We start from the raw sequence: 139,932 nt of genomic DNA, 5'->3' as shown, positions 1-139,932 counted from the left end.
TGTGGCATGGGCCTCGTTCCCCAACCAGTCCCAGGGCCTCCATCTCCCCAGGACACACTGGGATTCAGGGTCCCCCAGGGGTGACCAGGCAGAAGCCTGTGGATAAGAGACCAGAAAGGGCGTTGGGAAAGGATTTTCCCCCCGGCTCCTAGTGGATTAGAGGGGGGCAGTTGTCTGGACTCCGAGTCCTGGTAGAGGACTAAAGCCCTGGACGAGGGGTCAGTGGTGTCGGCAGAGGACTCCCCAGGCAAAGGGCCACTGCCTGGAGGGAGGGCCGCGACACTGGACAGGTAAGAGAGTTCTTCAGGAAGCACTCCCCCTAGGTGATCCTCAGCCACAGCAGCCATCATCTGCCAAGGATCCTTGGGGGGCCAGGAATCCACGGCAGGCAGCCCCCGGGATGGAGGCCACCTCTGCACCCCAGAACCTCCTGCAGGGGGCAAACCATCAGGTGGAGGCGCGCTGAGCTTCAGAGGAACCCTTGCCAAATCATTAGACCTAGGGTCCAGGGAGGGCTGAGGATGTTCAGAGTTAAAGTGGCCAGTCAAGGAAGGTTGTCCAAGCCGAGGCAAGCTGGTCCCCAAGTTTTGGGAAACTTTCTCCTCCATGACACCGATGCTCCGGGCAAAGAGGCCTGAGGGAAAGAGAAGATAAAGCAACCAATGGTCTCCCTTCCTGGATTCCCTGATTCCCTTTGCTTCCCCTATGCCTATTCTTCCTTTTCCCTCAGGGACCCAAATGTGTACCCTCCTGCCTTTATTCCTTCCCTTAACTCCTGTTTCCTGGGGAACCTCCAGTGCCTCCTGCCCAAGGGTCAGGCACGGCCTCCGTACCTGGGAGATGAAGACAGACCAGGAGCAGGCCCAGAGGAGCGCAGCTCCCTGCCATGCGGCCCTGCATCCTGCTCAGCACCTGCATCTCCCTCAGCCCCAAGACAGCCAGCCTTTATCCTGGTAGCGGGGCGGGGGACAGCAGAAACAGGCTGGGCTAGTGGTTGTGGAGACAATAAACCTCCACATTCCACCCTCATTCCTAATGCGGTCTGTGGCAACAGGTGCCACTTGAATGAATGTCCCAGAGGAAACTGGGTGTCTCCCGCCCTGGCGCCCTTCCTTGAGCTCCCTGCCCCTTCTTGGCCCAGGTGTCCAGGCTCACAGCTCATCCCTGCTTGCCAGCCTCCCCGACCCTGCTTCCCTCCACACAGGGACCTCCAACCTGGGGTCCCACTCTCTTAATCGCCACTCTCAGCAACAGAAACACTTGGTTCTCTTTGGGGTCCAGATTGTCCACTCCCGGCACCCCTTTATCGTGCATCCTCACATCTCCTTCACCTTGGCCCTCACCTGCAGGAGGCTCTGGGGTGCAGAAGTGGCCCCATCGGAGGAGGTGCTCCTAGATGAGACCCTGGATCTAGCTGGGGAAATGGGGCTGGATCCATCCTTGTGAGATGCTGGTTGACTCCTGCTGCTACAGTGACAAATCACCATGAATGGAACGGCTCACAATAACATGGCTTTAGTAAACTTCACAGTTTTGGAGATCAGAAGTCCAAATAGGTTGCAGTGGATTAGAATCAAGGTGTCAGCAGGGCTGTGCTTCTTTCTGGGGGCCTCAGGGGAGAATCCCTTTCCCTGCTTTTTCACCTTCTAGAGGCTACCTGCGTTCTTTGGCTCACGGTCCCCTTCCTCCATCTCCAAAGTCAAAATCAGCCAGTTCTTACACTGTGTCACTCAGACTTCCTCTTCTGCCTCCCACGTCCACATTAAGGGACCCATGACTACACTGGACCCACCTGGATAATCCATGATAATCTCTTTAAGGTCAGATGACTGGCAACCTTAATCCATCGGCAACCTTAACTTCCCTTTGTCATGTAACCTAATTCCCAGGTTCCAGGGATTAGGATGCAGACATTTTTGATGGTTTTAGGGTTGGGGACATTGTTCTGCCAGTCACAGGTGGTCAGATGTGCCACAGAACATAAAACACACTGAGAGAAAGTGGTTATTTCCAAGTAACAGTAGAGGAGGAACTTTATTTATTTATTTATTTATTTATTTATTTACTGAGACAGACTCTCACTCTGTCACCCAGGCTAGAGTGCAATGGCGTAATCTTGGCTCACTACAACCTCCGCCTCCTGGGTTCAAGCCATTCTCCTGCCTCAGCCTCCTAAGTACCTGGGATTACAGGCAAGTGCCACCACATCCGGCTAATTTTTGTATTTTCAGTAGAGACAGGGTTTCACCATGTTGTTCAGGCTGGTCTTGAACTACTGACCTCATGATCTGGAGAAAGGCTTTGAAATGCTGCTGTCACATGGCCAGGACTTGATCCTGGTTGAAGCTGGGTGATGGGAATGTGGAGATTCATTAACTGTTTGCTGACTTTTCTTTTTTCTTTTTTTTCCTTTCCAGTAATGGGTATAAGCAATGTTAACTTTTAAATACGTTTGAAATGTGTATTATAAAAATGCAAAGCCTTTCTTCTCTCCATTGATTCTGGGAGGCCCCAAGAGTAAACTTCCCTGGCTGCCAGAGGTCTAAACATGAGCTGCTGGCTGATTCTACTGTCCTGTCCTCCTCCCCAGCCCCCTGCTGGCTTAACCACTGCAGGAGTGAAGAGTTCCTCTCCAGAACTGGCAGTGGGTAGAGCCCAAGGCCTTTTTGGGTGACCTGGATGAATTGTACACAAGCTTTTAGTTTGGAGCACAGCAGGAGACTCAAGGAATCACCACATCAGAGAGCCTACCCTCCCTGTGATTCCCATCCATGAAGTATCTGAGGACCTCGATTCCTGCCATTGGCTGCAGATCAGGGGCCGGATGCTGGACCAAGGGTGATTCAATCCCTTTCTTGTCGATGTGATACATTTCTGCTGATTCCAGACTTGGAGTTTCAACAGTTCTAAGTTCAGGACCAGACAGCACCATCCTGATAGGAGAGCATGGGTTAAGTGCTAGGGTAGGGGTGAATTCCTTTGGAGCCAAGCAGAGGCTCTGAGAGTGGCCTGTGCTGGGGTTGGGGGGTGCGGCTCCTACAGGGACAAGCACAGGCCTCCTTGGGATGCGGGAACTTTGTCAGCCTCAGCCTCTCCCTGCCTGTCTCAGGACTTAAGTCGCATGAACCTCATCACGGTCTCCACATTCTCTCTCTTCTCCAGTGGAGGCCACTCTGCCCTCTCAGCCCTCACCTGAGAGCCATGTTGCTCCCACTCTCACTCTGGACCCCAGCAGAGCAGGGATTGTGAAGATGGAGAAGTCACTGCCGGCTCTGCTGTGCTGCGGGCGGGCCTCTTTATCTAAGGCCAGTGAGTCACCCTGCTGGCTACACTCCCTGCCCCGATTCCACCCTCTCAGTCCTTTACTCTCTCCAGCCCCAGCTCCAGGAGCAACGCCCACCTGGGCTCCTACTCAGTTGACAGGAATCTGGTTGGAGTTGTCATGTCTCAGCCTTCCCAAGCTTCCAGGTGTCCCAGAAACCCAGGAAATTGACTCGCGACTCCCAGAGAGGATGGCGTCTACAAGGTGAGGCACGCTAATGGTGGAAGTAAAGGAGTTTGGGTGGGGAGGGGAGCGAGAGGAAGCACTAAGGGCCCTAAATAAGGGAAGGGAGGACCCCATGGTGAATGAGGAATGGGAAGAGAATGGATTTCCTGGAGCAATGAGAGAGGAGGGAAATGGAGGAAGGATCTGGGAGACCAGGCAATCTCTGCTTTCAGTTCAACAAATATTTATTGTCTTCCTCCTCTGTGGGAGGAGTTGGAAGGTAGAAGAGAAATACGGCCCTCTTTTGAAGGAAAACTAGGGATACAGAGACCTCTAGAGGTGCAGGAGGAGCATGACACAGGCTCTCAGAGGAGACCCAGGACTCCAAGAAGGCAAAAAGTCTGCACCTAGTCCCCACAGTTTACTGAGCCAGGATCATCTGTACAGGATCCAGAGAGAGCAGGGAGTCTGCTCCAACCTCTGCGGGTGCCCCAGTGTCTCCCTCACCCAGGGAAGCACCTGAGCACTGAGGGAAGGGGCTGAGATAAGGGACTTGAGAGGCGATGGGCGTGTTGAGGATGGTGATGTAGGAGGGCGTGGTGAGCTCTGTAATGGAGGGTGGGGTGAAACTGGGAGCGAGAGCCCAGTAGTATATTGGGTGAGTTGACCAGATGTTGAAGAGAGGTCAGTGAAAAGTGGCCACTGTTTCCAAATGATGGTTTGACTTTGCTTTATTTGGTAAAGTGGAAGAGGAACGTATAGTTTTCCAGGAGTCAGAGGTGCTTTGGGAGCATTTCAGGGGTTTCCCAGTTGAGAAGCTGATGGGGGCGGGGGTTACTCAATGGATCATTTCAAAGACATAGCAGAGGGAATTGTAAGGGGTGGTTATCTGGCTGAGGGGGCACTGCAGTGGAGTGGGAATGTAAACAGTAGGAGAGAATCGGAGAGGAGCTTTGAATCTACAATATTAGGAAAAGGAAGGAAGAAGGGGTGGTAAGAGAGAGTCTGCCACCTTAGAGTAGTGGAGGAAGCAGAGCCACTCTTTTGGGAAGGAGGAGGGAAACTGAGCTAACCCTATGCCTGGGCACTGGACTTTTCCCAAATGAGATACAATGTATGTGCTTGTGTGTGCCCCAGGCATGCACACATGCAAACGCTGACTTATGGGCTGTCGAGTAACTCTCCCTGGGGTAGGAAAACTTCGGGGTCAGCTAGCTGGGGCCCCAGAGGCTTCACTTGCGCTAGGATATCCCGGATGGAGCGGCAGGGGATCTTTCCAGCACTGCTGGAGCCACAGGGCTTGGCACCAGCGGAGGGATCAGGATGGGGAGAGCCATCGGGACCCCCAGTCAGTGTCACGGAGGAGACAGACATGCAAGGGTGGCCAGAAGAGCTGGACTTGCTGCCACAAGGTTGAAGGATGATTTTGGCACTTGATAGGGAACTGGAGCTGCTGCCGAAGGAGCCGGTGCCTGGTGGGGAGCAGGGGCTCTGGGAAGCACTGCCGCAGGGATGGTAGGGTGAACCGGAGCTGCTGGAAACGCTAGAACTGATGTGGACTTGAGAACTGGAGGAAGAGCAGGGCGCCTTGGAGCCCGTGGAGCCGCCTCCACAGAGCTGCACCCCACCAGTGCCCACTGGCTGGAACACAATGGCTGAGGAAGCTCCTGACTGGCTGGGGATGATGGGGTTGCTGGAGAAGTATTTGCCCTCAGAGACGGGGGGCCCAGCTGCAAAGGAAGGGACCGCTGGAGAGCCTCTCACAGGGTTATCTTTGGTGAAGTAGCCCACAGGGTAGATTTTTCCCTTATTGTAGGTCATGCCTGGAACCAGATAACTGTCAGAAGAGCCACCCACCACCTCGTAGCCACCATAGGATTTGTCTACAGAGGTGATTGGGGGGCAGGGCTTGCCTGGAAGGCCACCATTGCTACAGGGGGCACCTGGAACCCCTCCGGGGCCACCAGAACCATGCTGCTCCACTACCACCACCACGGGCCTCTGACCCCCTGACACAGAGTGGGAGCTGGAGATGTAGGGGCTGGAGTCCTTCGTGACCACGGGCCCTCCACTGCAAGGAGATTCGGGGATGTCCGAACTACAGGGACGCAGGTTGGAGCTGACCCTTTGGCCACTGATGGACGCCCCAGAGGTCTGGGAAGATATCATCATGCGGGAAGAATCGCTGTTGGTTGGCAGAGCAGAGCCATTCCCTACTTGGTAGGTGCTGCTGACTGAATGCGAGCTGCCGCTGCTCAAATGAGAGCTGCTACTCCACGAATGAGAGCTGCTGCTTCCCGAGTGAGAGCCGCTGCTTCCGGAGTGAGCGCCGCTGCTTCCCGAGTGAGAGCCGCTGCTGCCCGACTGGGAGGATCCGGATGCACCTTGTAGACTAGAGGAAGATCCAGAGAAGTGGCTGGTCTGGGAATACCCCGTTCCTGGCTTAAAAGATCCGGGAGAACCACTCTGGGCGACGCTGGATCCGCTGGAGCCACCACTAGAGCCACTGGCGCTGGAAATGGAGCTGTCAGAACTGCTGGAGCCACTGTAGCTGCTGAAGCCACTGGAGTCACCCTTTCCAGTGAGGCAGGGGTCGTTAGGGGAGGTGATACGCGTGGGGTCCTTACAGGGGTCTGAGAAGGTGGCAATGCTCTTAGCCAAGGTCCCTGGGGAGGAAAGGAGTAGTCAGTAAGGGCCAGGGAGACTTGGCTTCCTCCCTCACCCTTCAGCCCCAGCTCAGTCATCTGCCTCTCGGATTTCTTCCAAGAGGAGCCCAGGGAGAGTTTGGGGAGGGAGAAAGAAGGGAGAACTGGCTATTGTCTCTAAAGGATGTTGAGGTGACAGAATAAAGCCAGTTCCATTGTTTGGGGAGGGTGGGCAAACACCAACCAGAAAAATAGAAAATTAGGTGCCAAAGTGGGGGACCTCAAAGGAATACACTGAAGATAAGAGGGAGCTGGGCACAGTGGCTCATCCCTGTAATCCTAGCACTTTGGGAGGACAGGGTGGGAGGCTTACATGAGCCCCAGAGTTTGAGACCAGCCTGGGCAACATAGTAAAATCCCTTCTCTATTTTGTTTTTTAATTAAAAATTTTAAAAAAAGAAGAAGGAATGGAGAAGTGGCAGGAACAAGTAGGTCTAAAAGAAAGGGCCCTGAAGAGACAGAATTGGGGAAACTACAGCTCTGAGAAGTGCAGGTCTATGTTCTTAGGGAAAAATCCTGGCCAGATGGGGGGACCAAAGGGCAGGAGAAGACAAAAGGCAAAACAATGGAGGGCTGAGAATCGGAGAAAAAATGTAGCAGGAGACACTGGAAAAAGAAGCCGAGGGGCAGCGGCGCTGAATTAAATAAAGGAAAGAGCACTTGAGGACTAAGATTTGGTCACCAGCTGCTTCTTGAGAGCCCAGGCTGCAATCAGGAATGGAAACCCTATTTCCCATCCCAGCACTGGCAATGCAAGTAAAGCTGGGTGGGGGCCAGGATGTGGGGTCACCACCTGTTGCTTCAGAACCTGCTGGTACCAGTGTGGCAGGACACCGCACCCTGAGCCAGCCCTGCTCTCCCTGGCCCAGCCCAGGGAACCAGGACGAAACCCCGAGAGCCTCCGAGACCCCTGGCCACCATCAGCTTCCCTCTCTGAGCCCGCCTGCCTCCATCCAGCCCCCATCTGACTTCTGCTGCTTTGACTCCCCTCGGGGATGTGGGACCGTATCTCTCCTTATGTTTCCTTGCCTTTGCTCAACCCCCCAGGCCCAACCTACCCCATCCTTCCTCTACGACTCTTTCACTCGCGTTCCTTCTGCCTACTCCAGCCCCTCCAGGTCCCACGAGTCACAGACAGAGCCACATACCAGCAAGTTACTTAACCTCTCTGAGCTTTAGTTATACGTTCAGAGGAGCCAAATTTGCCCTGCCTTCCCATAGCATTACTATAAATACTAAATGAGAGCATCCACATGGAAGATTTTTTTTTCTTTTTTCTTTTCTTTTTTTTTTTTTTTTTGAGATGGAGTTTTGCTCTTGTTGCCTTGGCAGGGTCTCAACTCACTGTAACCTCCGCCTCCTGGGTGCAAGGGATTCTCTTGCCTCAGCCTTCCAAGTAGCTCTGACCACAGGTGACCACCACCACACCCGGCTAATTTTTTGTATTTTTAGTAGAGATGGGGTTTCACCGTGTTGGCCAGGCTGATCTCGAACTCCTGACCTCAGGTGATCCACCCGCCTTGGCCTCCCAAAGTGTTGGGATTATAGGCACGAGCCACCACGCCCCGCCGGATGATGTTTTAGAAAGCATAAAGCATTATACATCATGCTTTGTTACTGCCACTCATCCTGATCCCTCCACCAACAACTGGACTTCTGTCATCTGTGATGTCCCTGTTCTCTCCTCAAAAAGAAATTATTTGTATGTACCACCATGCCAACCCCCAGCTGTGGCAATTCCCTTCAGTCCTCTGCACAAATCCACCAAACATTGCCTCTCTCTCTATTACCTCAGACACCAACCACCCACCAGGTCATGGGAAGGTCACAGAAATTTCTCAAGTACCCAGTGGTCAACAACACAGGTCCAGTGTTCGCCTGGCCTGGGTTGGAATCTTGGCTTTACTGCTTCCTAATGCATGATCTAGAGCTGGCTTCCTAACCTCGCCAAGCCTCAGTGTCCTCATCTGTAGAGTGGAAATAGCAAATTTTCTTTCATACCATTCTTGTAATGATCAGAAGTGCTAATATAGGCTGGGCATGGTGGCTCCTACCTGTAATCCCAGCACTTTGGGAGGCCGAGGCGAGAGGATCACTTGAGGTCAGGAGTTCGAGACCAGCCTGACCAACATGGTGAAACCCTGTCTCTACTAAAAATACAAAAAAAAAAAAAAAAAATTAGCCAGGTGTGGTGGTGGTGCCTGTAGTCTCAGCTACTCGGGAGGCTGAGGCACAAGAACTACTTTAACCTGGGAAGTGGAGGTTGCAGTGAGTTGAGATTATGCCACTGCTCTCCAGCCTGGGAGACAGAGTGAGACTCCATCTCAAAACAAACAAACAAACAAACAAACAAACAAACAAACAAACAAAAGGTGCCATTGTATAATCCAAATTGTGCTTAAAACAGAGTCTGGCACATAAAAAGTCTCCAAAAATGTGACAGTTATTATTACTACTAAATGTCCAATCATTATCTTGTACTGCTCTCTTAATAAAAATCACCACCACTAACATTTATCTAAACCTCTAGAATTTAAAGCACATGTCACATACATTATATAATTTGAGACACACAGACTAGGGCTAGGTGTTATTATTAACCCCACTTTAGAGTTTCAGAAACAGGCTCAGGAAGTTTAAGTAACTTACCTGAGGTGACAAGGCAGTGAGGAGCGACCCCCAGACTCAAAAGGCGGATTCCAGAGCCCCTGCCCGTCCCCTTCACTGAGTCCTCTCCCAGACTTTCCCTCCCATCTCCCTCCTGCTCCCAGGGCCCCCAGCCTCCTACCTGGCAGGAGGAGACCAACCAGCAGCAGTGCCATCATCCCGTGCCCGCCCACACGCCCCATCCAGGGTGCCCAAGATGAGCCCATCTCGGACTGCACAGCCTCCTAACTGACGGCAGCTTGAGGACACCCGGGTCCTTTATGCCAGAGCTGGACATTCCCTGGGCAGGAGTCACTGTGGGGAGGGCAGGAGGGGTGGAGGGGGAGGGAGCCCCGGGGAAATTGGTGTGGCCGGGAGGAGCATGGTAATCAGCCTCGTGCATCTGCCTACTCAGCAGCAGCAGTGGCTGCAGTGTGGGGTACCCGTGGCCACAGGGCCCTGACGATCCTGCCACCTGACAGGCCTGGTCCTGGCTCCTCATTGCCTAACCTGGAACCAGGCGCTCTGCCCCACGGCCACCCACTCTGGGGCGGCCACTCTTGCCACGGAACCCAGCTGCCTGGCTCCTTCCCTCTCCTCCCTACCCAGCTTGGCCTGTCTCCCCATCTGCCCTCCACTCACAGACATGGGCGTTTCAGCTTTTTCTTCCTCACTTGGTTGGGTGCCTGCTCCAGCCCCACTGCCCAACCCCAATGAGGTCCCATTCACAGCCCCCGATCTGCTTCTTCCTTGGGACCCCATCACTCCACCTCCACTTTCCTCCTTCAAATGAGTCCTGCCCCACCCCTGCCCAAGTACCAGGCCAGCCATACACCTGTTACGTGTTCTATCACCGGGGGAGTCTTCTCCCTCTCAGAAATGGGGCATTGTATTCCCAAAACCAACTCCCTGACCTGTCACTTCTGGGCTCTCTGAGGATAGCATGGTGCAGGGGGTGGTGGGGGGTGGGGAGCGGTGCCGGGAGCCAGGGGAGAGGCCTGGGCTGATGACCTCTGTCATAGCTGGGCCTTGGTTACTCACAGGCCATTCACAGCCTCTCCCCATGGCTGGTGACCGAGACCTCAAGGGTGAGCAAGAGGCTAAGAAGGCTAATTGGGAAGGTGGTGGCCCTGTAGCCCACCCGCTGGCCCTGGGCTGGATGAGCGAGCAGGAAGCAGCAGCCAGCTCTGGGCAGGTCAAGGAGGGTCAACAGTCTCCTAGGTCCTCAAAGGAAGAAAGGAGGCCAGGAGGACCGGAGCCCTGCCATCTGCTGAGAGGGTGGTGGCTCCTCCTCCATTGCGTTTGCCTTCCTCCTGCTCTGGCCCTGGCCCCGCCCCAGCCAATTAATTGCTCACTAGTATTGCCGGAGTATCAGTATCGGAGGGAGGTGCCTGGGAGTCCAGCAAGCTGTCCTCTCCTCCCCCAGGCCTCAGACACCCCTGCTCTTCTCACCCAAACTCACTTCCAAAACCTCCTCATCTCACAAAGGCAGCTCTGTCCCTGAGGCCCTTTGACTGGCCTCTCCCATTCTCTCTACCTCCTGACTGGCCTTTAAGTCCAGACCGGCAGGAGGATGGAAATGTTTCCTGTCTGTGCTGTCCGATATGGTAGCCACCGAAGAATTGGAGTTTTGATCAATTGTAATGATGTGGTTGGCCACATGCAGCTAGTGGCTACCATCTGGTCTTGCTCTTGACTTGCTGGTGACACTCAAAATGGGAGCGGGAGGAGAGAGGGGCCGAGGGAGCCGTGGAGAGAGGAAGTGATACGACAGGGTCCCCTGAAGGGGGCTAATGCCTTGGGAAAAACAAACAACCGAACAAAAAACATTAGCTTCAGAATCAAGATGTGACGTGGGTTCAAGTCCCAGCTAACCTCTTGGCTTTGGGCGGCTCATCAAACCTTTCTGAACTTCCATTTCTTCATCTGTAAAATGGGGATATTCTGGCCGGGCACGGTGGCTCATGCCTGTAATCCCAGCACTTTGGGAGGCTGAGGCGGGTGGATCACGAGATCAAGAGATCGAGACCATCCTGGTCAACATGGTGAAACCCTGTCTCTACTAAAAATACAAAAAATTAGCTGGGCATAGTGGCGCGTGCCTGTAATCCCAGCTACTTAGGAGGCTGAGGCAGGAGAATTGCCTGAACCCAGGAGGCGGAGGTTGCGGTGAGCCGAGATCGCGCCATTGCACTCCAGCCTGGGTAACAAGAGCGAAACTCCATCTCAAAAAAAAAAAAAAAAAAAAAAAAAAATGGGGATATTTTAAATAACACTTACCTCACAAGGTTTTTTCAAATGGGAAATTATGAGAAAGGTTAAATGGGACAAGGGGTGCAGCCCCCAGCAGGAAGCCCAAAAACGGAGCCCTGCAGGTGCTCCTGTCTTCCTCCTTCCACTGGGGGAAAACACATAGGGCAGGTTCACCCCCACAGCCCAGGCTCCCTTTCCTGAGTCTCCAGCCCAGCCAAGTCTAGCAGAGTCTCTTCCACTCCCTTCCTGCCTCGTACAGAGCTGCAGCCACGAATGTGAGACGGAAATACCATTGAAAGTGATGCTGCCCTTTCCGATCATCATTTCCTCCTCTGGGCCTCCCTAGACTCTCAGGCCTGGCTCCCTGGAGCACCTGGGCAAGGAGGGAGGGGGCTCTTGGGCATCAAGGGGAGTGGCAGAGGGCAAGGAGGAGTGGACTAGAAAGTGCTGGGCCGTCCCCCACGGTGGGAAGGGAGAAGGCGGTGGAACAGCGGGGCCTGTGGCTTATTTTCCAACACAAACTTCCCCTGGCCAGCCAGAGGTGGCAAAGTTTGTCCTGCTTTCTTTCTCACATTCCTCCCAGCTGCCGTCAGAACTTGGCCAAGACAGCCAGGCTGGAGGAGGCACAGTCTCTCCCGGTCTCCAGCCGCCCACGTGGGCTGGTGGTGCAGCCACGTCCCTCCTCCTAGCTCCTCTCCCCTGTCCACTCCTATCCACCCCATCCTGCCACCCTGGGCTGCCCAGTTCCTCTATTGTCCTGTCCACATCTGGGCCCCCTGAGCTCCAATTGCACTTTCGGGTTTTTACTGAAACTCTACCTGCTGTGCTGGATTTTACTCTGGTGCTCACCATTAATGTTTCTCTCAGCGCAGGCAGGGAAGACCTAAAGCCAATGCGGTTGAGGAGGGAAGAGAAGGGGCATCAGCTGAGAGCCTGCACAGGCCGGGGGCACCTTCAGTGAAGCTGCCAGTTTGGTGATGTCCACAGGAGTGCAGGTGGCTCTGCTGGGTTCCACAGCAGCAGATTCTGCCCCTGTCCCTGTCCGTGCATTGGACTGGGTGAGAAAGTGTGGGTGGCGTAGACACCCCCTACCCAAGAAAATCAAGCTCAAAGCATGTGCCTTCCATAGGCAAAAGGTGGGGCTCCCTGACATGTATTATGAAGCAGGCAGGTCACTGTCCCCTCCACCCCTCCGGCAGCCCTGTGCTGCTGTGTTTTCTGTGCCAGGCCTGGCACCCAGTGCATGCTCCTCTGCTGTGGTTTGGAAGTTGCACTGAGAAGGAAGAGGAGTTGTTCCTTGCCCTGAGGAGCTGCTATCCAGCTGGGGACACACAGCATAGAGAGCGGCCTAGAGTGGAGAGGGGGAAGGCACTTGGCTTCAGGGAGGTGGCAGGACTTTCCCTGAGCCTTGAGGAATGATGAGAGGAGCATGGAGCAGGCAGCCAGACTCAGGGCCTTGCGGCACTTCAGGTGTATTTAGAACCAGCAGATGGCGTGGGTTGGTGTGGGACACGCAGGTGGAGGAACAGTGGTGTGGGAGAATAGACTGGCTGCTTGGATTAGGATTATAGATGACCTACAACACCAGGTTAAAAGAATTTGGATTATGGGCTGGGCATAGTGGCTCACACCTGTAATCCCAGCACTTTGGGAGGCCAAGCTGGGCGAATCATGAGGTCAGGAGTTCGAGACCAGCCTAGTCAACATGGTGAAACCCTGTCTCTACTAAAAATACAAAAAATTAGCCAGGCGTAGTGGTGGATGCCTGTAATCCCAGCTACTTGGGAGGCTGAGGCAGGAGAATCGCTTGAACTCAAGAGGTGGAAGTAGCAGTGAGTCGAGATCACGCCACTGCACTCCAGCACTGGCAACAGAGTGAGATTCTGTCTCAAAAAAAAAAAAAAAAGAATTTGGATTCTATAGGAATTGCAGTAAATGTGAGAGGGTGCATGGAACCAAAGGGCTTTGAATGATCAAAAAGGGGGCTGAAGCATAGTGTGGTGTAGTTCCAGCTACCCAGGAGGTAGAGGTGGGAGGAATCCGAGGCCAGGTGGGGCAACATGAGGGACTCCATTAAGAGGAGGCATAGGGCAAGAGATCTACCATGTACTGACTCCCTACTGCAGGCAGTGTGCCTGGGTATTCAACATGTGTTGTCTTATTCAGTCTTCACAACAGCCCCACAGGGTAAGTGCTTTTTCTCCCTGTTTCACAGATGAGAAAACTAAGTTGAGGCTGGGTGCTGTGTGCTATGGTGCCTGGTATGGTGGCTCATGCCTGTAATCCCAGCACTTTGGGAGTCCGAGGCAGGTGGATCACCTTAGGTCAGCAGTTCAAGACCAGCTTGGTCAACATAGTGAAACTCTGTCTCTACTAAAAATACAAAAAAATTAGCTGGGCGTGGTGGTGTGTGCCTATAATCCCAGATACTCAGGAGGCTAAAACAGGAGAATTGCCTGAACCCGGGAGGCAGAGGTTGTGGTGAGCCGAGATCGCGCCACCGCACTCCGGCCTGGGTGACAGAGCAAAACTCCATCTTAAAAAAAAAAAAGAAAACTAAGTCGAATTTATTTGTCCAAACCAGCTGCTAACAAGCAACAAAACGTTTGGAAAAGACTGAAACCCAGGCCTGTTGGACTTCCAGGCGCACACAGATCCTGTTACTCGGCGGCTGACTTCATGCTGTAAATGAATGGCAGCGGTTCACGGACAGGCTGCAGAGGTTCCCAACCCTGTAAGGTGTGCAGAATTCCTTATGCGTATGTATCTTTCTAGAGAGAAGATTCCCACTTCTATCAATGCTGCTACAGTTAAGAATCCCTGACCCGGTATGGTGGCTCACGCCTGTAATCCCAGCACTTTGGGAGGCCAAGGCGGGTGGATCACTTGAGGTCAGGAGTTTGAGACCAGTCTGGCCAACATGGCAAAACCACCTCTACTGAAAATACAAAATGAGCTGGGCATAGTGGTGGGCACCTGTAATCCCAGCTACTCGGGAGGCTGAGGCACGAGAATTGCTTGAACCCAGGAGGTAGATAGAGGCTAAAGTGAGCCAAGATCGCACCACTACATCCAGCCTAGGTGACAGAGTGAGACTGTCTTAAAAAAAAAAAAGTTAAAAATTCTTAAGTGAGAGTCACCCACTCATGAGGTCCCTCCTCCGCAGCTTTCCTCCTCTGGGGCCTGAGAATCAGGACAGAAGTTCTATAACAAGCATTTCACATAGGCGTCCTTGGTAGACCAGGGATTAGGCTTGGGAGAAGGAAACTGGAGGGAGCACAGGGAAGAGAAGAAGCCTGGAAAAGCAGCTTAGTTTGTACTGGGAAGAGGAGAGGGGCCACCCAGAGCCGCCTGCAGCTGCAGCTCCTGTGGGCTCTTCCCCTCCTTTGTTCCTCTGCTTGGCTGCGGCAGGAGACCTTTCCTCTCCTCCTCTCTCTGTCTCCATGACGCCCACGCTTCCCTGTGGACTCAGCTCTGCAGCCACACCACCACCCTCCTCTCCCTGGCGTGGAACCTGATGCTCCTGGCCCACTCCCAGTAGGGGATGTCCTCTGAGTTGTTTTTCCTGTGTGGGGAGGGGTGGCCTGAGTCATCCACACTCTTCACCTGGTTCCTCTGGTGACCAAGAACATAGAAGGAGAGAGCACATCCCCACACGGCGTTCTGACGAGCTCTGCGGGGTGAACCCTTGTTAGCCCAGGTGCTCCCATGGGACTGGCTGCCAGTTTTCACCTCTACTTCTCTGCCTCCCTCTTAGGAATGCCCCACTCACTTCCATGGCTTTGAAATGCAACAGAAACCATCTCCCCTGGACCATGGGCTCCATGCCAGTGGGCAAAGCACAGGCATGTTCACTGAGTCCTCAGCATGGAGCTGTGGTGGGCACTTGGTGATATTTTGAGATAAAGGAATGGATGAATGTGTCCAGGCCATGCTTCCCCTTTCTGCCTTTCTCAGGGACATGGTGCCCTCCTTTCTGATGTCCTGCCCTGTGCTAGCACCTATGTGCCAAGCCTCTGTGGGTGCTGGGAGGATTCACTGATGGCCTTGGCAGAGGTGGCAGTGGGCATGTGCACTTGGCTCTGACACAGCCACTCATGTGACTCCCTGTGCAATCTCGGCCTGGGCCTGTGTGTCCTGCCCTCATTCCTCACGGGTGACTGTCTCCCCTGAGCCACTCTTTTCTTTACCGGATTAGCTCCTTTCTTCCCCTCCTAGGGATGCAACACATTTTTATGAACAAGCAGCAGATTTCACACGGCTGTGATGAGGACATACTGGGGTTTCCCCTGGACATGGCATTAATCTGATGCCAGGGGTGGGCAGGACCGTGCTGTATACCTAAAGAAAACCCTGGCTGGGCGCAGTGGTTCACGCCTGTAATCCCATCCCTTTTGGAAACCGAGACGGGTGGATCACCTGAGGTCAGGAGTTTGAGATCAGCCTGGCCAACAGTGAAACCTCGTCTCTACTAAAAATACAAAAACTAGCCAGGTGTGGTGGAGTGTGCCTGTAGTCCCAGCTACTTGGGAGACTGAGGCAAGAGAACCATTTGAGCCCAGGAGGCCAAGGTTGCAGTGAGCCGAGATCGTGCCACTACACTCCAGCCTGGGTGACAGAGTGAGATTCTGTCTCAAAAAAGCAAAAACAAAACAAAACAACCCCCTGGGGGCTCTGTTAGGTGCCCCCACCGCAGCATAGTGAGCTGCCCCTAGCCGAGAAGCCCTGTCCTGGGGTGGGTCCACACCTTCCTCTCCCTGAGAGTCTTCCTGGTGTGGGCAGTGCTCCGCTCTATCCTTCCTTCCTTCCCTGCTCAGCTCCCGGTCCAAGGCTCTCTCCTCTATGGAATGGCCTCCTGAAGCTTGGCTGGGTCAGCCCCCACTTTCCACTCTCCCCATGCCCTGCCCTCACCTCCCAGCAGCCCTGCCAGCCTCTGGGGCCCCAGGGCACCGCCGCTGGCAATGCCAGTGAGGACTGGGCCAGAGCCAGGCACACCTTCAGGCACTGAATCCTGAAAGAGGAAGAATTCAGCAAGTGGGGTTCTCCCACCAACCTATCTTCCCCCCAGGTCTTTTCCCTTCACCCCCACTTCCCCAAAGCAGCAGGGAGTTAGCTGCAGGGCAGTGCTCCCCAGCTCATGCCTTCATGGCTGTTTCAGTCACACCCGAGGTGGCCACCACCCCTCCTATCTTACGAGGCGCACGGAGGCTGTGATTAGCTCTCAGAGTAACAAGAATGTTTCCGTCTCTGCTCTGCAGAGTGAGCGCAAGGGAAAAGAGCGCTCCTTGTCTGCTTGTTATCTGCACCTATTAAATAGTCATTCCTTCCACTAGGGCTATTAGTGGTTTTTATTGTCACCGGTCACCCAGAATTAGAGTCCCAGCTCCCTCGAGAGGGTGAAAGAGAGGGCCAGGGTGCAGTCTGAACGTGCTTTTGGGAGAGGAGAGGCGGGAAAGACTTGTACCAGGAGGGATTTCTAGGCTGGGCTGGCCCTTGGAGCACCTGGGGTTGGGACTGTCGTGTCTTCCCTCCTGTGTTCTGGGCTGTCTGAGTGCCTCTGGGTGAGAGGTCCTCACAGGAGGGAGCTTCTCCTACTGCCACATGTCTCCCTGGCCCCTGAGGCATCACCCAGCACATGGAGGTGACCAGGAAACACAGACTCCTGTTGAAGAGGCATCTGGTGTCCTGCTTGGTTCTCTTGGGCTGCGGGACTAGAACAGCTTCACCAGAGGCTGGCGCCAACTCCTTGGCAGTGTGTAACGTGCAGCTCGGGGCCAACGTCTGTCCATGCAGGACTGATCTCCATTCTCTCAATGACCCTAGGAGACAGGAATTATTATTATTATTTTGAGACAGAGTTTCACTCATTGCCCAGGCTGGAATGCAATGGTCCGATCTCTGCTCACTGCAACCTCCACCTCCCAGGTTCAAGCAGTTCTCTTGCCTCAGTCTCCCAAGTAGCTAGGACTGCAGGTGTGTGCCCTTATGCCCAGCTAATTTTTGTATTTTTAGTAGAGATGGGGTTTTGCCATGTTGGCCAGACTGGTCTCGAACTCCTGACCTCGAGTGATCCACCCAACTCGGCCTCCCAAAGTGCTGGAATTACAAGTGTGAGCCACCGCGCCCAGCCAACACAGGAATTCTTACTTGTCCTTTGGAGCTGCAGGCACTAAGTCAGGGAACTAAGCACGATGGCTACTACCAGGAGTTGGGGACCTTACTCTGGAATCTCAAGGCTGTATCCTACACTACACCAAGCTGTATTTGCCTCTTCTCCCTCGACACTCCCGTGGCCTGGTTTGTGCCCTCATTTCATTCAGTTCTTCTCACATGTCATCTCCTCATGTAGGCCCTCTCTGACTTTCCTATTTAAAAGTGTGTCCAGACCGGGCACAGTAGCACACACCTGTGGTCCCAGCTACTTGGGAGGCTGAGGTCAGAGGACCACATGGGGCCAAGAGGTGGAGGATGCAGTGAGCAGTGATTGTGCCACTACACTCCAGCCTGGGTGACAGAGCAAGTCTCTGTCTCAAAAAATAAAATAAAATTTATATTTATACTTTAAAAATCCACGTACTTGGCTGGGCGCAGTGGCTCATGCCTGTAATCCCAGCATTTTGGGAGGCTGAGGCGGGTGAGTCACCTGAGGTCAGGAGTTTGAGATCATCCTGGCCAACATGGTGAAACCCCATTTCTACTACAAATACAAAAATTAGCCGGGTGTGGTGGTGAATGCCTATAATCCTAGCTACTCTGGAGGCTAAGGCAAGAGAATCGCTTGAACCTGGGAGGTGGAGGTTGCAGTGAGCTGAGATCACGCCATTGCATTTGGGCCTGAGCAATGAGAGCAAAATTTGGTCTCAAAAATAATTTTTTAAAAAAGCTGGGCATGGTGGCTCACGCCTGTAACCCCAGCACTTTGGGAGGCTGAGGTGGGTGGATTACAAGATCAGGAGTTCGAGACCATCCTGGCCAACATGGTGAAACCTCGTCTCTACTAAAAATACAAAAATTAGCTGGGTGTGGTTGCGGGTATCTGTAGTCCCAGCTACTGGGGAGACTGAGGCAGGAGAATCTCTTGAACCCAGGAGGTGGAGGTGGCAGTGAGCCAAGATTCTGCCACTACACTCCAGCCTGGGCAACAGAGTGAGACTCCGTTTCAAAAGAAAAAAAAATCCACATGCTTGGACCATCCCTATTTCCATCCTCTGCCTACACAGCATCACACCATTCGTCACCAGGTGAATCCCACTACAGATACCAGGTAAGCATCTGTGTGTTCCCCTCCTCCCCCACTGGAAGGCAGCCCCCTGAGGGCAGGGCCCGGATGCCTTTGACTGGCTGTGGTATCCTAGCCTCTAGACCACAGGCTTATGAAGTAATAAGGGAGAGAATGTGTGAGTGACGACTGTGAGGTCCACTTGGACAAGCAGCCTGTGCCTGAATTTTCCTGAGGGCTCCGAGCTTATCTCGCTTCACCTCACATGCCTGGCTCACCTGACAGCTAAGGGGACACCTGTGTGCCTTAATGGTGGCCCTAGGGAGTGGATGACATTAGTGAGGGAAAGAGCAAAGGCTCTGGAGGAAAACACCTGCGAGGAGTCTCTAGGCTGCCCTCTGGTGGCAGTTTCTGGAACAAAACCTGAGACCTGCTACCTTGGCTCTCAGCATTGCAAGGGAGTTTAGAGTTTATTAAAGGAATCCCCCTGAAGTCCCATCCCAAGGTTACACAGAGAATGAATGGCAAAGTAGGGACAAAAACCCAAGTTACAGTCTGATGATCTCACTACCATGTTATCCTGCCTGACTCCATTACAACAATTAAGATTATGCTGCAAAAGGAAAGGTGGGGGTGGGGTGGGGACTGGGGGTTGTTGGGGAGGGAATTGATTACTGCCTCTGAGGACATTAGACGGGAAAACCCTTAGGAGGTGCGTTTGGTTTAATTCACCAAGTTTTTGAATCAGTGTCAGGCACCTGGTGGGCACTTAATTAAAGATTAGCAGAAGAGGCCGGGCACGGTGGCTCACGCCTGTAATCCCAGCACTGGGAGGTCGAAGCAGGCAGATCACTAAGTCAGGAGTTCAAGACCAGCCTGGCCAATATGGTGAAACGCCTCTACTAAAAATACAAAAAAATTAGCCAGGCGTGGTGGCGGGTGCCTGTAGTCCCAGCTACTTGGGATTCTGAGGCAGAAGAATTGCTTGAACTTGGGAAGCGGAGGTTGCAGTGAGCTGAGATCACGTCTGGGTGACAGAGACTCCATCTCAAGATTAGCAGAAGAAAAAAGTGCACAGTAAGAGAGCTTAAGTTCATACCAAAGCAAGTCTTCAGTCAAATGATTTTGAAACATGAAATTGGCAGAGAAGTCAGGAGTCCCTCCTCGGCTGCTACTGCAGGGTGTACCTCTCTCTAATTTTTTATCAAATTTTGTTGCCATGATGTATATGTTTGTCCTCCCTATACACAGAGCCCCTTGAGGGCAGGGAGGACTGAAACTGCTTCCTGGGACTGTCGCTGTCACCTAGCACCCCACACAGCAGATGCTCAATGAATGTTGATTGTGTGGGCAAATGGAGGAACAAATGAGTGGTTTGGAATTTTCGTGGCCAGAGAGCTTCAAAGCAGGGCAGACAACCATCTCTTCTGTCTAGTCCAAAGACATCATTCGCTGCCCAAAGGCGGAGGGCTGTGCCTGGTGCTTTCTCAAAGTAACTCAGCTTCTATAATTAGATTTTACTGTGATACTTGTTCTAGGTTCTTTTTTTTTCATTGGCCAAGCATTTAATAACTATCGGTCATGTCCAAGGTTCCCGGCTATTGTTCTGTAGATCTGTGATCCTATTCTGTTATTGAATTCCATGACTCTGTGTTGACATAGATGTGACGGTATCCCTGCTGTATTCAGTCCTAGGTGAGGTTAGCCAAGGCAGGTGGAGAGGAACCGGCATTGTCTAATCTGAATGGATAAGCCTGCACAATGGGTTTCCCTGGGAAAATACCTCCACGCCAACCAGGCCCACTCTGTCTCCTCCCCAGCTAATAAAGACAGCCTGTTTGAGTGCCAAGATCCACTGCCTATTAATAGGTACTAAAATCTCCAATTACCTCATGCCTTCTTTTTCTCACTCACCCACCTGTCATGTCAGTCTGGGAGGAATTGGTTTGCAGCCAGGCAGTGCTGCATCCAGTCTTGACTTTGGCACTTGTGATATCACTTGCACAGGTGAGTTACCTGTCTCAGTGGAGATTCCTTGTCTGTGAAATGGGGCTAAGCATTTGTTTTATTGAGTGTTTTCTAGGTCAGGTACTAGGAGAGAAGTAAGGGATACAAAGAAAGACAAGGCACAGTCACTGCCTTCAAGAAGCTCATACTTTCCAAGGAAATAAAGACGTAGAAATCCACACAGTGCTGTGGAATTAAAGAAGACAGCAGCTAGGTGCAGTGGCTCACGCCTGTAATCCCAGCACTTTGGGAGGCCAAGGTGGGTGGATCATGAGGTCAGGAGTTCAAGACCAGCCTAGCCAATATGGTGAAACCCCGTCTCTACTAAAAATACAAAAATCAGGCAGGCGTGGTGGTGCATGCCTATAGTCCCAGCTACTCGGGAGGCTGAGGCAGGAGAATCACTTGAACCCAGGAAGTGGAGGTTGCAGTGAGCCAAGATTGCACCACTGCATTCCAGCCTGGGCAACAAAAGGTAGACTCTATCTCAAAACATAAATACATAAATAAATGGAAGTAATGAGGGAGGATGGGTGTGGTGGCTCATGCCTGTAATCCCAGCACTTTGGGACACCAAGGTGGGCAGATCACCTGAGGTCAGGAGTTCAAGACCAGCCTGACCAACATGAACAAATCCCATCTCTACTAAAAATTCAAAATTAGCCGGGCGTGGTGGCACATGCCTGTAATCCCGGCTACTCAGGAAGCTGAGGCAGGAGAATCGCTTGAATTTGGGAGGCAGAGGTTGTGGTGAGCCGAGATCGCCCCATTACACTCCAGCCTGGGCAACAACTGTGAAACTCTGTCTCAAAAAAAAGAAGAAGTTGTGAGGGGACCAGGAATGATGGCTCACACCTATAATTCCAGCACTTTGGGAGGCCGAGGGAGGAGGATTGCTTGAGTCCAGGAGTTCCAGACCAGCCTGGGCAAGATAGCAAGACATCATTTCTACAAGAAATTGAAAAGTTATCCCGGTGAGCGGAGTGCATCTGTAGTACCAGCTGCTCGGAAGGCGGAAGCAGGAGAACCGCTTGAGCCCAGGAGGTCGAGACTGCAGTGAGTTATGATTGTGCCACTGCACTCCAGCCTGGGTGATAGAGTGAGACCCTGTCTTTAAACAACAAAAAAGGCTAGGCTCGGTGGCTCACGCCTGTAATCCCAGCACTTTGGGAGACCGAGGCGGGCAGATCACCTGAGGTCGGGAGTTCAAGACCAACCTGACCAAAATGGAGAAATCCCGTCTCTACTAAAAATACAAAATTAGCCAAGCGTGATGTTGCATGCCTGTAATACCAGCTACTTGGGAGGCTGAGGCAGGATAATCACTTGAACCCAGGAGGCGGAGGTTGCGGTGGGCCGAGATCATGCTGCTGCACTCCAGGCTGGGCAATAAGAACAAAACTCCCTCTCCAAAAAAAAAAAAAAAACAAAAAACAACCAACAACAACAACAGAAGTCCGGATGCGATGGTCACACCTGTAATCACAGCACTTTCAGAGGCTGAGGTGGGCAGATCATGAGGTCAGGGGATCAGCCTGCCCAACATGGTGAAACCCCGTCTCTACTAAAAATACAAAAATCAGCTGAGTGTGGTGGCATGTGGCTGTAGTCCCAGCTACTTGGGAGGCTGAGGCAGGAGAATCGCTTGAACCCAGGAGGCAGAGGTTGTAGTGAAATGAGATCATGCACTGCACTCCAGCCTGGGCGACAAGAGGGAAACTGTCTTAAAAAAAAAAAATGGTAATGAGGATGGGGAAGAGTGTGGGATAGTGGGACCCAAGGTCGTGAGTGGAGCCAAGGTAAGTCTCATGGAGGGCCACTTCAGCTCACAGGGCTGAGCTATTGACGCCTTCATATTTGCCCATCATTGGTTAAGGCCTGGGGTGGGCTGGGGGAGTGGGAGGGTTGGTGGTATGTGAAGATGTGGGAGAGAAAAATTTCCAAGTGCTTCCAACTCTGTGCTCCTGGAAAAGGTCCCGGCGGAAGCATAGGCAGGGCTGCTGTGGGTTATTTCGCTCTGGGAGTCCACAGGCACAAAAATGGTAAAGTGGTTCAAGAAGAAGCAGGCAGAACACAGTCTCTGCCCCATGAGGTTCATGGCCTGGGAAGGGAAGATAGACATGAAGAAATCATTGCCATTGGGTGACCAGCGCGAAGGGTGTTGGGGGTCGGGTGGGGCTGCGGGAGGGAGTGCTGTAGGCAGGGGCATCCCTGAGGAGATATACAGCTGGTTTGAGAGAGGAAGGCCATTCCAGACATAGCGAACAGCACACACGAAAGCTGACGCACAGAGGCCCAAGGGCTGGTCCCCAGAGCTGGTGGGTCTGGCCAGGAGAGTGCATCACCCGGAGGCAACTTATGCATCTGGGCCCCGCATGAGGCTCCGGGTTCGCCCTTCCTGGACCGTCCTCCAGACACACCACTGACTCTTCCCTTGGTCCTGCTCTGGGCCCTCCTACCGGAAGCCTCCTCTGACTAGTCCAGCTCACCATGACTCTTCTGAACTCATGGCGTTTACTGCCAAGGCTATTACATTGGTGCTTACTCATGTCATTATTAGGGCATAAGCATTTTTACTGTCTTTGATGTTATTTAACCTTGCCTGTAAATCCTATCTCTCACAATTTTAAGTTCCTCTGAGTGGAAACTACATATTTTTAATCTTTATATTTTTATATTCTCCCATGCACCCGGCATTGGTGGACACATTAAGTAAGCGAATGAATGAATGAACACATGCGTGCATCCAGTCCAGCCTGGGCCTACCAAATTCTACTAGGCTCACCCTACAGTTCTTATGTGTTCTCACGTTATTCTGAAACCCTAAGCTTAGTTTTGTTTCACTGGGGCCACATGTAGGTTTTGTTTGTTTGTTTTAGATGGAGTCTCACTCTGTCACCCAGGCTGCAGTGCAGTGGCGCGATCTCGGCTCACTGCATCCTTTGCCTCTGAGTTCAAGGGATTCTCCTGCCTCAGCCTCCCGAGTAGCTGGGCTTACAAGTGCCCGCCATCATGCCCAACTAATTCTTTTGTACGGGGTTTCACAATGTTGGTCAGGCTGGTCTTGTCCTCCTGATCTCAGGTAATCCACCTGATCTTGGCCTCCCAAAGTGCTCGGATTATAGGCATGAGCCACCACACCCGACCTCACTTGTAGTTTTTAATGGGAGTTACCACATAAGCAAACTGGGTTCTAGGGGGTGAAATTTAAGGTTATGCAACCTCAATTTCTTTAAAGCCCTCTTCATCCCCAACCCCAGTCGGTTACTTGATTGACAGTAGAGCATTGGGATCTCTGGGCTCCTGCCCTTCTAACCTGACTGCTTCCTTAAAGAATTTTGAAAAACTATGTCCCTTGCACATTTTTATTGTTTTAAGACAGGGTCTCACTCTGTTGCCCAGACTGGAGTGCAGTGGTGCCATCTCGGCTCACTGTAGCCTTAACCTCCCAGGGTCAAGCAATCCTCCCACTTCAGCCTCCTGAGTAGCTGGACTACAGGCGCAGGCCACCACACCTGGCTAATTTGTTAAACTTTCTGTAGAGTCAGAGTTTCGCCATGCTGCCCAGGCTGGTCTCGAACTCCTGGCCACAAGCAATCCACCTCATTCGACCTCCCAAAGTGCTGGTATTGCAGGCATGAGTCACCTCGCCTGGCCCCTTGCACATTTTTAAGTCAACATTTAACATTTGTAATCATTTAATAGCATTGCAAAGGGTATGCTTTTCAGGGAATTGCAAATACATATTAAAAATTACATGACTTTTTATTTATTTATTATTATTATTATTTTGAGACGGAGTCTCACTCTGTCACCCAGGCTGGAGTGCAGTGGTGCAATCTCGGCTTACTGCAACCTCTGCCTCCCAGGTTCAAGTGATTCTTGTGCCTCAGCCTCCCGAGTAGCTGGTACAGATGCCCAGCTAAGGTTTTTTTGTTTTTGTTTTTGTTTTTTTAAATTTTCTCTAAGTCATCTTCGCCTGTAAAGGTTTTCATATTTTCAGTAGAGACAGGGTTTCACCATGTTGGCCAGGCTTGTCTCGAACTCCTGACCTCAAGTGATCCACCCATCTCAGCCTTCCAAATGCTGGGATTACAGGCATGAGCCACTGTGCCTGGCCATATCACTTTTTAAAATTAAAAACAATTTGTTATGCTGACTCTGTCAGAGACTGCACATCACTGTAAGTATAGCAAATGGGCCGGGCATGGTGGCTCACGCCTGTAATCCCAACACTTTGGGAGGCTGAGGCTGGCAGATCACAAGGTCAAGAGATCAAGACTATCCTGGCTAACATGGTGAAATCCTGTCTTTACTAAAAATATAGAAATTAGCCGGGCGTGGTGGCATGCACCTGTAGTCCCAGTTACTCAGGAGTCTGAGGTAGGAGAATCACTTGAACCTGGGAGGTGGAGGTTGCAATGAGTGGAGATTGCCCCATTGCACTCCAGCCTGGGAGACAGAATGAGATTCTGTCTCAAAAAAAAAAAAAAATAGTGTAGCAAATGGAATGTAATGCCATAGAACTTTCATAGCTGTTAGCATCCTTTAAAAAATACGTGAACAAGCCCTTGAACAAGTGTTAGAAACACTGTTCAAGTGTTTGTATTTCAAACCCAGTGTAGTGTGGGTTATTCTACACTAGGTTTGTATTGCAATTAATCAAAACTAGGAATATTGACAACAATTAAACATAAAAAGTTGGCCAGGCATGGTGGCTCATGCCTGCAATCTCAGCACTTTGGGAGGCCAAGGTGGGCTGATCACTTGAGCTCGGGAGTTCAAGACAAGCCTAGACAATGTGGTGAAACCCCATCTCTAACAACAACAACAACAAAAGTCATGCATGGTGCACCTGTAGTCTCAGCTACTCCAGAGGCTGAGACAAGAGGATTGCTTGAGGACAGGAGGTTGAAGCTATAGTGAGACATGATCGTGCCACTGCACTGCAGCCTGGACAACAGATGGAGACCCTGTCTCAAACAAACACACACAAAGATATGAAAAGTAACTTGTTGAAAATGCATCTCTTGGCTGGGCGAGGTGGCTCACACCTGTAATCTCAGCACTTTGGGAGGCCGAGGTGGAAGGATCACCTGAGGTCGGGAGTTCGAGACCAGCCTTACCAACATGGAGCAAACCCCATCTCTACTAAAAATACAAAATTAGCCAGGTGTGTGGCTCATGCCTGTAATCCCAGCTACTCAGGAGGCTGAGGCAGGAGAATCCCTTGAACCCAGGAGGTAGAGGTTGCGGTGAACCGAAATTGCACCATTGCACTCCAGCCTGGGCAGCAAGAGTGAAACTCTGTCTTAAAAAAAAAAAAGAAAATGCATTTCTTGGCCAGGTGTGGTGGTTCATGTCTGTAATCCCAGTATTTTGAGAGGCCAGGGCAGGCAGATTACATGAGATTAGGAGTTCAAGACCAGCCTGGCCAACATGGCAAAATCCCATCTCTACTAAAAATACAAAAATTAGCAGGGTACGGTGGCATGCACCTGCAATTCCAGCTACTTGTGAGGTTGAGGCAGGAGAATCGCTTGAATCCAGGAGGTGGAGGTTGCAGTGAGCCGATATTGTGCCATTGCACTCCAGCCTGGGTGAGAGAGTGAGACAACGTCTCAAAAAGAAAAGAAAAAAGGGAGCCAGGTGCGGTAGCTCATCCCAGCACTCTAGGAGGCTGAGGCAGATGGATCAGGAGTTCGAGACCAGCCTGACCAATATGGTAAAACCCTGTCTCTACTAAAAATATGAAAATTAGCAGGGCGTGGTGGCACATGCCTGTAATCTCAGCTACTCAGGAGACTGACGCATGAGAATAGCTTGAACCTCGGAGGTGGAGGTTGCAGTGAGCTGAGATGGTGCCACTGCACTCCAGCCTGGGACAGAGCAAGACTCTGTCTCAAAAATAAAAAAGAAAACGAAAGAAAATCCATCTCTTAATGGGATGGAAAGGGTCAATTTGTTTCCCATTAACCTTTGGCAGCTCTAGGAAGGGCACTCTGGTCAGGTCCAGGACAGGCAGGAGATTCATTCTAGGGAGGGGCACATGTTCATCTGGAAACAGATTCTCTTAAAACGGGTCCTGCTGACACCTCCTGGGAAGGTTTGCATCTGCCACCTGGGGTATCCAAGCCATAGGCCATTAAACAGATGAAACTTGCCTTCCCATTCTTCAAAACAGGGTTCCCAGAAAGGGAGAAATGTGGGCCTGAATGTTCTTGTGACTGGGGTAGTGACATTTCCAACCCTCCTCCTGCTGAGTGTCATAGCCCCACGCACTGGATATGAGCAAGATAAGAACTCGAGTTACTTCCAGGTCTCTGTAAGTTTAGGACTGTGAGGTGGGCACCCGAATAGTCAAAAACCTATGTGTTAGTTAAAGAAGCAGTCTAGATTCGGAATTAAGAAAACATGATTTTTATTTTTCCGTTTCATGGACACAACTGCTGTCTAGTGATAGTTCCTGCCGCCGGCCGCCAGGTGGCAGAAGGGAACACAGTACCGCAGCCCTGCCCCAGCGACCGCGCGGGCGGGAAGAGGAGTGGGAGGTAGGTGAGGCCGAGGCCTGGAGGTGAGGTAGGCTTAGGCTGGCAGAGGGAAAAACCGGCGAGGTGAGGACTAAGTACGGATCTCAGGAGGGGACAGGAAGTCCTGAGAACACCACCTTCTGGGTTCAGAATAAAACTGAGGGAATGAGCACGAGGTTTAAGGAGATAGGCTAAACTGGGGAGAATTCACGGGGAATTAGAGGGTGGAAAGGGCGTGGGTGCCTGGAGATGCCTGGGAGCAGAAGGGCTGGGGGGACCCCACTATCTGTACTCTTCCCGGGGTGGGTCCAGGTCTGGCTCTTCCTGAGGTCGGTGGTCCACCTCAGGGGCGGGCGGCCAGGGATTTTCTGGGGGCTGGGGTCCTGCCGGCCAGGGGTCATCAGGCCGGGGAGGTTGAGGAGGATCCGTTCGAGGCGGTTCAGGGGGCCAGACTCCAGTTTCAGGCAGGTCTCTCCAGGTACGACTGGGGCTGGGAGGCGGAGGTTCTTCAAAGAGAGGGGGTGCCCCTGGCCAGGGGTCACCGGGGACTGGGGGGCCCTGAGGTAATGCTGGGGAGCCTGCCTCCTCTTGGTCCTCTGTGGATTGGGGAGAGGGGTGGTCCTTGCTGCCTGAGATGCCTGTAGAGGAGGAAGGAGAAAGGTAAGAGGTGGTGAGGGCTTCCCTCCCGCACCCCAGCCCAGCCCCAGCCCAGGAGGAAGAGCCTCTCTGGATGGACAGAGCCTGAACTGACCCACAAACAGACCAAAAAAGTCAATCTCAAAGAGCTCTCCACACTTATAATACTTATAAATACTTAACAGATCTTAAAATGGCATACACACCCACCCCCAATGGATCTGAGCCATTCACTTGACCCACTTTACACTGACCAGACTTCTCTAGATAAGCTCCATCACCCCTGGTTGGGGTACCCCACTGGTTTTGCCCTTAAGGCAACCTGTACCCCAAAGTGGGCTACACCTTGGTGCCCCCAGCACACAGACCCCAGCTTTACAGTGACCCCAGCTCCTCAACACAGATCCCAGCTCTGAGGAAACTGATCCCCCACACATTAATCCTGACCCATTTCACCACATGGAGCCAGCAAATCACTTCTCATTTCTTTTTCTTTTTTTTTTCCGAGACGGAGTTTCACTCTGTCGCCCAGGCTGGAGTGCAGTGGCATGATATCGGCTCACTGCGACCTCTGCCTCCCCGGTTTAAGAGATTCTCCTGCCTCAGCCTCCTTGGGTAGCTAGGACTACAGGTGTGCACAACCACACCCAGCTAATTTTTGTATTTTTTAGTAGAAATTAGGTTTCACCATACTGAACAGGCTGGCCTTGAACTCCTGACCTCGTGATATGCCCACCTCAGCCTCCCAAAGTGCTGGGATTACAATCGTGAACCACCGCGCCCAGCCAGCAAACCATTTCTGGTGAAAGCCAAACGCACCTTCTGCACCCCACCCCAAGCATCCAGTTCACCTACCCCATCCTGACCATCCCTCATCACCCCAAACTGCACTCCCCGCCTCTGTTCCTGCCTCACCTCCGGCATGCAGGCAAAGGACCAGGATCCCCAGGAACTTCCAGTTGAGCATCATGGCTGTGTCCTGGCCCCCAAAGGTGGGGTGGGCTGAATCTGGGTGCCTGGGAACCCCAAGAGGCTTTATAGGGGAGGAGGGGAGGAGAGGCCAGCCCAGTGACACAGGAATACCATCAGAACAGAACTGGTCAGACCCGTTGGGAAGGCCCAGACTAATGTGTCACCTCTGAAGGTGGCGTCCCTCATTTTAGTCCTCCAGCCCAGGACCCAGCTGCTCGCTCTTCCTATCATGACCCAGACACTGTGTCACCACACCCTGGTTTTCACGCCCTCCATCCACACCCTGCAGCAGTCAATACCCACTTGGCATCTCTGTAATCACAGAGATGTTCACCTTCACCCCTTGCAACTATTGGAAGCCAAAGAATGGGAGCAAACCAGGCGTTGGGAAGCACCATAATTAAAGGTTGGGAGGCAGGATGCCCGCGCTGGGGAAGGGGGTGCCTTTCAAACCTGGGACAGTGTCAGCCACTACCCCAGCCTCCCAGCTCGCCCACAGCTGATCGCTCCCCTGGGGCTTCCTTCTTTCCTGGGCACCTCCCTCCCCTGGGATCCAGGCATCCTGCTCTCCAGCATGTCCTTCTTCAGGCATGCAGGGGACCTCCAAGCAGTGACATACTAGGAATTCCATCCGGGAGCCACCCCATGACTGCAGAAGAGGAGGGAAACAGGAGGATATCCTGGTCCCCTCTCCCCACCCAGAGCTGTTTGCTTCGGTCCGCCAGGCTCCAGCAACCTCAGCCTCTTCCTCCCCGTTCAGGAATCCTCCTGTCCGCCTCTAGGGTCTCCGCTCCGACTCTGCTGTGCTCGCCTCCTCCCTCCCATTTTCCTTCCAGTCTCAGCTCTTTGGTCTAAGCCTCCCAGAAACCCCTAGACTGTTTCCCTCGAGGACCTCTCTGCCTGGTAGCTGTTAGCCTCTCAGAAGTAACATGTCTGAAATAATATTTGATTCCTACCAGGTTGTTCCCTGCCTGGTCTGCTACCCCACAGTAAGGGACACCACTGTCCCCTCCAGGACTCACACAGAAACCTTCATTTCTCTCATCCACCATCCACAGTCCCTCCACGCCCTGTCCAAACCCAACCCATCAACCTGAGCCACCATCTCCTCCCAGTCTCCCCAACACCCTTCTATTGCCCCCCCTGCTCCCACTCTTTATCCCTCTCCCCAACACAAAACCTGCCCTCCACAACCAGCAAAGGAGCTCTTAAAATATACATCAGGCCAGGTGCAGTGGCTCATGCCAGCACTTTGGGAGGCCGACACGGGAGGACCACTTGAGCTCAAGGAGCCAGAGACCAGCCTGGGCAACACTGTGAGACCCCGCCTCTACAATTAAAAAAAAAAAAGAAAAAAAAGGCTGGGTGAGGTGATTCATGCCTGTAATCCCAGCACTTTGGGAGGCCGAGGTGGGTGGATCACCTGAGGTCGAAAGTTCGAGACCAGCCTGACCAACATGGAGAAACCCCATCTCTACTGAAAATACAAAATTAGCAGGGCATTGTGTTGCATACCTGTAATCCCAGCTACTCCAGAGGCTGAGACAGGAGAATCACTTGAACCCGGGAAGCAGAGGTTGCAGTGAGCTGAGATCATGCCATTGCACTCCAGCCTGGGCAACAAGAGTGGAACTCTGTCTCAAAAAGAAAAGAAGGCCAGGCACGGTGGCTCACGCCTGTAATTCCAGCACTTTGAAAGGTGAGGTGGGCGGATCACCTGAGGTAAGGAATTCAAGATCAGCCTGGCCAACCTGGGGAAACCCCGTCTCTACTAAAAATACAAAAATTAGCTGGGCATGGTGGTGCATGTTGGTAATCCCAGCTACATGGGAGGCTGAGGCAGGAGAATCGCTTGATCCCAAGAGGTGAAGGTTGCAGTGAGCTGAGATGGTGCCAGTGCACTCCAGCCTGGGCAACAAGAGCAAAATTCCTTCTCAAAAAAAAAAAAAAAAAATAGCAGCCATGTGCAGTGGCTCATGCCTATAATCCCAGCACTTTGGGAGGCCGAGGCAGGCAGATTGTCTGAGGTCAGAAGTTTGAGACAAGGCTGGCCAACATGATGAAACCCCATCTCTACTAAAAATACAAAAAAATTAGCCGGGTGTGGTGGCACACGCCAATTCCAGCTACTTGGGAGGCTGAGGCAGGAGAATCACTTGAACCTGGGAGGTGGAGGTTGCAGTGATCCGAGATTGCACCACTGCATTACAGCCTGGGCAACAGAGTGAGACTCCATCTCAAAAAAAAAAAAATTTAGCTGGGTGTGGTGGTGTGCAACTGTAGTCTCAGCTACTGGGGAGGTTGAAGTGGGAGCATTGCTTGGGCTCAAGAGGTTGATACTGTAAGTGAGCCATGATCATGCCACTACACTCCAACCTGGGTGACAGAGCGAGACACTCCATCTCAAAAAAAAAAGTACACTAAGGGGATGAGCTGCTGCGAAGCCACTGCCATGATCACCCGTGCGCTGCTTCCCTGCAGCAAGGTGGTGGGCAACACGTGGGAGGCCTACCTGGGACTGCTGCAGGCCAAGTGCACCGAGGGGGATGCCCTGGCCCTGAAGCGCTATAGCCACTGCTGCATACTGCCGGCCTGGGTGGACCTGATCCAGAAGCTGCTCAATTACACACTCCTCGGGGAGTGACCCTGATGGACCCACTCACCTGCCGTGCTGACCATGAGCAGTCACTGTCTTGCTCTGAGTTCACTAAACTGAGGCATCAGGAGTGCTGGGAGCAATGGCTGACAACAGTGCATGGATGTGTGTACCTCACTCTGGAAGGGACCATCCAATCAGAGTCTTTCAGGAAAGGCTCCGGGTGTGGTGGCTCATGCCTGTAATCCCAACACTTTGGAAGGCTGAGGCGATGGATCACCTGAGGTCAGGAGTTTGAGACCAGCCTGACCAACATGGTAAAACCCCCTTTCTACTAAAAATACAAAAAATTAGCAGGGCGTGGTGGTGAGCACCTGTAATCCCAGCTACTCGGGAGGCTGAGGCAGGAGAATTGCTTGAATCCAAGAGGTGGAGGTTGCAGTGAGCCGAGATCGTGCCATTGCACTCCAGCTTGGGCGACAAGAGCAAAAGGTCCATCTCAAAAAAAAAAAAAGTCTTTCAGAAAAAAAAACAAATGTACACCAAAGCGTGTTGCTTCTTCCCTTTGTTTGGGGAGCGAGGACACGTTCTCACTGTCTCTCAGGCTGGGGTGCAGTAGTGCAATCACCACTCATTGCAGCCTCAACCTCTTGGGCTCAAACAATTCTCCCATCTCAGCCTCTGGAGTAACTGGGATCATGGGTGCATGCCATCACGCCTTCCAATATTTTTTATTCTTTGTATAGATGGAGTCTCCTTATGTTGGCTGGTCTTAAACTCCTGGGCTCAAGCGATCTGCCCACCTTGGCCTCCCAAAATAGGAGTGCTGGGATTCAGCTATTTGGGAGGCTGAGGAAGGAGAATCGCTTGAACCCAGGAGGTGGAGACTGCAGTGAGCTAAGATCTAGCACTCAAAAAAGAAAAAAAAAAAAGTGCTGGGATTACAGGCGGGAGCCACAGCACCTGGCCCTCTTCCCTGTTTTTAAAGAAGCACTCCAACGGCTTTCTACTGACTTAAGAGTAAAATCCAAACTCGGCCTTGCTGCAGCATCCTGTGACGGTTCTCTACAGAGCCCTCCTGGCCTCCACAGGAGCCCGCTTCAGGCAGGCCTCAGCACAAGGACCCCTGCTCCGAGACCTCTCCCCACAGAGTCAGTTTCTATCACATCATTGTATGTACTTTCTCTTCAAGCACTTCAGATTGCTTGAAATGATCTTGTTCGTCTGCGTAGGTCCTGTCTGCCCTCTCTCTCCCACTAGGATGTAGACTCTTAGGGCCCACTGGGCCCACCATGGTGGCCCCTTGGGCTAATACAGTGCCTGGTTCTGACGTTGCTGTTGAATGAGTGAATGTTTCATCTTCCCCATGCCTGGCATTTATCATCTTCCAGAAGGAGAGTTTTAAAACAAAAGTTGAGAATAAAGAAATACAGGAGGCCGGGCGCAGTGGCTCACGCCTGTAATCCCAGCACTTTGGGAGGCCGAGGCGGGTGGATCACGAGGTCATGAGATCGAGACCATCCCGGTCAACATGGTGAAACCCTGTCTCTACTAAAAATACAAAAAATTAGCTGGGCACGGTGGCGCGTGCCTGTAATCCCAGCTACTCAGGAGGCTGAGGCAGGAGAATTGCCTGAACCCAGGAGGTAGAGGTTGCAGTGAGCCGAGATCGCGCCATTGCACTCCAGCCTGGGTAACGAGCGAAACTCTGTCTCAAAAAAAAAAAAAAAAAAAAGAAAAGAAAAGAAATACAGGAGCTTCCCAAAAAATTTTCAGAGCTGCCTAGAAAAAGGATTTGAAAAGGTGCCACCGAGAGAAAGAGCTACGGTGGGACCACTTCTCACTCCGAGATGGCTGCCGAGAGAATTCCCACAGATTCCCAGAGATAATATTTCCAAACAATGGCTCCTACTGTAGTTATCTTTATTTAGAGCAGAATTCAGACTCAGCTGTATCCCCCAGGGCAGGCCCGCTGGCTGGGGAAGGGATAGTCTGTCCCCACCCACTTCTCCAGGATCCTCCCAGCCACCAGGCTGGCTTTCCCTCCAGTTCTCAGCTGCTTAGCTGCTCTTCTGTGGGTTGGAGCTGGAGCATTTGTCGAGGTTGTGTCCTTGACAAATAGCTTCCTCTTTGGAAATGGCCTCACTCAGGCCCTGCAGGTCATCGAGTAGGACAGAGAGGGACCCTGAGAAGGAAGACAGGGGATGAGCACCAGATGAGGAAACACGGCTGGCACAGGACATAAGGGCTAGGAGGGAGGAGGCCCTTTGGTCCAAGCAGGGCATGGCTAAGAGGCTAAGAGCCTGGAAGGATCACAGAGAACAACACTCATCATGCAAGAGTCTGGAGTGGAGATTCCTGAAGTGTCCCCATTTATCCCTTGTCCCTTTGTGCTTGGGCCAAGACCTTTTATGGACTCCCTGGTGGGCACTGCTGCTGCTACAGGTACAGATGCTGAACACTCTAGAGGCCTGCTGCTAGACACCACAGATTTCTTATCCAGTAGGGAAGGAAGAACTGCCAGTAGTCGCTGCTGCTTGTAATGGGAGAGGAGACCCTCCTGCTGCAAGGTGGCCTGGGAAGGAGAGGGTTAAACACCACCTAGCCCGGGTACAGCCTCCCCCACCATCCTCTTTCCACACCTCTAGCCCAGGAACCAGCCCAGGATGGGCCCTAGTCTCTGCAATCCTGTCTCCTACCAGCATGAGGTTCTTATCCCTCTCTAGCTCCTGCAGGCGCCGGGCCAGTCGCTGCCCCTCCTCCTTCCGGGCCTCCTCCTGCAGACGCCTGAGCTCCTGGCTTCGCTCCTTTTCCTGGGCAGCTTTGCGCTGGATCTGGCGCAAGGAGACCACTGCAGAGAGGCCAGGGCACAGAGGGGGCAGGTGTGGGTCAGCCCACAGGCAGCCAGGCACCAGGAAAATGGGAATGAATGCTGGGTCACCAGCTCTGTGTCTTGGGAAGGCTGTTTTGCTCTGTGGATCTGTCTCTTCTGTACAGTTGGAGGGGTGGGCTGATGCTCCAGGAGCCTGGGAATCCGTGAACCTAAGTACCTTCCTCATCCCTGATCCTTCCTGGAGTTCCTTAGGGGAAATCTGAATATGGACTGGGTAAGATTTTGTGCAATTAGTGTTCATTTCTTAACGTGGGATGATAGCTATATAGGATAATTTACTGGTTTTGGGAGATCCAGCTGAACGACTTATATTTACAGCTTACTTAAAACGTTAAATGATTACACCGGGCACGGTGGCTCACGCCTGTAATCCCAGCCCTTTGGGAGGCTGAGGCAGGCAGATCACAAGGTCAGGAGTCCATGACCAGCATGACCAACATAGTGAAACCCCATCTCTACTAAAAACACAAAAAGTTAGCCAGGCGTGGTGGTGGGTGCCTGTAATCACAACTACTCTGGAGGATGAGGGAGGAGAATCGACTGAACCCAGGAGTTTGCAGTGAGCCAAGATTACGACATTGTACTCCATCCTGGGCGACAGTGCAAGACTCTGTCTCAAAACAAAACAAAGAAAAACATTAAATGATTACAACTTACTTTTTTTTTTTTTTGAGACAGTTTCGCTCTTGTTACCCAGGCTGGAGTGCAATGGCGCGATCTCGGCTCATCGCAACCTCCGCCTCCTGGGTTCAGGCAATTCTCCTGCCTCAGCCTCCTGAGTAGCTGGGATTACAGGCACACACCACCATGCCCAGCTAATTTTTTGTATTTTTAGTAGAGACGAGGTTTCACCATGTTGACCAGGATGGTCTCGATCTCTTGACCTCGTGATCCACCCGCCTTGGCCTCCCAAAGTGCTGGGATTACAGGTGTGAGCCACCACGATTACAACTTACTTTAAGTGATTCAAAAAAATGTATAAATATGTGTGTATATAGGTAAGAGAACAAATGTGGCAAATGTTAACTGCAACAGTTAGAGAAGATATATGAAAATTCATTACACAGTTCTTTTTTTGACACAGGGTTTTCCTCTATTGCCCAGGCTGGAGTGCAGCAGCACAATCTCGGCTCACTGCAGCCTCGACTTCCCAGGTTCACATGATCCTCCCGCATCAGCCTCCCAAGTAAGCTGGGACTACAGATGCCTACCACCATACCTGGCTAATTTTTGTATTTCTTTTTAGAGATGGGGTCTCAGTATGTTGCCCAGGCTGATCTGGAACTCCTGAACTCAAGCAATCCTCCCAACTCGGTCTCCCACAGTGCTGGTCCCAATTCTTTTAACTTGTTCAGGTGTGTGAAATTTTTGCTAGGGTAATTGCTGGTGTTAGACATCTGGAAGGTGGTGTCCTCTGTGAAGGGGTATGACTGGAAGGGGTACAGTGGGGGTCCTGAGCTGGTCATATGCTGTTTCTTAATCTGGTGCTGGCTACATGGGTGTATTTATGATGTGAGAATTCATCTGTGTCATTCCTGGATACCTTCATTACCTCCTATAATGAAGCTTTGAAAAAACGTTGAGGGGGAAATAATAACCTTATGTCTGAACACTTCCTTCTTCCTGGAAAGCCCTATCCACCCTGGCAAGGCTCACCGGCCTTGGTATGCTCCCTCCGAGCCTCGTTCAGCCTCCTCTCTGTGTCTGAGAGTTGCTCCCGAAGCCGAGTTTCCACTTCAGCCACCTTCTCTTGCAGGACTGGGGTGAAGGTGCAGATGGGGTGTATCAGCAAGAGCTTTGATTTGCAGTTCCCATCCCACCCTCCAAGGGAAGCACCCCTTTCCCCTCTGGACACCTTGCCCGTAGAGTTCCTGCTGCTGGGTCAGCTCCTGCCGCAGACTGGCAGCCTCCTTTGTGCTCTCCTGCTGGCCCTGGCGTGCCACATCCAGCTGCAGCCCCAAGCTAGCCAGGGACTCCTGGGTCTGCTGCAGCTCCTGCTCCAGCTGCTGAGCCACCTTGCTCAGCTGCTGGCGCTCTGCCTCCCCTAAAAGGAGTGGGTGCTGGCTCAGGCCTCTCCTGGCACCCTAGATGCCGGATCTTCCTTCATCCTCTCCACCCCCTGGCAACGAGGTGTACCTTGCTCCCGGGCCCGGCCCACCTCCTGCTGGATGAGGCGGGCACTCAGCTGCAGTTCTGCATCCAGTCGGTTCCGTTCTTCACGAAGCTGCTGCAACTCAAGGCTCACGTCTGTGATGGGTGGGGGTAGGGGACAGCTGGGATGGGGAAGAGAAAGAGTCAGGAGAAGTCACCCAGCTGCCTGACCCCTAAGCCCCCATCCCGCCTCAGTCCTCATTGTTTTGGGGGGGTCCCAGCAGCCAATGCCCTAAAGCCCCATCCACCTCAAAGTGCCCAAACTTCACCTCTCCTGGCGCAACTGAGCAACAGCAAGCTTTCGAGCCATCAGGCCTGGGAGGAAAAAGGCAGAGAGAAACAGAGATGAAGTTTGCATGGGAAAAAGTGGGGGACCCGGGAGTAAGGGAAAAAGAGATGAAAGGACTGGTGAAAAGAGGAAGGTGGATGATGTGGGATCAAAGAGCTGGGCCAGGAGGAAGAAAGTCCGAGCTGGTGGGGCAGGAGCAGGATGTGGCTCGCAGTTGCCCTACGCACCCTGAATGGTGTGGACCTTGCGGACAGCATAGCTGAGTCGGTTGCTGAGGCTGGGAAGCCGGGCGGCAGCCTGTTCCACCTTAGCCATGGTGCTCTCGAGCCAGATCTGAGAGCTGGAGAGGGCACAGGTCACTGACCCTCCATGCCTCCCTCATTCCCAAAGGACTTGCTGTGTCTTGTATAGACAATTCCCTCTATCCTGTCCTGTTATACAAGTAAAGAATGCACAGCTTCTGTCAATTTTCTAAAGGGTCTTTGCCCCAAGAATGCATTAAATGACTGTATCTTTTCAAGCAAACTGTTAAGCTTATTTCTCACAACCTGTGTTTTGCACACTATTATGCATCAAAGATCAAAGTCATCCTCTGTGGCAGGGGCTGGGGCTCCCGCTTGTAATCCCAGCACTTTGGGAGGCCAAGGCAGGAGGATCACCTTAAGTCAGGAACTGGAGACCAGCCTGGCCAACATGGTAAAACTCTGTCTCTACTAAAAATACAGAAGTTAGCTAGGTATGGTGGTGTGCACCTGTAATCTCAGCTACTCGGGAGGCTGAAGCACTTGAACCTGGAGGTAGAGGTTGCAGTGAGTCAAGATTGCACCCCTGCACTCAAGCCTATGGAGCAAGACACTGTCTCAAAAAAACAAAACAAAACAAAACAAAACAAAACAAAGTTATCCTCTCCAACAAGCCCAGGGGTGTCGATCCTCTAGCACCAATGATGGGCAGGTCCACGTGCTTTACCAGCTTTTACCAGCTGGCTGTGCCAAAAGCAGGACCAACCTGGCTCACGAAAACTGAGCAGCTTAAACAGACCCTGGGAGGAGGCCAAGGGAGTGTCTAGCGCCCGGCTGGGGTTTCCTCATAGAGTTCAGGTCTGCACCCACAGAAAAACACATGATGATGAAGGCTGGCAGTTGTATTCCCAGCAGCACAGCAAAGATCACTTTGATCTGGAAATTGTTTAAGTAGATGCTTCCAACACCTACCATAGCTCTTATTAAAGCCATTTTCTAATGAAGTCTCCAATTACCTAGAGACAATCTAATAAACCCAGCAACAATCTGAGTTTGGACTGCTTTAAGCCTGGAGGACTTTTGGCAGTGCATCATTACACAGAACCATTTCTGTGATCACCTGGTACCAAAGTCAAACCCTGTCCACAGAACATCTTTCTGTTCTGGAGATAGGAGGCACATGCAACGGATTGAACCTGGCTGGCAGATCATCATAACTAGTCTAATTCCGTGCATGTTTGAAATTTTTCATAATTTTTTAAGCTGAATCAGTTCCCAAGGTACAAATCCAAGAGAAGGAAGTGGTGGGCAAGAATTCATCCTGCATCTTAATTTCGCTAAACCAAAAATTATCTTTATCTAAATTATCTAATCCATCAAGAAGAGCCTCAAAGATAACAATAAACATTTACAAGCCAGACACTGTGCTAAGAATGGCCAGCCTTGGGTATCTCAATGTCTGAGGCTGAGGGGAAGTCATCATCAGCACAAAGAAGCTTTGCTGTTTCCTTAAGAGGTTTTTCTGAAGGTCACAGAACAATTGTTGGTAATGAAACAGCTAGGAAGTTGGTATGAGAGACAAAGGCTGGCAATTGATTTAGAAGGAAACTAACTGGCTTACATTTTAGAGGGAATATCTAGTAACCAAGTAAGTACATAGCTTTAAATAGACTAGGCAGGGCACAGTGGCTCACATCTGTAATTCCAGCACTTTGGGAGCCAGAGGTGGGTGGATCATCTGAGTTCAGGAGTTCAAGACCAGCCTGGTCAACATGGTGGAACCCTGTCTCTACCAAAAATACAAAAAGTAGGCCAGGCGCGGTGGCTCATGCCTGTAATCCTAGCACTTTGGGAGGCCAAGGTGGGCGGACTGCCTGAGCTCAGGAGTTTGAGACCAGCCTGGGCAAGACGGTGAAACCCCATTAAAAAAAAAAAAATTGGCCCGGCACGGTGGCTCACGCCTGTAATCCCAGCACTTTGGAAGGCTGAGGCGGCTGGATCACGAGGTCAAGAGATCGAGACCATCCTGGTCAACATGGTGAAACCCCGTCTCTACTAAAAATACAAAAAATTAGCTAGGCATGGTGGCGCATGCCTGTAATCCCAGCTACTCAGGAGGCTGAGGCAGGAGAATTGCCTTAACCCAGGAGGCGGAGGTTGCGGTGAGCCGAGATCGCGCCATTGCACTCCAGCCTGGGTAACAAGAGCGAAACTCCGTCTCAAAAAAAAAAAAAAAAAAAAAAAAAAATTAGCTGGCCATGGTGGAATATGCCTATAGTCCCAGCTACTCAGGCGGCTGAGGCAGGGAAATTGCTTGAACCCGGGAAGTAGAGGTTGCAGTGAACTGAGATCATGCCACTGCACTCCAGCCTGGGTGACAGAGCAACTCTCCATCTCCAAAAAAAAAAACAAAAGAAAAAAATTAGCTGGGCATGGTGCTGGGCACCTGTAGTCTCAGCTACTTGGAAGGCTGAGGCAGGAGAATCACTTGAACTTGGGAGGTGGAGGTTGCAGTGAGCCGAGATTGCGCCACTGCACTCCAGCCTGCGTGACAGAGCGAGATTCTGTCTCAAAGTAAATAAGTAAATAAATAAATAGACTAAATTCTTCTGCAGTGAAACAGGGAATGCCTGTAAAATTTTAGATAAGGAAAGGAATATGATGAAGTGTCCACACTCTCCATCCTTGAACAATGCTGCAAGTGAAGAGTCTCCCAAGTGCTCTATTTAGCTCAAGCCATTACTAGACTGAACTGCAGGAGGAAGCAAGGCCTCACCTCCAGCCCAACATGCAGCAGGGAATTCATAACAAGCAATCAGGTATGAATGCAGAGGGGGCTGCCCCAGGAAAAGAAACAAACACAGGAACTTTGATAGAGCTAAATGTGCCCAGCCCTATAGCCTCCCTGTAGCCTCCAGTGGCCAGCTTTCCAGCCTCTCTTGTCTGAGGCTCCAGGAAGCTGAAGTGGCAGAAACAGTACTCCATCCACCCCTCCATCCCTGATACCTGCTGACAGCATTGACCACAAGCCTCAGCTGCTCCTCGGCTGAGGCTGTCTGCTGCTGCCACCAGCGCCTGGCCTCCTGAGCACGGCTCAGCTCCAACTGCAAAGCCTGGGAAGGATGCAGCAAAGGACAGGGTCTCTCCCTGAGTCCTGGGTGCAGCCCCAGACAAGGGGATCCCTTGCCCTCCCGGAGTCTCTACTGGGCTCAGACACCAACCTTGGCACCCATCCGCTCCACCTCCGCCTCTGCGGCTTTGTCTTGCAGGGATTGCTGCAGGATGGCTTGCTCCTGGCTCTGGGCTGTCACTTGTTCCTGGAGTGAGGCCACCTGGGAGAGGAGAGGGAGCTGGGTAACGCCTTCTAGAGCTAAAAGCTGAAGGGGCACTGGAAGCAAAGTGGCAGGTGCAGAGATCTCTGCAAGAATGCCATGCAGGGACCAGGCGAGGTGGCTCACGCCTATAATCCCAGCACTTTGGGAGGCCGAGGCAGATGGATCACTTGAGGTTAGGAGTTCAAGAGCAGCCTGGTCAACATGGTGAAACCCCATCTCTACAAAAAATACAAAAATTAGCTGGGTGTGGTGGTACCTGCCTATAGACCCAGCTACTTAGGAGGCTGAGGCAGAAGAATCGCTTGAACCCAGGAGGTGGAGGTTGCAGTTAGCTGAGATTACGCCACTGCACTCTAGCCTGGGTGACAGAGCAAGACTCCTTCTCAAAAGAAAAAAAAAGAAAAAAAGAAAAAGAAAGAATGCCATACAGGAGACCGAAGCTTAGGTTCCTGAGAATGGAATCTGAGCCCAGTGTTCTTTCTATGTTCCACGTTCCATGTGCCCCCTTGAACATGGGACTAGCCCTTGACCCACCCCACAGGACCCACCAACTGACCATGCCACCCTCCTCAGATGCTGTCACCTCCTCAGAGAGGCTGTCCCCAACCATTCTACCTGAGGCTGACCCACCCCACAGTCTCTCCATCATATTATCTTTTGAATCTTTCTTACTACGTTCTTTTTTTTGAGACAGGATCTCACTTTGTCACCCAGGCTAGAGTGCAGTGATGGGATCACAGCTCACTGTGGCCTTGACCTCCCATGCTCAGGTGATCCTCCACCTCAGTCTCCACAGTAGCTGGGACTACAGGCATAAGCCACCATGCCTGGCTAACTTTTTATATTTTTAGTAGAGACAGGATTTCACTTTTCCCAGGCTTGTCTCCAACTCCTGACCTCAAGTGGTCCACCTGCTTCAGTCTCCCAAACTGTTGCCATTACTCAGCTGGGCATGGTGGCTCCACCTGCAATCCCATCACTTTGGGAGGCTGAGGCGGGTGAGTCATCTGAGATCAGAAGTTTGAGACCAGAAGTTTGAGATCAGAAGTGTTGGCATTACAGGCGTGACCACTGCACCGGCTTGAATCTTTGTATATAGCACACATAATTACTCAACGTTACCTGCTTACTTGCATGTTCTGTGTCTCTGCTCTAGAATGCAAGCTCCACATTTCGGTTTTGTTCAGGGCTGTGTGCCCAGCATGTGGTAACCACTCAATAAACACTGGTTGAATGGATGCCACCCTTATGGAAGGAGCAAGGTTCTGGGAGAGAATACAGGGAGAAAAGACAGTGCAGTGACCTGTCCCTTCAGCTGCTTAACAGAGTCGCTGTGTTCCAGCTCCTGGGCCTTTAGCTGCACCATGAGGGCAAACACCTTCTCCCGCCAGCGGTTCAGCAGGGACTGGCACTTCCTGGTAAACTCAGGCTCCAGAGAATCTGAAGGTTGAACCTGAGTGAGAAGGAGCAAGAGGAAAGTGTGGGCTCCTGGGGGAGGAGAGGAGGGAGGTGGTGTCTTTGTTTCTCCTGTCCTGCCTGGGCAACATGAGCTACAGCAAGGAGTTCACAGGAAGAAAGAGATCCAAGCAGGTTCTGGGGCACACCGACCCCTCCCGCCCACAGGGAGGGAGCAGGGGGACAGTAGGTGCAGGATGCGGCAGACGGTGAGGGGCTGGGGGTCAGGCTGTACCTTCCTGGTCAGCTCCTCCTCCTGCAGGGCGAGGATGTGCGTGAGGCTCTGCACCCGCACCTGCAGCAGCTCTGCAGTGGCGTGCAGGCCGTCCCGGTCCTCCTGCAAGTGCTGTGGGCGGAGGGAAGCAGCGCCTCTGTAGGGCGTCCATGCCACCTCAGGTACCACCTTCTCTCCTGGGGGCTATACTCTACACAATACTCCGAGGGCCACGCTTGCCCCCTGACCTGATCCCCAAGTCCCCACACAGATGCACTCCTGCACTCTCACCTGCACAGTTTCCAGAAGCTTCTGTCGCTCTGGTTCCCATGTCTGGCTGTGAACCTCAGGAGGGACTTGTTCCCCAACATATTTTCTTAGATTCTCAACCAGGGTCACCTGAGCCTCCAAGTCGTCCTGGGTCTTGCTAGCGTTGGGGTGGGAATGGAACAGCCACCAGTGGGGCGCCCTGCAGACCCACCACATCACCAACTGCTGGTCCCCTGGTGTCTGCCCACCTACCTCAGTTGCTTCCGAAGCAGCTCAGCCTCCCTCTGAGCCTCGGCCAGCTCCTTGGCTTCCCCTGACCTCTTGGTTTCCAGACTACTCAGAGACTTCTCTAAGCCTTCGGCCTTGCTGGTCAAACTGGAAAGAGCCTCTTGGTGAGCCTGTGTCAAAGAGGACAGCTGTGGAAAGAAGAGGGGGCTCAGCAGGGGCTCGACCCTACTTGGGGGCCTTCCTTGTTCCCTTCACTCCCACTTTCTGTGACCATAGAGAAGGACCCAACCAATCACCCAATTGTGCATAGCAAGTGGAGAGCTGTTGGCTGGGTGCAGTGGCTAATGCCTGTAATCCCAACACTCTGGCAGGCTGAGGTGGGTGGATCACCTGAGGTCAGGAGTTCAAGACCAGCCTGGCCAACATGGTAAAACCCTGTCTCTACCAAAAATACAAAAATTAGCCAGGTGTGGTCGTACACACCTGTAATCCCAGCTACTCGTGAGGCTGAGGCAGGAGAATTGCTCCAACCCAGGAGGCAGAGGTTGCAGAAAGCCAAGATGGCAACACACCATTGCAATTCTAGCCTAGACAACAGTGAGACTCTGTATCAAAAAAAACAAAAAAACAACAAATGGAGAGTTGGTAACTCACTCTCCACAGTTGCCCCACAACCCATCAGCAGTTCTTGTCAGATCTCCCCCAAAACATATCTTCACCTCTCTCTGTCTCCACTGCCACCAAACTAAGGTAAGCTACCTTCATCTCTTGCCTGGGCCACAGCAACCATCTCCTAATGAGTCTTTACAAATCCTTGGTGGCTTATCACAGCATTCAGAACAAAACCCAGGCGCCTCTCCACGTCTGCGGGCTTCGTGACCCGGCCTCTACCTGCCTCCTGAGCTCACCCCTGAAGGCTCTCCCACTGCTCCCCGCTCCAGCCGCAGGGAGTCTGCTGAGAACCACAGTGGCCCCTCCTCGCTCTACAGACCCCAGGCGGTAGCCCCTCCTCAGGATGGCCTCGCTGTGCTCTCTAATTCCCCCCACCACCCTACTCTGCCCCATCAGCTGTTCATGTACTCCCGAGCACTTAGCACTGACCGTGTCTTGCTTATGTGTATGTGTTACCATCTGTTGGGCCATACTGGAAGGAAAAGGAGGAATTTTGTCTTTTGCTCATGGCACCTCAAAGGGTTGTAGGGGTGTCAGAGCCACCAAGAGTCATGGGATGGACTGGGAAGGAGTGCAGAGTAGCCACTCTGCTTCCTAGTCTCCCTCCTCTAGCCCTGTCTCCATATAATAAAGTTAATTTGGGTGACATAAATCACAAAACTTTTAAGAACATTAAATATAAATCTAATCATGTCATTTTCCTGCTTAAAACCTTTCAACAGTTACTTATTACTTAAAAAAAATTTTTTTTTTAATTTTTTTTTTTGTTTGTTTCTGGAGATGGAGTTTCACTTTGTTGCCCAGGCTGGAGTGCAATGGCACAATCTCAGCTCACTGCAAACGCTGCCTCCCAGGTTCAAGCGATTCTCCTGCCTCAGCCTCCCAAGTAGCTGGGATTACAGGCATGAGCCACCACATCTGGCTAATTTTTGTATTTTTAGTAGAGATGAGGTTTCACCATGTTGGCCAGGCTGGTCTCGAACTCTTGACCTCAAGTGATACACCCACTTTCATGCCCAACCCTTATTTCTTTTATAAAATAGACATTGGGTGGGGGGTCTCACTTTGTTGCCCAGGCTAGTCTCAAACTCCTGGGCTCAAGTGATCCTTCTGCCTTGGCCTCCCTAAGTGCTGGGGATTATAGATATGAGCCACTGTGCCCAGCCTGCTTATTACTCTTAAGGGAAAGTATCAAGTTCTGAACTGACCAAGGCCTTGCGCCCTGGGTCCTGTGCTCTACAGTACACTCAGGGCCGTTCATCTCTGTGCTCCAGCCTTCTGGCCTCCTCCTGTTCCCGCCTCTACCTGCTGTCCTGTTGAGTGTTCACCAGCTACCATTGCACCCCACATGCCTCTTCACTGGCCAACTCCTATTCAGCACAAATGGTAGCTTGTTTTTTTAAGTCTTGCTCTGCTGCCCAGGCTAGAGAGTAGTGATCTCACCTCACCTTAACCTCTGCCTCCCGGGTTTAAGCAATTCTCCTGCCTCAGCCTCCCAAGAAGCTGGGGGATTACAGGCACCTGCCACCATACCTGGCTAATTTTTGTATTTTTTGTAGAGACTGGGTATTGTCATGTTGGTTAGACTGGTCTCAAACTCCTGGCCTCAAGTGATCCACCTGCCTCAGCCTCCCAAAGTGCTGGGATTAGAGGCATGAGCCACTGTGCCTGGCCTAACTTCTTCTTATTTCTAAGTTTCTTTCATGAATCTCCTTTGTCCATTTTCTGATTTGACTGCTGGTCTTTCCATTACCAATTTCTATGCACACATTATATATTAGGGATAGTACCCTTTTCTTGTAATCTGAGCTATAAATATAGCTGGGTTTTTTTTTTTTTTTTTTTTTTTTTTTTTTGCCATTCCTAATGTTCATGTTATAAAGTCAATGGGTCAATCTTTTCCTTTATGGCTTCTAGATTTTGGATTTTGACTCACAGGTAGAAAGGCCTTGTATACTACAAAGTTATAAGGAATTCAATTCTCCCTTGTTTTCTCCCAGTTCCTTTATGGTTTATTTATTTTACTTTTTTATTTTATTTATTTTTTTTGAGATGGAGTCTAGCTCTGTCGCCCAGGCTGGAGTGCAGTGGCACGATCTTGGCTGACTACAACCTCCACCTCCCGGGTTTAAGCAATTCTCCTGCCTCAGCCTCCTGAGCAGCTGGGATTACAGGCATGCACCACTACACCCAGCTAATTTTTGTATTTTTAGTAGAGACGGGGTTTCGCCATGTTGGCCAGGCTGGTTTCGAACTCCAGACCTTGTGATCCACCTGCCTCAGCCTCCCAAAATGCTGGAATTACAGGCATGAGCGACCCACGTCCAGCCCTACGGTTTCTTTTCTTGACATGTCGACTGGTTACAGTGGCCTTCCCTGAACCCCAGACTAAGTTAGTGCTCTCTAGTCCTTCTTCTTCAAGACATTCCTCTCAATTGCGATTACTTATGTTTAAATTAAATGTGGACGAGTGTATCCCCCATAAGGCTGTCAGCTCCATCCACGAAGGCAGAACTCAGGCTAATTTGATCACTGAGTCTCAGAGATGGCAGATAAGCACTGCAGACTGAATAATCTCTATCCTAGCCCACCATAGCCTCCTTACCCACCTTCCAGGGCCCTCCAGAATACCCTCAATGAATTGGTACCTGGAGTAAAACTACTTCAGGGAGGCAAACCACTTCCTACTAGAAAGGGAAGGAGGGCTTCAATTGGTGGGAGGCCACCTGAGTCTCGGGGGAAAAGTGGAATCTGAATTAAGATCAAAGCACCCAAGTTCTCCATCTTTCTAGGCCATGTGTGTTTCCTTTCACCAAAGGTCTCATCATTCCACTACTTACTACTCATGGGGGGGTCTTTTCTGCAATACCTGCTTGGAAGCTACTGCCCAGCTCTCCATTATGAATTTGAATCCTTTCCACCTCTGGATTCACCTGCTCTTGGTGCAGCCTCTGAACCTCTTCCAGCTCCCGCTGGCTCCCCTCTTCCAAGTTCTTCCGGACTACCTCAGCCCCAGCCAAAGCTGCACGTAGGCCCTCAGCCTCGGCTCGGCCAGCCTTCTCCGCCCGTGCCAGAGCCTCCAGCTCCATGGCCTGGGCCTCTAGCCTCATCTTCTGCTGCAGCGAGGTCTCTCGCAGGAGCCGGACCTCCTCCTCTAGCCGCCGCAGCTCTTGCAGCTGCCGAGAGATCAGCTCAGCCTGCTGGCTCAGGGCCTGTGACCCCTCCAACTCCCGGCACCTTCAAAGACAGGTTAGTGCAAATGAAACTTGTCTCCAGAGATGGAAGGATAGTTGAAGCATAAACATAGCCAGGAGAAGCAAAAGAGGACCCCTCTGCACTCATGTTGGGAGGTGAAGGGGGTGCTGAAGCTGGGGCATGGGAATGTCTGCACTTACATCATCATCATTCATCAAAGCCCTATTGAGCATGTTAAGTCCAGTGCCTGGACTCACAGGACCTAAAGTCTGGCTGAGATCATGAAACATGATCTCTCTAGAGAGCACTACATACAGGCAGATTCAACATCAAATGTGTATACCATTAGGCTACCACATTCTTTTTGTTTTTTGGTGTTTGTCTTATTTATTTTTTTATTTTTAGGCCACACATTTTAAGTGGAAAAGTTGGACGAACACACAGAGATTTCTGAATTCTGATTTAAGGGCAAGAAGTTTGAGGGAGGAATGGGCATAAAAAGGTCATCAGTTTCCAGTGTCAATATGGTGAGGCCAGGTGCTAGTCAAAGGCATTTATCGAGTGTTAGGTATACTTTATGAGGCATCTGAGAGAACAGTTCATAAATAACATAGTGCCAACCTTTGGAGAATATCATCTACCAATGTCACGTAAAGTTTAATCCAGTTTGGAACATGGCTCCTGAGGCAGCTCTCTCTCTGAGACCCTGGACCACAGGAGATTGTTGTTGTTTTAGAGACAGGGCATCACTCTGTCACCTAGGCTTCAGTGCAGTGGCTGGATTGTAAGTCACTGCCTCTTTGAACTCCTGAGCTCAAGCAGTCCTACCACCTTAGCCTCCGGAGTAGCTGGGACTACAAATGCATGCAACCACAGCCAGCTAATTATTTTCTGTGGAGATGGAGTCTCGCTTTGTTGCCCAGGCTGGTCTTGAACTCCTGGGCTCAAGGGATCCTCCTGCCTTAGCGCCCAAAGTGCTAGGATTATAGGTGTGAGCTGCCATACCTGGCTTTTTCTTTCTTTCTTCTTTTTTTTTTTAAAAAAGTAGCAGGGATCTGTAGTCTAGGGAAATTAAGTGACTTGCCAGATGTCCTCTAGCTGGTAGCCAAACTAGAAACAGAGTCTCTGTCTCCCGACACCCAGTCTAGTATTCCTCCTTCTTTATCATGCTGCTGCTTCTAATGTAATCCTACTCTGGAGCAAAATGGCAGAATGATATCCTAGTACATCTGGGAAAAGGCACATGAAGCAAGAATGAGAATCTTTACAGACAATACGACAGACAGCATGGCCAGCTCCCACAGCATGTCCTCTGTAAAGGCTTTCTTCCATCAGAATCAACCCACACTGCCACAGTGCTGGGTCTCTAGTTCCAGTTTGCACTTCTTCATCTTGCCTCATGCAATGCTTTACAATCAGCTGGTGGTCAACCTATCTCCCCTCTTAGGGTTTTAGGTTCCTTATTAATTATAAATTTAAGTCACGTTTGCCTTATTCACTATCGTTATCCCCATCCCTAGCACCTAGCACATTGCTTTATTATTTATGCACTGTAGGAACTAGTAATTGCTTACATAAAAATGAGTAAGTTATGGAAACATGGGCTAAAACAGGGTAAGATATTCCAGTGAGGAAGGCTCACAGCAAGCAAGCCAGAGAAAATGGCAAGGATGGATCCCTACCTGTCTCTCCGCCCTGGCTCCTGTCTGTCACTGGAAACATCCCATTCCCACATCGTCACTTGAGGTCTTTGGGTGTCTGTCCGCCTCTCTGAGACATCTTGATGGCCTGGGAGTTGGACCAGGGGAATGTCTGCGAGCCAGGTGGGAGACGTTTTTGGTAGAGTTGAAAGGGGCCGAGCTTGAAAGTGGGAGGGGGGAATCAGCCCAGTGGAACCTGAGGAATTACAGAAGCAAAGATGGTCAGTTTCCCAGGCAGAGGCAACCACACTCCCCTTGCCTGGTCCTACTGACCTGAAGGTGGAAACATCTTCACATTATTTGAAGGCTCTAGATTCTGTCTCCAGCCATCTATATTGCCCTGGACAATAGGAGAAACAAGGACACTCCAATTCCATTTTCAGGCCACCTTCCGAAGAGAAATCCCCTACAATAACAAAGTCTTAATCCTTGAATTAAGCCAGGTCCACCCGATGCTCCGCTTTTTTCCTGCTTCCCCAAAGAAGTAGGAGATACCCCAAATTCACTTGCTTGTCTCAACCTGGTTCCTGGAAGAACCCAGGCAACTAACTACAAAGTAGAGAGAATTTACTGAAAGAGAGACCGAGAGGGGGCTCTGAGGCTTTACTCATACTTTCAGGATTCTGGGCAATGCCTTTACCCTCCTCCTTAAGTTTCTATGGTCCCTGCTGCCACTGGCCAAAGGTGAGAAAGGAGGTACACAGTGCAGGGGGTCTTGAGAGCCATCTCCAGAATTCTCTCCATGGCTCAGCAAGGCCTGGGGGAAGTCCATCCAGACACCACCAGGCCATGACTCTTGGGTCCTTCCCTATTAAAGCCCTGGCCCAAGGCCTGGCCCCAGTTGAATGTGGCCACATGCAGGGTTAGACGCCTCCCCAGGACCTTGGGAATCCACGCAGCCTAGATCCCTAGGCAGAAAAGCCAGCTTCCTGACATCTCATCCAAATCCTTCCTGGAGCTGTCCTCTCAGCTTCTCTCTGCTATCCTTTCAGCTTCCATGCCTGCCGCCCACGCCTCTTTCTAGCGTCCTAACACACGGCGGGCACTTTAAGATCTTCCTCCCACCCTCCCACCCTCCCACCTTCATTCATCTATTTGTTATCCGAATGTGGGATTCCTACTCCCGTCCCTTTTTACATCCTAATCTACTTTTTTCTGAAGGAATTATTCTGGTCCTCACTCTCACCCCCATCTCTCAATAGCCTGCTGTCGTCCCCTCCACGCTAGCCGGCTCTGTTCTCCCCTCAACGCTCCCTCAGATACCCGAGGCTTCACCCTGTTGGCCCCTGAGCTCTAAGGCTGTTCTGATCTCCTCATCTGTCCCTTCACCGGGCCCCTGTGCCCCTTTCCCCTTTGGACCCCTTACACCCTCCAGCACCCTCTCTCAGCCCCTTCCCGCCCCCAACAAACTCTTACCGAACGTCCCTTACCCACCGCGAGAGCACCCTACTGCGCTTTGGCCACACCCCCTCCGCCTCGCTCCTGGCCCCGCCTCTGTCCCTACCGCGCCTGCGCAAGTCGGGCGCTCTGAAGCCCCCATTTCACTCAGAGGACAGGAAAGGTGCACGCAGGCGCAATGGCGTCTAAAGCGGGGCTCAAAGCGTCGGAGAATCTCCGCGCCCAGGCGGCTCCTCCCCACTGCGGGAACCCGGGAAAACTTGTGAACTAATCAGAAAAAGCGGAAGGCGGGCGAGCTTGGGGCACCGTCCAATGGCACGGAAGAGAACAAATGATCTGGCCAATCAGGAAGGGCACAGGGGCTGGCTCGCTCGGCGCGAAGTTCGGGCCCGGGAATTCCGAAGGAGGGGTAGGCTGCCTGCGCCCCGAGGCCGCGCCCCTCCAGGCCCCGGCTTCTTGGCTGTCAAACAGCTGCGGAAGTGTTGGCTCCCGCGGAGGAGCCCAAGGGGTCCCGGGACCGCCGCACAGGCTGGCACTGCTTGGAAGAGGAGGCCACTCGGAGACTGCACCGTACGGGTAGATCCGAAACGCGGCTGAGGCCGAGGGAAAAGGCCGGGTATGCCTTGCATGATCGCGGGAGCGCCTTCCTTTTTTAATCCCACCTAGAGAAGCCGGGAAGCAGGGGTTCAGGTCCAATTTGTTGGAGAACTTAAGGACTTGTTTGCAGTTCCTTTGAGGGGATGACAGTGGATTCATTGCCCTCGGGGGTTCAAACTAGTTATGAGTGAGGGATTGGCCAGAAGATCGGGGCGCAGGCCAGCAGGAGTGCTCTGTTAGGATAAGCAAGTTTGATAGGAAGAAGCTGCTCTTCTCCAAATTACACAGAGGTGATGTGTTCGTATTGCACGTAGACTGTTTGTATAACAGGACCTCCCCGCCCCGCCACCCTGACACACAAAGGAGCTGCCTAAAATATCCTAGCCTTGCAGATTGGAGGTTCTCCAAATATTTTGCGACCTGAGGATCCAGCTCAAGTGAGGTGCCATAGGACGTGTTCCTGAGTTTGCATTGTATGGAGACCTTCCTGGAATCTTTCAGTTGCAAGTCAGCTTCACAACAAATTTTGCATTGAGTCCTAGGCTGCTTGCAGTCTGAATTTAGACTACTTAGGTAGTGTGCTCAAAGTTGAAACTGCACACAGCACAACTCAAGTTTGCATCAGACTGGGAAGCGAACTTAAGCCAGTGGTGCGTGGCCCAGAAGTGAGAAAGGCAATGGATGCCTGAAGTGGAAGAGGTGGTGCAGAGGGGGCACCGCCCATGTTGCCCTGCTTCCAACTGCTGCGCATAGGGGGCGGCAGAGGCGGAGATCTCTACACCTTTCACCCCCCGGCCGGGGCTGGCTGCACCTACCGCTTGGGCCACAGGGCCGACCTGTGTGATGTGGCTCTGCGGCCCCAGCAGGAGCCTGGCCTCATCTCTGGGATCCACGCCGAACTGCATGCCGAGCCCCGGGGTGATGACTGGAGGGTCAGCCTGGAAGACCACAGCAGCCAAGGTGAGCAGTAAGCAGGGCAGCTTTGCCCCTGGGTTGTTGAAGTTCCAGGCTGGAATGAGGAAGGGTCTCCACAAGACCCTGCTGCCTGCCTCCCATACTCCCATCAGATTGGATGGATTGTCATGGTCCAGACCTTCATCTTCCCACCATAAGTGTGCACAGTCTGCTGTTAAAATAAAGTCACTGGGGGTGGGGGGTGGGGGAAGAAGTGTGCACAGTCAGAAGCTCTCTGAAAGACTGACCCTTGTTGGTTCCGTTTAGCTCATACAAGACCTGGGGTATCATCAGAAAGGTGTCACAGCGGGGATGTTCTGGGGCCACTAGAGGCCAAGTTTAGACTTGATTCAGTTTCCAGCTTTGCTGAGGCACTCTGTTCCTGGATTAGGGCAGTTCTATGTTGAATAATGTTTTTAATAATCTGGGCTTGTGTCTTTCTCCCTGACTTGAGGCAGTTAACCTCAGAAAGCCTAGATTCACATTTGAGTTCTGCCACTGGCCCCTGCCAAAACCTCTTCCTCTTGGAGGTCTGCTTTAGGAGTGTTGTGGGTATTAGTAGCCAACATTCATCTAGTGCTTACTGTTATGAGCCAGGCAGTATTTTAAGTGTTTTCAATGTAAGGGGCACTAATATTATCCTCATTTACAGTAAAGGAAAATGAGGCACAAAGAGGTTAAGAAACTTGTCCAGGGCTGGGCATGGGGGCTCATACCTGTAATCCAGCACTTTGAGAGGCCAAGGTGGGTGAATCACTTGAGCTCAGGAGTTCGATACCATCCTGGGAAACATGGTGAAACTCTGTCTACCAAAAAATTCATTAACTAATTAATTAAAAAAACTAAAGGCTTGCTCAGGGTCACATAGCTTATAAGTGGTAGAGCTAAGATCTGAACAAGTTGGAGCTGGGGGAGAGTCAGCATGTTTGAAAATTGGACCTTAGGGACCAGGCGCAGTGGCTCACACCTGTAATCCCAGCACTTTGGGAGGCCGAGGCAGGCGGATCACCTAAGGTCAGGAGTTTGAGACCAACATGGAGAAACCCCACCTCTACTAAAAATATAAAAGTAGCCGGGCATGGTGGCGCATGCCTGTGATCCCAGCTACTCAGGAGGCTGAGGCTGGAGAATTGCTTGAATTTGGGAGGTAGAGGTTGCGGTGAGCTGAGGTTGCCTGGGCAACAGAGCAAGACTTCGTCTCAAAAAAAAAAAAGGAAGAAAATTGGACCTTAGGAGAGTGAGGACAGGGATCCTTTGTAGGAAAGCACAAGAAATACAGGCTTTTTCCCAGCTGACGAGGAGCATACTGCCTGGTACCTGCCACCTGCTAAGGGGCTTAGGATGTGAGGGAGAACCTGATGACAGTTTCAGGTTCTTCCCCAGAAATCAGACAAGAGCCAGATTTCTCCACGCCTGACTCTGGTTATTTCTGTTTTTGTCCTCCGTATTTGTCTGGTGCCCCACCATCAACAGGGACTTTGGTAAATAATGTCCGAATTCCAAGAGGTCACAGACTGGAATTGAGTGATGGAGACCTCCTGACCTTTGGCCCTGAAGGGCCCCCAGGGACCAGCCCCTCGGAATTCTACTTCATGTTCCAACAAGTACGAGTCAAACCTCAGGACTTTGCTGCCATTACCATCCCACGGTCTAGGGCAGAAGCCCAGGCTGGGGCTGGGGCTGGCTTCCGCCCTATGCTGCCCTCCCTCGGGGCTCCACAGCGGCCTCTTAGCACCTTCTCCTCTACCCCCAAGGCCACACTCATCCTGAACTCCATTGGCAGCCTTAGCAAGCTCCGGCCCCAGCCCCTCACCTTCTCCCCTAGTGGGGGCAGACCAAAGAGCTTACCTGTTCCCACCCCACCTGGGGAAGTGGGTATCACCCCTTCTGCTCCACCCCCACGCAATCGGAGGAAATCTGCTCACCAAGTGTTAGCAGAACTGGATGAGAGTGAGCCTTCTGAGAGCCCACCACCAGTCCTTATGGAGCCCAGGAAGAAACTCCGTGTAGACAAAGCCCCTCTGACTCCCACTGGGTAAGTGGAGACCTCACTTGGCCCTCTCAGTATTTTACTGCCTTTTGATTCCTTGTATCCCTAGGCCGGGAGGTGGAATAGATGGAGTGGCAAGACCTGGGTTAGCTCTGATAAGAAAAATATGGCCAGGCGCGGTGGCTCACGCCTATAATCCTAGCACTTTGGGAGGCCGAGACGGGTGGATCACGAGGTCAAGAGAGCGAGACCATCCTGGTCAACATGGTGAAACCCCGTCTCTACTAAAAATACAAAAATTAGCTGGGCATGGTGGCACACGCCTGTAGTCCCAGCTACTCGGGAGGCTGAGGCAGGAGAATTGCTTGAACCCAGGAGACGGAGGTTGTGGTGAGCCGAGATTGCGCCATTGCACTCCAGCCTGGGTAACAAGAGTGAAACTCCATCTCAAAAAAGAAAAGAAAAATATGTGCAGGAGAAAATGAGAGGTGGGGTAGGGACAGTGGTTATAACAGCTGGAGTGGGCACATCCTACTTTTTATTCATCTAGTTTTAACCCCATTCTTCTAGTGCCTAAGGATGGGGAACTTCCTATGTGTTTTTAAAGACAGGCTCTGGGCTAACCTTAGTCCTCAGACCACTGTGCCTCTGTGGACTCACCCTATGACCAGCCATAGGGTGGCAAAGTCTAGGTCGTCTCCTACAGTTTTCCAGTGACTCTTGTATTTGTGTTACTTCCCTCAGAAATCGACGTGGGCATCCTCGTCCTCGGAAGTACCCAGCGAGCACCCCCATGGCTCCCCCTGCAGTTGGGGGTGGGGAGCCCTGTGCAGCTCCTTGTTGCTGCCTGCCCCAGGAAGAGACAGTGGCCTGGGTTCAGTGTGATGGCTGTGACCTCTGGTTCCATGTGGCCTGTGTTGGCTGCAGCATCCAGGCTGCCAGGGAGGCTGACTTCCGGTGCCCAGGGTGCCGTGCTGGCATCCAGACCTAAGGTCAACCATGAAGGCACCCTTGGACACAGCTGCCCATCAGTAGACACAACAGTGAGCAAATGGGTCTGATAAGTGCTCCCTTCCCTTCCCAGGAGGGAATGACTACAGGGAAGAAGGGTGGATTGATGTGGACTCATTCAGGGCCTGGAACGGAGCCTGGTGGCCAAGGTGACAGAAGAAATGGTTTCCTGCCAAAGATATTGCCACCCCCAGGAAATTGTCAGTGAGCTGGAAGTTCCCACTGTTACAAACTACAAGACCATGTTGCCATGGACACCAAAATATCTGTAGTCAGAGCACTGATCAGTTGCAAAAGCCATGCCTGTAACTGATGGAAAACTAAGGGAGTTTAAAAAAAAATTCTCTTTCCTGCTGTAAGAGGGAGTTCTTAAGGTTCTTGGTGGCATCACCTAAGGCATTCTGGGAAAACCTAGGGCCTTGCCCCAAAAAACTTCCCTACTCTGTGGCTAGTCCTGCCACTGACTAAATCGTAAGGACTGGGCTTTTCAGAGCTTTGCTTTTATTTCCAAGTCAAGGACAAGCAGCTTCATTCACTCCTGGGTATTTACTCTTCTTGTGGGTCTGTGGTATTCCTTGCTTTCCAGTGAGAATGCACTTGGCAAGGTCTAGAGAACTAATTCAGAATCTTAGGGGAAGGGGAGTAGAGATGAACAAATACAAACCTGCTTACTGGCAAGGTACAAATATATGGGTTGAGCTGGAGGTAGGAATACAGGTAATTTTCTAGTTTAAGGGAAAACAGATCTACTGCCATTTAAATAAGGTAGCCGGGATTTGGTCAAGTTCACAAAGATAGCAGTTTTACAGGCTTCACCCATACCATCAGGGCAAGAGAAAGCCTGGTAAACCAGCTATAGCAGTTTACCAGCATGATGGTTGTGACACAGCTCCACTCCATGGGTGGACATAGCAGAGGGCAAGTGGGCTGGCCTGGTCCAGTGTGAATCCAACTGCTTACCCTACATGTGGTACATATGATTTTCCTTTGTGAGCCTTACACCAAACCAAGCTATTGTCAAAGCATCATTTGTACAGAAATAAAGCCTTATGTTTTTGGTGAGTCACTTATGGGCAGGGCATGCAAAAACCTTAAGTGGAAACCAGATAGACCCTGGTATCAAGAGAGCACAAAATATTAATAGAAGTTTCCAGTTGGGGTGATTTAGGTACAACAGAAATAAGACTTGATTATAAGTATAAAGCCATTTAAGAATTCCAGAGTAGAGTGGGAAAAGCAAAAAGCCAGCTCTGAGCCAGTAACAGCTACATGGTGACTGAGTATGGGCAAAAGTGTGGTGCCCAGATCCCATGTCACAGGCTTCCGGGAACTAGCTATAAAGGGGTCCTGTACAGATAAACTTGGCTGCAATCCCGGCTCTTCCTCTGACATTGTGTGACCTCAAGGAGTTTAAATGGCACCTTGGTTTCAGAGTCACTTGGGTATGAGCATTGGATATTCCCATCCCCACCTCAGTGACTAAAGGAGGCCAAACCAAGATAAATGTGTCTATCTACTGTGTTCCAGGCTTCTTTATTTAAGAAAAAAGTGATACATGTGGGGATTAAAATCAAGAGCATCATTGAACTTCACCTTCCCTCTAACCAGTTGCCCCAAACTCCCCTGCCCTCACCCTTTGTGTTCCCAATCCCTTCCTTAGTGAATAAAGAACTTAATCCTAAAAGCCCTGGCACAAACTCCACGTTCTCTTTCCCTAGCTTCTCCTCTCTCCCTGTCCCCCATTCCTAGAAGGACAGGCACCTCAGTTGGAATGCATGGGAGAGCCCAGAGTGGGGACAGAGACAGGAGGGAAGGCTTCCGCCTCAGGGAAAGGGACCGAGGAGTACAGTGCAGTGAAATGAGGGCTCCCATAGCCTGGGGTACCAAAATGGGGCCCTGGGGCCAGAGGAAAAGACACTGGTCCCCCTGAGAAAGGAGACCCAGCAGCCTCAAAATCCTCACGTTGTACATAGTCACTGCTTGATCGCTTGCCCTTCTGGCGCCGGTTACAGAACCACACACGGACCACCTGCGAGTGGACGACACAGAGGAGAGTGACATTAGACAATGAGCAGAGAGACAGGCCTGACCCTACTGGGTCATTCTGCCCAAAGCCAACAGCCCTAGAGTGGTTGGAAGAGGAGCCAGAGCTAGGAAAAGCAGAGGTGGTGACAGAGGAAAGAGATGGAGCCCGTGGAGAGGCTTGTCACTCACATCCTTCTCAAGCCCAAGCTGCTGGGCGATGTGGCTGATCTGCTGAAGTGTGGGTTTCGGGCACTGCAGGAACAAATTCTCCAGGTTGCCTCTCACTCGGTTCTCGATACTGGTTCGCTTTCTCTTTCGGGCCTGCACGAGGGTTTCTGCTTTGCATATCTGTACAGGTGGGAAGGGGGCACAAGGGCAAGCTTTGGACTTGCTGAGTAACAGCATCACCGGGGTCTGTGACTAGATGTGTCGGCAGAGCTAGGTGGTGTGTAAAGGCAGGATCCTGGAAAGTTTGACTCTGGACCTTCTCTGAGCAGAAGGGAGGCATTTTACTCCATCCCACTGAGAACTACTGCACCAAAGAGGGAGAGCCACGAGCCAGGAATGGAAGCAATGGAAACTGGGCCGAGAAAGGGAAGGTCCTCATGTATCCCCCTCCCACCCTTACCTCCTGAAGATTTTCATTGTTGTCAGCTTCCTCCACCCACTTCTGCAGTAAAGGCCGCAGCTTACACATGTTCTTGAAGCTAAGCTGCAGAGCCTCAAAGCGGCAGATGGTCGTTTGACTGAACACCTTTCCTGGGGAAGGCAAGTCAAAAGAGAAGGAAAGTGAGGGAACACGCAGGGCCCTTGTTGACTCCAAGATCCAGCCTTCCCACCTCTTCCTGGAGGAAGCTCAAAGCCCAAGCATCTCCCTCTCCCCTTCTCTTCATGGGTGATGGTAGAGTCTGCCCCTTCTCCTCCCCGACTCCCTTGATGGGGAGGAAAGGCCTAGGGTCAGGAATGTTCCTTAGAGGGGAGATGTGGTCAGAACATGCTGAGTGGAACCCACCAAACAGAACCCCCAGGGTGAGCCCCACATCGGCCTGTGTATATCCCAGGGTGATCCTCTTCTGCTTCAGGAGCTTGGCAAATTGCTCGAGTTCTTTCTGCAGAGCTTTGATGTCTTGGGACTGGATTTTAAAAGACAGAAGACATGTCAGAACATAAAGGCACCAGTTATCAATCCCCCTTTCATTTGGGATTCAAGAACGTGCCTGTGGTCCCAAGGAATGCTCTGCAGGAGTGCCTCTGCCTCCCAAGCTGCCCACCTGACTTCTAGAAATAACCCATCCACAAATGTCATTCACCCATCACTCCCTGTTCATTGACTCATGCCTGTAACAAGGGACTGTTCGTCCCCCAGAAACTGGCACACCTAGGGGATGCAGAGCACTGTGAAAGGATGGAAACACCAGTCAGGTTATGAAGGTTAGAGGCTCCCACCTGACTGGCCGGGCACGGTGGCTCAAGCCTATAATCCCAGCACTTTGGGAGGCCGAGGTGGGTAGATCACGAGGTCAAGAGATCAATACCATCCTGGTCAACAAAGTGAAAGCCCGTCTCTACTAAAAATACAAAAATTAGCTGGGCATGGTGGCACACGCCTGTAGTCCCAGCTACTCGGGAGGCTGAGGCAGGAGAATTGCTTGAACCCAGGAGGTGGAGGTTGCGGTGAGCCGAGATCGCGCCATTGCACTCCAGCCTGGGTAACAAGAGCAAAACTCTGTCTCAAAAAAAAAAAAAAGAGCATCATGTCTCTGAAGCTAAATTCAATTTACTCTCCGCAGCTTGCTTTGGGGGTCCCACACACTGTGACATGGCATGCATATGCCCAAACAGCAAAAAAGGAACAGGTGTCAGCAGAATGAATAAAATGCTTTGTGTGTACTTAATGCTTATTTAAAAAATTGATTATCCCTCATTTTTACTGTATCTTTTTCACTATAGAGGCATCCTCATTGATTTTTGAATTCAACAGATTTATCGAGCACCTTCTATAAGCCAGCGGCTATACACAGTGGACAAAGAGCCCTGACATCCAGCATGACAGAGTGCTATTTGGCACTTGTTCTTCAAGTCACCCACTTGGATCTCTTCCAAGTGCATTTTCCTTTTCTTTCCTGCTCTAAAGCTTTTTAATAATAAACTTCCACTCTTTCCCTAAGCAGCCTGAAGTAATCTGTGAAAATGGTTCGCTCTTCACTTGACACAGAGAACCCCACGAAATCATGCAAATCAAGAGGTTCCAATCATCGTGTTAACTGCCCAGGCCATCAAGGGTGTGCATATATGAAGCCATGGAGTATCTGAAAGATGTCACTTTACACAAACAGTACGTAGCACTCCAACGTTACAGTGGTGGCAGGTGTGCCCAGGCCAAGCCGTAGGGCTGGACACAAGGTCGGTGGTCCAGAAAGGAGTGCTGAAATTTTGCTGCACGTGCTTAAAAATGCAGAGAGTAAGGCCGGGCGCGGTGGCTCAAGCCTGTAATCCCAGCACTTTGGGAGGCCGAGGCGGGTGGATCACAAGGTCAAGAGATCGAGACCATCCTGGTCAACATGGTGAAACCCCGTCTCTACTAATACAAAAAAAATTAGATGGGCATGGTGGCGCGTGCCTGTAATCCCAGCTACTCAGGAGGCTGAGGCAGGAGAATTGCCTGAACCCAGGAGGCGGAGGTTGCGGTGAGCCGAGATCGCGCCATTGCACTCCAGCCTGGGTAACGAGTGAAACTCCGTCTCAAAAAAAAAAAAAAAAAAAAAAAAAAATGCAGAGAGTAATGCCGAACTTAAGGGTTTAGATGTAGATTCTCTGGTCATTGAGCATATCCAAGGGAACGATGGGCCGCTGGACCTACAGACCTACAGAGCTCATGGTCGGATTAACCCATACATGAGCTCTCCCTGCCACATTGAGATGACCCTTCCTGAAGAGGAACAGATTGTTCCTAAACCAGAAGAGGAGGTTGCCCTGAAGAAACAAAAACTCATGGCACGGAGTAAATTCAGCATTAAAATAAATGCAATTAAAAGGAAAATATAATAATAATAAACTTCCACTCCTGCTCTGAAAAATAAAAAAGTGGCCAGACACAATGGCTCATATCTGTAATCCTAGCGCTTTGGAAGGCCCAAGCAGGCAGATTGCTTGAGCCCAGGAATTTGAGACCAGCCTGGGTAACATAGTGAGACCCGTGCTGCCTCCTCCCTCTGCGCTATGGAAAAAGGTAAAGCAGGCAGGGTGTGGTGGCTCATGCCTGTAATCCCTGCACTTTTGGAGGCTGAGGTGGGTAAATCACTTGAGGTCAGGAGTTCAAGACCAGCCAGGCCAACATGGCAAAGCCCTGTCTCTACTAAAAACAAAAAAATTAGCCAGGCATCATGGCACAGGCCTGTAATCCCAGCTCCTTGGGTGTCTGAGGCAGGAGAATTGCTTGAACCCAGGAGGTGGAGGTTGCAGTGAGCCGAGATCATGCCACTGCACTCCAGCCTGAGGGACAGAGTGACACTTCATCTCAAAAAAAAAGTAAAGCAGTCTCCAGGAATGGAGTAAAGGAGGTAAGGAGATTATGTAGGAGGGAGGGTGACAATTTTAAAGACAGAAAAGGTGATTACTTAAGCAAAAGACAACAGTCTAGTGGCAAGGCCCTGAAGTGGGCCTGCAAGAGCCCAAAGCTGGTCTTGTGGCTGGGCAGATCCTGTTGCGGACCTAGTGACTTTGGTTTAGTCCGAGTGAAATGATCTCTCACCCTTTTTTTTTTTTTTTTGAGACAATCTCTTTCTGTCACCCAGGCTGGAGTCCAGTGGCTCGATCTCAGCTCACTGCAATCTCCAACTCCTGGGTTTAAGCTATTCTGCCTCAGCTGCCCAAGCTGGGACTACAAGCACCTGCCGTCATGCCCGGCTAATTTTTGTATTTTTAGTAGAAATGGGGTTTCACCATGTTGGCCAGGCTGGTCTTGAACTCCTGACCTCAAGTGATCTGTCCACCTCAAGTACTGATCCCAGTACTTTGGGAGGCCAAGGCAGGTGGATCACAAGGTCAGGAGTTTGAGACCAGCTTTAGCCTAGTCAATATGGTGAAACCCTGTCTCTACTAAAAATACAAAAAATTAGCTGGGCATGGTTATGGATGCCTGTAGTCCCAGCTACTCGAGAAGCTGAGGCAGGAAAATCACTTGAACCCAGGAGGCGGAGGTTGCAGTGAGCCGAAATCACATCACTGCACTCCAGCCTGGCAACAAAGCGAGACTCAGTCCCATAAATAAATAAATAAATAAATAAATAAATAAATAAATAAATAAATAAATAACACTGACTCTGACACATTGACCACAGACAGTAGGAAGCAGTATAATTCAAGAAGCTACTGCAGTAATCCCAGCAGAGATGATGGGGGCATGGGGTTAGGTTGTGATTGATTCAGGATGTTTCTTAAGGATAGGGCGTAGGACATGAAAGAAACTGAGGATGACTGGGCTTGGCCTTGAGCAACTGGGAGATTGGGGTGGAGCGGTTGAGGGAGCCATCACCGGAGACAGAAAATGAGGTAGTCATCTGGTGTCTAAATGGCATTTAAGCCTTGAGGGTGGGTGACAGGAAGTAGAAAGGTAGATAGAGCAGAGGTTGAAGGACTGAGCCCTGGGGCACGCCAATGAGGCTGCTGGGGGACAGATGAGCACAGCTAGTAAGAAAAAAAACAATGTCTTTGTGTAGTCCTGAGGCCTCAAGGAAGGGTTTCAATGGTGCTCAATCATATCAATTTCAAATAGGCTGATTTTCATTCCCAATTTCTGCTCAGCCAGTAACTCAAACCTGCCCTCTGCTACCTTGGATTTTCCAAATTATGTTCTGGGGATTTGGAATAACGTAAACACCGGTCCAAATCCTTGTTTCACCATTTAGCAGTTAAGACCCGTTAAATAGGATAATAATACCTCCCCCTAGGAGATTTTGTGCTGGTTAATGAGATAATGATGTATAAACGGAGCACACAGCCAGGCACTTAGTTAGTGGACTACAATTGGCAGCCATTATCATTCAAGGCCCAGCAGTGACCTCCTGCGAAGAGGTTGGGGCTTCTCGGTCACTCCTGAAAACAGTCACACCTTTCTGTGAGGTCTCAAGGCTTAGTACCTGATTTCTAACTGCTCACACTTGTCGCCTTGGACGACTGGAAGATACATCTTTAATACTCCTCAGCAGGGCTGGATGCCTTCAATCCCTCAGCAGCTCTACATTTGGGGAATGGCCTGGAGAAATCTCTCACCATTTCTTTTTCTTGTTTACAACTTATGAAATCAATCAAAATCCAGCTCTCTACAAGGGATGCCAGGGTGTGCACCTTAAACAGTGGTGAGTCACAGGCCTGAGGCAAGCAGAGGTCAAGGGAAGACAAGCCCTACACTGGACTCAGCGCCACACGTGCACACACACACAGCCTAAACAGGAGCTCCTATCAGAAACCAGTCACACCGTAGACGTTCAGGAACAAAACCCCTGGGACAATCACTGTTTTTACCCTCAGGCCATACTTAACCCTAAGGCCAAGATTTTGGGTCTGATAAGGGTCAAATTTTCAAGCAGGACTAAGGGTGGGAGAAGAGGCTCAAACCAATCCCAAGCTGAGTGCTGGGCCAGTAATGAGTGACTGGGCAGGCCTAGGAAATGAGAGCAACCCTGACAAGGGTTGGGCCAGAGCAAAGGCCAGCCTGGGCCAGCTTCCGACTACCCCAGGCCTCCCGGCCCTCACCTGTGGTTGTCTCTTCAAATTCCAGCTTCCAGTTCCCACCTGGCCCCTGCCTCCCAGGGCTGCCTGCAGTCCATACACACCCCTCCCCGCCCGGAGCAGACGCCCCTGCCTGCTCCTCTCCTGGGTTCCAGGTCTGGGCAGCTGCAGGTGACCACTTCCCACTCAGGCTGCCCTGCCATGACCACCTCCCCACATCGCACCCCCGTCAAAGCTCACTTGCCTCCTCCGGGTTTTGTTCCAGCTTCTCCTTCTCTAGCTTCACGGCACCAGGGGGGATGGTGCAGGGCTCCGGGGAGGCCCCCTCGGAGTTGCTCTCCACCCCGGTTCCTGCTTCGCCCTCAGGCTGAGAGGTCTCCAAGCCGCCTTGGGGCACTAGCCCCACTCCAACCTGAGGCCCACAGTATGCCATCCCCCCACAGAACTCATACGGTGGGGGACACGGGGGAATCCCCCACACCTCAGAGCCTGGCCCAACCCCTGGCCCGATTCCTGGCCCTCCAGGAGGGCCCTGGAAGCTTAGCCAGGTCCGAGGATCAACCCAGCCCGTCTCCGGTCCCCCTGGCCCATCACCTCCACCACCTGGAGGGGGCGAGAAGGCGAAATCCGAAGCCAGGTGTCCCGCCATGGGGAAGGAAGGCGCCCCAAGCCGGGGGCCTGGTGAAATGAGGGCTTGCCAAGGGACTGCTCAACCCCTCTCCCCCTCCCCAATCCCACCCACTAGCCTTGACCTCTGGCCCCGCCCCCTGGATGGGTGGAGGAGAGGGAGGTGGGGGGGAGAAACTGAGGCGAAGGGTGTTTGCCTAATGGTGGTGGCAGTGGTGTCTGTGGAAGAGGAAAACCGGGAGACACAACTGGGTGCCCCTCCAGGACCTCGGTGCAGGTCCCCCACAGAAACTTTTTTTTTCTTTTTAAAAGACAGGGTCTCACTTTGTTGCCCAGGCTGGAGTGCAGTGGCATGATCATGGCTCATTGCAACCTCTATCTACTGGGCTGAAGCAATTCTTCTGCCTCCACCTTCTGAGTGGCTGGGAAAATTTTCAAGTAGCACTTGAAAATAAAAATAATTTTTTTATTTTTAGTAGAGAAGGGAGTCTTGCTATGTTACCCAGGCTTGTCTTGAACTCCTATTCTTAAGCGATGCTCCTGCCTCTGCCTCCCAAAGTGTCAGGATTGTGGGCCACCACACCCAACTTTAAACTCCCAACAGGCTCTCAGGCACTCTCTCAGGCTCTGCTCACCCCCCCGTCTGGAATCCCTCCTACACCTCCACGTTCTTCAGGAACCCAGGTGCTTGATCCCCTCTCCAAAGACCTCTGGCACTGTCCTTTCACTGAGGCCCAGTCATCCTCTCAGCTCCTCAAATTTACTGAACCTGTGTGTGAGGCTATCCTTCAATCCATCAGTAGCCATAAGCATCCTGGCCAGCTGCTCCCTTATGCCCTCCCCCTGACCCATCCATCCAGAACCCTAGGCATTCCCTTCCAGATACTGGCCAAACCCAGCCACGCTGAAGCCTGGGTGCCCAGCACCATCTGCTCAGCCTGCCAAATTCCACCCCATCTTCAAGAGTAGACTGCCAGACAAGTCCTCCATGCCGTATCCCTGTCTTCCAGAATCAGACTCTGGAGTCTCCTCATCTAACTGAGGAGTTGGCCCCTACTTCCCCTTCAAGGGACCAGGCTTTGGACTGACTGGCCTGAGTTTCCCAACCTTCGTTCAAACAGAGGGATCAGACACCCGCTTCGGGCCCCCTCCACCGCAGAACCTGCACATCAGGCTTCTTGCTCCCCTCTTGACCAAAACTCAGACATCTAATACCACAGCGGCTAGCCGGGCGCGGTGACTCACGCCTGTAATCCCAGCACTTTGGGAGGCCGAGGCGGGTGGATCACGAGGTCAAAAGATCGAGATCATCCTGGTCAACATGGTGAAACCCCGTCTCTACTAAAAATACAAAAAATTAGCTGGGCATGGTGGCGCGTGCCTGTAATCCCAGCTACTCAGGAGGCTGAGGCAGGAGAATTGCCTGTACCCAGGAGGCAGAGGTTGTGGTGAGCTGAGATTGCGCCATTGCACTCCAGCCTGGGTAACAAGAGCGAAACTCTGTCTCAAAAAAAAAAAAAAAACCCACAGTGGCTCCTAAAACACCTTCTCCCTCCCCCACCTCCCTGGCCCAGGCCTCTAGCCCTAGGCCCTGGGTGGGGAAAACCAAGGGGTGGGGGTATAGAGAAAAAAATATCTGACTTCAGGTTCAAAGAAGCCTGGGAGGGACTGGGGGAAGGGGGCAGGACAATGGCCTTGGCTGGACAATCCCGGTCCCCAGAGGGGGCAGCTCTAACCCTAAACAAGTGCTCAACCCTTGAATGGGCCTGGATGGCTCCCCTGGGGACTGCTTCCTGCTCCCCAACCCCCCAGTCCCCATCCCCTCACACAGAATCCTCTTCAGAGACACTAAAAGGAGCTCCAGCAACCCCCTTCTGCAATCCCCTCAAAGACTGAGCCTCAGACGGGCACCAAGGGCCCCCCACAGGGACCTAGGTATCTAGTTCCTCCTTCCTCTGGGGGACTCAGGCGTCCAGCCTCATTGTGCATTCCTCCCCCAGACCCCCAGATTGAGTGATGTGCTTTGTTTAGTGGGGCTGGCTGGCAGAAGGATGCAGAGGAGGTAGAGAGCAATTTGTGGAGGGGTGCAGGAAGGCTGCCTGAAGCTCCCTGTCAGGGTCTGTTTTTCTGGGTCTGGCCGGAGTATCCTGAGGCTCATGCTGCTGGCCTAGTGCTTGATTCTGTTTGCAAGAGAATAGCACCAAGGAATGCCTGTCTGTGAGGGTTGATGTTTGTCTGTCTGCTCCCAAAACGCTCCCAGTGGAGGGCCTGGGGTAAGTCTGGGGGCTCCTACAGCTTCGAAGGCCAGGTCTGCACTGGGCACACTGATCTCTGTCCACTTAAGTAAGGCTTCCCATCATTGCAGGCTCCAGGCTCAGCCCTGCCTGGGCTTGTCTGCTGGGGTCAGCAGCTCTGTCTGCCTTCTGAGGGGCTGCCTTCTGAGGTGTCCCGTGGCCAGCTGTCTTCATCTTGGTGGCATCTGTGAGTCTTTTGACCCCTGACTGTCATGCGCCCATCTCCTGTCTGTACACTTTTTGAGCCTAATTGAATGCGTGCATTTCAATACCTGCCATAGGTCTGCCTGTAGGTTTACAAGGCAGTGGGGCTGGAGCTGTGTTCATCTCTCAGCCTCTACTGCTCAAAAGGCAGGTAGCTTATGGGGGCCTAGTGGGGGTGGGAGGAACAGGCTTCAGAACAGGAGGGGGGCCCTGCCCAGCCATCTCAACCCCCAGGACAGAGCTATTCACGGCACCTTTGTCATGCATCTCTCTGCTGTCTGCCAAGAAGACAGCCTCCCAGAGGAGGGGGAGGAGCAGGCCTAGGATTTGGCTGGAATCTCCACACCAGTGTTTCTCAGCTTGCCGTCGTCTGGGTTCCCCAAAACCGCTCTCCCAAGCCAGCCAAGAGTGTCCCTGCTGCCCATTTTCCTAGTGGCTTCTAAAACACCTTCCCCAATTTCCCCACTCAACACCACCCTCGTTTTTAAATTACAATTTGTACTGTAGGTGATGTGTTTCTGGCCTGGACCATGGACCTATTCCCGAGAGGGACGCAGACAAGGGGTGGGTGCCTGGGTCCCTGCCTGCCTTGTAGCTGGATATGAGCTGGGTCAGCCTCCTGAATGCCTGGAGTCCTAGCCAGCCCCCTGCTGGGGAGCTCAGGGCTGATCGGAGGTTGGGGCATGTGTTCCTTCCTTCTCACTGTCCTCTTATGTCTGAAGGGTAGGCGTTTCACTTCTGCTAAGGCCAGCTCTCCGAGGCCCTGACCAGTGCTGGGGGGTTTCACCATGTTGGTCAGGCTGGTCTTGAACTCCCGACCTCAGGTGATCCGCCCACCTTGGCCTCCAAAGTGCTTGGATTACAGGCATAAGCCATCGTGCCCGGCCATTTTTTGACAAATTTTTGAGATAGAGTGTCACTCTGTCACCCAGGCTGGAGTGCAGTGTGGTAATCTTGGCTCACTGCAACCTCTCCCTCCTGGGTTCAAGCAATTCTGTCTCAGCCTCCTGAGCAGCTGGGATTACAACCACGTGCCACCAGGCCCAGCTAATTTTTTGTATTTTTAGTGGAGATGGGATTTCACCATGTTGGCCAGGCTGGTCTTGAACTCATGACCTCAGGTGATCTGCCCGCCTTGGCCTCCCAAAGTACTGGAATTAGAGGTGTGAGCCACCACACCCAGTCAGGCACATCTTTATTATTGCAGTGCAATGTCAAGACTCTTCACAGAGCACTGCCAGGAGACCCAGATGAGGTACACCTCTCCCCACCAGGTGTGGCGGCCAGCATGGCTGGGTGGGGAGAATTGAAAGGAGCAGACTTGTTGCTGTCAGCCCAGCCTTCCTTCCCCTCACTTGGAGATGGGGTGCTGTTTGGTTGAGAAATCAGCTGAAAAAACTCAGTTGGGCCCAATGGAGACTTCTCGACCAGGTTTAGAAAACCACTTATTTTGACATCTGGGCTTGTCTATCTGAAGGCAAAAGAAAGGGAAGAAATGGAGGGCTGAGTGAGGCTTCTGGCTTGGCCCACCTTGGGAGATGATCCCCCTTAACAGCAATTTGGACAGATTCCTTTGTTCACTGTGGACCAAACCCCCTCTTCTCAACAATGGACCCTCTGATCTCCCCCAGGAGATGTGCAAAGTGAGGTCGTCTTTTTTTTTTTTTTAAATTAAGACAGGGTTTCACCATGTTGGCCAGGCTGGTCTTGAACTCCTGACCTCAGGTGATCCACCCACCTTGGCCTCCCAAAGTGCTGAGATTACAGGCCTGAGCCACTGCACCTGGCCCTGAGGTCATCTTATTCCAAAGACACTCTTACCTCAAACAGAGGAATCAGCTCTCTGGTTGTAGCCCGCAGCGGGTCAGAGGTGAGAGCAAGAGAGGTGGGTGAGCTGGGAAAAGTCGGGAACAAACTAGGAGGCTAAGGACCATGTTCTAAGTCCTGGCTCTGATTCCCCAGCTAATGGTACCTCCCCCTTCTGTGCCTCAGTTTCCTCACCTAGGAAAGAGGATTTGAACTAAATGAACTCTAAATTTCCTTCCAACTCAGATATAAAATTGTTGCCCCACTCTCATATGCCCTCCCATCTACCCAGCCCACTTACTTGACATGGGAATGTAGACGTCTCTCTGCACACCTGTGAAGAGAAATGGGGGTGGGAGAGGTGGGAGTGCTGTTCAATGAGATTTTGGCACAGACCTCCCTGTACCCACCACCTACCTCCAAGCAGCCTTCCTGGGAAAGCCTTTAGAGGTTTTCCCCTTAAGTTTGATCAAGAGATATAGGAGGAGGCCAGGCTGGGAGTGGTGGCTCATGCCTATAATCCCAGCAGTTTGGAGGCTGAGGTAGGCAGATCACTTGAGGTCAGGAGTTTGAGACCAGCCTGGCCAACATGGTGAAACCCCAACTCTACTAAAAATACAAAAAATATTGTTAGGCCGGGTGTGGTGGCTCACGCCTGTAATCCCAGCACTTTGGGAGGCCGAGGTGGGTGGATCACGAGGTCAAGAGATCGAGACTATACTGGTCAACATGGTGAAACCCTGTCTCTACTAAAAATACAAAAAGATTAGCTGGGCGTGGTGGCGTGCGCCTATAGTCCCAGCTACCTGGGAGGCTGAGGCAGGAGAATTGCTTGAACCTGGGAGGTGGAGGTTGCAGTGAGCCGAGATCGTGCCACTACACTCCAGCCTGGCACCTGGCGAGAGAGAGAGACTCTGTCTCAAAAAAAAAAAAAAAAAAAAGGCCAGAGTGGCTCATGCCTGTAATCCCAGCCCTTTGGGAGGTGGGCAGAACACAAGGTCAGGAGATGGACACCATCCTGGCCAACATGGTGAAACCCCATCTCTAAAAAAATATGTGGTCTTGCTATGTTTTCCAGGCTGGAATGCAGAGGCATGATCATAGCTCACTGCAGCCTGGGACTCCTGAGATCAAGTAATCTTCCCACCTTAGCCTCCTTAGTAGCTGGAACTACAGGGACCTTCTACCATACCCAGCTCAAGAATATGTATTTTTTAGCTGGACGCGGTGGCTCACGTCTGTAATCCTAGACTTTGGGAAGCTGAAGCAGGGGGATCAAGAGGTCAGGAGATCCAGACCATCCTGGCTAACAGGGTGAAACCCCATCTCTACTAAAAATATAAGAAATTGGCCAGGTGTGGTGGCTCACGTCTGTAATCCAAGCACTTTGGAGGCTAAGGCGGGTGGATCACCTGAGGTCGGGAGTTCAAGACCAGCCTGACCAACATGGTGAAACCCCATCTTTAAAATAAATAAAATAAAATAAAATAAAATAAAAATATAAGAAATTAGCCGGGCATGGTGGCACCTGCCTGTAATCCCAGCTACTTGGGAGGCTGAGGCAGGAGAATTGCTTGAACCTGGGAGGCAGAGGTTGCAGTGAGCTGAGATCATGCCACTGCACTCCAGCCTGGGCAATAGAGACTCCATCTTAAAATAATAATAATAATAGTAACATTCTTTTTTTTTTTTTTTTTTTTTTTTTGGAGACGGAGTTTCGCTCTCGTTACCCAGGCTGGAGTGCAATGGGGCGATCTCGGCTCACCGCAACCTCCGCCTCCTGGGTTCAGGCAATTCTCCTGCCTCAGCTTCCTGAGTAGCTGGGATTACAGGCACGCGCCACCATGCCCAGCTAATTTTTTTGTATTAGTAGAGACGGGGTTTCACAATGTTGACCAGGATGGTCTTGATCTCTTGACCTCGTGATCCACCCGCCTCGGCCTCCCAAAGTGCTGGGATTACAGGCTTGAGCCACCGCGCCCGGCCGTAATAATAGTAACATTCTTGAGACACATGTGATGTAAGATAAGTAGTTGTTGCTAGGATCTCTCAGTTAAGCTGTGCAGTAGGTCTGTGCTGTCCTATATGGTAGCCATTAGCCACATGTAGCAACTGAGCATGTGAAATGTGGCTAGTCCAAATTCAAATGTGCTCCTAAGTGCAAGACACACATGAGATTTCAAAGAAATCCCAGCTACCCAGCTACTCCCAGTGAGCCAGGATCACACCACTGCACTACAACCTGGGCGACAGAGCAAGACTCTGTCTCAAAAATAAATAAATAAATAAATAAATACATATATATATATACACACACACACACACACACACACATCACATATACACACATAAATTAGCTGGGTGTGGTAGAGGGCGCCTATAGTCCCAGCTACTCGGTCGGGAGGCTGAGGCAGGAGAATAGCTTGAACCCAGGAGGTGGAGGTTGCAGTGAGCTGAGATCGTGACAGTGGCGCGATCCAAAAAAAAAAAAAAAAAAAAAGGCTAGTCACCACGCCCAGCTAATTTTTTTGCACTTTTAGTAGACACAGGGTTTCACCATATTGGCCAGGATCCTGACCTTGTGATCAGCCCACCTTGGCCTCCCACAGTGTTGGGAATACAGGATTACAGGCATGAGCCACCATGCCCAGCCTATTTTTGTTGCTGTTTTGCGGGGTCTTGCTATGTTGCTCAGGCTGGAGTGCAGTGGCTATTCACAGGCGCGATCCCACTACTGATCAGCACGGGAGTTTTGACCTGCTCCGTTTCCCACCTGGGCCGGTTCACCCCTCCTTAGGCAACCTGGTGGTCGCGTGCTCCCGGGAGGTCACCATATTGATGATGCTGAACTTAGTGAGGATGCCCGATCAGCATAGCACTACAGCCCAGAACTCCTGGGCTCAAGCGATCCTCCAGCCTCAGCCTTCCAAGTAGCTGGGACTACAGGCACACACGCCACTGCGCCCGGCATTTTTTTTTTTTTTTTTCCTTTTTTGAGGCAGAGTCTTGCTCTGTTGCCCAGGCTGGAGTGCAGTGGTGCCATAACTCCGCCGCCGCCCGCCCCCCGCTAATTTTGTTTTTGGTATTTTTTTTTTTTTTGAGACGAAGTTTCGCTCTTGTTACCCAGGCTGGAGTGCAATGGCGCGATCTCGGCTCACCGCAACCTCCGCCTCATACGTTCAAGCAATTCTTCTGCCTCAGCCTCCCGAGTAGCTGGGACTACAGGCGTGCGCCACCATGCCCAGCTAATTTTTGTATTTTTAGTAGAGATGGGGTTTCACCTTGTTGACCAGTATGGTCTCGATCTCTTGACCTTGTGATCCACCCGCCTCGGCCTCTCAAAGTGCTGGGATTATAGGCGTGAGCCACCGCGCCCGGCCTTTTTTTGGTATTTTTAGTAGAGGTGAGGTTTCACCATGTTGGCCACCACTGGTTTCGAAATCCTGACCTCACGTGATCTGCCGGGCTTGGCCTCCCAAAGTGCTAGGATTACAGGCGTGAGCCACCACGCCCAGCCGAGAATCTTTTTTTTTTTTTAGATGGTGTTTCACTCTTGTTGCCCAGGCTGGAGTTCAATGGTACAATATCATCTCATCACAACCTCAGCCTCCTGGGTTCAAGTGATTCTCCTGCCTCTGGGATTACAGGCGTGCAGCACCATGCCCAGCTAATTTTGTATTTTTAGTAGAGACAGGGTTTCTCCATGTTGGTCAGGCTGGTCTTGAACTCCCAATCTCAGGTGATCCGGCCGCCTCGGCCTCCCAAAGTGCTGGGATTACAGGCGTGAGCCACCAGGCCCGGCTTCTCTCTCTTTTTTTTTTTTTTTTTTGAGATAGGGTCTCACTCTGTCACCCACATTGCAGTGCAGTGGCACAATCATGATGCCACTGCAACCTCTGCCTCACGGGCTCAACTGATCCTCCCACCTCAGTCTCCAGAGTAACTGGGGCTACAGGCATGCACCACCAAGCCTGGCTAATTTTTTTTGTATTTTCTGTATTGACGGGTTTTCACCATGTTGTCCAGGCTGGTCTCAAACTCCGGAGCTCAAGCAATCTGCCCACCTTGGCCTCCCAAAGTCCTGGGATTACTGGCCAAGTTTAAGCTTAAGTGGGAGACACGGGAGAATTGCTTACCAGAGGCAACCAGTTTCAGAGGAAGCCCTACCCCCTACTCCTGACCTTATCTCACAACCTCCATTGCCCCAGACCTCCCTGGACTCCAGAAAGCGCTCCCAAGGGGCCTCATAAAGGCCACAGTTTAGGGAAAGTTATGGCTCAGAGGAAGGGGAGAGGTGCTACATAATTAAGTCCCCATAAGACTCAGCAGCCGCGTGAGGCATCGTCAGGCCTACAGTGGTGGTGGTGGCACCTGGCCTCAGTTTCCCTCGAGGGCAGTACTCTCGCTGAAAGGCGGGGCGGGGAGAGGGGGACGGGGCTCAGGCGTTGTGGGGGAGGGGCACACTTAGCAGCTATGGAGGACGGAGCAGAGCCCTGCACTCACTGGCCTGACTTCCGGAACGAGCCGTTTCCAGCAAGCACAGCAGTAGGACGAGGGTGTGCAAGAGAGCAGGCCACCGGGGGTAGTGCTTCTCGCTCAGCTGCAGCTCCCCAGCAACCAGTCCCGCAGAAATCACAGGCCGAGCTCCCACCCGGCATAGTCCTGCCCTGCTCCAAGCAGCCCGTATGGGGAGGCTCCCATTGGGCCGAAGCTGCTTCGGAGGCGGGACTTTCCCTTTTCCTTGAACTCCATAGGGTTAAGTCTAGTCCGAGACAGGGGGTGATTTGGCCCACCCATACTTAGAATTTGGACTTTGGGGCCTGGCGCGGTTACGCCTGTAATGCCAGCACTTTCGGAGGCCGAGGGTGGGCTAAAAATACAAAACTTAGCCGGGTGCGGTGGCAGGAGACTGTAATCCCAGCTACTTGGGAGGCTGAGGCAGGAGAATCGCTTGAACCTAGGAGGTGGAGGTTGCGGTCTGCCGAGACCTTGCCACTGCACTCCAGCCTGAGCGACAGAGTGAGACTCCGTCTGGGGGAAAAAAAAAAAAAGAATTTGGGGTTTGGCCGGGCTCGGTAATCCCAGTGCTTCGAGAGGCCGAGGTGGGCGGATCACCTGAGGTCAGGAGTTGGAGTCCAGCCTGTCCAACTTGGTGAAACCCCGTCTCTACTAAAAATACAAAAATTAGCTGGGCTTGGTGGCACGTGCCTGTAATCCCAGCTACTCGGGAGGCTGAGGCAAGAGAATCACTTGAATCCGGGAGGTGGAGATTGCAGTGAGCTGAGATCGCGCCGTTGTACTCCAGCCTTGGTGACAGGGAAGACTGTGTCCCCCGCCCCCCCAAAAAAAAAGAAAAAAAAAAAAGAGGCCTGGTATAGTGGCTCAAGTCTGTAATCCCGTGTAATCCCAGCATTTTGGGAGACTGAGGCAGGCAGATCACGAGCTCAGGAGATCCAGACCATCCTGGCCAACATGGTAAAACCCCGTCTCTACTAAAAAGACAAAAATTAGCTGGGTGTAGTGGTGTGCGCCTGTAGTCCCAGCTACTAAGGAGGCTGGGGCAGGAGAATCGCTTGAACCCAGCAGGCAGAGGTTGCAGTGAGCCGAGATCGCGCCACTGCACTCCAGCCTGGGCGACAGAGCAAGCCTCCGTCTAAAAAAAAAAAAAAGAAAGAAAAATGATTCGTATGGTTTTCAGAATAACAGGGCAGAATATTTGACTTTTAGGCTATCAAAGTATGGGGTAGTACCTACCTCCACAGAGTCTGTAGCCAACTGGATATGGATAACTGTTTATTAAGATACACAACAATACAAGGATACATTCTAAGAAAAGTGAGGTTGGGTATGGTGGCTCAGGTCTGGGTCTGTAATCCCAGCACTTTGACAGGCTGAGGCTGGAGGATCTCTTGAGCCCAGGAGTTAGAGGCTGCAGTGATCTATGATTGTGCCACTGCACTTCAGTCTGGACAAGAGCGAGGCCCTGTCTCTATTGAAAAAAAAAAAAAGGAAAGAAAGTAGGTCAGGTGCAGTGACTCATGCCTGTAATCACAGTACTTTGGGAGGCTGAGGGAGGTGAATCACCTGAGGTTGGAAGTTCGAGACCAGCCTGACCAACATGGAGAAACCCTGTCTCTACTAAAAATACAAAATTAGCCAGGCATGATGGCACATGCCTGTAATCTCAGCTACTTGGGAGGTTGAGGCAGGAGAATTGCTTGAACCCGGGAGCTAGAGGTTGCGGTGAGCTGAGATTTTGCCATTGCACTCCAGCCTGGGCAACAAGAGCAAAAACTGTCTCAAAAAAAAAGAAAGAAAGAAAAGAAAAAGGTACATAAATTGAGAAATCCATTGTATTCTAATTTTACTTAGCCAGCCCCTTATTAATGAATTTTTGCTTGTTTCATTTTTGCCTTTACAATGTTGTGACAGATGTCTTCATATATTACTTTGCCCCTAATTCTCTCTCTCTCTCTTTTTCTCCTAAGACAGAGTGTCTGTCGCCAGGCTTGACTGCAGTGGTGCGATCTGGACTCACCGCATCCTTTACCTCCTAAACTCAAGTGATTCTCCTGCCTCAGCCTCCTTCATATCTGGGACTATAGGTGTGTGCCACCACGCCTGGCTAATTTTTTGTATTTTTAGTAGAGACAGGGTTTCCGTGTTAGCCAGGAATAGTCTTGATCTCCTTGTGATCCGCCCCCTTCGGCCTCCCAAAGTGCTGGGATTACAGGCATGAGCCACCGTGCCTGGCCATTATTTTTGTATTTTTAGTAGAGATGAGGTTGCACCATGTTGTCCAGGCTGGTTTGGAACTCCTGACCTCAGGTGATCCTCCCACCTCGGCCTCCTAAAGTGCTGAGATTACAGATGTGAGCCACTGTGCCTGATCCAATTATTTTATTTTTTATTATTAACATGAAAATATTTTATTTATTTTTTCTTTATTTTAACTTTAAGTTCTGGGATACATATGCAGAATGTGTAGATTTGTTACATAGGTATACATATACCATGGTGGTTTGCTGCACCTATCAACCTGTCATCTAGGTTTTAAGCCCCGAATGCATTAGGTATTTGACCTAATCCTCTCCTTCCCCTTGTCCCCCACCCTATTTTATTTTTTTGAGATGGAGTCTCTCTCTGTTGCCCAGGCTGGAGTTCAGTGATGCGTTCTTGGCTTACTACAACCTCCACCTCACAGAGTCAAGCCATTCTCTTGTCTCAGCCTCCCAAGTAGCAGAGACTAACAGGCACTCACCACCACACCTGGGTGATTTTTTTTTTTTTTTTTAAAAGACAGGGTTTCACCATGTTGGTCAGGCTGGTCTTGAACTCCTGACCTCAGGTGATCCGCTCCCGCCTTGGCCTCCAAAGTGCTTGGATTACAGGCGTGAGCCACCACACCCGGCCAACCTGGGTGATTTTTGTATTTTTTTGTAGAGATAGGGTTTCCCCATGTTTGCCAGGCTGGTCTAAAACTTCTAACCACAAGGGATCTGCCCACCTCGGCCTTCCAAAGTGCTGGAATTACTGGTGTGAGCCACTGCCCCTGTGAAAATATTTTTATTTTTATTTTATTTTATTTTTAAATGGAGTTTCGCTCTTGTTACCCAGGCTGGAGTGCAATGGCGCGATCTTGGCTCACCTCAACCTCCACCTCCTGGGTTCAGGCAATTCTCCTGCCTCAGCCTCCTGAGTAGCTGGGACTACAGGCACGTACCACCATGCCCAGCTAATTTTTTGTATTTTTAGTAGATATGGGGTTTCACCATGTTGACCAGGATGGTCTCGATCTATTGACCTTGTGATCCACCCGCCTCGGCCTCCCAAAGTGCTGGGATTACAGGTGCGAGCCACCGCGCCCGGCCTGAAAATATTTTTATTTTAAACATTTATTAAATTTATTAAAATTTTATTTTAAAATTGCACTATTTACATATAGTAAAATAATCACATCTTTAGCAAATCTATCAATGAATTTTGACAAATACAGCCATGTCACTTACACCCCTCTCAAGATATAGAAAGTTCCTTTTGCCCTCTTCGATTCTGCCCTACCCCTGAGTAGCCATGGATCTGATGACTATCACTATGGAGAAGTTTTGCTGGTTTTAAAACTTCCTATAATTGCATGCATAGGGTATGACCTACTTTGTGTTTGGCTTTTTGTATTTGGCATAATATCTTTTTATTTTATTTATTTACTTATTTATTTAAAGACAGGTTTCACCATGTTGGTCAGGTTGGTCTTGAACTCCCGACCTCAAGTGATCCGCCCGCCTTGGCCTCCAAAATGCTTGGATTACAGGCGTGAGCCACTGCTCCCAGCCTGTATTTGTCATAATATCTATGTGATCCATACATGCTATTGCACCATTTTTTGTTTTTTGAGACAGAGTTTTGATTTTGTTGCCCAGGCTGGAGTGCAATGGCTCAATCTCTGTTCTCACCACAACCTCCTCCCAGGTTCAAGTGATTCTCCTGCCTCAGCCTCCCAAGTAGCTGGGATTATAGGCATGTGCCACCACACCCGGCTAATTTTTTGTATTTTTAGTAGAGATGGGGTTTCTCCATGTTGGTCAGGCTGGTCTTGAACTCCCAACCTCAGGTGCTGGGATTACAGGTGTGAGCCAGTGCGCCCAGCTTTTTTTTTTTTTTTGAGTTGGAGTCTCACTCTGTCACCCAGGCTGGAGTGCATTGGTGAGATCTCAGGTCACTGCAACCTCCTTTTACTGGGTACAAGTGATTCTCTTGCCTCAGCCTCCTGAGTAGCGGGGACTACAGGTGTACATCACCATGCCCAACTAATTTTTGTATTTTTAGCAGAGATGGGAGCCGGGGGGCTGAGGCAGGAGAATCGCTTGAATCCTGGAGGCAGAGGTTGCAGTGAGCCAAGATCACACCATTGCACTCCAGCCTGGGTGACAAGAGTGAAACTCTGTCTCAATTAAAAAAAAAAATAAGCCACACGTTGTAGCTCACACTTGTGGTCCCAGCTAGTGGGGATGCCAAGGTAGGAGGATTCCTTAAGCCCAAGAGTTCAAGCCTGCAGTGAGCTGTGATCATACCAGGGTACTCCACCCTGGGCGACAGAGTGAAACTTTGTCTCAAAAAGAAAAAAGAAAGCAAGATGCAGGAAAGGATATGTAGTTTGCTAAAATGTATGTGAAATGAGGGAAATTACATATATATATATATATGTATATACATACACATACATACACACATTTATATTTGCTTGCATATGCATAAAAGATCTACTTTTTTTTTTATTGGATGGATTCTCAGTCTGTCACCCAGGCTGGAGTGCAATGGATGGTGCAGTCTTGGCTCACTACAGCCTCCGTTTCCTGGGTTCAAATGATTCTCCTGTCTCAGCCTCTCAAGTAGCTGGGATTACAGGCTCCTGCCACCACGTCTGGCTAATTTTTTTGTATTTTTAGTAGAGATGGGGTTTCACCATGTTGCCCAGCCTAGTCTTGAACTCCTGACCTCAGGTGATCTGCCTGCTTGGCCTTCCAAAGTACTGGAATTAGAGGCGTGAGCCACCACGCATGGCCAAATGTCTGTTTTTATTTATTTATTTATTGAGACTAAATCTTGCTCTTGTTGCCCAGACTGGAGTGCAATGGCATGATCTCGGCTCACTGCAACCTCCACCTCCTGAGTTCAAGAAATTCTCCTGCCTTAGCCTCCCGAGTAGCTGGGATTACAGGCGAGTGCCATCATGCCCAGCTAATTTTTGTAGTTTTAGTAGTGATGGGATTTCACTGTATTGGTCAGGCTGGTCTCAATATCTTGACCTGGTGATAAGCCCACCTTGGCCTTCCAAAGTGCTGGGATTACAGGCATGAGCCACTGCCCTGGCCAAGACTGAGACTTTTTGCCTTTTGAATTTTTAACAAAATGAAAACATAAAATGAAAGATAATTCCAAGGAGAAAAAAAAAACCCAAAAAACTCATAGTGAAAACTCAAGGAAAAATAACTCACCCTGATAGATTTCTCTTACCTTCATTAAGAGAAAAAAAAATTGTCTAAAAGTTTTGTCACTCCTTTTTTTTTTTTTGGAGATGGAGTCTTGTTCTGTTGCCCAGGCTGGAGTGCAGTGGTATGATCTCGACTAATTGAAACCTCTGCCTTACGAACTCAAGTGATTCTCCTGACTCAGCCTCCTGAGTAGCTGGGACTACAGGTGTGCACCACCATGCCCAACTACAGGTGCATGCCGCCACACCTGGCTAATTTTTGTATTTTTAGTAGAGATGGGATTGCACCATGTTGACCAAGCTAGTGTTGAACTCCTGACTTCAAGTGAGCCACTGTGGCCCACCCTCAGCCTCCCAAAGTGCTGGCATTACAGGTGTGAGCCACTGCACCCAGGCAAAGCCCAATATTTACAAGGGATTCTTTTTATATTTTTGAGATGAAGTTTAGCACTTGTTGCCCAGGCTGGCGTGCAATGGTGTGATCTCAGCTCACTGAAGCCTCTGCCTCCTGGTTTCAAGTGATTCTCCTACCTCAGCCTCCCTAGTAGAGATTACAGGTTTTTAGTAAAGATGGGATTTCACCATGTTAGCCAGGTTGTTCTCGAACTCCTGACCTCAGATGATCTTCCCACCTCGGCCTCCCAAATGCTGGTATTACAGGCTTGAGCCACTGTGCCCAGCCTTTACAAGGGATTCTAATGGCCTAATGCAACAATTGTGGCTTCAGTGAGTTCACGTCGCCCTCTGGTGTCCATATGGGGTCAAGGATGTGATATTTAGAAAAAACACTGGTAATTCTGGAGGATGCGTAATTGAAGCCATTTCCAACTTTTCAAGATTCTCATTTTTTTTTTGAGATGAAGTCTTGCTCTGTCACCCAGGCTGGAATGCATTGGCACGATCTTGGTTCACTGCAACCTCCGTCTCCCTGGTTCAAGCGATTCTCTGCTTCAGCTTCTGGAGCAGCTGGGACTACAGGTGCATATTTTTGTATTTTTTGTAGAGATGGGGTTTTGCCATGTTGGCCAAGGTGGTCTGGAACTCCTGGTCTCAAGTGATCCACCTGCCTCGGTCTCCCAAAGTGCTGGGATTACAGGCGTGAATCACTACATCTGAGCTCTTTTTTTTTTTGAGACAGAGTCTCACTCTTTCGTCCAGGCTGGAGTGTTGGTGGCCTGATCTTGGCTCACTGTAACCTCCACCTCCCTGGCTCAAGTGATCCTTCCACCTCAGCCTTCCAAGTAGCTGGGATTATAGGCGTGCACCACCAAAGGTTCTCATTCTTGGCCCATTCTATTATCCCTATGAGTGCACTTGCAGTTGTCATACTAGGTCACCCTGTATTTGGATCAGAAGGTACACGAGCTCCTAGGGTCATATCCCAGCGCCAAACATCTGAGAGCAATAGAGCAAGGCCTGTGGGTCAAAGTTTTGAGGAGGGGTGGGAAGGACTGAGGGTGTTGGGGCCAGACTGTGGAGTGGCAGGAAACCCAGGTGCTGTGTGAAGCAGAGACCATGCATTACCCTCTGAACCACAGGCAGTTTCCTCCTGGGTGTCTGCCATTCCCCAGACTCCCATGGAATTCAAAAACTGTAGCCTTGGGCTCGTGAGTTCTCCGGGATGGGCCAGGCATGGTCTTGTTTATCCTACACCTCTGCTTCATAGAACTCTCCCAGTCCTCTTCTGTTATTAGAGATCAAACCAGATTGCTTTAGGGCAGTGGTTCTCAAATTGTAGTCCTGTTTGTAGACAAACAGCATTGGCGGCCGGGCGTAGTGGCTCACGCCTGTAATCCAAGCACTTTGGAGGCCAAGGTGGGCGGATCACCTGAGGTCGGGAATTCAAGACCAGCCTGACCAACATGGTGAAACCCCGTCTTAAAAAAAAAAAAAAAAAAAAAAAAAAAAAAAAAGACAAACAGCATTGGCATCACCTGGAAATTTGTTAGAAATGCAATTTTCTGGCACTGCCCACATATATTGTATCAGAAACTGCATTTTAACCTCTTCCCCACCCCTGGAGAATTCTGCTTTTCCTCAGTCCTCTCTCTCTTTTTCTCTCTCTGTGTCTTGAGTCTCAATATTGAGTAGCTGTGATTTTGGAATAGTCAGATGTGGGACACCCTTTCTTGCCAGGAAGCACCTGGCTCCTCAATCAGCTTAGTCCGATTCTTGGTCTGGCCCCTCAGGGAAAGAAATTCACGTCCTGGATTCTGAGCAATGCTCTCTTGTCCCAGGTGCCTGCTGGGCTCTTACTTATACTTCAAAACATAGCTTGAACATTGTCTCTTTTGTGAATGTGACTCCTACTTGATAGAAGATGGTCTACTTGTGAGTTTGCAAAGCATGTGTACATGTCCTGCCAACCATTAGTGTTATCATTTCCTTACTGATCTCTGCCTGAGCAAGACTGGGACAACCTTGAGAGCAAGGAAGGTTTGTTTCCTCTTACCTCAGCCCCAGCTCCTTAAACACAATGCCTGGCACATGGTAGATAGTTGAGAAATATTACTCAATGAAGGGACTGCTTTCAATGGCATGATAGACAGGAAAGCAGAATGAATCAGGCCAAAAGTGGCTGGAGGAAGATTTTCTAAATCCTGGTGCTGGGCACAGGGCCCCCTGAAGTTTGCTTTTGAATCCTTCTTATCTGTCTTGTTCTCCTCTCACCAGGCACATCCCCGCCCTCCAGAGCCCACCTAGTCACACACTAACTTTCAGGACCACCTTCCACATCAGCCAGGTGCAGAGCCCACAGTGACTTCCTGTCTTGGCTCCCAATGCTCAGCTGCAACTCTGAGGCCAATTTCAGTGGGAGTTAGGAGCTTGTCCAATGGAGGTGTCACTAGGAGTGACAATGGCTGACTTTAAGATTAGAAAAGTACTGTTTACTTTCAAAAGAGAAGACAGCTCCACAAGGAATGTACAGATATCTGCAGGGCTCAGGTCTTCAGGGGATGAACAAGGATGATAACCCCAGGAGCACTGGGACCTGTGCTCATTGGCTGACTGTCCCGCCGACCTGTCACCCACAGCCTAGGCAGGGGCTGGGCTCTCACCTCAGCCCATTCTCACACCCCGGATGTGGATGGTCCCGGACTGTGAACTCGCCTGGGCTCTGACCCTGGGTGCTCTTTCTGCTGCTGTGGAGCCTCTGTGGGTGTGACGCATGCACAGGGGGCTTCACAGGAGACCGAGTGCCCTTTAAGTCTCACGACCTACATTTTTGGGGAATCCATGTCAGGTGTTCATATTTCAGGGACTCAGATGTCCAAACTGTGAAAATGAGACAATCTATCCCATTTCTCAGGTGTAGTGAGATTAATTTTATATGACAATCAGTAATTTCTATGTTGATGGTATTCTCAGTGTTGCCTTTATCTCTCAGCCGATGCCTATGAGCCAAGGATAAGTCAGGCATTGTAGAGGCAGAGTTCCTTTCCTCCTTCTACAGGCGCCATTAACAGGAATTTCCTTCAGGCTACGTTTGAAAAGGACATTTGGGCTTTTTAATTAAAAAAATTTTTTAAATTTTCTTTTTTTATTTAAAGACGGGGTTTCACCATGCTGGTCAGGCTGGTCTTGAACTCCCAACCTCAGGTGATCTGCCCGCCTTGGCCTCCAAAGTGCTTGGATTACAGGCGTGAGCCACCAGGCCCAGCCTTAATTAAAATTTTATTTTAAATGTTTTTAAAATTCACGATAGAAATTTTATCCTAAAATAAAGTAAAACTTGCTTAATTACAGAAAATATGAAAAGTATATAAAAGTAGGTTCTCGTTCTGTCGCCCAGGCTGGAGTGCAGTGGTACGATCCTGGCTCACTGCAACCTGGAATCAGAGGATCCTTCTGCCTCGCCTCCAGAAAACGCTAGTTTTTAAATTTTTTTTTTAAATTAATTTTTTCTAATTTCTTGTTTTTCTTTTTGCGTTATGAGAGAATAGAAAACGCTAGTTTTATAGGGTATGAACCATAGCGCTGGCTATTCCTTTCTTCAACACGTCCTCCCAGCCTTCTCTCCTTTCTCCACTCTCATTTTTTTAAAAAAAAATTAAAATTCTCGGGCCAGGTGCGGTGGCTCACGCCTATAATCCCAGCACTTTGGGAGGCCGAGGTGGGTGGATCACGAGGTCAAGAGATCCAGACCATCCTGGTCAACATGGTGAAACCCCGTCTCTACTAAAAACACAAAAATTAGCTGGGCATGGTGGCGCACGCCTGTAGTCCCAGCTACTCAGGAGGCTGAGGCAGGAGAATTGCTTGAACCCAGGAGGCGGAGGTTGCGGTGAGCCGAGATCGCACCATTTCACTCCAGTCTGGGTAACAAGAGCGAAACTCCGTTTCCAAAAAAAAAAAAAATTAAATTTCTCTCGTGGTAGTCTCATGAGATCCTTTCTCCACTCTCTACATTTGATCCCCAATGTATTCCAGCCTCGAGGCCAACACACGTGACCGCGTCCGCCTGGGGCAGGTCAGGGAAGGGACCCGAGGCAGCGCTGTCACCTCATTCTGTGAGCCGAGCGCCCTGGGCCCCGCTGGTCTTGTATCATTTCAGTGAAGGTCACTCCAGACTTTTTTTTTTTTTTTTTGAGACAGAGTCTCGCTCAGTCGCCACGCTGGAGTGCAGTGGCACGATCTCGGCTCACTGCAATCTCCGCCTCCTCGGGTTCAAGCGATTCTCCTGTCTCAGCTTCCCAAGTAGCTGGGACTATAGGCGCCTGCCAACACGCCTGGCTAATTTTTTTTTTTTTTTTCTAAGAGACGGGGTCTCGCTATGTTGCCCAGGCTGGAGTGCAGTAGCTATTCACAGGCGCGATCCCACTACTGATCAGCACGGGAGTTTGGACCTGCTCCGTTTCCGACCTGGGCCGGTTCACCCTTCCTTAGGCAACCTGGTGGTCCCCCGCTCCCGGGAGGTCACCATATTGATGCCGAACTTAGTGCGGACACCCAATCGGCATAGCGCACTACAGCCCAGAACTCCTAGGCTCAAGCGATCCTCCCACCTCAGCCTCCCCAGTAGCTGGGACTATAGGCACGTGCCACAGCGCCCGGCTAATTTTTGGATTTTTAGTGGTGACGGGGTTTCACCATGTTGGCCAGGATGGTCTCGATCTCTTGACGTTGTGATCCGCCCGCCTTGGCCTCCCAAAGTGCTGGGATTACAGTCGTAAGACACTGTGCTCGCCTGTCACTCCCGACTTTGATGGGGGCCACACTCGGGGTATAAATTAGGATCCTCAGTGAAGGGGCGGGACCATGGGAGGATTTTTCTTGGCCCCTTAGTAGTGGATTTTCTTCCGCGTGGCGGAGCCGGTTTCCACCAGAACCACGCAGAGGCGGGCGCTGCCTTACCGGGGTGTCAAAGCAGCAGGAAGCTTTTCGGATCCTAGAATCCGTGGGCGGCCGGTGGGAGGGGCTGAGGCGCATTTCCCTACTTGCCGGGTTCCGAATCCACCTTGGTGCTGTTTCAAGCGAGTCGGATTCCAGATCGGGCTCCAGCCTGGACTCAGAATTCCTGCCCGCGGGTCTGCATTTTACAGCGTTAGGTGTGAGTGCCCCGCAGTTGGAGACCAGAAGCCGAAAGGCAGCTCCGCCCTCCCCAGCCCGCAGCGCCGTTATTCCGTTTCCGTGTCAGTAAAACTTGTCATTTTCCGTAGACCAGGGCGGGGTGACGGGTGATCCCAGTCCTCGCAGTGAACTCCAGGCTGCAGAATTCAAAATGCTTGTGGGCGCCGAGCGCAGCTCCTCCCCGGGTTATGTAAGCGACCACGCTGGGCTGTTTGTCTTTCTTTTCCGGACCCAGCAGTGGAGCCTCAAGTCTGTGAGGAGGAAGTCGCTGCTGTGCTCTTGAGTCCGGGTGTCTAAGGCAAGTGCTGAGGGAGCAAACGTAGTTGATGGGTCAGAACAGAAGGGGCTGGAGGTGGGCTGGAAAAGGACAGCTGTGGATAGAAGACCTGGGAGGCTTGGAGAGGAAGGGGCAGCCAGACTTGGACCCTGGGGAGTGACTCACTGGGAGCCGAAGGCCATCTCGGCTTTCCCTAGCCCAAAAGGGTGGGATTGGCTTTGTTTCTCCCTGCCATCACCTCAAAATGCCTTGGTAGAAACGTTACATATTATTTGTAAGGTTTGTTCTTGCCGAGTTTAAAAGGAAGAAACTGAGGCCAACACAAGAAGATCCAATATGAAGGGTTTATTCAGGCTCCCAGGCGAGGTTCTGCGGTCCCACAGGAGGGGCTGGAGAAGTCCCACGGACTCCTCTCAGACTTGGGGTTTTATAGGGAGTGAAGGAGCTCGATTGGTTGTGGGAGAGCAGGACTACTATTGGGTAAGGTTACAAGCCTTTGTTTGCATACAGGACTTGGTTGCTATTGGTTAGAATTATTCGGCTGCTATTGGCTAGAAAGACTTGGCTGCTATTGGCTAGAATCACAAGACCCCGCTTGCATACTGGGTTCTTTAAGGGAAAGTCAGGCTGTGTGAGAAGGGGAGAAGGGAACTTGCTGGAGCAGGTTCGAGCTTTCGGAAAAAAGAGGGGGGAGTGGGGGATGTGTGTCCGAGCTCCTGGCGAGGCAACCGGCCTTACATTATTGTTATTTATTTATGTATTTATTTTATTATTTTATTTTTTTGAGATGGAGAAAGAAGGAAAAAGAAAGAAAGAAAAGGAAAGAAGGAGAAAAGGAGACAGCTGAGGTTCAGAATATGTAGCAATGTTTATTGCTATAGTCCATTCAATGAACTATGGACTATTATGCAGTGTTTTAAAAATAGGAGTTTTGCCAGGTAGCTCACACCTGTAATGTCAGCACTTTGGGAGGCTGAGGTGGGCGGATCTCTTGAGGTCAGGAGTTTGAAACCAGCCTGGTTTGAAACCAGAGCTCGCCACCACGCCCAGCTAATTTTTTGTATGTTTAGTAGAAACGGGGTTTCACTATATTGGCCAGGCTGGTCTCGAACTCCTGACCTCATGATCCACCTGGGTCAGCCTCCCAAAGTGCTGGGATTACAGGTGTGAACCACCGCGCCCGGCCCGACACCTATTTTTCCATTCTGCTCTAGCATCTTTGCTTCCACCTCGATGGTAAACTCCTTGAGACTGGTGGCATCTTGGGAGGTGATTAGATTCAGATGAGGTTGAGAGGTCGGGGCCCCCATGATGGGATTAGTGTCCTTTTAAGAAGAGAGAGATCCTCTGAAATACAGGCAGAAAAAAAAAAAAAAAAAAAAAAAAAAAGAAGAGGAAGAGACCGGAGCTCCCACTCTTTTCACCACGTGAGGATATGGCAAGAAGGCAGCTGTCTGCCAGGCAGGAAGAGGGCCCTTGCCCTGAACTGAATCTGCTGGTTCCCTAACTTCAGACTTCCAGGGCCTAGAATTGTGAGAAACAAATGTCTGTTGTTTAACCAATCCATCTGTGGTGCTGTGTTATGGCAGCCCAAGCTGACTAAACAAGCACCAAAACCAAACCAGCAACTCCCCCCTTTCCATGCTCAGACCCAGTATTAAGGAATTCTGGTCACAGCATTTATTCATCTATTTAATAAATATTTAGTAAATGCTTCTCTGCCAGGCATTTTTCTAGGCCTGGTGATCATTTAATCAAAAGACACTAACACCTGTTCCCTGGTGCTTACAGTCTGAAAAACAGACAACAAAGAAAAATACAATAACAGTAGTGGATTCTATGGATGTGTTCCAGCAATTTATTGCTGGGTAACAAATAATCTTAACATATAAAAACCAACCTTTGGATGGGCACGATGGCTCACGCCTGTAATCCCAGCACTTTGGGAGGCCAAGGTGGACGGATCACCTGAGGTCGGGAGCTCCAGACCATCCTGGCTAACATGGTGAAACCCCATCTCTACTAAAAATACAAAAAATTAGCCTGGCGTGGTGGCACATGCCTGTAATCCCAGCTATTTGGGAGGCTGACGCAGGAGAATCGCTTGAACCTGGGAGGCAGGGGTTGTGGTGAGCTGAGATTGCACCATTGCACTCTATCCTGGGTGACAAGAGCGAAATTCTTTCTCAAAGAAAAACCTTTATATTATCTCTCATTCTGTGGGCTGATTGGGCTCAGCTGGGCAGCTCTTCTGTTCCATGTGACATGGCCTGGGGCTGCCATCATCTGGAGCCCAGCTGGTACAACGCATCCAGGAGGCTCCTGCACAGGGCTGCAGTTGGCGCTGGCTGTTGGCTGGGAACTCACTGAGGCTATGAACCAGGTGACATGGGTTCTCATCCACCTGCTGCTCCATGTGACCCGGCTGCTTCCGGCTCCACACCTGGGGTCCAGGTGTTTTAAGTAGCTAAGCCAGAACCTCAGAGCATCTTATGCTGAAACCTCAGAAGTCAGGCAGCATCATGTTCCTCATATTCTAGTCACCAAAGCAAGTCCCAGATCCAAAAAGAGGGGGATTAGGATCAGTTTTTGATAGGGGATGACAGGGTCACATTGCTGAAGAGAATGTGGGATGGGAGATATTGTTGAGGCCATCTTTGGAAAAGGACTTTTACACTTGGAAAGTGATAGGTGATAAAAAGAAAAAATAATGCGAAGTAATACAGACAGCATTTTAAGTAGAGTGGTCAGGATGGGCCTCATGAAGGGGCCATTCGAGCAGACTTCAAGAGGAGAGAAACTGAGCCATGCCGGTGTGTGTGAGGGAAGAACCTCCCAGAATCACCCTCATGTACACCCATGCTCTGTACATACCCAGGGCTCTGCACTGAGGCAGACCCTAAAGCTAGAGTGGAAAGAGGGTGGACACACTTATGGAAAGACTTCTTCAGAGAGTGGTGGGGACCCAGGTCTCCCCTTCCTGTTGTGGCTCTTACAAGTCCTGGAGTTGGGGAGGGGAAGGCACTGGCGTGTGGAGGAAGACTAGGAGAGGAGGGGAGGCAGAATGAAGTGCGTCCCACCCTCACTCCAGCTCTCTGCTCTCTCTTCTCCTATATCGAGTGCCTCCCTCCCCAGGGCTTGTGGTGCCTGACGAGGAGGACCCTGAGGGCAGCCACACCAGAAGCATCTGGCTTCTCATCTGCCAACCTCACACTGACCTGGCTGCAGGAAGGGAAGAAGCTGACCCTGGACTCAAGACCCAAAGGGACTCAAGACTCAGGGAGATGAGACTTACCAAGTCTGAGCAGCTGTGGGAGTCCTTCCAGCTGAGATACACCTGCTTGGAGGGGCTCCTGGGCCTGGAGGGGCTCCTCAGTGTGACTGGATGAGGTGTTTTCAGAGGACCAGGGTTGCGGATGGGGGTATCTCATCCAGACCCTGCCCCCCTATCTGGCCCAGCACCCAAGGCCGCCTCCCTCCTCCCTCCTCAGTGGAGATGCTGGGGATGTCCTCAGTCACCCTCTGAGCACTCACACATCACTCCTCATTTGGAAGTTTTTCTCACTCTAACCTCCTTCCTTCCTTCTGCACCTTCTGCCCCAGCCCCCGGCTCTGGCCTCTCTCTCTCCTTTTCTACCCTCTAGTGGGTAATGACTCACTTCCCACTGAGGAGCGAGCTCTAGATGAGAGTCTGGACTCTTAGCGAGGTTAGGAGAAGGAAAAGGCTTATGGGCCAGGGCATGGGAGGGAGAATGGGCACAGCTAGAGCAGAAATGGAAGGGTTGGGGGAGGCAATAAAGACAGATGTTTCCATATCATTTTTCTTTCATGGTCCAAGGGAGCTGTCCTTCCCCCAGGCCCAGGGAAGTGAAAAGAGAAGCAGGAACAGAGATATACTCCATAGGAAAGAAAAATATAAGTGATCCCTCCTGCTGTCTCTTTTTTTGTGTGTGTGTGCCTGTTTTGGCAAATTTTGTAAGTGAAATTTGTTACCAAGACATGAAAATCTTTTTATAAAAAAGTCCCTAAATATTTGAGAATAAAATTATCAATGTCTCAGCTCTGCAGACTGAAAAAGCAGAAGCTTTACAGAATAAAATCATGCTTGCACAACTCCTCTAAGGGATGTCAAAGGCCGCACTGAATAAGCTCTAAAGTAGTGCTGAAATGACATTTATTTGCTTGTGTGAGTTTAAGCAGGTGTTGGAATTGAGGCAGGTTGGGTAATGAGGGAAGTAACCATGTCCTCGGGACATAGCGATGGTAATGACCATACAATCAACACAATAAGCTCCACATTCGCTTTGTAGTCCGGCTCATTCAAGCAAAACTATCTCCAGTAGGGAATTTACCATGCAAAGAACATGTGCATTTTGATTTCACCTGTCTTCGGACTGACTCTTTGCTCATCACAGTAGTAAAAAACACACCCTTGGGTGGAGATTGAAGATGCTAATGAGACATGAGATGTGTGAACAAGCATGTACAGCCACTGCACATGTGCATGCCAAGGACCACCCAGAACATGGTTGCTAGTAACTCCTCTTCCCACCCACCTCCTATGAATAATCATGTAAGACTCCCGTAAAGGGAGTTTCTCCAGCAGTAATCAATGTTGACTCAGCCTTAGGAGCAGGCTGCCTTCAATCCTCTCCCTCTCAGGGCCTACAGTCTATTTTGGACTTAACTTTCAAAATATTATTTTTCCTTTGTAATAAAGTGCTTTGTACTTGATCTCCTTTGCTGCATGTCTCTTGTTTAAATTCTTTTAAATGAAGAAGTCAAGAACCAAGGTATTACAACAACCGTCAACATTTCCGGTGCCATGACTCAGATAGAGGTTTGTCTGCTTCATGGTTTCAGTTTCCTTTCACTTGTGGTGAGTACTATGGCAGCCCCAGACTACCTGATTGACCATCATTGCTTTCCCCAGATCTATTCTATTAAGGTTTTGGGGGAGGACCTTTTAAATCACACACATTCTTTTTCTTTTCTTTTTTTTTTTTGAGACAAAATCTTGCTCTTGTCCCCCAGGCTGGAGTGTAATGGCGCAATCTCGGCTCACTGCAACCTCCGCCTCCTGGGTTCAAGCGATTCTCCTGCTTCAGCCTCCTGAGTAGCTGGGATTACAGGGGCGTGCCACCACGCCTGGCCAATTTTTGTATTTTTAGTAGAGATGAGGTTTCTTTCTTTTTTTTTTTTTTATTGATTAAATTTAAATTCATTCTCTTGAGTCTCAGAGATGGGGTTTCACCATGTCGGCCAGGCTGATCCTGAACTGACCTCAGGTGATCCGCCTGCCACAGCCTCCCAAAGTGCTGGAATTACAGGCATGAGCCACCACACCTGGCACATCACTCACATTCTTTGAGCAACTAATTGTGATTGCTTTCCATTTGGCTGCTGCTTTTGCAATGTTAACCATGACCTTATTTGGATGGAATGCCCTGATTATTCAGCCTCTGAACTCTTTCGCTGCTTCTGTTTCACCTTTTGTTTTGCTGTCCCTCCCAGGACTACATCTGATCCGTACTTACAGGCTATTGTAAGTTGTTTGTTAATCAAGTAATCTCTTCAAATATTTTTGTTCATCTTGAGGGGCACTTTAGATCTACTTTTGCCAACAGTGCCCCATCCCTCCAGGCTCTGTGTGTTCTGAGACTCCTTCAGGAGACGTTTCAAGAGGGCATCCATATTTGAGTGCAGGATGTGTGGCCACGTGGATGTGTAGTTGTGAGGACTACAACCAGGCATTCCAAGCACGATGATTGGGCATTAAAAATGGCAAGTCAGGGCTGGGTGAGGTGGCTTATGCCTGTAATCCCAGCACTTTGGGAGGCTGAGGTGGGCGGATCACAAGGTCAGGAGTTTGAGACCAGAGGCCAACTTGGTGAAACCCCATCTCTACTAAAAATACAAAAATCAGCCAGGCATGGTGGCAGGCACCTGTAGTCCCAGCTACTCGGGAGGCTGAGGCAGAATAGCTTGAACCTGGGAGGCGGAGGTTGCAGTGAGCTGAGATTGTTCCACGGCACTCCAGCTTGGGCGACAGAACGAGGCTCTACCTAAAAAAAAAAGCTAATCAGTGAAATAAGGAAGGGCTTGTTGTTGGTGAGACACTCAGGCCCCCCTGCTGGCAGCAGGTGCCATTTCAGCTCAACCTGGAGATATCCAGCACCAGTGAGACCTAGAATGGTGCATGGCAAATGTCCATGACCTCCTAGGACCTCAGTTTCATGGGGATTCAAGGGAACACCCTGGACTCCATCATTGTCCAGCTGAGCCCATGGGGATGCTCATGACCTTCTGGATTATGGTACAGGTTTCTGTCATTGCAGGATTCTCTCGGCACCTAAGGATCCCCCTCCTCTGCTCTCACTGAAACACCTCTAGCATATGTACTACAATTCAGAATATTTTAAAACTGTATAAATTAAAAGATAATAATGGCCAAGGAATAAAACTCTTGATACTATCCTCACCACTTTAAGGATTAAGGTTTTTTTTTTTCCCATCACCGAGTCCCTCCCTTTCCTCTTGTTCTTCCACTTAAAAATCTCCAGAACAATTCTCCTCATCCACTGTGACTTTGGTCCCTTCAGCTGATTTCTCAGTTCATCCTAATGTCCTGATGGGTGACAAGCAGAGGTGAGAGGACTTCAAAGTCCACACCACGTAGATCTGAGTCACTGTGGCCCTCCCTGACAGGAGGCTTGTGAGGGGGCAGGGCTTCAGTCCGGGCTGTGCACCTTCTGGAAATCCTCATTTGAAATGTCTGGAGATTTTAATTTTCCTTACTAGTGACAATCATCTTGTTATGTTTGCACTTCTTGGCTTTTCACCTTCTTTGAATTCTGACCTTCCATGAAAACTTATTTTGCTTTTTGATCTCTCGTACACTTTCGTTTACTGTCTTTCTTTTTTTTTTTTTGAGACAGAGTTTCACTCTCGTTACCCAGGCTGGAGTGCAATGGCGTGATCTCGGCTCACTGCAACCTCCGCCTCCTGGGTTCAGGCAATTCTCCTGCCTCAGCCTCCTGAGTAGCTGGGATTACAGGCACGTGCCACCATGCCCAGCTAATTTTTTGTATTTTTAGTAGAGACGGGGTTTCACCATGTTGACCAGGATGGTCTCGATCTCTTGACCTTGTGATCCACCCGCCTCAGCCTCCCAAAGTGCTAGGATTACAGGCGTGAGCCACCGTGCCCGGCTCATTTGCTTTCTTTTTATCTCTAACCCTTAAGTCTGATAAAAATGTTCTAAAGTTTCTTTCTTTTTTTTTTTCATCCCTCCTCCCTCCCAAGTTTCTTTCTGCTGTGTATGTCAGGGCTCCTCTGCCTTTGGTGAGAGCAAAGAGAATTTTGTCTTTACTCGAATACTTTTGTTTTTTTGAGATGGAGTCTCTCTATTGCCCAGGCTGGAGTGCAGTGGCGTGATCTTGGCTCACTGCAACCTCCACTTCCCTGGTTCAAGCAATTCCCCTGCCTCAGCCTCCCAAGTAGCTGGGATTGCAGGTGTATGCCACCACGCTCAGGTAATGTTTTTGTATTTTTAGTAGAGACAGGGTTTCACTATGTTGGTCAGACTGGTCTCAAACTCCTGACCTCAGGCAATCTGTCTGCCTCAGCCTCCCAAAGTGCTGGGATTACAGGAATGAGCCACAGTGCCTGGCTCTGGAAGAAAATTTTAATTGCCGGGTGAAACATATTTTCTACCAAATTCCCTTTATGAGACCTAGAAAACCTAATGAACATAGCTACTTACACCTCCTACGCTGTTATTTTAAGGCCAAAATTCAAACGTTAAAGGCACATAAAAGGTTGGCCATTATTAACCTGAAAAAAAAGATAAATAAATGTTCCATAATTAGGTCTTTTCAACACTGCATGGTCCCAAACAATACTGTTTTAGAATTAGAGGGGTTTTTTTTTTTTTTTTTTTTTTGAGACAGAGTCTTGCTCTGTGGCCAGGCTGGAGCATAGCGGTGCGCAGTCTTGGCTCACTGCAACCTCCACCTCCTGGGTTCAAGTGATTCTTCTGCCTCAGCCTCCTGAGTAGCTAGAACTACAGGCACATGCCAAACCCTCGGCTAATTTTTGTATTTTTAGTAGAGAGGGGGTTTCACCATGTTGACCAGGATGGTCTCGATCTCTTGACCTCGTGATCTACCCGCCTCGGCCTCCCAAAGTGCTGGGATTATAGGCGTGAGCCACGATACCTGGCCAGGTTTTTTTTTTTTTTTTTTTTTTTTTAATAAAAAGAAAGGAGGATGATCAGGGATTCCCCAGGGGCCCAGGGGAAACTGATGTTATTTTACCTACTAACCAGACAGCTCTATACTAAGACAAGTCTCTTAAAGACCAATACCAAATATATTATGCCCATGTTATTCAAAAGAACTTGGGGAAATCTAACATAACTCATGACTTTATAATAAGAACTATACCAGTGAGGTGTAGTGACTCACGCCTGTAATCCCAGCACTTTGGGGGGCTGAGGTAGATGGATCACTTGGGATCAGGAGTTTGAGACCAGCTGACCAACATGGTGCAACCCCGTCTCTACTAAAAATATAAAAATTAGTCGAGCGTGGGGGTGCATGCCTGTAATCCCAGCTACTTGGGAGGCTGAGGCAGGAGAATTGCTTGAGTCCAGGAGATGGAGGTTGCAGTGAGCCAAGATTGCACCATTGCACTGCAGCCTGGGCAAGAAGAGCAAACCTCCATCTCAAAAAAAAAAAAAAAAATTGATATTTCTGCCTGTCATGTTCAGGGTCACCCAAGGCTCCATTGCTGTGATTGGGACTGATTGCCCTGTAGGAGCTGTTGTTTGCCTTGGGTCCCTTTAGTCTTTAGCCAGGAACAATAAGGAATTAGGAGTCCCTCCTCCCTTTGAGTTGGGGACCATGTTGGTCAGGATGGTCTCGAACTCCCAACCTCAGATGATCTGCCCGCCTTGGCCTCCTAAAGTGCTGAGATTACAGGTGTGAGCCACCGTGCCCAGCCTCTTATGTTACCTTTTACCCAGAGTGATTCCCTTCTGCCTTTACAGCAATCATGCCAGTTTCACTCCTTTTATAGAAAAACTCCAAGAGAGTCGGTATATCTAAACCTTTCTCACAGAATCATTTATACACCTCATGATACAACCCTAAAAGGAGACCCTTATTTCAAAAAAGTTATTAACACCACTCAACTCCACCATCCTCTAACTAGTCTAGTGACCACCGAATTTCCATTACTTTTACCACCTTAATGCAAAATACTTGTGCAGCACAAATTTCACCATCACATAGAATTTGTTTGTGTTTGTGGATCTTCAGCACAACTCAACTCCCTCCACAATGGAAGGGACGATATCCCATCGCTTACCTTTCCCCTTATCTACCTTTTGCATTGGCAAATCTCTCCCTTCCCCATGTACCAACATCACAAGATCCACCTCCAAATCAGATTCCTTGTTCCCTTGGGATTAGTGCTATCCTTTCTATCGGGACTAGCAGAGCCAGCCACAGAAACAGAGCCTTGGGAATCGAGCATGAACTGACTCAGGAGCCCACAGTGGCCCTCTGACAAACAGCAGAGAGCCTTGCTAGACTTCAGCAACAGCTGGACTTCCTGGCAGTTGTAGTCCTACAAAACCCAAGAGCCTTAGATCTCACAGCTGGACAATGAGGAACATGTTTGTATCTGAAAGAAGAATGTGGTTTTTGCATCAATTCAAATTACAAATACAAATTAATAGTGTTTTCTTTTTTTTTTTTTAAAATGGAGTTTTGCTCTTGTTGCCCAGGCTAGGGTGCAATGGTGCAATCTTGGCTCACTGCAACCTCTGCCTTCCAGGTTCAAGCAATTCTCCTGCCTCAGCCTCCCTAGTAGCTGGGATTACAAGTGCCCACCACCACACCTGGCTAAGTTTTTTATATTTTTAGTAGAGATGGAGTTTCACCATGTTGGCCAGGCTGGTCTTGAACTCCTGACCTCAGGTGGTCCATCAGCCTTGGCCTCCCAAAATGCTGAGATCACAGGCATGAGCCACTGTGCCTGGCCAATAGTATTTTCTTGGAACAAGAAAATCATTACCCAGGCAGACAAAATTGAATATTTAGGAGCTTCCATGGGAACTTGGAAGCAATGGTTATTTTCTCTCTTGCTCCCTTTAACAATGCCAGTCATTACCATAGGTTTAGCTCTAACTTTTGGTCCAGCTTTGTTTAAAATGCTGATTTCCCAGCCTGGCCTACATGGCCAAACCCCATCTCTACTAAAAATACAAAAAATTAGCTGGGTGTGGTGGTGGGTGACTGTCATCCCAGCTACTTGGGAGGCTGAGGCAGGAGAATTGCTTGAACCCAGGAGGTGGAGGTTGCAGTGAGCTGAAATCACACCATTGCACTCCAGGCTTGGTGACAGAGTGAGACTCTGTCTCAAAAAAAAAAAAGTTGCTGATTTCTTGCTCTGTCACCTATAGCAAATCCCGATTCATGTGATGGTTTTGCAAAGCTTCCAACCTTTGGCTGCTAATGAGCTATCTCACATCTTGCCCACCAGTCCCCTGAATGACATGGCTTCCACACTGTTAGGCAGGAAAAGACTTCAGAGCCCAGGTTAGGCAAGGACAATGCAGCACTCAGCAGGAAGCAGCTCTGGGAGAAATGACTTAGCCTCTCATCCTCCCATATGATTATGGCTCCTAAGATCTTTTAGGGGGGATTGAGGCAGGTTAGGAAGTCAAGGAAGCAACTATGTCCTTAGGATACAGCAACAGTGACAACCATGCAGTCAATACAATAAGCTCCAGCATTCACAATGTAGACCAGCTCATACAAGCAAAGCTATCTCCAGTAGGGAATTTACCGTGTAGAGAGCATGCGCATTTTGATTTCACCTGTCCTCAGACTGACCTTTTGCTCATTACAATAGTAAGAGACACACCCCTGGATGGAAATTTAAGATGGTTATGAAGGCCGGGCACGGTGGCTCAAGCCTATAATCCCAGCACTTTGGGAGGCTGAGGCGGGTGGATCACGAGGTCAAGAGATCGAGACCATCCTGGTCAACAAGGTGAAACCCCATCTCTACTAAAAATACAAAAATTAGCTGGGCATGGTGGCACGCGCCTGTAGTCCCCGCTACTCGGGAGGCTGAGGCAGGAGAATTGCTTGAACCCAGGAGGCAGAGGCTGTCGTGAGCCGAGATCGCACCATTGCACTCCAGGGTGGGTAACAAGAGCGAAACTCCGTCTCAAAAAAAAAAAAAAAAAGATGGTTGTGAGACATAAGCTGCATGAACAAGCATGTACAGCTGCTGCACATGTGCACCCAGAGGACCACCCAGAGCATGCTTACTAGTAACACCTCTTCCCACCTTTTTTTTTGAGATGGTTTCTTACTCTGTTGCCAGGCTGGAGTGCAGTGGCATGATCTCGGCTCACTGCAACCTCTGCCTCCTGGGTTCAAGCAATTATCCTACCTCAGCCTCCCAAGCAGCTGCAACTACAGGTGTGTGCCACCACGCCTAGCTAATTTTTGTATTTTTAGTAGAGGTGGGGGTTTCAGCATATTAGTCAGGCTGGTTTCGAACTCCTGACCTTGTGATCCACCCGCCTTGGCCTCCCAAAGTGCTGGGATTTTAGGTGTGAGCCACTGTGCCCGGCCTGAATCAACAAATTAGTAACATTTCAAAACCGAAAGTATCAGCCTTTATGGTTTCACTAATGAATTCCACCAAACATTTAAGGAAAAAGATATCAATTTTCCAGAAGATAGACAAAGGGGAAATATTTTCTAACTCATTTCACGAGGCCAGCATCATCCTAATTCCCAAATACTTTATGAGAAAAGAAAACCACAGACATGTGTCTTTCAAGAACATGAAAAATCCTCAACAACATACGAGCAAACAAGATCTACAATATATAAAAACAACTATACACCCTAGGTATGCAAAGTTGGGTCAGCATCTGAAACTCAGTTAATGTCATCCATTACATCAACAGACTAGAAAAGAAAAATCAGATGATCACATCAATAGATGCAGAAACTAAGGTCAGGACAAGGCAGTGATGACCTTCTCACCACTGCTTTCCAACATCATACTGGAAGTCCTAGCTAATGCAATAAGATAAGAAAATAAAAGATATACACAATGGGAAAGAAGAAATAAAACTGTCTTTGTTCACAGATGACATAATTTTCTATGCAGAAAAAGGAAAATCCACAAAAAATTTCCTGGAACTAAAAAGCAATTATAGCAAGATTGCAGGGTAGAAAATTAATAGGTAAAAGCCAATCACTGTCCTATGCACTGGCAATGAACATGTAGAATTTGAAATTTAAAATACAATACAATGTACACTTGTACCCCTCACAAGTGAAATACAAATCTAACCAATTATGTCCAAGATCTATGTGAACAAAGCTGTAAAACTCTGATGAAAGAAATCACAGAAGAACTAAATAAATGGAGAGATAGGCCAGGCGTGGTGGCTCATGCTTGTAATCCCAACACTTTGGGAAGCCGAGGTGGGTGGATCACCTGAGATCAGGAGTTTGAGATCAGCCTGGCCAACATGGTGAAACCCTGTCTCTACTGAAAATACAAAAATTAGCTGGGCATGGTGGCGCATGCCTGTAATCCCAGCTACTCTGGAGGCTGAGGCAGAACAATCACGTGAACCCAGGAGATGGAGGTTGCAGTGAGCCAAGATTGTGCTACTGCACTCCAGCCTGGGTGACAGAGGGAGACTCTGTCTCAAAAAAAAAAAAAAAAAAAAAATAATTAAAAATAAATAAATAAATAAATGGAGAGATATGCTAGATTTAAGAACAGGAAGACTCAATATTGTTAATATCTCAGTTCCTCCCAACCAGCTCTATAGAATCAATGGAATCCCAGTTGACACCCCAGGATGCTATTTTGCATATATTCACAAGCTGATTTAAAACTTTATATGGAGAGGCTGAGTGCAGTGGCTTATGCCTGTAATCCCAGCACTTTGGGAGGCCAAGGCGGGTGGATCACCTTAGGTGAGGAGTTCAAGACCAGCCTGGCTAACATGGTGAAACCCCATTTCTACTAAAAATACAAAAATCAGCCAGATGTGGTGGCAGATGCCTGTAATCCCAGCTACTTAGGAGGCTGAGGAAGGAGAATCACTCGAACTTGGGAGGCGGAAGTTGCAGTGAGCCTAGATTGTACCATTGCACTCCAGCATGGACAACAGGAGTGAAACTCTGTCTCAAAAAAAAAAAAAAAAAAAAAAGGCTTCCACAGGAAGCCTACATGCTGCTGCTTGTGCTGCCACTGTGTCTCTAGTGATCCCTGAAAAGTTCCAGCACATTTTGTGAGTATTCAACACCTACATCAATGGGCAGTGGAAAATAGCCTTTGCCATCAGTGCCATTCAGGGTGTAGGCCAAAGATACACTCATGTGGTGTTGAGGAAAGCAAACGTTGACACATCAAGAGGGCAGGAGACCTCACTAAGAATGAGGTGGAACTTGTGATCACCATTATGCAGAACCCACGCCAGTACAAGATCCCAGCCTAGTTCTGGAATGAACAGACAGAAGGATGTAAAAAATGGAAAATATAGCCAGTTCCTAGCCAATGGTCTGGACAACAAGCTCCATGAAGACCTGGAGCGACTGAAGAAGATTTGGGCCCAGAGGGGACTCTGTGTCCAAGGTCAGCACACCAAGACCACTGGCTGCCATGGCCTCATCGTGGGTGTGCCCAAGAAGAAATAAGTCTATAGACTTTGTCTGTTAATAGATAGTTTATATACAAAAAAAAATAAGTTTACATGGAGAGGCAAAAGACCTAGCCAGAACAGTATAGAAGAAAAACAAAGTCAAAGTACTGCTACACTTGACTTCAAGACTTTCTATAAAGTTGCTGTAATCCAGACAGATAATTGGTATAGTCATTGTGGGAAGAAGTATGAAGGTTCCTTAAAAAATTAAAATATAGAACTACCATATGATCCAGCAATTCTACCACTGAATATATATCCAAAGGGTATAAAATCTGTGTGTTGAAGAGATATCTGCACTTCCATGTTCATTGCAGCATTATTCTTTCTTCTTTCTTTAGAGATGGGATGTCACTACATTGCCCAGGTTGGTCTCAAAATCCTGGCCTTAAGTGATCTTCTTGCCTCAGCCTCCTGAGTAGCTGGATTACATGTGTGAGCAACCATACCTGGCTGCAGTGTTATTCTCAATAGCTGAGATACAGAATCAACCTAAGTATCCATTGATGAATGAATGGATAAAGAAAATGTGGTATATATACACAATGGGATACTATTTAGTCAACAACGTGAATGAACCTTGAAGACATATCAAGTGAAATAAGCCAGGTGCAGAAAGACAAATATGGTCTTGCATATATGTAGAGTGTAAAAAAAGCCAAACTCCGCTGGGCGCGGTGGCTCATTCCTGTAATCCCAGCACTTTGGGAGTCAAAGGCAAGCAGATCATGAGGTCAGGAATTTGAGACCAGCCTGGCCAACATGGTGAAACCCTGTATCTACTAAAAATACAAAAATTAGCTGGGCACAGTGGCAGGTGCCTGTAATCACAGCTACTCGGGAGGCTGAGACAGGAGAATCACTTGAATCCAGGCAGCAGAGGTTGCAGTGAGCTGAGATCGTGCGACTGCACTCCAGCCTGGACGATAGCGTGAAACTCTGTCTCAAAAATAAATAAATAAATAAAAGCCAAACTCATATACATGGAAAGTAAACTGTTGGTTATTAGAGGCTGGGAGGTGGGAGGACTGAGAAGGTGTTAGTCAAATTACACAAACATTTTTTCTTTCCTTCCTTCCTTCCTTCTTTCTTTCTCTCTCTTTTTTCTTTCCCTCCCTCCCGCCTCCCACCCTTCCTTCTTTCCTTTCCTCCTTCCTTCCTTTTTTTTTTTTTTGACAGAGTCTTGGCTGGGCACAATGGCTCACATCCGTAATTCTACCTCTTTGGGAGGCCAAGGCAGGCGGATTGCCTGAGCTCAGGGGTTCAAGACCAGCCTGGGCAACATGGTAAAGCCCAACTCTACTAAAATACAAAAGAAATTAGCCAGGTATGGTGGCTTGCACCTGTAGTTCCAGCTATTCAGGAGGCTGAGGCAGAAGAATTGCTTGAACTCAGAAGGCGGAGGTTGCAGTGAGCTGAGATTGTATCACTGCACTCCAGGGTGGGTGACAGAGTGAGACTCCATCTCTCCTTTTTTTTAGAGATGGGGTTTCACCATTTTGGGCAGGCTGGTCTCAAACTCCTGACTTCAGGTGATCCACCCACCTTGTCCTCCCAAAGTGTTGGGATTACAGGCATAAGCCACCACACCCAGCTGAGACTCCATCTCTTAAAAAAAAAAAAAAAAAGAAAAAAAAGAGAGAGAGTCTCTTGCAAATGCTGTACACAAACAAACCAGCTATGGGTCTTCCTTCCCATAAGAGAATCTGCCACATAGCCATATGCTGTCTCTGTCTCTTTTTTTGTTAAAGAAAACACTTCTGGGTAAATTTACTTCTGCACAAGGGTGCTGCTCACTCTTCTGGTCGCTGCAAGAGCACACCGAACAAAGGAGGGAAGGGGTTTTTTATCCCTAACACAATCAGTCCCTGCTACTGTGTACAGTCCCCATTGGCTGCAGTCAGACTGCACAACCTAAGCTGATCCCAATTGGCTACTTCAAATGGAGCAGGGGTGGGGGCTACAGCCGCAGGAAGAGCAGTTTTGCAACTAAGGATGCCAAATAAGAAACAGATGTGGGTTGTTACAGATTGGGAATGGATGTGGGTTACAGATTGGGGATGGTTGTGGGTTACAGATTGGGGATGGTTGTGGGTTACAGATTGGGAATGGCTGGAAGATTCTTTACCATAACTAGGGGCAAGGAGGCAGAGAAGTTAGGCTTTGAAAACAGAAAACAAAGAATGAGGGAGTTGAAAAGTGGAACCTTTGAAGAGGAGCTCACTGTATCCAACATGACTACAAAAAGGATGTGAAGTAATGTATATGTTAATGGCTTGCTTTAGCCATTTCACAATGTATACATATATGAAAACATGATGCTGTACACCATAAATAATAACTTATTTGTCAACCAAAATAATTTAATTTTAAAAAGGCAGTGTGGTATTGGAAAAAGAGTAGACAAATAAATCAAGGAAACAGAATAGAGAGCCAAGAAATAGACCCATGTAAATACAGAAAAAGGAACAAAGACAATACAATGGAGAAAAGACAGTCTTTTCAATAACTGGCACTGGAAAAACTAGACATCCACATGCAATAAAAGTGAAATAAAAAGAGCTCTCTTGAAAGGTTGTTGTGAAGGTCATCTGTGACAGGAACAAAAACTGCCCAGCAGGGTCTCTGACAGTTAGTTAGCCCTCACATTAATCTAATGGCTGGACTTCAATATTCCTTAGCCCCATTTCCATAAAACTTTCTTATGAAGGCCAAAATGATTCCTGCCAGTCATGCAGTCCTACTAACCTGCTAGGTAGGATACAATGTTGAAGGGGCCATCAGTACACTGGCCTTAGGGGGCTCTGTGGCCCCTTGACCTTGTGGAGGATGCTGACCATACTCTTCTGCTTATCCCTGGCTGAAGACAGGCCCCTCCTGCAGTGGCCAGGCATGAATGCACATCTGAGTAAGACTCTATTATGACTCAGGAATAACAAACATAAATAAATAAATATAACAACATAAAACTATGTTTCATTTTCTGCTGCTATAACAGAATACCACAGACTGGGCAATTTGTTAAAAAATGTATTTCTTACAGTTCTCGAGGCTGGGAAGTCCAAGAGCATGGTATCAGCATCTTGTGGGGGCCTTCCTGCAGTGTCATCCCATGGTGAAAGGTGGTAGGGCAAAGGGGCCAAACATACTTTTTATCAGGAGCCCAGTCCCACGATAATGACATTAATCTATTCAACCTAATCAACTCTTAAAGGTCTCCCCTCTTAATACTATCAGAATAGCAATTAAGTGTCAACATGAGTTTTGGAGAGATCATTCAAACTGTGAGAGGCATATGAACCAAAGCAACTCCATCTTGAATAGGAACTGGGTAAAATAACGCTGAACCCTACTGGGCTGCATTCCCAGATGGTTAAGGCATTCTAAGTCACAGGATGAGACAGGAGGTCAGCACAAGATACAGGTCATAAAGACCTTGCTGATAAAACAGTTTGCAATAAAGAAACCAGCTAAAACCCACCAAAACCAAGATGGCCACGAGAATGACCTCTGGTCGTCCTCACTGCTATACTCCCATCAGCACCATGACAGTTTACAAATGCCATGACAATGACAGGAAGTTACCCTATATGGTCTAAAAAGGGGAGGCATAAATAATCCACCCCTCATTTAGCATATCATTAAGAAAAAACCGTAACAATGGGCAACCAGCAGCCCTTGGGGAGTAGCTATTCTTTTGTTCTTTTACTTTCCTAATGAACTTGCTTCACTTTACTCTATGGACTTGCCCTGAATTCTTTCTTGTGCAAGATCCAAGAGCCCTCTCTTGGGGTCTGGATTGAGATCCCTTTCCTGTAGCAAAACCTTAGCATTAGGTAATCTGTGGTTTATGCATATTTATCTTTATTCTTACATTTCCATGATTATGAGATTCACAGTTCATCCAACAGACTTGAATTGACCCAACGCTCAGCACTTTCTTAAATTCTTACAGATGAACAAAGCCAAAATCCACTCTATTGATCTATGGCTTAGGGCTAACTACTGTAATTATTGGGGGCCACTCCATTTTGGAGTTCAAGCAGAAATTCAGGTGGCTAATATGTTACTTTCATGAAGGACTGTTATTAGTGTATCATGTCAGTTGTCTTGCAGAAGCCTCATTTGTTCTTTTGTTTTTTCCTAAATAGCTGCTAATCTTTTTTTTTCTGAGATGGAGTTTTGCTTTGTTGCCCAGGCTGGAGTGCAGTGATATGATCTCGGCTCACTGCAACCTCCCACTCCTGGGTTCAAGTGATTCTACTGCCTCAGCCTCCCAAGTAGCTGGGATTACAGGCATGTGCCACCACGCCCTGCTAATTTTTTGTATTTTTAGTAGAGATAGAGTTTCTTCGTGTCAAGTTAGTCTCGAACTCCCGACCTCAGGTGGTCCACTTGTCTCGGCCTCCCAAAGTGCTGGAATTACAGGTGTGAGCCACCGAGCTTGGACTTGGTTTCCATTTTCATTGTTTCAAGAAATGTTTTCATTTCCAACTGAATTTCCCTGTTGACTCAATAGTTATTGAGGAGCATGTTGTTTAATTTCCATGTATTTGTCTAGTTGCCAATGTTTCTCTTGGTGTACATTTCTACTTTTACACCATTGTGGCCAGAGAAGATATTTAATATGATTTCAAGTTTGAAAATTTGCTGAGACTTGTTTTGTGGTTTAACATAGGCTCTGTCCTGGAAAAGGTTCCATGTGTTCCTGAACAGAATGCATATTCTCTAGTGTTAGATAGTGCTCTGTAAATATCTGTTCACTTTATTTGGTCTAAAGTTCAGTTTGAATCCAATGTTTCTTGATTTTCTATGTAGATGATCTGTCTAATGCTGAGGTTGGGATGCTGAAGTCCCCCTCTCTTACTGTATTGGAGTCTATCTCCCTTGTTAGATGTAGTAATATTTGTTTTATGAATCTAGGTGCTCCAGTGTTTTGTGCATATATATTTAGGATTGTCCTCTCCTCTTCCTGGACTGATCTTTTTATAATTATGTGATGGCCTTCCTTATCTTTTTAAAAAACTGTTCTTCACTTACAGTGTATGTTATCTAAGTATAGCTACTCCTGCTCACTTTTGGTTTCCATTTGTACAGATTATCTCTTGTCATCCTTTTACCTTCTGTCCCTATAGATTGTAGTGAAGTGGTATTATAGATAAGGGGAGTTTTTTGTAGGCAGAATATAGTTGGATCATGTTTTCTATCCATTCAGCCATTCTAAATCTTTTAAGTAGAGAATTAAACTGTTTACATTCCAGGTTATTATCTATATGTGAGGCTTTGTTCCTGTCATATTGTTGTTTTCTGGTTGTTTCATATGTTCTTTGTCACTCTCTTTTTCTTTTATTGCTTGTCATTGTGGTTTGCTGGATTTCTGTAGTAGGACCATTTGAGTCCTTTCTCTTACCCTTTTGTGTGATTGCTTTACCAGTGAGTTTTATACTTGTGTATGTTTTTATGATGATAATGTTGAAATGTTGAAAATGTTGTCCTTTCACTTCCAGGTTTAGAACTCCCTTCAGCATTTCTTGTAGGGCCTACCTAGTGGTAATGAAGTCTTCTGGCATTTGCCTGTCTTGGAAAGATGATTTATTTTTCAATTATAAACAATAATTTTGTTCGGTTTATTATTACTCTTGGCTCGGCAGTTCTTTTCTTTCAGGACTTTGAATATACTATCCCATTCTCTTTCGGCCTGTGAGATTTCTGCTAAGGAATCTGCTGTTAGTCTGATGGGATTTCCTTTATAGGTGACTAAACACTTTTCTCTCACTATTTTTAGGATTTGCTTTTTCCCTTAGACTATAGAAAAGTCTGACTAATAATGTGCCATGGAGAAGAAATTTTTTCATTGTGTTTTTCTCAGGATTGTTAAACATCTTGTATCTGAATGTCTAAATCACTTGGTAGACTTGGGAATTATTAATCTTTTTTTTATTAAATAGTCTTCCTGATCTGTTCTTTGTCTTTTTGCTCTTGAGGATACCAATAATTTGAATATGTGGTTGTTTATATTGTACCAAATGTCACAAAGGCTCTGCTCATCCTTTTTTTCTGTGTTTTTGTCTGACTGAATTATTTCAAAAGATTTGTCTTCAAGCTTTGGAATTCTTCCTTCTACATGACCTAGTATATTATTGCAGCTTTCAAATGTATTTGGTATTTCATTTTATGAATTCTTTAATTCCAGAATTTCTGTTTGGTTCTTTGTTTTAAAAAAAATCTGTATCTTTGGTAAATTTCTTATTCATATCTCAAATTATTTTTTGATCTTTTTGTATTTTTTTCAGAATTATTTTGTATCTCACTGAACTTTCATAAAATGAATGTTTTGAATCCTTAATCTGGAATCTTGAACATTTTTTTTGATTAAGATCTACTGTGTTCCTTTGGGACTGTCTTTATCTTTTGCTTTTTCATGTATCAGTATCCTAATGTTAATATTTTTGCATCTGATATAACAGTCAGTTCTTCTTATTTTTGAATTTCATTTCATAGTAGAAAACATTTTCCTGAAGATGAATCTATGGTGTTGGTTGTATGGGGTACTTTGGATTTGATTCCGGGTATAATACAGAGCAGAGTACTATGGTCTCTGTATAGTTTCTTTGGCTGTAGACAGTGTTAATGGTATCTGTGATTTCCCTCTGTGCATTAGGGTGTGGTTATTAGTGAGGCTGTGGTGAAGATGTGCTGGGGACTGGGATGCCACATGAGACAGTCTTCAGGCTCCAGTGGTGGCAGTGGTGTGCTGCGTGTTTCTATCTTTGTGCCTAAGGTGGTGTATGCTGGCACTTGTGTTGGTGGTTACTGAAGGGCTGATTTCTGGGCCTCCAGGTGGCTTGCTTGGATGCCAGTAGTGGCAGTGGTTGACTGGGTGGGTGGGTGGGATCCTGGACTCCTACGCAGCTAGCTTGGCAGTAGCAGTGGTGGGCTAATTCTCTGGGTCCCAAGCAGTGCACATTGTTAGCGGCAGCTGTGATAGACTGGGTGGGATGCCCATAGATGATGTTTGCAGGTAGGTGACAGCTAAGGTGATAGCACTCAACCTCAGGTACCCAGGAGGAGTGCTCAGGTGCCCAAGGTGGTGGATTGGGTTGAGCGATTCCCAGGACCCTGGGCTGTGTTCTCTGTCTCAGTGGGAGGGGCAAAGAAACTGTCTCTTCATCATTAAATGCGGTGCCAACTAGTCCCTTAATTTTCTTTTTGCCTGAAAGACTGAAACATTTATTATCGTTTAGGCCTGCTGGTTATAATTTTTTTCACTCCCTTTATGTCTAAAATCCATTTATTTTTTGGTAGATATATTCAGGGTATATTAATTAGCTTGATTGAATCATTACACATGGTATACATATATCAGTACATCACATAACATCTCATGAATATATTATGATTTGTCAATTAAAATTATACATATATATGTTTGAAAAAGGTATTATTTTCTGGGAATAGAATCTAGTTTCACAGCATTTTCCTTTTAAGACTTTAAAGATGTTGCTCATCTGTCTCCTTATTTGCATTGTTTCCAATGAAATAACTGCTGTCATCTTTATTATTCTTGTCATTTTTTCACTTTCTTTCTTTTTATTACTATTATTATTATTATTATTATTTTGAGACAGAGTCTGGTTCTGTTGCCCAGGCTGGAGTGCAATGGTGTGATCTCGGCTCACTGCAATCTCCGCCTCCTGGGTTCAAGCAATTCCCTGCCTCTGCCTCCTCAGTAGCTGGGATTATAGGCACCTACCACCATGCCTGGCTAGTATTTTTAATAGAGATCAGGGTTCACTATCTTGCCCAGGCTGATCTTGAACTCCTGACCTGATGATCCACCCACTTCTGCCTCCCAAAGTGCTGGGATTACAGGTGTGAGCCACCGTACCCGGCTTTCTTTTTCTTTAAATTTTCTCTCCTTCTGTGGTTTTTAACAAATGCATGTTTTTTTCACCCACAATTATAGAGTGAACTTGAGCAACAATCTATAGGGAGGGCTTTTTTTTTTTTTTTTTTGAGACAGAGTCTTGCTCTGTTGCCAGGCGCCAGGCTGGAGTGCAGTGGCGCAATCTCAGCTCACTGCAACCTCCACTTCCTGGGTTCAAGCAATTCTCCTGCCTCAGCCTCCTGAGTAGCTGGGACCACAGGCGTGCACCACCATACCCAGCTAATTTTTGTGTTTTTTAGTAGAGACGGGGTTTCACCATGGTCTTGATCTCTTGACCTTGTGATCTGCCCGCCTCAGCCTCCCAAAGTGCTGGGATTACAGGCTTGAGCCACCACGCCCGACCAGGGAGGGCTTTTTGACTACTGGTTGTACATTTTTAGAAACAGTTGTTGACTCCTTGTTTTATTAGGTCAAAGGCTAATTTCCTCAAAATATGCTTATCTTGAAGAATGTCATAAACAATTTATTTGTCATCTTGGCTGAACCACGGTGCCCAGATAGGAGATCAAGCATTATTCTGCATGATTTGTGAGGATGTTTCTTGGATAACATTAACGCATAAATAGCTAGGCTTTGAGTAAAGCAGATTGATCTCTATAATGTGGGTGGGCTTCATTCAATTCCTTGAAGGTATAAATTAAACAAAACACTGACCTTCCTAGAGGAAGTTGGAACTCTGCAGCCGACAACATTGGGATTTGAACTGCAGTATCGGTCATCTGACCCACAAAGTGTTTTCTTTACCCATGAGAAGTGTTTTCTTTAACAAAAAAAGAGACAGAGACAGCATATGGCTATGTGACACATTATCTTATGGGAAGGAAAACCCATAGCTGGTTGGTTTGTGTACAGCATTTGCAAAATGAATGGACAACCTCCTGTTTGGAAGTCCACTATTTTGATCAAAGAAGATAAAACAGAACAGCTCTTGTGGACTGAATTGCAGGGTGTTTTCTTAGCAGTGGTGGAAGAATTGAACAATGATAAAGCTCCTATGTTTTGGTTTTCACTGACTGACAGGCAGTGACTAATGGCCTGGCCATATAATTAATAAGGAGATCAATGAAAAACTTTCCTATGAAAAGAATACCTGTATGAGACACAGTCCTATGGCAATCGCTATGGTAATTTGAGAGGTTCATTAACGTAAGACACCCTGATGCCTGATATAGAGTGGATGTGGTTCTTGCCAGAATCTCATGTTGAGATGTGATCCCCAGCATTAGAGGTGGGGGCTGGGGGGAGGTGATTGGATCATGGGGTGGGGCAGTTTCTCATGAATGGTTTAGCACCATCCCCTCTGTGCTGGTCAATGACCCTCAGAATAACTCTCTTCCAGGTTTAAAGGTGATTGAAATCAACAGGCATTTATCTCTAAGGGTTTGCCAGGTGCCCCTGTAATTCCAGCTTGAGAGCAGCTAAGGCAGAAGGATGTCTCAAGTCCGGGAGTTAGAGTTTAGCCTGAGCAACATTTGATTTCACCAGAGAAACATAGCAAAGGCATATCTCAAAAAAAAAAAAAATCCACATATTTCTATTTCCTTGTGGTGATCACCTGGGTCCATGAAATAAGTAGACACTGGGGCTGCAGCAATGCAGAGATAGGTGGAATCAACACATATTCCTCTTGCATTCCCCACCTCACAGGCACAAAATACACATAAGAAATGTTTAACAAAAAAAGAGACAGAGACAGCATATGACTATGTGGCAGATTCTCTTATGGGAAGACTCAGAAAATACATAGCTGGCAAGTTAGACTGATACCAGTAGCCCCAGGAAGCAGCAAATGGGCCTTGGCAGGAACAGATCCTCACCCCGGAGTGGGCATTGCTCAGCCGGTGGTAGGTGTGTTACCAAACTGAACTGAGGTCCACTCACCTGGGACATTAAAAACAAACATCCATACTGCGATTTTGTCATGGGAGAAAGGAGGGCATTTATTTGTAAGGTGCTAAGCAATGAGAATCAGGCAGCTCACAGTTAAGACCCAACCTCCTTGATGGCTCACAATCAAGGGTTTTTAAAGGTAGGGGTACATTTCAGGAAAGCAGAGTTACAGGCAACATCATGAATTAATGCACAGAAGTTATATACTGGTTTGGCCTTAAAAGGTGGAATATCCTGATGAGGGAGCTTACAGGTCATAGGTAGATTTAAAGATTCTCTGATTTGTGACTGATAAGGAAGCAAAACTTCCTTACACAGCTTCCTTACACAGTTGGGGGCAGTAGAGAGGAATGTTCAGGCCTGGCCTGTGGGCTTGAGTCTTTCCAGGCCCCTCAGGAAGAAATTTAGAAGAAAAAATGACAGTCAGAGTTCAGTCCTCAGTTTCCCCTTTATGAAATCTTCCTGTCACTGGATCTATTAGGTGGGAATCCAAGTTTCTGAAAAACAACTCTGGGACATGTGTTAAGATGTTATCTTCAGTTTCTATAGAGAATCCTACATCTTGTGACTCTAACTTCTTTGGCTATTGTTTTAAGCTATCATTACCTTCTTGCTTATAAGTTCACTCACTTACTTTTTAAGGCTGGCAAGGTGCCTGGAACTTCTCTTGAAGGAAGTGAAAATTTTCCTTTTTTTCCATGTTGGGAGGCCCTGGCAGGCTTTTAAGAGGGCTCCCTGCTTTATCTCAGATGCAAATGCTTGGAGTGCTTTGAGTTATTGCAACCATGTGGACCACTGAGTCACATTTCTTTACACCAGAAAATGCAGTTGCTCAAAATGTCCTAAAATGGTCAGACACATACTCTCCTCAGAGGAAGAGTTCCACAGAGAATTAAAACAGTCCATTGAAACATTTGGGTGTATAAAGGAAGAGTGGGAAAACAAGCATGAAGGGCGGGCTTCCACACCTTCATGAGTGAGCTCACACCTGACATGAGAGTATCTCTCTTTTCCTGGTGGAGCGGGGAAGGTGCTGGTGTGATCTACATACAATCCTTCCCAAGGTGGGAGGACACTGGAATGATGCCTGTACTTTACCTCATCTTGCTTTTCTCATACCTGATGCAGTGGTCTCAGGACTAGGGATGCAAATAAAAGTCCAAAACCAGGAATTATTCCTAAGCAAGAAATTGTAAATATATTTTATGTCAATTATGCAAGAATTCATAAGGGCTTGGAGAAGTAGGTTGTATCTTCACTGCATCTGGCAAAGTTGGGGTTAACACTGAATGCAGCTGTATTGCCTGGGGTCAGAAAGCCAACAAATTCTCTACCTGCATAACCCTACCCTCTATTAACTGGAATTGAGGACAACGGGAGACACTTGCTAGAACAGTATTGCTCCCTGCAGTCTAGGCCAGCACAGCAGGAGAACCTAATGTTTCTTTAAAAACTGGAAATGAGGCCGGGCGCGGTGGCTCACGCCTGTAATCCCAGCACTTTGGGAGGCCGAGGCGGGTGGATCACGAGGTCAAGAGATCAAGACCATCCTGGTCAACATGGTGAAACCCCGTCTCTACTAAAAATACGAAAAATTAGCTGGGCACGGTGGCGCGTGCCTGTAATCCCAGCTACTCAGGAGGCTGAGGCAGGAGAATTGCCTGAACTCAGGAAGCGGAGGTTGCGGTGAGCCGAGATCGCGCCATTGCACTCCAGCCTGGGTAACAAGAGCGAAACTCCGTCTCAAAAAAAAAAAAAACTGGAAATGTTTGGTAAAAATGAAGAGAAGGAGAAATAGTCACTGAGGGTAAATGAATGAATACATGGGTTACGTAATCAGGAAAATCCAATGTTACATGAACTACTCCAAAGAGGTATAAACAAGAGAGGATATTGTCTTAGCTCAATTTTCCCAGATGCCTGAAAGGATGCAGTCATATGATGCTGAGACTACTCCTGTTTTTGGACTGTACTGGGATAATTGTTAATGACCAAGGAGGATTCTGGTAATGTGCCAGGATCTTTTCACTGTTATGATTCTTCTGGTATAGGAGATCTGTGATTGACCAGGCACAGTGGTTCATGCTTGTAACATCAGCACTTTGGGAGGCCATGGCAGGAGGATTGTTTAAGGCCAGGAGTTAAAGGCCAGCCTGGGCAAAATAGTGACACCCATTCCTAGAAAATATTTAAAAAGTGGTGGGGCGTGGTGGCTCATGCCTGTAATCCCAGCACTTTGGGAGGCTGAGGTGGGCGGATCAAGAAGTCAGGAGATTGAGACCATCCTGATTAACATGGTGAAACCACATCTCTAAAAAAAAAAAATCAAATTAGTTGGGCATGGTGGTATGCACCTGTAATGCTATCTACTCAGGAGGCTGAGGCAGAAGGATCACTTGAGCCCAGGAATTCAAGGTTACAGTGAGCTATGATTGTGCCACTGCATTCTACCCTGAGCAACAGAAAAAGACCTTGTCTCTGAAATAAATAAATAAAAATTATAAAAAGATAATGTGATCAAAGACCAGGGTGTGATCTGTGGTCCAATAACAATATTTGATCTTTGTCCCTGTTTCCTGATAAGCAGGTTCTAAAACATTTGCAATTTCCTCAGTGATAAGTGTGAATTGAATATGGCAATGAGATGACTATGGACTGAGGAGCTCCTACATAGCTTCAGGAACGGGGCTGGTTGTCAGAAACATGAAGCTGTGATTAGTGGGCTGGAACTTTCAGTCCCATCTCTAATGCCTGGGAAGGAAAGAGGGGCTGGAGGTTGAATTCAATCACCAGTGACTGACTGTTTAATCTTGTCTACACAATGAATGTTCCATAGGAACTTCTAGAAAGTGGGTTTTGGAGAGCTTCCCAACTGGTGAGCACATCCATGTGTCCATGTGCTGGGAGGATGGTGCACCTCATCTCCATGGGGATGGAGGCTCCTGTGCTCAGAGCCCTTCCAGGCCTCACCCTGTCTGGCTGCACCTCTTCGTCTGGCTGCTCATTTGTATCCTTTATTACTGCTATGGTTTGAATGTTTCCCCAGAAAGGCATCTGTTGGATAATTCATCCCCAGTGCAACATTTTTAAGGGTGGAACCTTTAAGAGATGATTGGACCATCAGAGCTCTGCCCCCATTAATGGATTAAGTCTGATCATAAAAGGACCTGAGGCTGTGAGTTTGACCTCTTTTTCCCTCAACCTCTCACCCTCTCCTGTCCTTTTGCTTTCTACCAGATACAATCCCTTGATCTTGGAATTCCCATCGTCAACAACCATGAATTGAATAAATTTCTGTTTGTTTGTCTGTTTCTTTTCTTTTTTTTCTTTGGCAGGTGAGTTGTTACACACTCCTTAGTGGATTCCGACTTCCCTGGGCAATTTCTGTTTGTTATAAGTTATCCAGTCTCAGGTGTTCTGCTATAGTGGCATAATTTAAACCAGGGGTCTCTAACCCCCGGGCTGTGGACTGGTGCAGGTGCCTGGCCTGGTAGGAACCAGATCACACATTAAAAGGTGATTGGTGGGCAAGAGAGCATGAGCATGACCACAGGAGCTCTGCCTGCTGTAAGATCAGTGGTGGAATTTGATTCTCATAGAAGCATGAACCCTATTGTGAACTCTGCATGCAAGGGATCTAGGTTGCATGCTCCTTTTGACACACTAATACCAGATCATCTGAGGTGGAACACTTTCATCTGAAACCATTCCCCTCTGCCCCCTGCTGCCTCCATTGGTCCATGGAAAAATTGTCTTCCACGAAACTGTCCCTAGTGCCAAAAATGTGGGGACCACTGATTTAAGCTATAACAATAATAAACTGCAATACTGAGTGTGAAAGGGAAATAAAATTTCAGAACTCCAAACTCTACCAAAGGGAAAACTTAAGTTTGGAAACTGAGGGATGGAAAAACTGCCTTTTTTTTGTTCCTAAGCAAATACCTGAAAAGATAGAAGACCACATATCTCCCCAGGTGGCCTCCCTCACAAATTGCTCACAAGATAATTCCTTGTGGGCCCCAACATCTTTACTCTGAAACAGAGTTTTGTTGAATTTGCCCCTGACAATGTAAATTGACAGCTAATCTTCACAGGTTCAGAACAAAGACAAGACTAGGAATCATCCCTCCACCCACCCAGAGACAAATGCATATATATATATATATATTAAAGAAAAAAAAAGAATGAAGGAGAGGAATAAAAAGGAAGAGAAAGAGGGAGAGAGAACGGGAGTATTGCTTTATTGCCCAGGCTAGAATGCAGTCTAAAATGGGAATTGAAAACCTCTTTTATGCTAATAATTGTGCTTAACAATGGAGACAGGAAGGAATAAGGGAAGAAAATAACAAACAAGCAGCCAACCAATATTTGATTTAAACCTATGAAATGCTATGCAATTATTGAGGAGTGATTTACTTCCAATTATGTAGTCACTTTTGGAATAGGTGTGATATGGTACTGATAAGAATGTATGTTTTGTGTATTTGAAGTGGAGAGTTCTATAAATGTTTATTAAGTTTACTTGTTCCAGGTCTGAGTTCAAGTCCTGAATATCCTTGTTAATTTTCTGTCTCGTTGATCAGTCTAATATTGACAATGTGATATTACAGTCTCCCACTATTATTGTGTGGGAGGCTAAGTCTCTTTATAAGTCATTAAGAACTTGTCTTATGTATCTGGGTGCTCCTGTATCAGGTGCGAGTATATTTAGGATCATTAGCTCTTCTTGTTGCATTGATCCTTTTACCATTATGTAATGTCCTTCTTTGTCTCTTTTGATCTTTGTTGCTTTAAAGTCTATTTTATCAGAGGCGAGAATTGCAACTCCTGCTATTTATTTATTTATTTATTTTTGCTCTCCATTTGGTTGGTAAATCTTCCTCCGTCCCCTTGTTTTGAGTCTTTGTGTATCGTTGCATGTGAGATGGGTCTGGATACAGCATACCGATGGGTTTTCGCTTTTTATCCAGTTAATAATATATATAAGTTTAATACTGCCATTTGATGCTAGCTGGCTGTTTTGCCCATTAGTTAACATAAGTTCTTCATTATGTTAATGCTCTTTACTTTTTGATATATTTTTGGAAAGGCTAATACTGGTTGTCCCTTTATATGTGTAGAGCTTCTTTCAGAAGCTCTTGTAAAGCAGGCCTGGTGGTGGTGAAATCTCTAAGTATTTGCTTGTTCGCAAAAGATTTTATTTTTCCTTCACTTGTGAAGCTTAGTTTGGCTGGATATGAAATTCTGGGTTGAAAGTTCTTTTCTTTAAGGATGTTGAATATTGGCCCCCACTCTTTTCTGGCTTGTAGGGTTTCTGCTGAGAGATCTGCTGTAAGTCTGATAGGCTACCCTTTGTGGGTAACCCGACCTTTCTCTCTAGCTGCTCTTAGTATTTTCTCCTTCATTTCAACCCTAATGAATCTGATGATTATGTGCTTTGGGGTTGGTCTTCTTGAGGAATATCTTTGTGGTGTTCTCTGTATTACCTGGAGTTGAGTATTGTCCTGCCTTACTAGGTTGGGAAAGTTTTCCTGAATAATATCCTGAAGAGTATTTTCCAACTTGGATTCATTCTCTTTGTCACATTCAGGTACTCCTATCAAACGTAGATTAGGTCTTTTCACATAGTCCCATATTTCTTGGAGACTTTGCTCATTCCTTTTTATCCTTTTTTCTCTAATCTTGACTTCTCGTTTTATTTCATTAAGTTGTTCTTCAACCTCTGATATCCTTTCTTCCACCTCTGATATCCTTTCTTCCGCTTGATCAATTCAACTGTTAAAACTTGTGCATACTTCGCAAAGTTCTCGTGTTATGTTTTTCAACTCCATTAATTCACTTATATTCCTATCTAAATTGTCTATTCTCGTTAGCATTTCGTCAAACTTCTTTTCAAAGTTCTTAGTTTCTTTGCATTGGGTTAGAACACGTTCTTTTAATTCACAGAAGTTTCTTATCATCCACCTTCTGAAACCTACTTCTGTTAATGGAATACACTCGTTCTCCATCAGGCCTTGTTCCGTTGCTGATGAGGAACTGTGATCACCTGTAGAGGGAGAGGCATTCTGATTTTGGGTATTCTCAGCCTTTTTACACTGGTTTCTTCCCATTATTGTAAATTTATCCACCTGTCATCTTTGTGATTACCGACTTTCAAATTAGGTCTCTGAGTGGACATCCAACTTGTTGATTCCCAGTGCCGAAATCTGAGCAATCCACTGTGCTGGCCAAAACAGTGGTGTTAAGACTATGGTGCTTTTCTGCCAGGGAATCTCTGGTCTAGCTCCCTTCTTGAGTCCGTCCTTCAATCTGAATAGGCGACTCTGTCTTCCTGGAGCTCAAAATGTTGGCCAAAAGGAGACCCAGTCCCACTTACTCTGCACCAAGAACTGCCACGCTGAGGCACTGGCAAAACCACCATGCGGAGCCCCATGGGTCTCCGCTGGGAATCTCCTGGTCCATGAGCAACAAAAGTTCGTCTGAAAGTGTGGCATCCTCTCATTCTCTGCGCTTTCACTGGGAGCTACAATCCCAAGCTGCTAGTGATCAGCCATCTTGGATCTAGACCCGACAAATGCATATTTGACTTCTCTACCCAATATCGACTTTATCTTATGTAAAATGCAGATTTACTGAGCATGAGATGAAAGCATAGTTGACTGTTCCTTTCTCCTCTCCTGCCTGTGTTTTCCCCTGTAAATATTGCAGCCCTCAAAACCCTCTTAGGAAAAGCATGGGCCACAAACGCTACAATTATTTGTGTCTCTTTTTCCAAGGTGCATCTTCAGCTTGGGAAAATAAACTTCTAAACTGATAGAGACCTTTCTCAGATGCTTTTTGGTTTGCATGACAATAGCAACATCCTGAGTTCTTTTTTTTTTTTTTACTGAGAATCTACTATACACATTTTATTCACATAATCCCATTTATAATCCTCAGAACAGATCTATCAAGTATCTTATTTTCATTGTATAGGTTAGAAACTTGAAGTTCAGACAGGTTTTAAAAACTGGGTCAATATTACACAGCTAGTATTCTGAAGAACTCCAGTTCCTATGAACTGAAACTGGAGTTCCAAGTAGGAACTTCCAGGCCTTGACATTCCCATTTATTTCTCAGTCCCTGTTACATCCCCAGGCCCTGTTTTTTTTTTTTTTAATTGTATTTTAGATTTTGGGGTACATGTCAAGAACATGCAAAATTGTTGCATAGGTACACACGTGGCAGTGTGATTTGCTGTCTTCCTCCCCTTTACTTATATCTGGCATTTCTCCCCATGCTATCTCTCTCCACCTCCCCAGCCCCCGCTGTCCCTCCCCTATTTCCCCCCAGCAGACCCCAGTGTGTAGTGCTCCCCTCCTTGTGTCTGTGTGTTCTCATTGTTCAACACCCGCCTATGAGCAAGAACATGCAGTGTTTGATTTTCTGTTCTTGTGTCAGTTTGCTGAGAATGACGGTTTCCAGTTTCATCCATGTCCCTACAAAGGACACGAACTCATCATTTTTGATGGCTGCATAATATTCCATGGTGTATATGTGCCACATTTTCCCTGTCCAGTCTATCGTTGATGGATATTTGGGTTGGTTCCAGGTCTTTGCTATTGTAAACTGTGCTGCGATGAACATTCGTGTGCATGTGTCCTTATAGTAGAATTATTTATAATCCTTTGGATATATACCCAGTAATAGGATTGCTGGGTCAAATGGAATTTCTATTTCTAGGTCCTTGAGGAATCACCACACTGTCTTCCACAATGGTTGAACTAATTTACACTCCCACCAACAGTGTAAAAGTGTTCCTATTTCTCCACATCCTCTCCAGCATATGTTGTCTCCAGATTTTTTAATGATCGCCATTCTAACTGGTATGAGATGGTAACTCAATGTAGTTTTGATTTGCATTTCTCTAATGACCAGTGATGATGAGCATTTTTTCATGTTTGTTGGCCTCATGTATGTTTTCTTTTTAAAGTATCTGTTCATATCCTTCGCCCACTTTTGAATGGGCTTGTTTGTTTTTTTCCTGTAAATCTGTTTTAGTTCTTTGTAAATTCTGGATATCCGCCCTTTGTCAGATGGGTAAACTGCAAAAATTTTTTCCCATTCTGTTGGTTGCCGATTCACTCTATTGACTGTTTCTTTTGCTGTGCAGAAGCTGTGGAGTTTGATTAGGTCCCATTTGTCTATTTTGGCTTTTGTTGCCAATGCTTTTGGTGTTTTGGTCATGAAGTCCTTGCTTACGCCTATGTCCTGAACTGTTTTTTTTTCTTGTCTTTTTTATTTATTTATTTATTTATTTATTTATTTATTTATTTATTTTTGAGACGGAGTTTCGCTCTCGTTACCCAGGCTGGAGTGCAATGGCGTGATCTCAGCTCACCGCAACCTCCACCTCCTGGGCTCAGGCAATTCTCCTGCCTCAGCCTCCTGGGTAGCTGGGATTACAGGCATGCGCCACCATGCCCAGCTAATTTTTTTGTTTTTTGTATTAGTAGAGATGGGGTTTCACCATGTTGACCAGGATGGTCTCGATCTCTTGACCTCGTGATCCACCCACCTTGGACTCCCAAAGTGCTGGGATTACAGGCTTGAGCCACCGTGCCCGGCCGTCCTGAACTGTTTTGCCTAGATTTTCTTCTAGGGTTTTTATGGTGTTAGGTCTTATGTTTAAGTCTTTAATCCATCTGGAGTTAATTTTAGTGTAAGATGTTAGGAAGGGGTCCAGTTTCTGCTTTCTGCACATGGCTAGCCAGTTTTCCCAACACCATTTATTAAACAGGGAATCCTTTCCCCATTGCTTGTTTCTGTCAGGTTTGTCAAAGATCAGATGGTTGTAGATGTGTGGTGTTGCCTCTGAGGCCTCTGTTCTGTTCCATTGGTCTATATCTCTGTTTTGGTATCAGTACCATGCTGTTTTGATTACTGTAGCCTTGTAGTATAGTTTGAAGTCTGATAGTGTGATGCCTCCAGCTTTGTTCTTTTTGCTTAGAATTGACTTGGCTATGCAGGCCCTCTTTTGGCTCCTGTGAAGTTTAAGGTGTTTTTTTCCAGTTCTGTGAAGAAGGTCATTGGTAGCTTGATGGGGATAGCGTTCAATCTGTAAATTACTTTGGGCAGTATGGGCTTTTTCACAATATTGATTCTTCCTAACCATGAGCATGGAATGTTTCTTTATTTGTTTGTGTCCTCTTTTATTTCATTGAGCAGAGGTTTGTAGTTCTCCTTAAAGAGGTCCTTTACATTCTTTGTTAGTTGTATTCCTAGGTATTTTATGAAGATTTTTGCATCTATGTTCATCATGGATATTAGCCTGAAGTTTTCTTTTCTTGTTGAGTCTCTGCTGGGTTTTGGTATCAGGATGATGTTGGTCTTATAAAATGATTTAGTAAGGATTCCCTCTTTTTGGATTGTTTGGAATAGTTTCAGAAGGAATGGTACCAGCTCCTCTTTGTATGTCTGGTAGAATTTGGCTGTGAACTCATCTGGACCTGGGCTTTTTTTGGGTGGTAGACTCTTAATTGCTGCCTCAACTTCAGCCCTTGTTATTGGTTTATTCAGGGTTTCAACTTCTTCCTGGTTTAGGCTTGGGAGGATGCAAGTGTCCAGGAATTTATCAATTTCTTCCATGTTTACTAGTTTATGTGCAGAGAATTGCTTGTAATCATCTCTGATGATGGTTTGTATTTCTGTGGAATCTGTGATGATATCCCCTTTATCATTTTTTATTGCATCTATTTGATTATTCTCTCTTTTCTTTTTTATTTATCTGGCTAGTGGTCTATTTTGTTGATCTTTCTGAAAAACCAGCTCCTGGATTTATTGATATTTTGAAGGATTTTTGTGTCTCTATCTCCTTCAGTTCTGCTCTGATCTTAGTTATTTCTTGTCTTCTGCTAGGTTTTGAGTTTTTTTGCTCTTGCTCCTCTAGCTCTTTCAATTTTGATGATAGGGTGTCAATTTTAGATGTTTTCTTGCTTCTCATGTGGGCATTTATTGCTATATATTTTTCTGTAGACACTGCTTTAAATGTGTCTCAGAGATTCTGGTATGTTGTGTCTTCATTCTCATTGGTTTCAACGAATATCTTTATTTCTTCCTTCATTTCATTGTTTATCCAGTCAACATTCAAGAGCAAGTTGTTCAGTTTCCATTCAGCTGTGTGGTTGTCAGTGAGTTCCTGAGTTCTGAGTTCTAACTTGATTGCATTGTGGTCTGAGAGACTGTTTGTTATGATTTCCATTCTTTTGCATTTGCTGAGGAGTGATTTACTTCCAATTATGTGGTCAATTTTAGAGTAGGTGTGATGTGGTGCTGAGAAGAATGTATATTCTGTGGATTTGGGGTGGAGAGTTCCATAAATATCTATTAAGTTTGCTTGATCCAGGTCTGAGTTCAAGTCCTGGATATCCTTCTTAATTTTCTGTCTCGTTGATCTGTCTAACACTGACAGTGGGGTGTTAAAGTCTCCCACTGTTATTGTGTGGGAGTCTAAGTCTCTTTGTAAGTCATTAAGAACTTGCTTTATGTATCTGGGTACTCCTGTATGGGGTACAGATGTATTTAGGATTCTTAGCTCTTCTTGTTGCATTGATCCTTTTACCATTATGTAACGTCCTTCTTTGTCTCTTTTGATCTTTGTTGGTTTAAAGTCTATTTTATCAGATATGAGAATTGCAACTCCAGCTTTTTTTTGCTCTCCATTTGTTTGGTAAATCTTCGTCCATTGCTTGAGTTTCAACCTTTGTGTGTCCTTGCATTTGAGATGGGTTTCCTGAATACAGCAATGGGTTTTGGCTTTTTATCCAATTTTCCAGTCTGTGTCTTTTGATTGGGGCATTTAGCCCATTTACATTTAGGGTTAATATTGTTATGTGTGAATTTGATCCTGCCATTTTGATGCTAGCTGGCTGTTTTGCCTGTTAGTTGATGCAGTTTCTTCACTGTGTTGATGTTCTTTACCATTTGGTTTGTTTTTGGAGTGGCTGGTACTGGCTGTTCCTTTCTATGTTTAGTGCTTCTTTCAGGAGCTCTTGTAAAGCAGGCCTGGTGGTGATGAAATCTCTGAGTAATTGCTTGTTTGTAAAGGATTTTATTTCTCCTTCACTTATGAAGCTTAGTTTGGCTGGATATGAAATTCTGGGTTGAAAGTTCTTTTCTCTAAGGATGTTGAATATTGGCCCCCACTGTCTTCTGGCTTGTAGAGTTTCTGCTGAGACATCTGCTGTGAGTCTGATGGGCTTCCCTTTGTAGGTAACCAGACCTTTCTCTCTGGCTACCCTTAGCATTTTCTCCTTCATTTCCACCCTAGTGAATCTGATGATTATGTGCCTTGGGGTTGGTCTTCTTGAGGAATATCTTTGTGGTGTTCTCTGTATTTCCTGGACTTGAATATTGGCCTGCTTTGCTAGGTTGAGGAAGATTTCCTGGATAATATCCTGAAGAGTATTTTCCAGCTTGGATTCATTCTCTCCATCACATTCAGGTACACCTATCAAACGTAGATCAGGTCTCTTCACATAGTCCCATATTTCTTGGAGACTTCGTTCATTTCTTTTTACCCTTTTTTTCTCTAATTTTGCCTTCTTGTTTCACTACATTGAGTTGATCTTCGACCTCTGATACCCTTTCTTCTGCTTGGTCAGTTCGGCTGTTGAAAGTTGTGCATTCTTCACGAAGTTCTCGTGTTGTGTTTTTCAGCTCCATCAATTTACTTATATTCCTCTCTAAGTTGTTTATTCTCATTACCATTTTGTCAAACCTTTTTTCAAGGTTCTTAGTTTCTTTGCATTGAGTTAGAACATGTTCTTTTAGCTCAGAGAAGTTTCTTATTGCCCACCTTCTGAAGCCTGCTTCTGTCAATTCATCAGTCTCATTCTCCATCCAGCCTTGTTCCCTTGCTGGTGAGGAATTGTGATCCCTTGTAGGAGGAGAGGCATTCTGGTTTTGGGTGTTTTCATCGTTTTTGTGCTGGTTTCTTTCCACCTTTGTGGATTTATCTACCTGTCATCTTTGTAGTTGTTGACTTTCAGATTGGGTGTCTGAGTGGATGTCCAGTTTGTTGATGATGAAGTTATTTCTTTCTGTTTCTTACTTTTCCTTCCAGCAGTCAGGTCCCTCTGTTGTAGGACTGCTGAGGTCCACTACAGGCTCTGCTTGCCTGGGGATCACCTGCAGCAGATGCAGAACAGTAAGGGTTGCTGCCAGTTTCTTCTTCTGCTATCTTTGCCCCAGAAGGATACCCGCCAGATGTCAGTCTGAGCTCTCCTTTATCAGGTGACTCTTTGAATATACGTGGGTCAGGGATCTGCTTAAGGAGACAGTCTGTCCTTTATAGGAGCTCAAGTGTTCAGATGTGATCTCCATTGTTCTATTCAGAGCTGCTGGGTAGGTATGTTTAAATCTGCTGCAGCAGAACTCAGAAACGCCTTTTTGTTTTTTTTCCCCAGGTGCTCTGTCCTGGGGAGTTAGGGCTTTATTTATGAGTTTCTGTTGTGCTGGTGCCTTTTTTCAGCACTGCCCTGCCCAGTGAGGAGGCAGCCTAGTCACAGTCTGCCTGCAGAGGCTTTGCTGAGCTGCTGTGAACTTCCCTGCAGTCCTGTTTATACGGGTATAGTTAGAACTGCCTCATAAATGGCGGCCCTCCTCTGTAATGGTGGACTCTCTCTGTAATGGTGGAATGCCTTGGCAATGGTGCACTGCCCCAGCAATGGTGGACTACCTTGGTAGTGGTGGACTGCTTCGGTAATGGCGTACGCCCTTACCCCACAGAGCTGGACCATCCTGGGTTCAGCTGTGCTTGCTGTGAAACTCTCAACCCAGAGCGTTTCAGATTACTGTTTTTTGTTGGGGTGGAACTGGCCAATCCTGATCACCTGGCTCCCTGCTGCAGACCTCCCTTTTTTTTTTCAGTTGAATGGGTGACTTTCTCCCAGGTGTCCCAGTCACCAGTTGAAACGGCACATGGATTTGTGTGATTTCTTGTGCCTAGACCCGCTGAGCTGGCTGAAACAGCCACTGGAGACTCATGGCACTTTTTCACCCAGGAATCTCCTGGCCTGGCTCCCTGTTTCAGTCCCCCTTTTTTTCAGTTGAATGGGTGAGTCTATCTCCCAGGCATTCCAGTTAATCGCCAGCTAACACCATGCCCAGACCCGTGTATTTTGTGTGGAGACCTGCCACACCAGCAAAAACAACTGTGCTGGCATCCCGTGGGGCTCCACTGCTTGGGAGTCTCCTGGTCTGTGGGCAATAAAAATCCATCTGGCAATGCGGGGTCCACTCACCGTCCATGCTTTTGCTGGGAGCTGCAATCCTGAGCTGCTCCTAATCAGCCATCTTTGATCCTCCTCTGCTGGTTAGTTTTATACATTTTAGGAAGACGTGAGACATCAATCAAATACATTTAAGATATATATTGGTTTGGTCCAGAAAGGCAGGACAGCTTGAAGCAAGCAGGGGTTGGGGGTTAGTGCTTCTGGCTTATAGGTAGATTTAAAAATGTTCTGATTGTCAATAGGTTGAGTTATTATCAATAGAAAGGAATGTCTGGATTATGATAAGAGGTTGTGGAGACCTAAATTTTATCAAGCAGATGAAGCCACCAGGTGGCAAACTTCAGAGAGAATAGATTGGAAATGTTTCTGAACAGACTTAAGGGCCGTGTTGATGGTAAATGCTTGTCAGCTTTTCCTGAATTCCAAAAGGGAAGAGGGCATAATGAGGCATGTTCAACACCTGCTTCCCATGATGGCCTGAGCCAGTCTTCCAGGTGAACTGTTGAGTGCCCTGGCTGAGGGTGTCCATTAAGATGGTTGGGAGGGGTGGCTTTGAAGTTCATTTTTGGTTTACAACATGTAAAGAGAGAGAGAGAGAGAGAGAGAGAGAGAGAGTGTGTGTGTGTGTGTGTGTGTGTGTGTGTGTGTTTTGCAGTTTCTCTTTTATTGCCCAGGCTGGAGTGAAATGGCATGATCTCAGCTCATTACAATCTTGGCCTCCCAGGTTGAAGTGATTCTCCCACCTCACCCTCCTGAGTAGCTGAGATTACAGGCATGTGCCACTATGCCTGGCTAATTTTGTATGATTAGTAGAGATGAGGTTTCACTATGTTGGCCAGGCTGGTCTCAAACTCCTGACTTCAGGTGATCCACCTGCCTTGGCCTCCCAAAGTACTGGGATTGTGGGCATGAGCCACTGTGCCCAGCCTAGAACTTACAAAGTTTTGAGAGGAGACAGAAACCACCTCCCTCCCTAGAAGAGTGAAACACTCCAGTCACTCCTGCACTTGATCATGGACATGAGTCTTAGGCTCCTCCAGTCAGATGAGCACCTGCTGAAGCAGCGTCATTGTCTTAGGTAAATACTCAGGGTTCATGGTCTTGGGCCAAGAAGATGAAGGACACCTACACATGAGGAGTGAGTTTAGTAGCAGAGATTTAATAGGCAAAAGAAAGAAAATGGAGAACAGCTCTGTCTCTTGCTAGACAGAGGAGCGCCTGAAAGGGAATTCTGGCCTGCAATGGGGGTGCATGGGATTTTATAGGCAGGCTTGAGGAGATAGTGTCTGATTTATGTAGGGCCCACAGGTTGGTTGGACCACGTGTGATATTTATATAGTGCATGGGAAAGGTTGTTCACCAAACCCTAAATGGGTTTTCCACTAGGTGGGTGCCATGTTGTCTTCTCCTTACTGTACATGTGGCTGGTAAAGAGAAGGGAAGATGGAGCCACCATGCGAACATGCCTAGTCCCAGGTGTCCTTTTCCTATTGGCACAGCTGCCGCATTCACCCGTGAGAGCTCCCAGCTTGCTTGTCTATGTCTGAAGCTTGATTTTACAGGCTGCTCTTTGTTAGAAAAGAAAATGATTTGGGGCTGCTTTTCATTAAAAGGAAAACCTTACTGAGGGCTTCCGTACCCTCACTATCTGCCTAAATAATTTCTTCTTGACTCTTATATCACTGCCAGACTCTGAGCCAGAATGAGGTGACACAGAGAGGCTGGGACTGTGCAGAATGCATTTTAGTAAAGGTGGCTGAGTGGCAGTGGTGATGTTCAGTTTCCAGGTGCAGCAGTGACATCTGTCCTAGCCTCAGAGTCCAGTGTCCAGCACCAGGGTGTCAGAGGTTTGAGCAGTGGTGTCTATGCTCAGAGCAGGGGCAGTTGTTCCTAGGAGGGACCAGATCCAGGGTGGGCTGTGGATTCTCTCTCTGAATGTGTGGTTTCCATCCCAGTTCTGTGGTCTTCCCCACAATAAAATTAGCCCCCAATACAAGATATACAACTTTATGTATAAATTAGAGAAATTTGTTTTCCATAGTTTGGTCTAAGAAGTGAGTGAGAAATCAGTGTGTGGAGCAGTGTCAGAGAGCAGCATTCAGAGGTATTCTCTGTGTGAGAGTCACATCCTGAATTGTCTACCTGACCTCTACCCCATGGTGGAGAGATCAACAGGGAATATCACATCTCATAATTGATGATGTACATCCTGCCTTTCCTTGCTGTGAGAAAAATCCTCTTTTAACCAAGATTTGAAAACCCACATGACCCACCCACCCTGGGCACTCTCTGATCACTGATCTCAGTGGTTCCCAATCTGGCTGAGCAACAGGATTGCTGGTGGGGGCTTAGAAAATCCTCAGGCCACTCCCCAGAACCCCTGTCTCACAGTATTATGCACAAGACCGAGGAATCATTTATATAACAAGCCCTACAGGCAAGGCTGGTACACAGACATGTGGGATCCTGGTGTTGTTGCTGCTCCAAGTGTGATCTGGAGACTAGCAGCAGGAGCTCCAGACTTGTCATAAATCCAGAGTCTCTTGCTCATCTCCAGACTTCCTGGATCTCAGCACCACATCCAGGTGATTCCTGTGCACATGGGAATGTCCTCGTTTAAGTGTCCTCTAGGCATGGGGTCAGAACTATGCAGTCTGCTCTGGGTATGGTCTGATTGGGTCCCTTAGAACTGGAAGTCCAGGGTTCAGTCCTTGTGCTCATTCTTTTCCACAATCAGTGCCTTGGTGCCCTCATCCATGCTTGAGGCATTAAGTATTGTTTATACGGTGTGATCTCCTAAGTCTATTCTCCAGCCCAGTCCTTTCCCCTAAATTCTGGAGTTGTCTGTCCAACTGCCACCCCAGCTCCCTCACCTGCTTTCCTAGGAGACATCTCCTTCACTGAGTGCCTGGGATGCCCCCTCCTCAGCATGCTCCAGCCAGAGTCTCCCCATTTCCACAGCAGTTCCACCCTTCTACTCACTCATTTTACAACTGTGGGCATCCTTGATTCATCTTTCTCACACCACAGATACAATCCATTGGCAAATGCTGTGAGTCCATCTTAAAATGCATCCAGAATCCCTTCATGTCTCAGTATTTCCCCTGCTCACACCCCAGTCAAGGTAACGACATCTCCAGCCTGGAATACTGCACTCACTTCCCACTGCCTTCCCTTCTGCCTCCCTCATCGCTCACCTCTTAATTCTGTTCTCAGCACAGCAGTCAGAGCTCCTTTTAAAAGAGAAGTTGTACCACATCTCTCTTCTGCTCAAAACTGTCTGCTACCTCCTCATCTTACTCAGAGCAAAGGTCAGATGCTTCTCCACACCCTCCAGGCCCAGCTGCCCTGGCTGTACCTTTGACCTCACCTCAGATTCTCTCTCTCCAGCCCTCCTGGCCTCCTTCTTCTCCTGGGAACACAGACACCTTCCTGCCCTAGTGCATTTGCACTGGAGCTTCCCCTGCCCGGAAAGAACTTGCCCAGATATCCTCGTGGACACTCCTCATGTCCCTCAACTCTTTCCTCAAAGGTCACCTTTACAACATGGTGCACACTGACTACTGCAGCACAACAGCCACCTTCCCTGTCCCCATTGCCCACACTCTGGATCACCTGCCTCACAGCACTTCCCATCTTCTAGCACTTTCCTTCCTTGCTCTGGTTATAGTGTATCAATCATCTCCATCTTCCCACTGGAACACATGCTCCACAAGGTCAGAGATTTTTCTGATTTTACTTCAATAGTGTTCTGTTCCCCAGATGCAGAATCATTCTGTCCTATGTCTGGCTGACAACAAAGGTCAGTTGAAGGAATGATCACTGTAGAGCACCTCCTATTCTAAAGACAGTATCTTTGTTAACATAGACTCAGGCCAAGTGCTGTTTTGTGGCAGCTACAGCACAAGGTCCCCTCACACTGACATCCAGGCAGTGTATGCTTTTCTCAGCAGGGCTGCTTGTGGTGTCCCATCTCCAACCCTCCTCCCACACCAACCCTCCCCTATCCCCGCTGCACATTGCAGCACGTAATCAGGTTTCTCTCTTCAGGGATGAACAGTCCTTGATGATGGATCCAATTTCACAAACAAATGTAATTCTAAATTAGACTCTGCTTTAGATTCATGAGTTGGGATTGGAGCCAGCACCAAGATCACTAGAACCAGGGCAGGGAGAGAGGGCAGGAGAGCAGAGCAGAGGAGGAGCCCTAGAAGGAGGGCAGGAGCTGAATGAGTCTGAAAATTTGTCTCAGAAACACAGAGACTCCTGTGTGCAGGGGCTGCCCGGGTGATATATGAGCCTTTGTGGTCACAGCTTTCGCTGGACAAGTTTCCACTGAAGGGACAAGGACAATGGAGCAGTGAAGCTGACCCAGCTGAGGACTGACCACATAAAGCCCATGATGGACTCAACAGCAACTGGGCACAGTCCCCGTCCACACTCAGTTCCTCACAGCCTTCTCCATCCCCACCTGCAACAGACTCAGCTCAGTGAATATGCAGATTCTGGAAGGTTCTCAGGTCTTTATTTTCTCTCTCAAATTTTACAAATTGACTTATTTAATTAACCCATCAACCTCTCACAGAAAATATTTGAGAAAACACATTTATATTCAGATTCTTATTTTTGGTAGGGAAGTAAGAGGTTGCAGCTCAGTGCACCATGAAGTTGAGACAGAGATGGATACACCCAGCCCCACCTCTCTGGAACCGGAAAGATGACTGGGGAGGGAACACAAGTCAGCGTGGGGACAGGGGTCACGGTGGACACGGAGTGGGCTGTCTCTCCACCCCCTCACATTATGCTATCAGGGACGCAGACACATTCAGATGCCTTTGCAGAATGAGAAGCCAGAGGCTCTTGAAGTCAGGAAGGGGAGGCGTGAAGAAATCCTGCATCTCAGTCCCACATAAGGCAGCTGTCTCAGGCTACAGAAAACATTAGTCATGAACAAATTCAGGTCGGTCATGGTAAGTGATGACACTCTGTACAGCCCACCACACACTCGAAACATCTCAATCAAAGAATCCCCATTACCCAGTCCTTTCCACTCTGCCTTACCCCATACCAACTTCAGACTCCCAGAATCTCATCTTTAGAAGCTGTGAGAGACACATCAGATCCCTGGGCACTGTAACTCCCTGGGGTAGAACAAAAAACAGGACCTGGTCAGAGCCTGCAGGAGATGTGAGCCAGGAGGAATTATGGGGTGGGTGAGCTCCTCCACACTCCTGCCCCCACCACTTACACACAGCCTGAGAGTAGTTCTCTCTTTTTCCACCTGTGGGAAGAAAATGTCCTGTGAGGGGACAGGGAGGAGGTAGGACTATGACATCTTAGAGACACCTCCTAGTCTTGGACCCAAGAGAAGTTTCCAGGAAAGCAGGTGTGGGTCCTGGACCAACCACCCTCCTAAGGTCTGTCCTTAGCAGGGACCTTCTCCTGATTTGCGAATGCTGGAATCAGGACCCCATCACCACAATCATCAAGGTGACACATCTGTCCTTCATTGTCACATTTGCTTCACAAAACAATAAGTGCTGGTACACAGGGCCCCAGGGTTGGTCGGCCCATGCGTGGATGGTGCTTTCCATTAAGGAAGCAGGGAACACTTTTACCTGGGGCTTGAAATCCCCGGTTGGACAAGAAAATGCAGACCCCACCCCTCACCCCTTCCCTACCTGAGCTCTTCCTCTTCCACATCACAGCAGCGACCACAGCTCCAGTGATCACAGCTCCAAGGACAGCCAGGCCAGCAACGATGCCCACGATGGGGATGGTGGGCTGGGAAGACGGCTCTGGGAAAAAGAGGAAGGTGAGGGGCCCTGACCCATGGCCTCAGCCCTGACCCTGCTGAAGGGCTCCAGAAGGGCTCCTGCTTTCCCTGAGAAGAGACATGACACCACCATCTCCCTCCTTACCCCATCTCAGGGTGAGGGGTTCCGCCAGCCCCTCGTGCTGGACATGGCACATGTATCTTTGCTCCTCTCCAGAAAGCACCACCACAGCCGCCCACTTCTGGAAGCTTCCGTCCCCTGCTGGCCTGGTCTCCACAAGCTCGGTGTCCTGAGTTTGGTCCTCCCCATCCCGCTGCCAGGTCAGTGTGATCTCCGCGGGGTAGAAGCCCAGGGCCCAGCACCTCAGGGTGGCCTCATGGTCAGAGACGGGGTGGTGGGTCACGTGTGTCTTTGGGGGATCTGACAGGAAGAGTCAGAAGATTCAGGCACTTTGCGTCTCTCATGGGACACCCCAGTAGCACCCATGTGACCATCTGAGAACGGACAGGACACCTGGGGTGGGGAAGGGAGCACAGAACCCAGACACAAGCCTGGACACAGGCACCTGGGATAATCTCCTATTCTGTGGAAAGTTCTAGTCTCTGAGGGAGAAACTGTGACTTCTGGTCCTAACTTGAGTGGAGGCAGAAGGACTCAGAAAAGCTGGAATCAGACCTTTAAACACACAGAGAACAAGGCCTGAGAGAAAAGTCACGGTGCCCAAGGCTGCTGCAGGGTCAGAGGAGACCCCTGATCGGTATTCCAGGGACTTTCTTCCCCTCCATTTCCTCAGAGGTCATCCCTTAATTGTCCTAGAGAGCAGAGGAGGCCTCAGAGGAAACTCAGGAAAACTCATGTCATTCTCCATTCAAGGGAGGGCGATATTCTAGCGCTGATCCCATTTTCTTCCCCTCCTTGTGGGAGGCCAGCCCGGGAGATCTACAGGAGATGGGGAAGGCTTCCTACTGCCCCTGGTACCTGTGCGCTGCAGCATCTCCTTCCCGTTCTCGAGGTGTCTGAGGAGCAACTCCACGCACTCGACCTCCAGATAGGCTCTCCATTCCTCCACCAAATTGGCCGCCTCCAACTTGCGCTGGGTGATCAGAGCCGCCGTATCCGCGGCAGTCCAGGAGCGCAGGTCCTCGTTCAGGGCGAGGTAATCATTGCCGTCGTAGGCGCTCTTGATATAACCGCGGAGGAAGCGCCCGTCGGGCCCCACTTCGCAGCCGTAGGTCACCTGGAGGGTGTGAGACTCTGGCCCCGCCCACGCGGTCAGCCCCGCCCCTCGAGCCCACCCCTACCAACCCGCGGGGATTTTGACCCAAACTGAAAATGCTGGGGCTCTCTCCTGTCGAGTGTTTGGGCGGGTCCCGCAGCCTCGGGGTGGACCTCGGTCCTGGAGACTCGGGGAGACCCGGGCCGTCCGTGGGCGATAGGGAGGGGTCGTGACCTGCGCCCCGGGTCGGGGTCACTCACCGGCCTCGCTCTGGTTGTAGTAGCCTGGCAGGGCCCTCAGGGTCACTTCGCTAATCTGTGCGTCCGCCTTGAGTCTAGTTGTCTCCCGGTCCCAATACTCCGGCCCCTCCTGCTCCAGCCACCGCGTTCGCGGATCCATTCTCGGAATCCCGGCGTCACTGTGGAACCGCAGGAACTGCGTGTCGTCCACGTAGCCCACGGCGATGAAGCTCGGCTTCCCGCGGCCAGGCCGGGACACCATGGTGTAGAAATACGTCATGGAGTGGGACCCTGGCGGCGAGGAGGGGCTGAGACCCGCCGGACCCTCCTCCCGTTGGCTCCCCGGGTCCTGCGCCCTCGCCGGGCGGGCCCCTCGCTCCTCCCTGCAGAGACCGTTTCCCTCCCGACCCCGCACTCACCCGCCCAGGTCTCGGTCAGGGCCACGGCCCCCAAGAGCAGCAGGAGGAGGATTCGGGGCGCCGTGACCTCTAACCTCGGCATCTGGGGAGAGTCTGAGTCAAGGTGGGTGTGTGGGGACTTTAGAACCGGGACCGCGGCGACACTGATTGGCTTTTCTAGAAACCCGGCAGCCAATAGGAGTGGGAACTGGAGATGCATCTTGACTATCCAACAAGTTCCCGACACAGGTTGGGAGAAGTGAAACTCAGGTGAGTGGGGAATCCCCAAGGCTGCGAGTCCGCAATGCAAACAAGGCTCTCGGTGCCTGAGATCCTGAGAGCCACGCCTGGGACCTGAGACTTTGTCCTGATCTCTCTTCTCCTACACCAAGCCTCTTCGTCACACTGACTGCCCGAGTCCTGGCCAAGGATCTGCCTGGGGAACCAGGGAGAGACACCCCACGCTGCGCCCAGCTTCTTCCCGTTCACTTCTCGTCCTGGAATCCCGGTTTCGGAACTCGACTCCCTGCCTCCCACTCCTTACCTCTCCCCTTGGACTCTTTTTTCTCTCTCTCTCTCTTTTTTTTTTTCTTTTTTAGTTGTTCTTGTTTCCCCCTTGGACTCTTGTACAAGGAAAGTCACCACGGGGAACTTGATGCCAGAGAGTGAGCTCACCCTGGGAGTGGAGGTGTAAAGACAGGGGTTTTCTCTCTAAACCTGGTGAAGTTTTGTCTGAAGGCACCAGAGATTATCATAGAGACCAGTTTCCTTTTTGTTTATTTATATAGTAGGTAGCACAATACTGGTAATCCCTGAATGATTAGAATTCCAATCTGTAAAAGACCTGTGTCAAAATAGAGCTACAATTAAACTCTCAAAGCTCCTAAGTTTTATTTCCCAGACTATGGATCTGTGACTCTGGGTTGTTACATTTAAAATTATCTTCATTCCGTAGCCTGAGTTTCCCTGTGTGAGTCCAGAACATCTGAATACGAAGAAGCAGGTTTGTTACTGTATATTGCAACCGGGAGCCTGTAGTCATCACCTCAAAGTTACAAGTGCGCCACGCAGTCCCAATGCTCTTTACTGAGGCCCCATCGCTGCCTATTTTCATTAACTATGAACATCTCAGCAGTGTGCATGTTTTATTTGGACACTTAATATTTTTGTAACTCTTTTTTTTTTTAAATCTTAAAAAGGCCATTAGTTCTTAGGCAGTCCCACAAAATGTATTAAATATCGAATGCAAAGAACCCCCTGCTAGGCTCTTTCACTGCTTTAGAATTCTTTCCTGCTCCTTTTCCTCACCTCCTGCTTCCCCAGCTCTTCTCTCTGCCCTTCTCCTCCCTCCTTAATTCCCACCGCCCAGTCACTCCAGAATTGTGGCACTGTAGAGAACAGTTTCTTTTCCCTAAAAACTCTCTTTCTGTCCCTTTCTATTTCATCCTTGCCTCTCACCCTTGACCCTTCCCTTCACTCAACCACTGCTCTGCTTTCTGTCACTGCGTTAGTGAAATTTCTAGAATTTCATGGACATGCAATCATATGTTATGTAGTCCTTTGGTCTCTCACTCAGCATAACAATGTTTGAGATGATGCCATTCATTCATTTTTGTTGCTGAGCAGCTGCCCAGTATTGCTGGAATCCCAGTTTACTCATTGGTTTCTCTATTCTCCAGTTGATAGACATGGGGATTACTCCAGTTAGGGTGTGTTATTAATGAAGCCACTATAAATAACTGCTTACAAGTGTGGCCTTACACTTTTATTTCTTTTGGATAAATACTTATTTGTGGTATTGCTGGGTCATGTGGTAATGGATGGGCAGCTGTATAAGAAATTGCCAAACCACTTTACAAATTGGCTGTAACATTTTTTGCATTCAAACCAGCAATACAGACATTGGTATTTGTTCCATATTCTTGCCAGTATTTAGACTTATCATATGTCTTTTTAACTTTACCTATTCTAGGTTATGTGTGGTGGTTTCTCATTGTGGTTTTTACTTTCCCTTCTTTGATGACCAGTATTGTTTGCTATCTTTTCATGTTCATCTAAGTGGATTATTACATATATTTTCTGAACTATTTTGCAAATTCAATAATTAATTCCAGAGACTTTTTCAGAATTCCCTAGTGTTTTCTGCTTGTGCAATGAAGCTGGTGACAAAGAAAGACTTCTATTTCTTCCTCTCCTATCTGTTGATCTTTTTCCTTTTAAAATTATTTTTACTTGGTAGAGATGAGCTCTCACTATCAGGCTGGTCTCAAACTCCTGAACTCAAATGATCCTCCCACCTTAGCCTCCCAAAATGTAGGGATTACAAGTGTGAACCACCATGCCCATTCCTTCTATTGGTCTTTTATTTCATTTTCTTGCCATGTTGTACTGGTTAGGATACCTGTTAGGTGTTTAAACAAGAATGATGAGAGCTCACGTGTTTGTTTACAAGGAACTTAAACAAATTTACAAGAAAAAAAATACAGCCCCATTAAAAAGTGGGCAAAGGATATGACCAGACACTTCTCAGAAGAAGACATTTATGTTACCAAGAAACATGAAAAAAAGCTCAATATCACTGACCATTAGATAAGTGAAAATCAAAAGCACAATGAGATACCATCTCTCACCAGTCAGAATGGCAGTTATTAAAAAGTCAAGAAATAATAGATGCTGGCAAGGCTATGGAGAAATAGGAACACTTACACTGTTGGTGGGAGTGTAAAGTAGTTCAACCATTGTGGAGGACAGTGTGGCCATCCCTCAAAGATCTAGAACCAGAAATACTATTTGACCCAGCAATTTCATTACTGGGTATAGTCAAAGGAATATAAATCATTCTACTATAAAAACACATGCACATTATGTTTATTACAGCACTTTTTACTGCAGCAAAGACATGGAACCAACCTAAATGCCTATCAATGATAGACTGGATAAAGAAAATGTGGCACACATATACCATGGAATACTACACAGCCATAAAATGAAATGATTTCATGTCCTATGCAGGGACATGGATGAAGCTTGAAGCCATCATCCTCAGCAAACTAACATGAGAATAGAAAACCAAACACTGCATGTTTTCACTCCTAAGTGGGAGCTGCACAATGAGAACACATGGACACAGGGAGGGGAACAACATACACCAGAACCTGTTGGGAGTGGGGAACGAGGGGAGAAAATTTAGAGGATGGGTCAATAGGTGCAGCAAACCACCGTGGCAGACTATATGTATATAACAAACCTGCACATTCTGCACATGTATTCTGCAACTTAAAGTAAAATTAAAATAAAATAAATTAAAAAGAAAGTGCATTTCTTACATGTGCACATATGTTCATTGCAGCACTATTCACAATAGCAAAGACTTGGAACCAAACTAAATGTCCATCAATGGTAGACTGGATTAAAAAAAATGTGGCACATATACATCATAGAATACTATGCAGCCATAAAAATGAATGAGATCATGTCCTCTGCAGGAACATGGATGGAATTGGAGGCCATTAACCTTACCAAACTAACACATGAACAGGAAACCAAATACCACATGTTCTCACTTATAAGTGGGAGCTAAATGATGAGAAAACATGGACACGTAGAGGGGAACATCACACACTGGGGTCTACTTGAGGGTGGAGGGTGGGAGGAGGGAGAGGATCAGGAAAAAGAGATAATGAGTACTGAGGCTTAATACTTGGATGTGAAATAATGGGTACAGAAATAATCTGTACAACAAAACCCCATGACACAAGTTGACCTCTATAACAAATTTGCATATGTACCCTTTAACTAAAAATAAAAGTTAAGTAAAAAAGAAAGAAAATGCATGTCTGGAAAGAGCATATGGTTGAGTTCTGTGTTTTTTTTAAACCGAGTCACACAATCCCTGCCGTTCACTAGAGTGTTGATTCATGTAGGTTTTTTCTCATTACTGATATGATAAGTTTTAGGTCTACCATGTTATTTTCCCAGTTTTTGTTTCTCTGTTCCTTTTGTCCTGACCAATGACTTCTTATTAGAAACCATAGAAACAAAAGAAAGTAAATAACATCTTTAAAGTGCTGGAAGAAAAAATGGTCAACCAAGAATTCCATATCCAGCCCAGATGTCCTCCAAAGACAGGCATGATAAGGACATATTTCAGGTAAAGAAAATTAAGAGAATTTGTCACCAGCAGATCTGCACAGTATCAGTTAGTAAAGAAAATTCTTCAGGCTAAAGACAAATGATGCAGGTGGAAAATGACATTATCAGAAAAGATGAAGATGATCAAAAATGGTAAATATTGAGCTAAGTGCAAAAGGCTATCTTGCTTCCCTCATTTACACTTCCTGTATATACATAGAATGATTTAAAGATAAGAAAAGGTTTTTTCTGGTGAGACTTATAACCTATATAGAGTATATTACATATAATATCTATAACGTAAAAGATGGACATTTTATAGAGGATAAATGGCTGCAAGATTTTCATATTTATGGGTACTAGTACATTATTAACTGAAAGTGAACTGTGAAATGTTAAGAATGAGTTAAGTTCTGAAGGAAATTGAGACACAAAAAATCATTCAAAAGATCAACAAATCTCGGAGATGGTTTTTTTTTTTTTTTTTTTTTTTTTTTTTTTTTAAAAAAAAGCAACACCTAGCCAGTCTTGAGTCTTATCATCCTATGACTTCAGAACTATAGTGAATACAAAAGTAATCAAAGAACAGTCCTGGCCAGAAAGAGGAGTTATCCCTAAATATGGTGGCCTTAGGACAGCTGGCCCTCCCTGCTAGACCTCTTCCACATGGGCGCTTTCTGCAGTGACTCTGTTGCCTTGCTATTCCACTCTACCTAGTGTCCTGACCCAAGAGACAAGGGGTGTCTGCTGCTGTGTCCACACTTGGAGAAGGAAACCATGATGGTGTCAGTACATTACAAGCTGGGCATGACAGCTCACGCCTGTAATCCCAGCAATTCAGGATGCTAAGGCAAGACGATTGCTTGAGATCAGAAGTTGGAGATCAGCTTGGACAACATAGTGAGTCCCTCATCTCTAAAAAAATTAAGGATAAGTAACCTTAGCTGGGCGTGGTGGTGGGCACTTGTATTCTCACGTATTGGGGAGGCTGAGGTGGGAATATCACTTTAGCTCATGAATTCAAGGCTGCAGTGAGCTATGATCACACCATTGTACTCCAGCCCATGCCGTGTTCAGGGGAAGGGCCAAGCCTTACTCCTTATGCAGAGAGGAGGCACCTGTGGAGAGGTGAGGCCTGGCTCCCTCTATACTGATGGCCAAGAGCTTGCAGATGGCAGGGAAGGATTCCTCTCAGCTGTGTCCTATCAGGTTCTTCCAGGAGTCAAGGAGTAGACCTGTGTATTGCCTCTGGTGATGTGAGCTGCACGCACACCTAGAAGTGAGGTCACCCCTGCCGGTGGTCCCAGGCTGCTGGGTGTTCTGGGTGCTCAGTGTCCAGAGAGGAGGATGGGGAGGAGGCTTTGTGCAAAATAGTAACCATACTCTTTAAATTATTTTTTCGTTAGCCTTTGTGTCATAAAACAAAATATAGGACTCCAAAAGGAAAAAAAGACTGTCTAAATTTGTGTTTTAATGAAAGGTAAACACCCATTAACCACCAGGGATAGAAGTTTGCAGGGCAAACCAGAAGCCCCATCATTTGCTCCTGCTCAGCAATAAACTCTTTCCTCCCCAAATAAAAACACATCCTGACTTTTAGGATCATCATTTCTTTGTTCTATTTTATTTTTCATCCAAAATTATAATTTAGTTTTACCTTTAGAAATATGCTCTTGTTCTCTTTTATTCTGTAGATTCTCCTTGAAATTTATGTTATGTGGTAAGCTTCCTATAGTGTGCTTTTTGCTGATTGCTCCCAAGGCACAGTTTAATATGTGTTTCTATGATCTGTATTGCCTCTAAATTGGTAATTGACTGTGGAGGTTAGCTTAGAGTCAGGCTTCATTTCTTTTTCACTTGGACTTGTTTGATGGTACCGTATTGTGTTCTTCCAACAAAAGGAAGAACCTCACATTAGTTTTTTCTTTTATTGTGTTGTTAATTGCCATTGCTGTTCAATGGTTAAATCTGTTAATTCCTATGGGTTGCAAAAGAGTTATTATAGTCTCAGTCTCTCATTCCTTCCTCATTTATTATCTGAATAATTTTGAAACTAAGAATTTTACCCTCCTCTACTGTTTACTACTAGAAACTTGTTTGAGGGACTAAGCCAAGCATCTACTCATCTATGACCCAACAATTGCACTGTTATCAACCAATTGAAATTCCTGTGTGTGTCAAAATATATGAAAGTATTATTCATACCAGCACGATTTGTAAAATCTAGATAGAGCAGTGAAGGGAAAAGTAGTGTGAGCTATTTATAAAGTGGAGCATTGGACAGCCATGGGAGTGAGTAGGCTACGACCAGTGAGATGATGAGACCCAGGGGCATTATGGTGACTGTATAATGCCATTCAACCAGAACTGGCAGAATTAATCTGTGTTAGAAATCAAGAGTGGCTACTCTAGGGTCGGGGAGGGTGGTTTATGACTGAGCAGAATGCAAAGGTGTTTCCGGGAGGCTGTGATTGCTGTACTTTGATGTGGGTGTTGTTTGCCCGAGTGTTCACTTTGTGAAACTTTGCCCACTTGTGGGTTGTCCTCCTTTCTCCATGCATGCTGTCCTTCACTCAAATAGACATTTCTGGTGTTTTGAAGCAATTCTATCTATAGTAAGAAGAATCACTCCTACTGCACATCCTTGGAAATGCTGCATAGAAAAAATTAGTGTGATTTTTTTAAATTCCAGGAAATAAATACATATAAAGAGGAGAATCTACAACAAAAGCTGTAGGCTTGGGAGCTGACACAGAACAGCTTTTGTAATGGCTGTCGAGCCAGGAACTAGGAATCAAAACCCAAACAAGTCCATGGTGGGTGGAGGATGTGAAATGATGCCCCAGTAGTGAATGAATGAATGAGTCATAGGCAGTGGCTCATGGCTTGGCTGGCCAGTGACCAACTTGGGGAAAATAAAGTTGCAAAATTGGGAGGTAGAGATGAGACATACACATAGACCTCTTGCTATAGTCAGAGTGTGTGAAGATAGTGGTTGTGTGTGGATGCCTTCCAAAGGGTTTTTAAGGGGCCGGGGCTCCTTGTAATCAGGTTGGAGAGACAGCTTGATGGATAACAGCACTCAGCCACACAGGGCTTGCTCATGGAGTCCCTACACAAAGTGACTGTGGTGACTGGGATGGACACTGCATGGGCACAGCAACGAACCTACCACTCACCAAGACTGACCTGGCACCTGCCACTCTTGAGGGCCCAGCCTGCCAAAAGCTGCCCAGCTGTTTCTTTGGACAGAAAAATAAAACAGGCAGTGGTAATTAAGAATAAAATAGCATTATGACAGATAAATATGACACTAAAGATACAGTAGAAGTTTAAATAATTGTGAAACTATGAACAAGATTATGTCAATGGGAAGAACTTACTACAAGCAAAAGAAGTTAAAATGGTTGTAAAACTTTACTTCCCTTCAGGCATATCCAGAATGTTTTACAGATAAGTTCTGCCAAAACTTCGAAGAAGGTTACTGAACTTATACATAATATTCAGGAGAATGAGGAGACATGGAGAAAGCCAGTGATTCATTATTGTTTATGCATAAATCACATAGGTTCTAAAGCCAGCTAGTGAATACGTAAGAGAAAAGCATGATAGGATAATCACTTCTAAGCAATTAGAGGTAAAATACTGAGAAAAATAGCAGTAGACTATGTCCACCAATGAGCTATAAGCAAATTAAATATCCTGCCCAGGTTATGTATCCCAAAAATAGAAGAATATTTAAACTTTAACTCTGTAATGTAATATACCACATAATTAAAGAATAAAAGACAGAGATGATCACATTTCACTAGATGCAGAAACTACTGCAGATGAAATCCAGCACTCTCTCTCACCCACATTTCTTCAGTTATCTCCACTTTTTAGAACTTGTGATTGGTGCTCGCTTTGGCAGCACGTAGATTAAAACTGAAGCAATACAGAGAAGATCAGCATGTTCCCTGCACAAGGGTGACACACAAATTCATGAAGGCTTCCATATTTTTAAACTCTCAATAAACGAGGTATTGAAGGAACATATTTCAAAATAATAAAAGCCATCTGTGACAAACCCACAACCAATATCATACAGAATGGGCAAAAGCTGAAAGCATTCCCCTTTAATACCAGCACAAGACAAGGATGCCATCTCTCTCACTCCTATTCAACATAGTATTGGAAATTCTGATGGGGCAATCAGATAAGAGAAAGAAAGGATATTAAAATAGGAAGAGAGGAAGTCAGTATGTTTGTTTGCAAATGACATGATACTATATCTAGAAAACCCCATTGTCTCAGCGGAAAAGCTTCTTAAGCTGATAAGAAACTTCGGTAAAGTCTTAGGATACAAAATCAATGTGCAAAAGTCACAAGCACACCTATACACCAACAATAGACAAGCAGAGAGTCAAATCATAAAAACTCCTATTCACAATTGCTACAAACAGGATATGATGCTAGGAATACAGCTAACAAGGGAATTGAAGGACCTCTCGAGCAGGTCCTCGAAGCTCAAGGAAATCAGAGAAGACGCAAACAAATGAAAAAACACTCCATGTTCATGGATAGGAAGAATGAATATCACGAAAATGGCCATACTGCCTACAGTAATTTATTGATTCAATGTTAATCTCATTAAACTACATTGACATTTTTCACAGAATTAGATGAAACTATTTTAGAATTCATATGGAGCCAAAAAAAAGCTAGTATATCGAAGATAATTCTAAGCAAAAAGAACAAAGCTGGAGGCATCATGCTACTCTACTTCAAGCTATACTACAAGGCTACAGTAATCAAAACAGCATGGTACTGGTACAAAAACAGACACATAAACCAAGAGAACAAAATAGAGAACTCAGAAAGAAGATTCCACATCTAAAACTATGTGATCTTCAACAAACGTGACCAAAACAAGCAACTGGGAAAAGATTCCTTATTTAAGAAATGATGCTGGGAGAACTGGCTAGCCATATGCAGAAAAATCAAAACTGTACCCCTCCTTATACCTTATAGAAAAATTAACTAAGATGGATTAAAGACATAAATGTAAAACCCAAAACTATAAAAACGTTAGAAGAAAATCTAGGCAATAACATTCAAGAAACAGGAACAATCAAATATGTAATGACGAAAATGTCAAAAACAATTGCAACAAAAGCCAAAATTGGCAAATGGGATCTAATTAAACTAAAAAGTTTCTACACAGCAAAAGAAACTGTTATCAGAGTAAACAGACAACTTGCAAAGTGGGAGAAAATGTTTGCAATCTATCCATCTGACGATGGTCTAATATCCAGAATCTCCAAGGAGCTTAAATAAATTAACAAAAAATAAACAAACAACCCCATTAAAAAGTGGACAAAGGACATGAACAGACGGTTCTCAAAAGAAGACATTTACTCGGCAAACAAACATATTAAAAAAAAGCTCCATATCACTGATTATTAGAGAAATGCAAATCAAAACCACAATGAGATACCATCTCATGTCAGTCATGACAGAGATTATTAAAAAGTCAGAAACAGGCCAGGCACAGTGACGCATGCCTGTAATCCCAGCACTTTGGGAGGTCAAGGTGACCAGATCACCTGAGGTCAGGAGTTCGAGACCAGCCTGGCCAACATGGTGAAATCCTGTCTCTACTAAAAATACAAAAAAATTAACTGGGCATGGTGGTGGGCACCTGTTATCCCAGCCTCCCGAGTAGCTGGGATAACAGGTGCCCACCACCATGCCTGAGGCAGGAAAATTCCTTGAACTGAGGAAGTGGAGGTTGCAGTGAGCTGATATGGTGCCACTGCACTCCAGTCTGGGAGACAGAGTGAGAATCCATCTCAAAAAAAAAAAAAAAAAAATCAAGAAACAGCAGATACTAGTGAGTTTGCAGAGAAATAGGAATGCATTTACACTGTTGGTGGTGATGTAAACTAGTTCAACCATTGTGGAGGCTGGTGTGGCCACTTGTCAGAGATCAAGAACCAGAAATGCTATTTGACCCAGCAATCCCATTACTGGGTATATACCCAAAGGAATAGAAATTATTGTATTACAAAGATACATGCACACGCATGTTCATTGCAGCACTATTTACAATAACAATGACTTGGAATCAACCCGAATGCCCATCAATTATAGACTGGATAAAGAAAAATGTGGTACATATACACCATGGAATACTATGCAGTCATAAAACAGAATGAAATCATGTCCCTTGCAGGGACATGGATGGAGCTGAAAGCCATTATCCTCAGCAAACTAATTCAGATACAAAAAACCAAACACCACGTTTCCACTTATAAGTGTGAGCTGAAAAATGAGAACACATGGACACAAGGAGGGGAACAACACACAGTGGGGCCTGTCATGGAGTGGGTTGGGAGAGGGAGAGCGTTAGGAAAAACAGCCATGCATGCTGGGCTTAATACCTAGGTGATGGGTTGATAGGTGCAGCAAACCACCATGGTACAAATTTGTCTATGTAACAAACCTGCATACCCTACACATGTATCCCAGAACTCACAATACAAATTAAAATATAAAAAAGAAGTCATTTTGCAAATAGTAATCGAAGCTCCACCAAAAAAAAAAAAAAGTTGTGATCAGATTGGGCCTGCCCAGATAATCTAAAATAATCTCCCCATCACAAAGTCCAAACCCTTAATCATATCTGCAAGCCCCTTTTGTTTTGGAAGGTAATATATTTAAAAGTTCCGAGGCTTAAGGTTTGGATATATTTGTCAGGTTATTCATCTGGGTTTCACAGTGAATATGGTGGCTGAATAAGGTTTAACATTAGTTAAACTCTTAGAAGGTAGAAAGAGAGTAAATAAAAAGAGGCATTCCATAAAGAGAGTATAATCAAAGATTAAGCAAATGTGTGTGTCACCCTGTGAAGGAAAGAGAACAACATCTACTCATACTACCCTGGAGTGTCAGATGCTAAAGACAAATGGTGATCTTAAAGATAGCCACAGAAGAAACACAGACCATCTGAAAAGCAACTGGATTAGCATGTAGCTGACTTCTCCTCATCACCCACAGCAACCAGAATAGAGAGCATCCCTTGAAGAGCTCAGGGAAGAGCTATGTCAAAGCAGAGATTCATGGCTAGCAAATCCATCTTCCAAGAGTAAAAGTAAAATAAGGACTGTTGGTATATTGGCAAGTTTCCTACTTTAAGAATATTTAGGTCATAAAATATATAAGAAAAGAAGAAAGAATAGGAAGGGAGGGAGGGTCAGGGGAGGGAGGCAGTGAGGGAGGGAGGAAGGAAGGAAGGAAGGCAAGAAAGACAGAGAGGGGAAGGGAGGGAGTGAGTGAAGGAGAAGAAAGAAAGAAAGGGAAAGAAAGAAAGAGAGAAGAAAAAGTAATGGGTAATCATAGGTACACATAAATCAATATTGTCATTATAAAATGTTAATAATGTAGAGTTAAAATAAAAAAATAATTTAAAGGACTTAATATGTGTGTTATCATTTCCTCATTCATCTTCCCATCCCTACCTAGGCTGTACCATCCATGAGGTCTGAGGAAGTTTGATTTCTTTTTCTGAGACTCCAGTCCATGGAGTACAGTACCCAGGATAAGGTAGGGATTTGATGAGTGTTTAGCAAGTAAAAACATTTCCTGGAGAAAATTTCAGGCCAGGAATTGTGATGCATAAGCACAGTTCAAAAGCAGCTGAGGGGAGTGACATCAGAGAACATGGTGGGACAGGAAACTCCAGGAGCCCAGCCCCCCACAAGAGGGCTGACACAAGAGACAATGTGCTTGTGAAACATCAGTGTACACACACACACACACACACACACACACACAAGTCTTGAGGAGTTCTTAAAACACAGATTCCTGGGCTGCACCAACCAATTCTAATTGGGTTGACAAATAATAAAGTGTATTGAAACTTTGAAAAATCCTCAAAAGTTTATAGCAACCAAGTGAAGGCAGGAAAAACAACTGGACTCAGCAGCAGAGCTTAGTGGGATCACAACTTACCCTTGGCCCATTTCTCCCTCCAGGTCAGCAGTGGTCTTGAAGACAGCAGCCTGGGTTCCCAGTGTGGGTTCCTGGTGCCAGATGGAGCTGAGTAGATCTTGCACTCAAATAATTCTTTTTTTCCTTTTTTTTTTTTTTTTGTCCTGTTGGGCAACTCCCTGAAGGATGAACAGAAATGGTTTGCATTTCCCCCTACTTCGATGTGTCTCAGGGTAGAGAGTCAGTTAAGGCAGAGAGCATTTGATAACAAACAAGCAAGCAAGCAAACAAACAAACAAACAAATACTTTAAAAAGCCAATGAGTCAGCAGTTACCTCTGGGGCAAAATATATCAATTGAGGACAGTAATAGACATGCAGAAAAGACTGGAAGGGAAAGCTGGGAGTGAGATGCTCGGGGGAAGTAGAATTTTGGAAAGCTTCCATATTTCTAGGAATCTAGTTAGTCTTGTACATGACTAGTGAGGGGCACATGCTCACAAGTCACCTGAGAAGGTCCCTTGTTCACACCTCTAGCTGACTGTCAATACTACACCAGCAAGAAGTAAAGGCAAAGGCAGAGTTGGAAACTGCCCAACTGACTGTTGAAGGCATGATCCCAACACACCCAGAGACCGGATGAAAAGACTGGAAATTGTTCTCTTTTTGGCTCAAGACATTTAATGGAATCTCTGTCAAAACACTGGAAGACCACTAAGCTAACTGAACAGAGACTTCAGTGACTACACACAATAAAAACACAGTCTATACAAAAAATTTTAGAAAATGTAATTTTCAGTTACTACATTATAATATTGAAAATGTCTAGTTTTCAACTTCAAAAAACATGAGTTATGCATGTATGAATGTATGACCTGTTCACAGGAAAAGCAATGGACAGAAATTGTTCCTGAAAAAGGCCAAGCACTGGACTGACTTATTAGACAAATACTTTAAATCAATGGTCATAAACATAGTCAAAGAGCTGAAGGAAACCATGGACAAATGACTAAAGAAAATCAGGAGCACTACATTTCACTAAAGAGCGAAAATCAATACAGAGGTAAAAATTGTGAAAAGGAACCAAATGGAAATTCTGGAGCTGAAACGCACAGGAAGCAAAATAGAAAATTCACTGGAAGGCTTCAAGAGCAGATTTC

General features: G+C 48.0%; 7 protein-coding genes, 1 long non-coding RNA gene, 1 other non-coding gene and 1 pseudogene across 11 annotated transcripts in view; 4 read left to right on the top strand and 6 right to left on the bottom strand.

The window, feature by feature from the left end:
* The window catches only part of CUNH6orf15 (chromosome unknown C6orf15 homolog), a 1,144-nt gene extending 244 nt beyond the window's left edge, over positions 1 to 900 (bottom strand). The window contains exons 1-2 of the mRNA XM_012435396.2: positions 834 to 900; positions 1 to 634 (exon numbers count right to left, since the gene is read on the bottom strand). The exon at positions 1 to 634 is cut by the window's left edge and continues 244 nt beyond it. Coding sequence (XP_012290819.2) covers positions 1 to 634; positions 834 to 900 — 701 coding nt within the window. The remainder of the gene's footprint in view (positions 635 to 833) is intronic.
* Positions 901 to 4,648: 3,748 nt separating this feature from the next.
* Positions 4,649 to 9,065, bottom strand: CDSN (corneodesmosin). The gene is made up of 2 exons (XM_012435394.2): positions 8,981 to 9,065; positions 4,649 to 6,153 (listed from the first exon to the last, which is right to left on the bottom strand). The coding sequence occupies exons 1-2, from the start codon at positions 9,063 to 9,065 to the stop codon at positions 4,649 to 4,651; spliced, it is 1,590 nt and encodes a 529-aa protein (XP_012290817.2).
* A 17,656-nt stretch (positions 9,066 to 26,721) lies between these two features.
* Positions 26,722 to 28,493, bottom strand: PSORS1C2 (psoriasis susceptibility 1 candidate 2). The gene is made up of 2 exons (XM_012435395.2): positions 28,399 to 28,493; positions 26,722 to 27,485 (listed from the first exon to the last, which is right to left on the bottom strand). Exons 1-2 carry the CDS (start codon positions 28,451 to 28,453, stop codon positions 27,130 to 27,132), a joined length of 411 nt encoding a protein of 136 aa, XP_012290818.1. The 5' UTR covers positions 28,454 to 28,493; the 3' UTR covers positions 26,722 to 27,129.
* Positions 28,494 to 32,957: 4,464 nt separating this feature from the next.
* Positions 32,958 to 48,693, bottom strand: CCHCR1 (coiled-coil alpha-helical rod protein 1). Its single transcript, XM_064380617.1, is given in 19 exon segments — positions 32,958 to 33,236; positions 33,458 to 33,626; positions 33,751 to 33,902; positions 35,601 to 35,702; positions 35,800 to 35,988; positions 36,081 to 36,217; positions 36,365 to 36,410; positions 36,612 to 36,724; positions 39,633 to 39,739; positions 39,848 to 39,958; positions 41,265 to 41,414; positions 41,652 to 41,762; positions 41,922 to 42,057; positions 42,153 to 42,316; positions 45,734 to 46,037; positions 47,678 to 47,891; positions 47,969 to 48,035; positions 48,309 to 48,407; positions 48,409 to 48,693. Coding segments are annotated over 19 exon segments (2,640 nt in total). The 5' UTR covers positions 48,553 to 48,693; the 3' UTR covers positions 32,958 to 33,111.
* Positions 48,694 to 49,564: 871 nt separating this feature from the next.
* TCF19 (transcription factor 19) lies at positions 49,565 to 55,166 on the top strand. Its single transcript, XM_012435402.2, has 3 exons — positions 49,565 to 50,650; positions 52,118 to 52,679; positions 53,379 to 55,166. Exons 1-3 carry the CDS (start codon positions 50,413 to 50,415, stop codon positions 53,623 to 53,625), a joined length of 1,047 nt encoding a protein of 348 aa, XP_012290825.2. The 5' UTR covers positions 49,565 to 50,412; the 3' UTR covers positions 53,626 to 55,166.
* POU5F1 (POU class 5 homeobox 1) lies at positions 55,160 to 82,039 on the bottom strand. 2 transcript variants are annotated; one of them, XM_064380616.1, is made up of 6 exons: positions 81,678 to 82,039; positions 66,633 to 66,665; positions 56,683 to 56,803; positions 56,299 to 56,429; positions 55,860 to 56,018; positions 55,160 to 55,674 (listed from the first exon to the last, which is right to left on the bottom strand). In XM_064380616.1, exons 1-6 carry the CDS (start codon positions 81,750 to 81,752, stop codon positions 55,408 to 55,410), a joined length of 786 nt encoding a protein of 261 aa, XP_064236686.1. In that variant the 5' UTR covers positions 81,753 to 82,039; the 3' UTR covers positions 55,160 to 55,407. The 2 variants fall into 2 exon arrangements, with proteins under 2 accessions (XP_064236686.1, XP_012290823.2); XM_012435400.3 differs by lacking the exons at positions 66,633 to 66,665; positions 81,678 to 82,039 and adding an exon at positions 61,645 to 62,049.
* Positions 81,702 to 86,904, top strand: LOC135276620 (uncharacterized). The gene is made up of 2 exons (XR_010344159.1): positions 81,702 to 82,191; positions 85,306 to 86,904. It is a non-coding gene; the product is annotated as an uncharacterized LOC135276620 (long non-coding RNA).
* Positions 86,905 to 95,384: 8,480 nt separating this feature from the next.
* LOC105705478 (small ribosomal subunit protein uS13-like) lies at positions 95,385 to 95,921 on the top strand (annotated as a pseudogene).
* Positions 95,922 to 123,550: 27,629 nt separating this feature from the next.
* LOC105705485 (patr class I histocompatibility antigen, A-126 alpha chain) lies at positions 123,551 to 127,237 on the bottom strand. 2 transcript variants are annotated; one of them, XM_064380606.1, is made up of 8 exons: positions 126,690 to 127,237; positions 126,292 to 126,561; positions 125,794 to 126,069; positions 124,960 to 125,235; positions 124,720 to 124,836; positions 124,287 to 124,319; positions 124,118 to 124,179; positions 123,551 to 123,956 (listed from the first exon to the last, which is right to left on the bottom strand). In XM_064380606.1, exons 1-8 carry the CDS (start codon positions 126,886 to 126,888, stop codon positions 123,864 to 123,866), a joined length of 1,326 nt encoding a protein of 441 aa, XP_064236676.1. In that variant the 5' UTR covers positions 126,889 to 127,237; the 3' UTR covers positions 123,551 to 123,863. The 2 variants fall into 2 exon arrangements, with proteins under 2 accessions (XP_064236676.1, XP_064236675.1); XM_064380605.1 differs by having other exon boundaries at positions 123,918 to 124,179; positions 126,690 to 127,236.
* A 7,459-nt stretch (positions 127,238 to 134,696) lies between these two features.
* Positions 134,697 to 134,803, top strand: LOC135276633 (U6 spliceosomal RNA). Its single transcript, XR_010344172.1, has one exon. It is a non-coding gene; the product is annotated as a U6 spliceosomal RNA (small nuclear RNA).
* Positions 134,804 to 139,932: the final 5,129 nt, after the last annotated feature.

The sequence above is a fragment of the Aotus nancymaae genome, unplaced genomic scaffold, assembly GCF_030222135.1.
Source record: "Aotus nancymaae isolate 86718 unplaced genomic scaffold, 86718_ANA_hifiasm-v0.15.2.pri h1tg000027l, whole genome shotgun sequence".
NCBI lineage: Eukaryota > Metazoa > Chordata > Mammalia > Primates > Aotidae > Aotus > Aotus nancymaae.
The sequence above is the reverse complement of the archived record's forward strand: the minus strand, read 5'-3'. Positions and strand labels throughout refer to the sequence as shown.

Bases quoted from the DNA above. Each gene is read 5' to 3' on its own strand.
- CDSN (XM_012435394.2), bottom strand. From the start codon at position 9,065: ATGGGCTCATCTTGGGCACCCTGGATGGGGCGTGTGGGCGGGCACGGG. The intron at 6,154-8,980 runs GTAGGAGGCTGG...TTTCCTCCCCAG, and splicing joins GGTTGGTCTCCTCCTGCCAG to GGACCTTGGCTAAGAGCATT.
- PSORS1C2 (XM_012435395.2), bottom strand. From the start codon at position 28,453: ATGATGCTCAACTGGAAGTTCCTGGGGATCCTGGTCCTTTGCCTGCAT. The intron at 27,486-28,398 runs GTGAGGCAGGAA...CCTCCTCTACAG, and splicing joins CCTTTGCCTGCATGCCGGAG to GCATCTCAGGCAGCAAGGAC.
- TCF19 (XM_012435402.2), top strand. From the start codon at position 50,413: ATGTTGCCCTGCTTCCAACTGCTGCGCATAGGGGGCGGCAGAGGCGGA. The intron at 50,651-52,117 runs GTGAGCAGTAAG...CACCATCAACAG, and splicing joins GGAAGACCACAGCAGCCAAG to GGACTTTGGTAAATAATGTC. The intron at 52,680-53,378 runs GTAAGTGGAGAC...TACTTCCCTCAG, and splicing joins GCCCCTCTGACTCCCACTGG to AAATCGACGTGGGCATCCTC.
- POU5F1 (XM_012435400.3), bottom strand. From the start codon at position 62,049: ATGGCGGGACACCTGGCTTCGGATTTCGCCTTCTCGCCCCCTCCAGGT. The intron at 56,804-61,644 runs GCAAGTGAGCTT...TTTAAAATCCAG, and splicing joins TGGAACAAAACCCGGAGGAG to TCCCAAGACATCAAAGCTCT. The intron at 56,019-56,298 runs GTAAGGGTGGGA...CCACCTGTACAG, and splicing joins ACAATGAAAATCTTCAGGAG to ATATGCAAAGCAGAAACCCT.
- LOC105705485 (XM_064380606.1), bottom strand. From the start codon at position 126,888: ATGCATCTCCAGTTCCCACTCCTATTGGCTGCCGGGTTTCTAGAAAAG. The intron at 126,562-126,689 runs GTGAGTGCGGGG...CCTCGCCGCCAG, and splicing joins CCTGACCGAGACCTGGGCGG to GGTCCCACTCCATGACGTAT. The intron at 126,070-126,291 runs GTGAGTGACCCC...GGGCGGGGCCAG, and splicing joins CTACAACCAGAGCGAGGCCG to AGTCTCACACCCTCCAGGTG.